Below are 144,179 nucleotides of genomic sequence, written 5' to 3'. Positions count from 1 at the left end.
AACTAAAATGACATGACAGGAGTCAGAGACCTTATTTTCCATTAGGATATGATACTCACTTTCTATGCCACCTTTACACATTTCAGAAACAATGAGACTTTTAGTTTTTAAAACTGAAGTGATTTATGCATTTATTAGGACACAAGAAGAGCATCTAGAGGAATTAGTACAAAAGTAACCGAGCAGCATAAAAACAGATGACATTTAAAAGTGAAGTATGAAAAAACTTACTGCAAAAAACCGACAGCTCAGCCATAAATGGGCTTTTTAGTTGGTTATTATTATCTCCTGGAGGAATTATTTTAAAGTAACTGCAGACCCCTGCCTTTTGCTCTGCTTCTAGTGCAATTCAGGATAGCAGAAAAGACAGAATATTATGTTATTTGGATATCTTGCATTTTTGTTCAGCACACTTCCTAAGTAACAAAAAGCAAGAAAGTCTGGGAATACAATGAAGGCAAAAAGACTGACATAATTTTTTTAAAGCCTTAGAGACATGTCCTAATAGCATAAGAAAAACATCTTCCACACTAGCAGCTTGGATTAAGTATTCTCAGAGCTCTGAAACTCCATGCTTTAGGATTATAAATTCATTCTGGGTAGTTTTTCTGTCTGCAAAACTTTCCGCAGCATTTGTCATTGTCAGAAACAGTACTAAACCCCTAATCTGGTCTGATAGAATACTTGACACATACCTGAAGTCAGATGTAAAAAGAAGCAATGAAACTGAGCTATTAAATCTGATTCTAAAACTACCAGCCTGGTGATTCCTTGGTGACCAAACTCATGAAAACTTGACACAACAGGCAGCGAAACAAGCGTAAGGCCCTTACAGGGAGGAAACCCACCTTCCCACTGACAGAAACACTCCATGTGTTCTACCGCCTGCAGGAGTGACTTCCTCTCAATAAAGAAGAGTATTAAGAAAACAATCCATGAACATGTTGTCTCAGGACTTGGTGAGGTTTCACATTCAACAGGTCCTCCTACTGCTGTACACAGAGGCCTCGTAGCTCTGCAGAGAACTGGGTTTACACTTACAAGAATTAAGCCTGCCAAAGTACACCAGTTTCATTTCTGTGGGAGAGTGGAGAGAAATTCACCAGTTTATGGGCTTATCTCTATTTATGTTATAAAAGGCTTCTCCTTTAAAAATTCTAAGGTAAGCAAAGCTTTTATTTTTAAGAGTCTCGTGTGACTCTTGGGACCATACTACTGCACATAATTCATGTCTGGCCTATACCTTTTACACACAAGAACTGCATTGGTTTTAGTAGATTACATCAGATTCGTACATCATCCTTACAAAAGGAGACTCAACCATACAAATCTCCTTAAAAAAGGACTCTTAATTTTAAGCTTTTCTTGGGGCTAAATTAATGCTTTGGAGACTAATTTCACAATATCTGAATTTAGGCTGTTGCAGAGGTACTTCTCACTCTACAGCTGGAATTATTCAGAAGACAACATCCTAACTGATCATATGAGAGGACAGTAATCCTTGGCTCCCACAGATACACAAAGCAAATGTGTTATCAGTGTAACTAATTGTCATCCCCTCTGAATAGGATATTCCAGAAATTCTTCCAACTGTGATTCATCACAAAGAAAAAAAAAACAACTTATGGAAAATGGGGTTGTTTTGACCAACTACTTGCCATCCAAAAGTTGAAATTGAAGCCAGTAAAAATTACTGTTATTGTAGCATGATTTTGTCAGATGCAATCAGAATTTAAGACAATGTTCAAGGACATTTATTATACCTCTATTATTTTAAGCTTTCCAGTAAACTGTGGCAGATTCCATAATAGCATGAGACTACCTTTGAAGTTAAAAACATAATGGACTTTATAAGAGAATATCCTTTCATTTGCCTTTCAGTTCTTGAATCCCTAAAGTTAATTTTGAAGTTCTTTTCCAAAAGAAAGACACTTATGTCTTTAAGAAAAGCTGAACTTCTGAAAAATTGCTGGGTCATGAATCTTTCAAATGTGAATGACCTTCTTGGTTAACTTAATTAACTTTGTCCTTGAACTAAAAAAATTATTTTTTTTTTTCCTACATTACTATCTTGAATCACCTCTTTTTTTAACCTACTTTCACTATGGGAACTGGATTATAAGGATTCAAAATTATTTTTCTGATAGTAAAACAGAAGTTGATGCAGTCTTATCCTAGGACAAGTCTTGCATTCAGTCCTTTCTTGCTACTCCATGCTTCAGAGCAAATTACCCCAACTTCATGCACTTATGTTTTATACTCACTACTCCTCTGTACTCATCCAAACAAGATGCCTCTGTTGTGTTACTTGTCTCAAACAATGAGCTGATTTACAGAGAAGTTGTATCCCACACGTCTTATTCTAAGGCCCAAGGTTACTTGTCTGTGAGCCCACAGATATCAAGGCATCTATCAGTCCACAGGCAGCTACCAGGGCAAGTGCTTGAGCAGTGAAGGCAGGCATTGAGTCCATGTTCTCAGTCTGAGGTCTGTGTTTGTTTTAAATTGACAAAGAATGACTCTGAACCCTGGATCTTCTTATCTACCCAGCTCCCCACAGATGAATGACATTGGCTTCTACCTACCCCAGTTCTGGGGACACTTTATCATACAATAAATGGCTGCTGAATAAATATTCATGCCTGAGGCATAAAACCACAACATCAAAGAATGGTCAAAGTACTTTGCTATTTTCAGACCTGTTAAAATCATCAGTAAATTTATCACTCAGTAAGCCATGGCATTATAATGGTTGTGCAATTGATTCAGTGAGGAAAACTTAGCAATCTCCCACCTGCCCACTCGGCTTTGTACTCTGGTTGGACTGGCTGCTGTCTCCACCTGTGCCTCCTGTAATTTTTTTTACAGCTCACTGCGATGCTGAACAGCATTGCCTCACCCTATGCCTAAATGGAACCTACAACATCCTGGCCAGGCAATTCTCTCTACTTGGCACTTAAGAGACACTCTTATGTCCCTTAGTGCCAAGAAGTTGCTTTCACAGTTTCACAAAACTCACTCTCCAAAAACACGGGAACAGAAGATACAGAAAGAATTCCAAGTTCTGCCTTCCTCAACTGCCAAACCTTCATGTGCCACTCTAGACATCGGCTGTGGAAAAAATTTTTATGTCTCACTCCAAAATAATTTGTCTTTATAACATAGGAATGGAACAATACAGAAGCAGTTCTTTTAAATGTGGGAGTAGTTTTTCCTTTTCAATACTAGCAATTAAGCACTGAATGCAATCCAGATACTCAAGTCAATATAACACTTGTCATTTAAAAAAAAAAACAAAAAACCCACAACATTGTCAGAGACAGGTGCACAAAGAATAAATACACTGTCACAAGAAATTACTAAAAGCAGTCCTTAAAAAAGCAAATAATTTTTTGGTAAAATATTACACAGAAGTAGATGCTAGGCCATTTATTTAGCTTTGTCTTAAGAAGAAATAAAGTCACCTTTAGGAACTGCAGCATCTCAGAGACTGCCCTTGCACCTGTTCGAAGCAGTAGCAAAATTGGCTTCTCTGTCTCAGACTGTATAAAACACAGCAAGCAGTAAAGATTAGAGGCACACCATTCATCAGGAATTTTTATTTTCTTTTCAGTCACTAATGCTTTTCAATTTTGTTCCCTACCTGTTTAGGTGAACAGGTTCCTGTCTTCCCCCAGAACAGCCTGTAAAAGACATAATAAACATAATGGCAGCAGTACATTTCAAAGGACAGGACTTGTACCATAAAAGTGTTGAAAAGTTCTAAACTCTTTAGGGTTCTAAACCCATGTTTGCCACTGTGGAATATTCCTTTCTGAAGAATAGTAGCATAAAAAACTTTTTAAACCCAACACAGAATAACTCTTTCATTTTATAAACTGAACATTGAAAAACCCAGGAAGTGATACACCTTTCTCCCAAACAATTCCAAAGGCAAAGATAAAATCAGAAGAAAAAAAAACAAACAAAAAACCAAAAAAACCTAAAACTAAAACAACAACAACAACAACAACAAAGAGCAGGTTTTCTGAACTTCTTCAGTATAATTCAGAAATCATAATGATACAAATCAGTAAGTATTGCTTTGTGATGAGGTAAGATTTATGATTCAGGCCATGACTCCAAGTGTTTCTTAAAACCAGCTCACGCCTCAATGACTCCAGCGCAAATCACACACTGCCCAGTGCTGGTGCAGTTTGCTGATAACCAGCAACAGCTCAGGATTGTCCCACTTCCACATGATGAGGGTATGAAAACAGGCCAAGGTACTCAAGCTGCTCAGGGATGAGGTGATGATTTCCACAAGAAATGGGTTCTATGTTATTTGTCAAAGACCAAACCAGAAGATTAGCACAGAGCTGAGAAAAAAACATCACAATCTCCTGAGTTCCGCTGTAGGTCCATATGCAAGGCTACGTTTTTTCTTTTATTTGCAGTGTCCCTCTTAAAGTGATCTGGATGACTTTTTTGACATGTTTTGTTTAGTATTGGATTTGACACTTTTGGTTTGTTTTTCCTTCCTTTGGGACACAATTACATAGAGTTACACATGGAATTCTGATTGCAAAATAACTGTAGTTCCAGTGTGTAATGGCCTGAGCTAGTAAAAAGGAAAGAGTATTCCAGGTGTAACCACAGGGAATAACTGAAAGACTAAAATATGAGCCTTCTAGGCATACCACACCAAGGCAAACAGTCTAATGAATGTTAACGTATGTAAAGTATAGAGCACTGAAATTGCACCCTGAGACATTTTAGTTTACTCAAGCAATTCAAACCCACAAATCCAGAGAAGTCCTGCCTTTGTCTTCAGTGTTGCCTCTGGAAGTCCCACACCATACCCTGCTCTGCACAGGAAGCCATATGCAGGATTTCACATATATGTTGCAGATGCCACATTTAACAGAGAAGGCAAAAATTTCACTATTAATCTGTCCTATCACAGAACATTTCAAAAAGTAAACACTGGGCACCTTGAACAACACCCTTTCCTGCACCTTCTACTTTACTTACAGGTCAATTCTTACCACAGTGTTGCTCCAGATCCATCCTCAGTAATGCCCAAATGGGTTCAAACAGATATGAGAAATCCTTGACATTCAAGACATCTTTTTTTACTCATGGAAATACATTCCCTAAACTACTGTCTTGTTATATCAAGCAGAACCTCTGCTCCCACTAATACAGTATGGAAACCCGCTATATAAAAACTCTGTTTTTATCATTTACACCTTCAGGAAAGGGTATTACATCATGAGTGCTGGCAGACAGTCACACTGCAGACATCTGTGTGGTCAGGTCTAAGGCTGAGAAGATAACAGCTCATTTAACAGACTGATTTTAGTACACTAATCTTTGGCACTGGAAAGCTCAAAGGTTGAGTATTTTCCCTGAGAGCATTATTTCCTTTGGACGTTTAATAAAAAGCAATTCAGTTGTCTTGAATTAAGCTGCAGTTTTCAAAAACAGCTTCTTGGGAAAATCCTGAAAAAAACATTTCTGCAATGTCCCTCCACATGCATCAGAAGGGTTAACTGTGAAACACAACATGCAATTCTCAGAATGGAGCATACATATTTAAAAGGCAAAATGCAGCTGAAATTGAGAGAGCTACAGATGCTTGAAGTTTGCATACTATGAAGAAAGGGAGAACCTCTGAATACATGTCAGCAGGCATCAGTCCACAACAAGTGCTTAAAGAGGCTTAAGAATTTACACTGCTGTGATTTCTTAGAGCAGCTTAAAAGGTGCTTTCAGCTCCCTCCTTCTTTAAAGGCAGGAGAGACCTGTGGTTTTATGATGAATCTTGTGATACTAAGTTACATCTGGCCCTTGGAATCATCTAAGACACAGAAGCCTTTCTAAATGAAACTCAGTCCTTACAATAATGATAAAATGTCTAAAAACGAGAGTGAAAGGCACTATGGAAGTTCAAAACCAAACAGCAAATAAAAGAAACAGAGGGTGCCTTTAGTTTTTAAAATATTTTTCCACCTCATAATGATGGGAGTTTGACATGATTTGAGATTTGAGTTGGGCAGCAACAGCAGAATTCAAGATGCCAATTTAAGGTGGTTTCATTGCACATATTTCCTCACTCTTAATGAAGTGCATTAATTTATCTATATTTCGTAAGCAAAACAGTCTTACTGTGGCAATTGAATTGTCAATAAGATTACAGCATAAATTGTTAAAAGTTTAAGAATGCATATTCTGTATATACCTTGTGATGAAGTTTTAGAAACTGCACAAAACCTGCATCTCATGTTCTAGAAACGACAAACTTTGGAAGGCAATGCACTGTCTGAACAAGGAAGTGATTATGGTCTTGTGAATTATCTGCAAAATTCTGCCATCAGAGGAACCCTTGATGTATTTTTACAGTCCTCACTCCTTTCTGCTTCATGTTGACACTTCATATCAGGCCTGCTCTATGAGCAATTACAGAGGCACACCTATATCAGTTCCAGCACAGCATAAAAGCACACACAGGAAAAAAAAAAAAAATTTTCAAATGCCAGACAGTGGAAAATTCTGACAGTTTTAATGTCCATAGAAGCAAACAGTTCAACTCTTGTGAACAATGGATATTATTACACTGGGCTTTTCCAACAACTCTTCTTTTCCTTGCCAAGGAGAGTGAGATGGCAGTCATGTCTGGAACTCACCATTTAAAATCTGCTTGGAAGGCCAATAATGTGTGAATATTGACATGTCCTCTTTGAGCACTACCACACTGCTGGGCTGGTGTTTGGGACACTTTCAGCCCTTCATGCGGCAGCCCTTTTCATAACTCTCTCATCTTTGTCAGAGCAGGCTTTGGCATCCCATACAGATGGAGGAGCCAGCCTGTCAGGAAAATTAATCCACAAACACCAGAGGTTTAAGTCCAAAAAGGAGACAGAGGAGTCCTTTTACTTTATTCGAATAAAGGGAGAGGCCATGGGGCATTCCCCTGGGGTCTCTCTCAATTTTGGAGGGTGCAGCCTCCTTTTTATCCTAATTCCTGGCTGCTTGTCCCTTCTCGCTTTCCCCATAGGCCGAGGTACTTGAGAGGTACAGACTTCCTGGAACGCCTGATACCTGGGATACCTTCCCCCCCTAATGCATAATCCTTTCGTAATTTTTAACTCTTGTGGAATTCACGGAGCTCTTTCAGTGCCTCTTTCACCTTTCAATGAAATCTATCCTATTGTTTATGTTGTCTCTCAGTGATAGTTGCATCTTCACTGCCCGTTTGTAAAGACAAACCCGTCATCCCTCTCCAGCCGCACACCCGCTCCCCTCCAGTGGGGCGATGCTGGCAGATGGCCCTGGCCGTGGTCTCCAGGGGGTTTTCGCCTCACTTTGGCTACTGCAACACTTCCAACATCAAAACTCCCTTGGAGAAGCTTTAGAATTCGACAAGCTGGTGAAGGGTCTGGAGCACATGCCTTGTGAGGAAAAGCTAAAGGAGCTGGGGCTGTTGAGCCTGGGGAAAACGAGGCTCAGGGAGCCCTTATTGCTCTCTACAAGCGCCTGAAAGGGGCTGTAGCCAGGCGAGGGTCAGTCTCTTCTCACAGGCAACCAGCGACTGGAGGAGACGACACAGCTTTAAGCTGCACCAGGGGAGGTTCAGGTTGGACATGAGGAATAAATTCTTCACAGAAAGGTTGATCAGACATTAGAACGAGCTGCGGAGGGAGGCGGTGGAGCCGCTGTCCTTGGAGGTGTTGAAAATTGGACATGGCACTTAGTGCTGTGGCCTAAATAACAGGGTGGCGTTCAATCCATAGAACGGACTCGACGACCGGAGGCGTTTCCCGCCCTCACTAGTGCAGTAACTCCGTGACTTGTCCCGTCGCTCCCGCCCTCACGGCCTGACCGCCACACACCGGCCCCGCGCGCGGGACGGGCGTCACTCCCCCTGCGTCACTGCCCAGGCCCCGCCCACCACCCGGCCGCGTGCCGAGGCCTCCGCGCGACCCTTGCTTCCACTTGCGCTGTACGCATGCGCCCGCAACTCCCGCGCCCGCTGCTGCGCGTCCCCTCCGCCCTAGAGTGACGTCTGACGTCACTCCGCCGGGATTGGAGGGGAGAGGAGAAGGAAGGAAGGAAGTCCGGGGGCCCGCCTGCCGCAACCTACCCCACTAGCCTCCGGCAGCATGACGTCACTGACTATAACCAATCAAAACTCCAGGAGCCGGCACTTGATTGGTTGTCACGGCGGAGAGGCGGGCCGCGGGCGCGGGCAGAGGTTGGTTGCGGCGGTGCCGGGTTACATAGGGCGGAGTACAGCGTGTCCTTGGGCGCAGACCGAGCGGAGGTGCTGGAGTGCGGTCACCGTGTCTGAAGGCGCAGCGGGGCAGCCGGGCAGGCAGGTGCGGAGGGTGGCCGGGATGCGGCTGGGCCCCGTTGGGGTGGTGATGGCTGGCAGGAGGATGGGGCCAGCGGGCGTTGCTCTCGGCCGTCCTGAGCGCCATTCCCACCTGCCGGGGCCGCGGCCTGTGGCGGCGGCCGGGGTGCAGCGGAAGGTCACCGTGGGGCCGGGCGGCCCCGCCGCGGGCTGGGGCCCGAGGAGAAGCGCGGGGCCAGGTTGGGCGCGGGTAGAGCCGGAGCCGGGCGGTGCGGCCTCCTTGGGCGCTCCCGCCTTCTCACGCATGGCGGCTGGCGGGACCCCTGGGGTCGTCCCGGGTCATGGTGACAGCCGGCTGCCCTCTGCCCTCCGGTCCACCCGGGTGCGTGGCTGGGGCGCTTTTTCAGCTGCAGAGGAAAAGCCTGTTGAGAGCCCTGTACTTATACACGAGGTTGTTCACGACTAGAAAACTCTCGTTACAGCTGTACGTGTTACGTTAAATTTGTTCTTCAGAAATTGTCGCCGAACCCTTTAAATGCTGTGGGGCAATTAGTTTGTCTGAAGGAAGGTTTTTCTTGCCCTTCAAGTATGTTTATCACCTTGATACCATTTAGGTAATCTCATGGTTCCATATTGCTCTTCAAGCCCAGGAGCTGTAGCTTGTGGCTAGACAGTGTGCTGGAAAATTGCCAGATTCACACTGCATGTGTTGGTTTTGTGAAACAGCAGGACGCTTTTTAAAGTTTCAGCTCAGTCGGTGACCTTGAGGTTGCAATACTGACCTCTGTGTGTGTTCTTGGTCTAGTACTGAAAATGGGAGACGTTGAGAAAGGCAAGAAGATCTTTGTCCAGAAATGCTCCCAGTGCCACACGGTTGAAAAGGGAGGCAAGCATAAGACTGGACCCAACTTGAACGGCCTATTCGGACGCAAGACCGGACAAGCTGAGGGTTTCTCTTACACGGATGCTAATAAGAACAAAGGTAAACTTAAACCTGCCCTTAGGGGACAAAAATACTCAGTACTTGGAGATAGTTTTAAAAATCTGCCAAAAATTTTTGCAGAGGACAAGAATATAAGTGTTTACTATTTTGAATTTATTAACTGGGTTGTTTTTTTTTACCTTCTTATAGGTATCACCTGGGGTGAGGATACTCTGATGGAGTATTTGGAAAATCCAAAGAAGTATATTCCTGGAACAAAGATGATTTTTGCGGGTATTAAGAAGAAGGGCGAGAGAGCAGACTTAATAGCATACCTCAAAGTTGCCACTGCAAAGTAAAAGTTATCTGCTGCCTTATTTATTTCACAAAGGAGATGGCAATGGAAATGTCTGTGATGAGATTGGTTTTTAAACTTTCTATTTTTACATGTACTGTGTCTAACTTTAAAATCTGTCTCACCCATCAGATAACTTTGCTCACGGTGGGTCACTGGAGTACACACTTGTTTGGCAGCCATTAACTTAACAAAGACTATGTAATTGGGTTCAGTCATCCCTGATCATAAAAATTAAAAAAAATAAATAAACATTTCCTGCCTCTTCATTGTTTAAAAATCTATGTAAATAATCAAATTAGTAATTGCCAGCAGCATAAAAGCTTTGACAGCTCAGCTCTTTAACAACAAAAAGCAGGGTGGTTTTTGGCATTTTCTGCCATACATCTTCTGTTACATTAACAACAAAATGACAAAGGCTATAAAAAAACCCCAATCCCAATATAATATTTTTCTAAATTTAATCAGTGCTAGGTGTTGCAATATGTATTAATCTGTCTAAAGCTTGTGATAAAAATGCACTTCATCTGATTTAAGTACTATTTGTGAACTGGCAATTGTGCCCAGCCACTTGTCTTTTATCTAGGGGAAGCATGTTAACTAATTCATCCAGACTTTGACAGCTGCATGCACCTATAGAGTATAATTCCACTCCAGAAACATCTCTGATTTTGATGTGTTATTGATGCCCTTGGCCCAGTAAATCTTCTGAGAACAGCCATTCTTAGTGTTAAGAGAAAAACACCCTGTTCTGGGAATAAAAGTGCTTGCAGCCAAGCTGAGAGTTATTTAATCTTCTTAATTCAGCACAAACATTCACCTAGAATTGGTTGTTACAGGCAGTTTCAGATTAAGGAGTTGCAGGAATGAATGTGCTGGTAGACTAAAAGACAAAACCAAGCAGTCTTCCTCTGTGCCTGGCTGTAGCCACCATCATTACTTCTGAAGGTTCTGTTTCGCACATTGTAAGGCAGTATTTTTAATGTTTTAACTGCGTTTTTTTTCATACCAAGTGGTTCAGAAGAATGTATTTACTGTGTACCAACAGTAAGGCATAATTTGGAGCAATCAATACTGTAAATTAAAAAAAATTAAAAGTCTTGCTTGCTGTATGTGTATGAAATTGAATGAAAACCAGTGGGAATACAGAGCAAAGCTGGGTGCCCAGATTTACATCATTAGGAAACAAGACAAAAAGCTACACATGGAAAAAAGTTAAATTCCAATCGAGTTGGTGGGGGGAAATATAAATGTGGCAATTAGTATTTCAGACCAGAGCCAGCAAAGCTCTTTCAGGGATGTGCTGTTTAACAGCATTTTCTGCTATGCTTCCAGATTGGAGAAAACTCAAGGTAACTCAAAAGCTGTAGCTGTGCTGTAGGATGGGCTGCATTTGGTTTGTATGAAGTAAAGTACTTAATTGTGGAATTACAAGGGGCTTTGCTCAGAGTAAACGAGTGAAAAGAACTAAGATTACTAACAGTGGTCTTAGTGATTGCTACCATATGCGTTGTGATTATTTTTTCATTGCAAACTAACCTGCAAACAGCATTTCTTGCAATTACGGATAAAATATTAACCAGTAGGAGTTTTTTTTTATTACTGAGATCTTGCTAAGAGAAAACTTGAAATTGTAGTAGTTTATTACTGTTCCAATTATCATAAGTGATGTTTGTCATAGCACTTTTATGGCTTTGCAGAACTGAGTTTTCTTCCATGCTAAAATCCTGACAGAGCAGTTTAGATTCAGAATGTAGCTGTACTCAGCTCTTCTCAGCAGTCTTCTGAGATGATGATGGTGAAGAGAGTTCACAGGGAGAGTTGTGGCTGTTTGTTCTGTTTCACTTTTACGAGACTGTGATCTCCAAGCTGCTCTTCTTTACAACTTGTTTCTTCTCTAGATCAATTAGGGATGAGGTTTTTTCAGTAAGGTGTGGTAATTCTGCACAGCCCACGATTTAACAATCATCAGAAAAATGTCAGGAGGAAGCAGTTATCCTTTGCCCAAAGTAAGCAGGGGACACAATTCAGTTTGGCTCTTCTGTCTGTCTATACAAAGACAAATGTTACTTCTGCATAACACTGAGAAGACTGAGAAAATTTATGTTTAATTCTAGACTCAGTATGCATCCTTGATAACCTTGGGGAAGAGACCATTTGGACCTTTAAAATTTCATCTTTCTATGTATGCAGCCCTAGACAGCAATGGCTTAAAAGTTTATTAGTAAGTAACTAGCAGCTGTTTGCTGCTGGAGAAACACAATACTATGGTGTTTTTAGTTGTGGATAAGCAAAGAATATTGAAAGGGAAGGAGGTTGGATTATCACTTGAGGTAAGTGTTAATGCAAGGGCTTGGGTGGGTTCTTTTTAGGGTGGGAAGGGAGGCATCATGATTAGTTACATAATCAAGCTTTAGTTCTTTGTTTCCTAGTTTATATTACAGAGTAGAGGGGTGGGGTTTGCCTTTGTTTTATGCCTTTGTTACCAAGTTTGGTGGGTTTCATTCTGACAGGGATATCAGTCTAGACACTTGGTATTTCAGTAGTTCCTTTGCAATTCCCAATTAGGGAATTGCAGCACCAGTGCCAAACATTGCACCATCCTGTAAAAACTGCTTGGTTACTGGTTCACAGCTTTGATGGGGCATGCCTTTGAAATTGATCATGTGATATTTTCACATGTAGTTATCCAAATGAATGAAGACAGTTAATGACTGGAAAAAATGTGAAATCCAAAAGCATACCTTTTCATTGTGTGAATTCCAGATTAGGATACTTATAAAGCTACAAAACTTATTACTTGTGCATCCAATTGAAATTTAGTGATACAGAAGCTCTCTTGTTTATTTTGAGTCCTAACAATTCAAGTGTAATCACTCTACAACCAGCCTGGAAATGTTCCATTTGTTGCTGCCTGTACAGTTGTAAATAATTGCTTCAGATAAAAATCTTCATTTTGATAAGATTTAGTCTTTCATGGGTTAATGTAATACTTTCATTTTTTGGTATAAAATACAGTATCAGTTTCTAAAAGAAATGTGGTACACTATCCTCCTGTTCACAGGAGAGAACAAAACTAGCTAATAGGTAATAATTAGATATTCTAGTCTCTCACGTATGTCAAAGCCTATTGAAATACACACATTTACCTCTATAATAAACCTTGTAATTTGCCTTTATCCAAAACACATCCAAAAATCTCATCCAGGGCTAAAAGCAGTAGAAGTCTGTTTTACAACACACAGGATGAGTTGAACCATTTCAGACTGATGTCCTGAAAACCAGGTTATTCTGGGAGGTGAGCAGCCCAGAGCTAGCAGTAGGCAATATTAACCTTGGGAAGGAGTATGAAATCCTGTCCCTTCCCAGTGCTGCAATTGCTGAGTCAGGACTCAAGTAGTTGTCACTCTGCTCATGTTTTAGAGCTTGTATGTGGGTACTTGGTGCTTTTTTCCAGGATTGTTCTTGTGATCTGAAATACAGAAAATAAAATGGTCACCTTTTGAGTGATTGCTCTCTGCTTAGGGATCAGTGTCACAGGAGGTAAAAGAAGTGGGTGACATTTGCTTCTGTAACACCATTCAGATTCACATCCTCAGTTTCTAGAAGGCTTTAATAACCAACAAACTGAACCTGTGTGCTGGGAAGAAGATGCTCTGTGCCTCTGTTTAAGCTGTCATTATGCAAAAGGAGACCAAAAAAGAAAATTAGCAAAAGAGGAACTAACTATGCCACAGTGTTAAAAACACATACCCAGGAGCAAGGGAGGTGTGTTCTCTCCAGGTTACTTATGCATTTAATTTTAAACAGCCTTGGATAAAAATAAACCTGTCAGTGGTGATCAGAAGTCATTACTCTGCTGGTATTACATCTCATTAAAGCTGTTCAATGTAGCTTGCTTATGCAATAGGAGAGACTGCTTTCTTCCTTTTAGAATCACCCACCCTCCAGATCCATCTTCCCTTTCCTCAATGTGTTAAAAAGCATATTTTTGTGTGTAAATCTTTGTTGTCCCTATCTTACCCCACTACCAGTCTTCTGGACATAAGCACTCAAATGAAAAGCTGTTAGCAGAAATACCAAGATGTGTTCTTACCCTTACAGTAATTCACAGAAATTGACTTCTGATGTCCCCATTCAGTTGTGTCTGGTGACAATTTCTTTTTAAGATGTCTCATAAGATATGGGACATTGCCTTTTATTGGTGTTCTTTAATTCAAAGTTTTTAAGAGCTAACTAAAGCAGGTAGTTTTATGTGGCTTTTATCTGCCCTATGCCTCAGGGTTTTGGTTTTTTTTAGTAAGAGATACAGCATGATTATATGAACATTCCCTGATATATAGTCCTTCTAGATAAGAAGGATGCACTGCATTTTAAAAATACAGTGGTTGTCACCTATGTGTCACTAGTACCCTCAATATTCTGGTGCTCTTACCCAGATTTCGTTGCAGGAATGTTCCTTCATTGACTGTAACCAGCCTTTCCTTGGGGTGTCTCATATTTCTACTTCCACTGTTGATTTTTTGTTTGGAGAACGGAAGGGAAAGGAAATCAGACTTCTCCATACCTTGCCATGTTTCCTGTAAGACTATTATTTTATTTCCAGTTATTTAGTCAATTTATTTGATACTGATCACAGAATCACTCAATCATTTCAGCTGAAAAAGGCTTCCAGAATCAAGCCTGACTGTGACCAACCACCACCTTGTCAGCTGGACCATGGCACTAAGCACAACGTCCAGTTTTTCCTGAACACCTCCAGGAATGGTGACTACCCGCTCCCTGGGCAGTCCATTCCAATGCCTAGCAACTCTTTCCTTGAAGAAACTCTTCCTGATGTCCAACCTGAACCTCCCCTGGAACAGCTTAAGGCTGTGTCCTCCTGTCACTGATTGCCTGGGAGAAGAGGCTGACCCTCACTTGTCTACCACCTCCTTTCAGGCACTTGTAGAGAGTGATATGGTCTCCCCTGAGCCTCCTTTTCTCCAGGCTGGACACTCCCAAGCCCAGCTCCCTCAGATTTCCTTGTAGGACTTGTTCTCCACACCCTTCACCAGCCTTGTTGCCCTTCTCTGGACCCACTCCAGCACCTCAATGTCTTTCCTGTGAGGGGCCCAGATCTGGACACAGAACTTGTGGTATAGCTTCACCAGTACCAAGTAGAGGAGCAATCATTTCTCTGAATATTAGATCTGTATTCCTTCTGGTGGTATTTTTACAGCAAAAGTACCACATTTTCAATTCCACAAAATTCTGCCACAGGGAATAATTTTAATTCTAATTCTTATGTACAAATTGTTTCTCTTCTTCATTTCACATGTTCCTGTTAGATTTTATACTTTTCATGTCTGAGCTGCATGCAGCTTCTGTACTTTACTATTAAAATCTATTCTTTATTTAGACATCTCTTAACTCTACAGTGGACTCTAAAATGTACATCTCTAACTAATGTAGACTCTAAAGGTAAAGACTTTACTTGAAGAATCCTTCTACATTGTTTCATTTTTTTTCTTTAAATTCACTGAAAAAGGTTCACTTGCAACTGGATACCTAAGAAAGTCTTTTCTTGTCATCCTCAGAAACATGCTTCCAAAAAACAATGATGGAAGTGCTGAGAAATGTCTTTAGCTGGCTGCACTTGATCAGTTTCTTCCTGGCGCTCAATGAACAGGAGAGGGAGCCAATGTACAAAAAAGCTGCAGAAGAGTTGTAACACGCTCTTGAAAGTAATTTTGAAAAAACCTCAGTTTGAAAGACGAATTTCATTTGTACATAAAGCAGTTTTAATGCAAGTGCTCAGCAAAAAACGCTGGAGGTGATTATCCAGTTGAATACAATGATATGTCTGCAATAATTCTGTGGTATTCTGAAGTCTTACACCAATTCATATTTTATATTTCATCAGGCATGCTCAAGTTTGAAATAGTCTGCATTAAATTTCAGCCTATTCAATGGTAAAAGATTCAGCTACAAAGCAAAATGTTTCTTTCTGACATTTATTATTATTAAGAACCTTAAAGCTGGCAATCTCTAATGTGTATTCTGGCTTTGTTTCTACTGTAGAGCTCATTTTGATGTCAACAGTCAAAATATTAAGCTTGATAATAAGAAATGGAATATATAGGTAATATAGTTTATCCACTAGCAGTTAGGCAGAAACATTGTGACTTTTATTAGCAAAAATGCACTTTAAAATCTATTTTTAATACTGCTTTATGGATGGTGCTTGGTGATAGTCTCAAATTATCCTGAAAACCATGATGTTTTATAGTACATGTGCATCTAAATACTAGCATTGATACTATATAAGATCCTACAAAAACTAAGATTTGTAGCATTTAGTTTGTTTTTTTTTACTCAGCAGAGATATTTTTTATGGGGATATCAATGTTAATTTAACTGCCATTATGGATTTTCTGGCACATGCCTGATCATGAAGCCTTTGCAACTCTTCAAAAGACCATGCTGCCTTTTGTCCTGTCAGTTCATGGTCAATGTGTATGTTACAAGTTAAGCTTGTTTTACAGTGTCTAACTCTACCAGGAGCAGTCTGATCAGACATTAAAAATTTAGCTCATATATCTGTTTTCTCTCATTCTGAATTCTCAGAAAGATGACATCTCTCTCTGTACCAGCATCCAGTGACACATCAGAAAAAACTCCCCAAAGAGAGATGTAATCAAAGGCAGAGCTTTGCAGATGAAAGATACTTCCACATCAGAAAATCTGTGAAAAACATAGGGTAGTCTACAAATGAACTGGATCACAGGATAGAAATCAAGATGACACAAATGAGGCAAAGAAAGGAGAAGCAAAGTGGAAATTAAACAAGGTTAGTACAGGGTGACATATATGTTCAACAGGGACAAAGTATGCACCTGTGATTTCACCCACTGCAGAATGAAGGGAAAAGCAGTGGAAACCCAGAAGCAACAAAAACCCAACTTGTGTATCTTCAGTTAGAAGTTTAGAGGGAGTGGGTGTGTGCAATCAGTATCTCTTTGGTTGGATGCATTTAATTTTGCTTCAGCTAATTGAAGTCATCCAATTGAGGCTACCTGGCTCCAGCAGTTTGCACTTCACTTCCACCGATTTTACTGATATATGTCCCATGTTAGCAAATCAGCCAGCTGAGAAATGGTGTGATGCTTACTCAGTGACATATCAAATGATGTTTTGCGGGGCTATAAGCTCTGATTCTTCAGAAACGCCAAAGCCTAATGTCCCCAGTTACACAACATGCTTGAGTTACACTGCAGTTGATGGCATAGCTTTAATTTTTGCTCCAGCTTCAGATCTTACCTGAAAAGCACAGGTCAGTAATCTTTAGTAGATGCAGTGAACTTACTGTAGATAAGAAGGTAACAAGGAGGGCTCTAGCACAGGAGAGAGTAGTCATACAGTAGAGTCAGAATGAAAAAGAGCCTTTGTTCCTTAGCAAGAATATATAAACAGTATTGATGGGGAGCTTGGCTTAAATTACATTTACATTGCTGATATATTTTATTTTAAATTTAAAGATGCTAGTTCTCTGAACTGCTCTGTGCCAATCCAGAATGCAGTTGGAAGTCAAGTCATCATGAAAGTCTCCAGAAGTGAAGATTAAAAGCCCACTGAATCCACATCTGCTGGAGTGCCATCTGTCTGGCTCTTTGCCTGTCTGGCTCTTTTAACACCAGTTTTCAGTTTCTAGGTAGTGCAGGCTGATGCTCTGACTGATAAGGTTAGTGAAATTTATGTTTCTCTCTCAGAAAATGGTTTTGAATAACCTTTTTTAATCATCTCAAGATTTCAAGAAAACTATTCCTTTGCCAAAGCAGGTAGTTTTATTTTTCTCATACAATCAAGTCAATACTGTGTGTACACCTGGTGCTATTGCCAGGAAAGCAGGAGGGGGAAAGGTCACTATGAAGGCTTCTCCAGCTGCCTGAGTGAGCTGGTATAATCACCTCCCAGGGCTTCACACCATGACCCAAAGACAGCACTGTCCCAAGTTGTGCACTGACAACAGTTTGGTGTCTAGCAGCTGGAGTGTTTTTGCCATAGCTCTAGAAAGCCTTTCTGGGTCCCATGCCCACTGCTACTGTGGCTAAAAAGAGAGGGATGGAGGGAGAAACTGTTGTCTGTTTCTGCACTGTGGTGTAGATATTTGGTCTGAGAGAATTTGCAGTTTGGGATGGTGTGCCAAGAGATGTTTATCCAAATAGATTTATCTTAAATCTTGACCTTCCCACTGCCCATTACAAATAATGTCTGCTACCTCTCACCTTGTCTCGGTGCAGCTCCTTTTCCTGCATGGCTGCAGCAGGAACTTCCAGTAACCAGGTCACAGACACTGGTTTGACTTCTTCAAAAAGAGGGACAGTCTCCACTCATCTTGTGTGTGTGTGTGTGTGATTTTCTTTCTACTGTGTTAAAATTTCCAAACATCCTTTCTTTCTCACCTTAGGGTTACAGATTTTGGTTCTTACTTCAAAGGACAGCACAGGATTATAGGATCACTAAGAACAGAAATCTTTAGATTTTCCCAGGACTTTGGAGCAATCCAGTCACTCATTTGCTTAACTGGAAGTGTTGGGAATCATAATTTTCTGCTTGTTCGTGTGCTTTGCAAGAACTACTAATATGTTTTAATTTAAAGACTCTTTGAAAGGCCCAGCCAGTCCCTTCCTCATGGGAGAAGAATATAATACCATAAACAAGAGGGCTTTCTGTTTATTTTCCTATTTTTCTATCTGCTTGAATTTGACCCTGAGTGACTTCAAATACAGGGTAATTATTGGGTAAGTATTTCTTGCTAACTCATCTGCAGATGTTCACTTTGTTGGTGCACATCATGTGGTCAATTCCTCTTTATTTATGGACCTAATGTGATGTAAGAGCTTGTAACTTCACTGAAAGTAATAGTAAATATCAAGTGTACATTTTATGACAGCACTCGACATGAAAATGTTTCAGAGACAGATTTCTTAACTTTCAGTAGCACAGGTGCTCAAGTCTAAACAAAAGCTTTATAATAGCACAATGAGAATCTTTAACTTGGAATTTCATATACAAACAAGCAAATATTAATGAAATTCTGAAAAGTTTGATCCTCTGGTGACCCATCCTGGTTTGTTTTTTTCTGTCTACAGCTATTACAGCTACATTTTTCCAGAGAATCACATATATGGTTGTAGTGATTGCTAAAACATTCAGCCAGCAAATGCTTGGTTTAAGCTATTTTAAAGAGACATTCTGCATAAACACAATAACTTGTTCTAGATTTTTCTTTTTATTTGATTGAGTGCCTTGTCTCTCTCTTACACACATGGAGGGTGGAAGAGGAAAGAGGGGTTCATGAGCTCTGACTGCTGTATGGAGCTCTTTCCCACAGCTGTGGATATAATCCATATGGCTGGGACTTTCTTTTTGTCCTGTGACTTGTTCATGCCTACAGTTTTTTCCAGTCACAGAGGAGGGGACCTTCTCCCTCTTCATGAAGCCACTTTTTAAAGCAAGGCCTGTTATTTTGTTACCTAAACCCATCTTTTCCAGTAAAAGTAGATAGAACCAGCCTGAGTTTGTACAGTCTTGTGACTTTCTCTGTTTCTTTGAAAGTTTTAAGTGGTGCAGGGGCTTTATTTTATAAATAGAAAAGTTTTCACTACTCTCAGGAATGGAATCCACTTAAAATTGTAAAATTATATGCTTTGAACTTTCTAGCTGTGGGAAAATACACATTTTCTAATTTTTGCAAGTAGGTGAAATTTTTCTGTCTTGCCAAGCTTTGTAGGAATTACATAGTGCTGTAAGCATTTTCTAGGTATTTAATAGACTTTGGTGAGTTCAGAAATGCTGGGGCTTTTTTCTTATGCTTTAATGCCTGTATGAGACTATGAGCCTGCCAATACATAACTAATTACAGAAAATGCAAGTGCCAGGAAGTCTACACAGCATGTATAAAGCATGCCAGAGGTGTGAACTTGACTGTTTATTTCTTGTCAGCCTCAGGGAACCCAAGATCTTAAAACATGGCAGGCATTAACTATAAATCAGTGTGGACTTGTTTCCCACTTCTGCCTAAAGTTTGGCTCCTACACCCAAAATTCACTGGATAGGATTTGCTCCTCATATTTGCCTTTGTTTTATTTCCCTGCCACCATAACCATAATGAAAACCTAATCTGGGGGAATTTCACATGTATACATCACTTATTTAGGCATCTCAATAGGGTCTTGCAAGGCTGGTGTGTGTGTGTACATAGATAGATAGATAGATTGATAGATATAGGTTTGGGCTTTTTTTGATTTCTTCTGTGGTTCTGTGTCCTTTTCTGAATTGTTTCTCTGTAGTTTCAAAGTCTGGCTCAGAAAGGCTTAGAGGCCAATATTTATATTCCTTGCTTGAATTCCATGTTAGGGAAGACAGAGGAGGCAGCCCAATAAAACCCAGTGAAGTCTTGTCTTTGTTTTGCTCTGTTGTTTGCTCATTGATTACTATCTCAAATATACATATATATAGGGGTGGGAGTGTATTCTGTAGTTTCTTGCTGCTTCACAGTTTATGTACAGATAATAGGAAATTTGAATACTGCAGTATATAAGTTATTTCAATAATGATTACATCAGTGCATCAGATTCGATGCACTGACGGATTTTTTTTTAATTTTTTTAAGTAATGGTCCTTAGTAATTCAGAACTCATAAATAGGATGTGGAATAAAAATATGTAGCCCAGGACAATGTTTTCAGCAATCCTGTTTTTGCAGCTCCTTTCCTCCTGTTTAGATGCATTTTCTTGATTTGTGTCTGAAGCTCAGGAGGAAAATAATCAGCTTTTGCGGGATTTAGGCATTACAGTGCTTCTCTGTTTCTAAGCACTCAAGTAATAAAGGCTTTGTGAATTATCTCCAGCACACAGTATTACTATCTTTCCAAAACTGTCATTGCATTTGAGTTTAATGGCTACTCTACAACTTAGAAGTAGCTATAAAATCAAAAAGGATGGCACCACAGCTACAGAGTGAAATCCAGAAAGCTGTAGTTCTCACTCCAAGAAAAATATCAAATGCATTAGCAGAACATGACTTCATTAGCAGCATTAAAAGTTATCATTTACGGGAAGGCAACTTCTACTTTGGCAAATATTTCAGTGAATGACAACAGCTTCTTGAATATTTCAACTAACATGCATTGACAGCTGGTTTAGGGCAGCAGATCTAAAAGCATTAAAATTACAGCAAAGTTCCTTACTATAAAGAATTGTTGCTGCACTAATTTTCTTCATTCTAAAAAGACATTTTCTAGAGTGTTTAGTGTATACTAATATTCATATGTAAGTAAAGCCACAGCATGTCTCCTAGCTATTTATGTTTCCCAGTAGCTTTCTAAAATAGAGTTTTCAAGGTGGGGGGGGTTGTTTTGGTTTGGTTTTTTTTGTTGGTTGGTTGGTTGGGTTTTGGGTGGAGGGGGAGTTGGGTTTTTTGTGTGGGGTTAGAAAAAGAAACGTTCTACACTTTGCTACTTTGTGACTTAAAATTTTGCTAAGGGTTGACTCAATTTTGGGACTGGGGAGGGTTGTATTTTTTCCTTCTGCTTCTCCTCCATCTTCACCTCTATACAGAAACCAACATAATACTCATCATTCCTTCTTTCAGCCCTGGCAGGATTTGTTGATGATCTCTTGTTTCTATGTAGCCTGCAGTGAGTCCTCTCCTAGGCTGCTGCCACTGCCACACTGAGGTTGAGCTTTTGTGACATATCCTTCTGGGAACAGTAGGATAGATTTCTTGGATTGCTGCAAGCCACCTATCCAAATAAGAATATACCACTCTGCAGTTCAAAGACTGCTATTGTTTCCTTAGCCAGCCAACTAATATTGAAAATATTTCTTAGCTGTTTTGACAGTTATTTTTTTTTTCTCTGCAATCTCATGATTATTAAAAGAATAACTGCTATAATTTTGATTTAGGATAGCATCATTCAATGTTTCAGAAAATCAAGATCAATTTTAATTAGGCTTTCTAAATTATCTTTTACTTAGAAGAAAAGAAAATCAAAGTGGATAGAAATACTATTGTGTCTCTGAGGATTTCTTGCTTACACATGTAAGGCTTGTTTCTCTTCTGTTTTATAGTGACACAAATGAGGCATTAATGTCAGGCACAATGTAAATGTAGACTGGTGTAAAAGCAGAGGGGAGAGGAAAGAATTTGGGCCTAAGATGGACAAAATAGAGAATATTTAGATGCAGGTAGAGTGCATTATCTTCAAAGCAGAGAAGGAAAAGAAAGTCCATGAATCTGAAGTGGACAGGAATCTGAATTCAAATCCTGTAGGGAAGTACAAGAGGTACCTGGTTTGATGCCCTTTCCCAGTCCTGCAGAAATTACTTGTTTCCAGGCCTCTTCAGACAGAAAGATGAACATGTCAGACATTTGACAGACAGAAGGGGAACATAACTGTATGATGCAAGCCTTCCCTGCACCTCCAGGGACTGGGAAAGGAGAGGAAAGGCACTTTTTCCCATGTCCTATTTGGTTCTGCCTGGCTACGGAGACCAAATGCATCTTGCCATACCTAATATTACCCAGGGAGTTTCTGGAAAACAGGAGAGCCTCTCAGCAGCTGCAATGGCTGAGGTGCTGCAGAGCCACCAGGACCTGCCTTTGCTGGTGCCCAGGCCTGGGAACAACTGGTATAAAGGAAACTTCTCTCCCAGGCAGTTAGAAAAGTCATGCAATCCTCATTTGCTGTCACCACATCTCAACAGAGCCACGAGCCTTTTCTGTAATGGAGCTGGACACTCTTGCTGTCATATTAAAGGGGATAAAAACATGAAGTTTAAAGAAAGTTGATAAGAAAGAAGGAAAGTAAGCAAAGTCAGGGTAAAATCAAGCCTGCTCTTCAGTGCATTACAGAGAGAAGAATGGCGAGGAAGGCATTTGTGGAGGGAAGGCAGAGGGCACTATGCCAGTTAACAATGGGAACTGGAAGTGCATGGAATATTAATTTGTTTGCTCTCATCTAAATTTCTACTAATGTTTTCAACAAAAATGGCCATTAAGCAGCAACACAAAAGCTGTATTTTATTGTGGTCACTACAGACCACCCTGTGGCACTAAAGAACTGTCTGAGCAATATAAGGAGCTGCTTCCTCTGGCACCTACTGGCACTGGACGCATGTGTCTGTTCTGGCTGCTGCTTACTAACAGGAGCTTTGGCATCCCTGATCCAGCTGCAATGTCACTAAAACAAGCAAAATTTCCTTGAGTCACTGAAAAATCGACTACATAATTCTCATTTGGCAAGTGTGTGGAGAGGAAAGAACAAATTGTGCAAGTGTTTTTGGTGTGCTCCGTATGCAGCACCTAGATGGAGAAATGCATGGGCACTTTTATAAAAAAGGATGAAAAATCAGTTGCAGAAAGGAATAAGGGAAACATGGAAGAGGCTGAGAATTTGGTGAAGTGGATTTGTGGTAGAAAGAAGATCCCCAATACTCCCATTCTTTGGGAAGAAGAGAACAAAAGACTGGAGATAATAAAGGGAAAAGAAAGCTGGTGAAGTGCTCACACAAAAAGTAGGGAGGCAGTCCTGATGACATTAATCAGGGAGACAGCACTGAAGGGAGGAGAGTCACAGCAAAAGCAAGAGGCATTAGTAAAGAACAAAGCAAATGCTATTTAAAAGAATCAAAGCATGTTCATGAAAAGAGTGAGACATGAAGAAGACCACAGAGAGTGTATCCAGATATAAAAGGACAGGGGTGGAGAATAAGGTAAGAAACAGTGCAGGACTAGGATGTTATTGACTCTGTTTTACTGACAGTTTGGCCCATCGAGCATTCTGCCCTGTACGTGACTAATAGCTTGCTTCCCTCCCTAGATTCTACTTCTTTCAATACAGCCTACACCATCCTCTTTTTTCTTCCTTCTGAAAAGCTGCCTGATCTTGCACTCATGCAGCTGAAAGTCCATAAAAATTCAGAAAAAAAGTAATCTTATGGCAAAAAAAGCAGTATTACAATAGCGAATCACTGTGCCTCCACAGGCAGCAGCTGCAGGAATGGCGTCTAATTTTCACTCTGATCAGCTCTTCAGCTGAGAATTTTCATATGCCTATGGTCTCATTCTGTGCAATAACTGGGAGGTAACAACTCATGGAGAAGCTTCATATTAATTATGTAGTTACTTCATTAGTAACTAGAACATACGTAACAGGACTACATGTACACTGAAACAATTATAAATTATTCAGTTTAAACCATACTTACCAAAATTCCTAGGCAAACTATGTTCTATTTTATATGATTTTGAGTTTTGTCAATTTATTATCTGTCCATAAAGATATGAATCCTCTAATTTCTTTAATTTGTTCATATACAGAAGAAAAAGAACACCCATGATTCCACTTTCTTTGGAGGAATTTCAGAGCATAGAATAGTGCTGGTAGCACTAAATAGCTCATTTAGCTAAGACTTATTTGCAAACTGATAAAATAATAGCAATTTGTGGAAGCATCTTTCATTGCTGAATTGATAGTCCTGTTGTGTCATCTTCTGATTAAAATTGTTTTGGAAATATGGAGTAGGGAAAATTACTACCCCAGTTTTGTTTGTGTTCCTTTTAATAATATAGATCTACAGTTCAGTAATAACCAAAATGTTGATTATACATAGATACATAAAAAGTTTCTATTCTCTGATAATAAATAAAAGTCTAGGACCATCTGAAGCACAGGTTTAATTCTAACTGGAAATGAAGTTTTAAAGAGGTTTTTTGTGCCTGACAGACCAGGGAACATTACCGGGTCTTTGACTATAGTATTTTCATTCTTGATCAGCTTCCTCTATTCTTCTTAAAGGTGTGCTTAGGAAAAGGTCTGGTTAAAAAGATGTTTAGCAGTCAAGTAAAAGCTCCTTTAGGAAGCAACATTTCTGTACTCCCAGGTGGCAGCAGAAATGGGGGCTTTTGCTATTCTTTTGCATTCCAAGCTGCTCATCTTTTCACTCTCGGGGTAGGTGCACCTGTGCTATACAATGCAGCACAATGTACAGATTTTCAGGCGAATTCTTCCTGAGCTATCATTGGCAAAGACGGAAGAGCTGCATTAGCAGATCACTGCATCAGAGCCAAGTCCTCCAGCCGAGAGCCTACCCTGGATGCCTCTACTCCTTTAGCACTTAGCACCACAGGCAGGCACTGTGTCCAGGCATGGAGACACAGGCAGTGTTTCTGAGGGGGAGAGCACTGACCACTTCCCCTGGTGATTCACCAGCTCAGCCTGCCTCTTACCAATCCGTGCATGGTGTCCTGTGGCCTTCCAAAGGATGTGTTCAGTCATGGAGGACACAGAGAGGCCAAGAGACATTTGCATCTTTGGCCCCCAACCAAATTCCTCCTTGAGAGGAGAGGCAGTCTGGGAACATCGATCTGGGTATTGAATGGTTTCTTTCTCTAGCCTAAGCAGAGCAGGATCCCTCTTTCCTAAGGGACCTGGCTGTGCGAGATCCTGAAGCAGCAGCATGTGTCAAGTGCCCTGGGAATGTCTGGGGAGGCTCTGAAGTCATTATAGCCAGTGTTTTGTCCAGTGCCAGGAACAGTGCTATTGATTTTGTTCAGTTCTCTTGTCATCAAGCTGAGTCAAGACTCTGTTCTTCTAAAAGCTACATTAGAAAAATGTCAGTGGAGATCTGCTGCACCTCCACAAACTGTTCAGGGAGCTCACAGGTTTAGCTAGGCCTGATGTGGTAAGACAGTATATTGTCTTTCTGATTGATTGCTGGAAATCTCTTGTTATGCCAGGCTCTGACTGTCCTGAGAAAGAAAGCATTGTGCCAAGTTTCATACTGAGTGCAGTTCTATAAATCAGCTTTAGTGCTTGGCTTATTAGAACCAGAGGCAAATGAGAGGCTAAATGAGCAATACTGGTATTTAACTATGCATGAGATATGATTCAAGAAGCACAAGGCCTGCATGTTGGATGTACTGTCAGTGGGCTCGGTAATGAAGCTCTTTACTGGGGAACACTCACTTTCCTTCAGCCAAATGACAAGAAATGCTTTTTGGAATCATATGACTGTGATACTGCAAGTTTTGCAGTGCAGAAATAAACTCGAAAATCTAATTTAACACTGAGCAATAACTTGCTGATCACAGGCCGTTAGATTTATCTTTAGGTAAATCTCCTTCTTCTAGACAACAGCAAGTGATGTTTACACTTAGTGGCATAATGGGAAGTTAAAAAAAAAAGACTAATATCTTCATCCCTGTGTCTCATAAACTCATTGTCCAAAATACATTTAGCTCTACTTAACATTCACCAATATCCTCTGCAGGACTTACTGCAAGTGTTCCAGACATTTGTTGCTTAAAGAATGATCAAAAATATGGGACAAAAATGGTTGTGATTTATTCTTGAAGCTGTTTGTTGCAAGATTCATACCCAAATTCAGCCCTCCTTAGGGCAGGTTTGTGCTGCACCCTGGGCAGAGTGCCCTTGAAAAGGGCAGAGCTGGCATTGTGTTTGTGGACTACACTCCAAGGTGTATTAAGCAGCAAAGGTCGAATTCTGCTTGCTCTGTGAACTTTTTTTTAAAAGTCAGAAAAAGCTAAAGGCATAAAAAGAAAAGTACTTACTCTCTAAAGAATATGCTGTCTAAAGCTTGTGTGGAGATCATGTTTGGTAAACAGTGCATTAACAAGAAATCAATGTGATTCCTCCAGTAAATCTGAAATCAGACCTTTTTGTTGAAAAAAAAAAAAATAAAGAAGTAATAAGCTGTTCTAGCTATGTTTGCACTTCAGTACCGATGCCAGAAGTGCCAAGCTGTCACTCAGAGTCCAGCTTTATAAACATGACTCTACCTTTTACCTTTTGCTGAAGTGCTTTGTTACATAACATTGTTCTGATTTCTTTTTTTCCTGAAAGATGGGGTTTTGTCATCCTAGTTCTGCTAAGAAAGACTCATAGGAAGCACCATTATGTCCACTGGCTTTAGCTCATACCTGAAACTCATTTCTTTTCTGCCATTTTTCTTCTGTCCTGTCTGCATTCTCCTTCTTCCCCATCCCATTTTCATTTGTCTTCTTCACCCTTCTCCATCTCCTTGAGCAGGTAAGACCGTACACCTCCATGACAGCTGGATTAGAAAGCTGTGCTTTAAAGAGGCTGAATGCTAATGCCAGCTCACCAGATTTCAAAGACTGTGGATTTAACCTAGCTGCAAGGGTGCAAGGAGTACTGCAGCAGCACAAGCCTCATCTGTATCTCCTGTATTTTCACACTGCTGTGTCTACATTATTTTGTTTATGCAGAAACACATGACTCAAGTCTCAATGACTCTCTCTTTGCCAGTTCTTCTTTTCTAGGGACTCTTTTCAGACATGCTTCAGCCACTGGGATGATCAGATGAGTGCATCAGTAAGGATTTCTGTTTCACTGCTGCTAGATCAGACAAATTCACCTTGATACATAGAAAAGCTAGTCTTTCCTTTTTGTGTCTTACACACATGGACATTATTATATGTATAGGCTTCTACCTGATCTTTCTCATCCCTTTGGGTCTGATTGTCACACCAGCAAGCTATAGCATGATGGAATGAAGTTTCCATTCCTGTATGATTACACTGGCCCAGTGACATCCCACCCCAGGAGAAAACAGACAAGGTCCAGAGCACCCCTCATAATCTGGAGTTTGTGGCTGAGGAGCCTCACTGTGCATTGGGACTGCCAGTAAATGCTTTATTCCCCTGTTTGTAAAGAACCTGTACTTCAGTGTTTTGCCTGAATTGTTTCACTATCTGTCTTAAGGACTGAGGAGACTGTAGTTGTTGAACTCGGCACCCCAAACTGTGTGGAACTGTTACTGTCATTCAGCGATATGATAATGCTAGAGATGCTCTTTCACCTGGCCTGTTTTACCACCAAAGTTTGGCCAGCACTTGCCAGACAAGTATCTTTTACTTAGAAATCTTTATGTAGTTACATAAGAGCACTGATAGGACACTTTTGCATGTCTATTAGAGGAGGCCAGCACAGCTGATCTGCAGAGCCTGGGGCCTAATTCTTCAGCATGAATAAAGTTGAGATGGAAATGTCTTCCCACACTTCAGCTCATGTAGAAGTCAGAATGCAGAAAACCTTTGCTGTGACTGATAGCACAAGTAGACCATAGGCAAACCCAAGCTGCAGGAAATGCATGTTACAAGATTAGGTAAGAATGTCAAAAGAGTCAAAGACTGATGCAATCTATATGGCTTCTGTGAGTGTCAGAGTTTTTGCTTTCCTCACTGGAAAACAAATGCTTTTGTATTTTCTTCAATGGAAGATTTTAAAACAAGAGTGAAGCAGGTGTGCAAGTGTCAGGAATAATCCCCATATTCTTCTTGTTGCCAGTGACCTTCGAAGCTGAGATTGGATTGACATTTTCCTTCCTTAATTATCTCATTTTTAATTTCCTGGCTGTTCATAAGAAGCCACTCACCTGGAAAAGCTGCTGGGGCTGTGTAAAATTAACCTGAGCCATGTCCAGGGTCCAGTAGATGGATGCTGCTCTGCAGAAGCTGACACATTTGGTGCTGACATCCCATCTTGAAGCTGAACGCAGAAGACTGAAAGCTGGATATGCCCTGGAGATCAGTATCCCCAGCCTTCCTCTGGGTTTATCTTCTTAGGCCTTGCAGAGATGGATTTGCAAGGGGAAATCAGGAGGAATGCAATTACCACAGTATGTTTTGTATCAGATGGGGAAGTGCCCATGGCAGGGACTGCTTTCTCCCTCAAAGTGTCATCATGATTCTATTATAACTAAGCCTGAGCAGTGAAATACCTTTGGAAAACCCTTACTCTCTGCTTTCTATCCTAAAGGACATGACATTTCTTGAACTAAGGCAAATCTGCCCTGGCTGGTTTACTGCAGTGAAAATACAAGGTGGTTCCTAGGTGTTAAAGGTGGGATCAGTGTCTTGTGTGCAATTAGCCTAGAGTGACTATCTCTGGGCTTTTGCCTAGAAATTTTTATCTCATGGCAAGTCAGGTTAGTGTTTTTGCCCTGGTTTTACCTGTTCTCTGAATTATATCATTCAGCCTTCAGTGCTCCCAATGCAGTCCTTGGCTGCAATTTTCCAAAGACTGGTTTTGTCCTGTTATTCTAAATGTTCATGTTTCAAATTAAGATTGTATTTCATGGGGAAAATCAGCAACATCATAGTCAGTCAAGGCGAAGTATGAAGTCAGTTGACATATCTTGAAAAGGGAGAAACCTGCACATCGAGATTTTATTCCACAAAATGCCTTTTTATCAGTTCAGAGTACTCTTTCATCAAGGACTAAATCCCCTAAAGGATTAAGGACCACTTTAGTCACATTCAGACCACTTTAATCCTAAACGAGGACAGCCATTTGGGGTTTTAATGCATGTTGATTTTCCACAGTCAGATAAATTGGCTTAACTTGTTAAAGTGTGTCCCTTTGCTTACAAACTCCAAGTCTCCTTTGTTTTGCACTTCTGCCATGTCCTAGAGGAAAGGACTGCTGCATCACGCCTGCTACCCCACGTGTGCACAATCCTCTTTCCTTCCCTAAGTCACTGACTCATCCCTTCCATCAACTCTTGACTGTCTCTGAAAAGTTTTGTATGCTGAAAGCTATATAAAGAAACAAATTTCATTCAACTGTATTAGCAAGCAGCCTGGAGGAGATTTTATTTTTTAGGGGGGGCAGGGCAAGGGGGGTTCTGTAGAGAAACTGATTTTCCCAGATCTTCAAACTTTCTGAAACACTTGACTCACATTCCTGAGTTGTCAGGACCACTTCGTGGTTGTGTTTTACTTCATTCACTGTGTTCTTTATTCAGAGCTGATAATTTTTCCAAAATTATTTAAATGATGCTACAATTACCATATTTTACATAGAAATAGAAAGTCCATCTATTCTCTCACTGTAATTAGAGAGTAACAAAATGCATTTGAAAATAAATAGCCCAGGCATGAGGTGGTTTTATGGAACAATACAGAACAAGTGGGTGGACAGGAATGTGGAAATAAAGCCAGGATTTGAGTGGTAAAAATTGGCTCATCTCCATTAGCTTTCCAGAGCTACAATAGCTTGAACTCTTGCATTTGGCAATGAGCAGTAAAATTACAAAAATATGTAGTATCAGGAGAAACATGTCCTTTTAAGCTTTCTTTCAGTGAATTTCTGCTGGCAGCAGCACAGCTTCAGAACAAATGATCTAAAGTTAGATTTCTGTAGCTGCACTCTTGGCTATAACTCATGGACTTACAGCAGAGAAGCTGTATAGAATGGGGGGGTGTCTCTGTGATAGCTGGAATGATTGGTAATATGAGATTGCTCCATATTGTAGTGAGCTTAATGACCAGGAAATACAACAGCACAGACCAATAGCTCATGATTTATAATTTTATGCCACTGAGCAATGGAGAGTAAGGAACATTGAAAAATTTCTTTGATTTGTCCCCTTTCTTGCTAGCATAACTGCTTATTTTCCTGGAGAGCTGTTTTTGAGCAAAAAAAAGGCCTCATGCCTTTAATAAAAATCAGGATACAGATTTCAAATTTAAGGTGCTGCTCGAAGTTGTACTGCCACCCTGCCAGATATCTCTAACTTCATATCATGAGTCTCCTACACCATAGCTTTTGTTTATAGCTTCTTATAGGCAGATTTCTGGTTTGTGTAGATTGGTTGGTCTCCCTCAGCATCTTTCAGGAGATCATAGCCAGTGCTCAAAAAAGAATGAAGCACCTAAAATCTGCTTCAGCCATCATTTTTTTAGCATTAAGAGGAGAAAATCAGATCTTTGTGGCCCAGCTTTCTGCTGCAGAATCTATGGGTAGAAATGTGTGTTGAAAGAAGACCTTATCTACTTGTTTTTGCTGTTTGAGGAAGTCAGGTCATTAAATCCAGTTATTCATATCAATCTTTACTTGAGAATTTTGTTTGTCTATTCTATTTTTCTATGAGTCAAAATATGACAGCTGAGAAACATCTGATCATAGCTGTGCTATATTTATTAGTTAGGAGTCTTGATAAAATGTGGCCTTATGACTCTACAAATATATTCTTCCACTCTTACTTTATTTGCTGCTTCTGGATGAAAGCATCTCTTCAAATGGCTTAACATAGCACATAAATATCATGAATTTGCAAAATATGGAGCATCAAAGAGAAGAATTACATCATACTCTGTCCTCCCTTATTTCTCAAGCTAATATAAAATGTCATATGCTTCTGTTATTGAACTGGAAACAAGTTGTTCCTTTTCTTAAAATTTAGGTTATGGTGAAAGGCTAAACTCCTACACACTTCCATGGGAAATATCATATATATGAATCAACATCACTGCATTTCCCTCCTCCCTGATGCTAGCTGTTTCTGATCTCTCCCAGCAATGAGCTTGTGTATGGTGTCCCATGCCTGCTCTGATGGCTGGGGTTGTGACCAGTATGTGGTTTTCACAGTTGTTGGCTGAGTTTCACACTTACACTACTTCTATCCTGAAATTAGCAAAAATCTGCAGCTCTGGGAAGGCTGGGTAGAGAGAAGTCAGAATTAAGAATCTGAGAACTTGCATGGTGCCTCCCTCCTCAGATGATAGCTGCCAGGGCCTGCCATCATCACTTATCTGCAGAGAGAAGGACGTGAGTAATGCTTTGGATGTCACCCCACACCTCCCCCGCTGCAGAGCAGTGGTGCTGCTGCAGCAGAGCCACAATTGTCCCCTGGAATCCAAGGTGGCAGCAGGAGTGCAGTCCCACTCACGTCTTGTATCACAAACATCTGGGCATAAATGACACTTTGGCCTTGGTTAGAAAGAAATACAGAGCCAAATCTGAGTTTTCTTCCCTAGATTTTTGGTAGTTCTTCTCTTACTTGGAGCAGCACATGCCTCCTATCTTTCACCAGATTCTCACTTCTGTGGGCTCTCACTGTCCAGTGTATAAGGATGCTAAGTGTGAACATTCTCTCTGGGTTGTTTTTCTTAGAGACAAGAAAGAGCAAGTTGGTTTGTATTTTTCACTAACACATCCTAAGGAAATAAAGTGTGTGTCAAAGAGGGATGGCTGAGCAGCGATCTCTGAGATGTGAAGATCTGACAGATGACTGGATGGGAGCAGGAAAGAGGGAGCAGCAGGGTGAACTCAGATGAGATTTCTCTCTGACAGCAGCTGGTTAACCAGTGACTGTGCCTGTAGCTCTTCATACCATGTGCTCATTTGTGCTCATTTGTGCTCAGCAGAAAGCCCTAAGGCTGTAAACAAGGGACATAAGTAGATCTTTGGATGCTGTATGAACAGGACAAGGGACTGTAAGAGGAGCTGAGGTGAGGAGAATTTAGGAGAGACAAAGACTAGGGACATGGTGATGGCAGTGCTGCATGAAACACGGGTGAGAGATAGATTACTAATACATGTTAGGGCTCAGGATACATAACACACATTTGTAGCTTGTTAGTCTTGGTTTGCTTTCCTGCTAATGGAATAAGTTATTTCCCTCTTTAGTCCCAGTTGCCATAGCTTTGTCATTGTATCTGCTCTTCCATCAACAATGACTAGGAAGGCAGGCCCAGACTTCCACAGAAGCTTAAAATCTTTGCATGGCAAAAAAGAGTGTTTCCTAGCCAGGGAACATCTCCTGAATAAATGCAGTTAGCAGATGGAAGGGCCACAGCTCTGAAGTGTGTGTGAGCTTGTTTCAGCATTGGTTCTCTCTTTTGGTGCAACAATCTCTACAAATTAGAGGCAGAAGTCACTACAGAGCCAGCTCATGTAAGTAGAGCTTACCCAAAGTGTAGTGCTCAGCACCTTTTCCTACCCTTGAATTTCTGATGTGTTTAGTGTGGGTGTTCTGCAAACATGGATAGGACTTATCAAGCTGTGACCTTGAAAGTGCTGCTGCTGTGCAAGAAACCAGATTCTGTTTCATGGAAAAATTACTAGCAGGCTGCAACAGAGTAATCTGCCACTTCCTTGGTCACTGGAGTTTTTTCACTTGGCAGCATGCCTAGTTCAGAGTTAGTACCAAATAGAGATTAAGTCTAGATCTGTTACCTACTTCCAAGAATACCACTTGCAATAGATCTGATCACTGTTCCCTTTGTCAAGGTAACAGTGTAACCCTTTTGAAGTGTTATGTTCTTATATGATTTGAGTTTTATTGAAGTCCTAAGGCAAAACACAACAGCAATAATAAATATTTTTGTGAGCCTCCAAGGAAGTAGTGGGATACAAAAAAGTCAAATGACTTGGTTAATTACCACCAGATTTCCAGGATCTGTGTTACTCCTCATGTATGTGATTTGATGTAAAGCATTGTGGAATTTTGCAGGACCTGTAAAAGAAAGTGTTGTGCCTTGTCATGAAAAAATTTGCCACTGGAAAGCCTGGTGTCAGAGAGTAAACCAGAAACTTTGTATGGTATTTTTTTTTTTTTTTACCAGGCTGAAAGATGCTGCAACAGTATTCTTTGTAGACAGACAATGGGTCCAGTCTGCAAAAAAAAAGTCCAAAATATAAAAAGACCACAACTTTACACTGCAAAGCATAAGAAAGCCAGCATTTTTTGTTTTCCAAATCTAGGACTGTGAAGATCTAGCAGTAAAAAGTGAAATAGAAAGTTAGATGGAAATTGCATGCCAAACTAGTGACACCATCTTTTTTCTTCCAAGAGTTCTAATACAGTCAGAGTTCTCACTGCTTTGTCTTACTGCTCTCACTAGTAAGTTTCATAAATTCTCTGAGAAGATAATTGTTTGCAGCTTTTATGATTGCATCACTGGAATGCTGTCAAAAGAAAATGCCTGCCCTGAGCAAGATATTGAACTGCCAAAGAAGGTGACTCTTTGTAATCAAGAAACTAGATTAGTTTCTAGTTTCTAGATCTGGCTTTTCTCAGCTCTGCTTACAAGACTTGGTTGAAAACAGTGAAAAAAAAATGTTATGTCCACATGGACAGTTTAAAAAGCTCTTAAAGCAAATATCTGACCTTCAGAAAGAGATGTCAAGAATTTGTTGTGGAGACAGAAGGGAGAAGAGAAGCAGATTGCTAATACAAGGCTAGTGCTTAATGTCTAGATGAGCTTAAAACACAGGAAGACATAGGATGTCATTGCAAATCTCCAGTGCTTCACTTTGAACCACAAAAAAGACTTGGGCTTAGTCACTCAAGAATACTCACTGTTAGATGTGAGAAATTTCTTTGAAAAATAAATATTACTATGGCTAAGCCATACACCAGTCAATTTTTTGCATTGTAAATAAATTGTATTCCTGATAATTTAATTTTACCTGCACAGATTTCAACAGTTTAAAGACTTCTTAATATTGATGAGTTTCCATATTAGATTTTTAAAGTTTTTTAAACCAAAAAACACCCTTCCCATGCACACATATTTAAAATACAGCATTTTTTTGAATTAGACCAGTGTCTACTTTTCATACTTCATTACTTTGGTTCAGGTGCCTACTTTCAAGGTTAAAAGTGTCCATGTTCCTTTCCCACTGAGAAATGTGCTTTGGAGTGCTTTTGTACCTGCTGAGAAATCTTTGGAGGAAAACAGTAATTATATGACAATGTTCTTTTTTTGTCTTTTGTATTACAATAGCAAAGAAATGCACAAAAGTCACAAGATCTGACATCATCGCTAGCCCTGGAAATTCAGACTGCTTTAAATAAGACAATGTCATAGATGAGACAGAGCAAATGACAACCCACCATTGATCTGGGAACTGAACATTACTTAAAAACCAGCCAGATTAGAATTTTTACCTTTCTTAATTATTTCATATACTCAGTCCTACTGTCACCTCAGTGTTATGTCCTCTAAGTCTCAACTTCACTTTCCAGCAAGAACATCCCCTGGTATTGACATACATGCAGCCCCCAGGTCTCTAGGATCTTCCTCCATGTTCAGGACCTTTCCTCTAGCCAAGATCTCCACATTTCTTTTTGCAGGCCACCTTCTTTTTATTGAGACCACTTCTTATTGGGAACCTGTCCTTTTATCACCAGCTCTTCTTTACAGAATACAAGGACCCCATTTTCCCCAGTCTCAGTAGTCTAAGCACAATGGATATGATCAGCCTTGAACTGGTGACTCTGTCTCATGTCTCTTCATTAATTTCAGGATTCAGGATGTACCACTTCTTTTTAATCCAGGTGTTACCAAAATCTGCTACCAGCCTGGACCACTTGCAGTTAGTAACTGGCTTCTAGGCTGGGCTTGATGGTGCAGAAGTTCAGCTTTAGACACTCTCCCCCATACACATACATCAAAATATCTGTTCCCTGTAGCTTTCACAATTTAAGTAATTTTTTCACCTAGGGCAGACAGGGTAGAGACTTCCTCACCCAGTGTTATCCTGGACTAGGATTAAAGTTCTTGGGATGAATGCTTGAGGACAAACAGATACTGAAGTGTAGTCTGGCTGGGGAAGCACTGCTGAATCCTACCTGGTTTCTACTGGAAGGAGGAGACTAGTTGGGGATAACTTGTACATTTCTATCTTCCCTGGTAGACCATGAAGGCCATCCTTAGGTTGCCAAACCAGACTCAACAGCACAATCCTGCAAGTTTAGTCATGAGGGAGGTGTTAAGATGAGTTAGACTAGACAATAACAGAGTTAATAAAAACACTGGTAAAAATTGACATCAGCACATGCAAAGAGTAGGCAACTCTGCATTACAAGGCTTTTCAAACTAGCATAAGTTCAATGCAGCAAGCTTTAGAGTGCATCCTCATAAGAGTATGGTTATATTGCTTCCAGATCCAACCCAGCTCCCATGGAGCCCATGGGGACATCTCCACACTGTGAGCAGTTACCATGCCACCTTGTTAATTCTCTACCAGCTAACTAGGATGAGACTGACATTGTTTTGGGTTTGGATGGGTTAATACAAACTAAAACTCACTTGCCATTATTTCATACAAGCTAAAAATAAGACAAGAATTAATCTGGTGGCTAGGGTGATATTATTTTACTGGAAATCTGCTCCATATTTGCAGTATTTCAATGCAGATTTTATTAGAGACTCTTCTGCCTTTTTCTTCTTCTGTATTTCCAGGAGCTAATTTCCATTTGCAAAGTAATTTCAGCTGGATCAGATAGCTAAGCTTCACTTCATTTAAAATGGCTGAAAATTATTTAAGTCTGTTCATTGTGAAAAGAGGCCCCAGAGTGTTGGGCATTCGCAACAGAAAACTATTTTTAGTCTGTTTTCTTAAGGAAGCAATGCCTGCTCGGCAAAGTTGTTTGTTCATCCATCTATCAATTTAGCTCCAATAACTATGAACATCATAATGATTTCAGGCAAATTTGGAAAATTTGCAACATTCCTGCAAATTGTATTAAAACCCTGTGGTTAGGTAGAAAAAGCCTATTATTTCCTTCATAATGCAGGGAAAGGAGGTGCTCAGGCACTGTTCTTTTGGGTCAGAGCAGGCTGACCTGTTCATCTTGTTATTGATTGACTTGGTGCTGAGCTTGAATTCAGCCACAGCACATCTGGCCTCTTCCCTGCCTGGTAATTAGAGGAGCTGGAGTGAGGTGAAGCTATTGTAGGAGAGCTGAGGGACATGTAGGTAAACTTTGCAAGATGAGAAATCCATGGTTATTGAGTTGAGCTTTGTGAGAAACATGTGGAGAAACAAATCTGTAAGAGAGAAAACTTCATTAGTTCTGCTACCCATGTCACACTGTCTTCTCTTTCCCTCTGAAGTTTCTTACTCTGATTTCTTTTTTCCTTCCATTTATATTCAGAAATCTCACCTGAAAGATTCAGGTCTTTTCAGCTGCCAGTTTGAATATATCTGTCACTGCCATTGAGCCTACATTTCCTGAATAAAAAGACAGTCACCTTTCTGGGCACCTCCTCCCTGAGCTGCTTGGGCTCACAGAAGCTTGAACAGCACATCTATTCTTTGCCAAGTGCTTTGTGTCACTTTCCTTCCTTTTATTTTTTGGGAAGCAGATACTGAATATACAACTCACATTGACACTGGGGACCTCTTATGATGACAGTTAGGATATGTCATGCTGGTTATGTCTGGGTAATTTTCTTTTAGGTGGGAGATTTCAATAATTGAAAGCATAGAGATTTTTAGCAAAAAGTGCTTTTCAAATTCAGCCTCAAATATGGAAGTGATAGGATGGCCACTTGAGGAGGTAAGAGAGAGAAAAAAAGGAAAAATAGTAGAAGAATTGTTTAGGTGTGCACTTCAAGTATATGCGAGTCTGGAGAAGGAACAAAAAAGAAAGAGAGTGACAAAATGAGGTAGTGGAAATGCAAAAAGCCACACAAAAAAAGCAATATGGGATGTTTTTAAAAAATGCCTTTAGGTTTCGAGGGCTCTGATGCAGCCTGTTGTTAACTGACAGTGAGGGCCAAAAGAAGGCTGCATGGTATCATATTGTTTTGTTTATTACCTTTCATTTTCATCTTAAAAATGTTAATACTTCACTCATTTCTTGACAATTGCTGAACACTCAGCAGATGTCTTGGATGAACTGACAGTATGCATTTGCATCCTGACTACGACAAATTGATTTGACAGCTAAACTGGACAATTTAAACAAAAAAGTGGTTACAATCAAGACTATAGTCTATCTTCTTGTCAAAATAATCCCTGGAAAACACTGGTTCATTTGACACAAATATTCCATTCAGCCTCAGAGAAATACTTTGCTTAGAAGAAAAATAGAAGAAAAATATAGTCTAACCCTCCATTTTTACTGTTCCTGCTTCTTCAGTGAGTAAGCATGAAGTGGGAGCCCTAACCTCCTGTCTAAACCACTGTCTGGAAATCATGTATTTCCTGACAGGAATCAAGTTTTTTTGGTGGGGGAATACCACTAATGAAACACACTGGATTGGTAAAGATATTAAAACACTGCATCTTCTTAGGAATAGTTTAATCACTGACAAGGTCAGGGATTCACTCTTTTCCTTTTTTTTCTCCAATGAAATGAAACAATTCAATCTGCACCCTTTGGCACAGCTTATGCTGTGGTAGCCCTGTGTCATTCCCCCAAGACATGTGGACTTCCCTTACAGGAAGGAAGGGGAACTAGTTCTCATGCATCTTTTCCAAGTGCTTCAGTTACTACTTCCCTTTTTTGAGTCTGGCCCTTGACATTTTTTGGGTCTTTTCTTGCTGAAACTATTTGGCTAGTCAGTTCATATTTGCAAACAGTCTCAAGATGACTGCACCCACACTGGCAGTTTTACTGGTGCTTTTTTAATGGTCTTCTTGCTAGCTGTGCTTAGAACTGTCCTTGGAGATTGCAGTTCAACCAGAGCCCACTGCACACAAGCGTGCTACAACTGACATTCCTTCCAACAAACCTTGCCTTGAACTTTCTTTGTTGGTGTCCTGATTTTGGCTGAGACAGGGTTAATTTTCTTCCTAGTAGGTGGTGCAATGCTGTGTTTTGGATTAAGTATAAGAACAATGTTGACAACACACTCAGTTGCTCAGTTGTTGCTAAGTAGTGCTTTCTCTAAACCGAGGGCTTTTCAAGTTTTCCATGCTTTGCCAGTGAGGAGACACAAACAAGCCATCAGGGAGCAGCACAGCCAGCACAGCATCTGAACTGACCAAAGGGATATTCCACACCACAGAGTGTCGTGCTCAGTATATAAACTGGGGGGAGCTGGCTGGGAGGGGCAATCTCTGCTCAGGGATGGGCTGGGCATCATTCAGTGGATGGTGAGTGACTGTATTGTGCATCACTGGGGTTTTTTACCCTTGAGTTTTATTTATCTCTCACTCTCTTTGTTACCTCCCTTTTCATTACTATTATTAGTAATAGTATTAGTATTATACTTGACTTTATTTCAGTTATGAAACCGTTATTACTTTAAACCACAAGTTTTATCCTGTCCCAATTCTCCTCCCTGTCCCACTGGGGTGGAGGAGTGTGTGAGCAGCAGTGTGGTACTTAGTTCCTGCTAGAGTTAAACCATGACAGTTGGTATTTCATTTACAATTATATTGCTTCCAAACGTTTACAGTAGCATTATTAGATCCATCTGGTATTCTTCATAATCCTCCCAAACTGTGCCAAACCCAAATAATTTGTATCACAAGCAAATTTTACTACCAGACCATTCATCCTTTCAGACTCTGAATACAATACAGAACAGTGGCTCCAGCCAGGGTCCTTGGGCATCCTGCTATTAACCTTTTTCCATTTTAAGAGGCAATAATTTATTCTAGCTCTTTATAGTCTCTCTCTCAGATAGTTTCTAACTCATGATATGAGTTTATTTTTTATTTTTTTTATTTTCACATATAGTTCTCAAGTTCCTTTACAGCCTCTTGAAAAAATACTTTATTGACAGTGTTTCAAGGCTCTCAATTAATTTTGTCTCTTCATCCTTCACTAGCCAGTATTTTAATACTGAAATAATGTTTGCATCTTAGAAAAGAAATGTTCTTCCTGCCATTAGTAAGTGACTTCATTTTGGCTTATCAAAACCAGTGCATTTTTTGCACATTTGCTAGTTTTTCTCTCCCTACTGTTACGACTGTTTGTTCCAGTCTATAATAGTCCTCCAGATGCCTCAGAAATACACCTTTAATTCTTTACCTCTACACTGACTAAAACTCTGTAAGCTGTGCAATTCCTAAAATCAACATGAGTTCCACTTTAGAGAGAATATTGTTTTTTCAATTTCTCCCTGCAAAGTAAATGTTTGCCATAACACGTTGCCTTAACTTTTTGAGGTCAGTTTAACATCCCGTTTAATTAATTTTGTGCAATGGATTTTTGAATTCATTCTTCTTATTTTAGTTTTTACTAGACATTCTTATATCACCTGCTCCCAGTTAGGTAATGTGATTTAATTTCACCTTTTCAAAGATGTCTCCAGGAATCTTTTGCCTCTGTTACTTGTAAAAACCAAGAAAACCCTGAATTCTGCACAGGTAGTTATTTCCTGCCATTTGATTATACTAATTGCTGTGAAAAGAATACAATCTTTAGGCTGGAGAAGAGCTTTACGATGAGCTATTAACCCAGCACTGCCAGGTTCACCTCTAAACCATGTCCCAAAGTTCCACATCTGTATGTTTTTTAAATACCTCCAGGAGTGGTGATTCTACCACTTCCCTGGGCAGCCTGTTCCAATGCCTCACAACTCTTCTGGTGAAGAAATTTTTTCTAATATCCAATCTAAACCTTCCCTGTACAACTTTTACTCTCATTCTGTCATTTGTTACTTGGAAGAGGAGGCTGACCCTACCTGGCTGCAGCCTCCTTTCAGGCAGTTGTAAAGAGGGATAAGGTCCTTTTCTCCAGATTAAACTCCCCCAGCTCCCTCAGTTTCTCCTGTAAGACTTGTGCTCCAGACCCTTCCCCAGCTCTGTTGCCCTTCTCTGGACACCCTCCAGCACCTCCTTTCTTGTAGAAAGGAGTCCAAAACTGAGCACAGGATTTGAGGTGTGGGCTCACCAGCGCTGTGTACAGGGGACAATCCCTGCCCTGGTCCTGCTGGCCACACCATTGCTGAGCCAGGCCAGGCTGTCACTGGTCTTGGCCCCCTGGGCATGGCTGGCTCTTGTTCAGCTGCTGTCAACCAGCACTTCCAGGCCTTTTTCCCCTGGGCAGCTTTCCAGCCACTCTGCCCCCAGCCTGTAGCACTGTCTGGGGTTGCTGTGGCCCAAGTGCAGGACTCAGCACCTCACCCTGTTCTGTCACAGCCTTGGCCTTGGCCCATCGATGCAGCCTGTCCTGATCCCCCTGCAGAGCCTTCCTACCCTCCTGCAGATCAACACTCCTGCCCAGCTTGGTGTCTGCAAGCTTGCTGAGAGTGCACTCCATCCCCTCATCCAGATCACTGATAAAGATATTGAACAGGAATGGCCCCACTGCTGAGCCCTGGGGGATGATGACTGTGCATAAACAGATCTGTATCTCTGCCAAATATCTTCGGTTATGAATGGAGGACTTGGTGTTTTTAAAGATTATAGTATACACTTGTTCACCCTCAGTTCCTTCAAATGTGTACAGACCAATCACCTCAACATTTTGGTATATTTGCTGAACTTTTCAACAGTTTGGTTTTAGTTATTTATTTTTTTAATTCTATTTAAAAATAACAGTTCATTAAAATAAAAACCTTAGCAGCTGGCAAATCTCTAACTATTTGTATTCAAAAAGAGATTTTAGAAATGGCTGACTTTAAAACTTTATACAGATATCTCTTTCTGACACCTCTTCTGGAGGCAGAAAAGTGGAAATGCAGCTGCACATCCCTGTCATGGCTGAGGGCACTGTTAATTGAACTTGTGCTAAGTGACAGATCAGCAGCTGAGTGGATTGAGGTGACTGAAGAACTGGCTATACCTGGGCTGCAGGTGAACAAACTTCCTTTCATACCTTTTGCTCATGACCTCTATATTTGTATTTGCCCAAGGCGGACTGTGTGGGAGGTTTGCTTTTCCTCTATTTTACTTTGTCAGCCAGTTGTGTCAAAGTGTGGCAGTAATGCCATAAATAGTCTTCTCCTTCTCTTTCTCAGCAATCACCTTTGAGCTCAATTAAAGGCTCTCATTGCTCTATCATTGTCAAAACTTTCTTAACCACGGGGACCCACTGGCAGCAGTAAACCCTTAGAAAAACAGCATGGATGAAAGGATGCATTGAGCAATAGCCTGTGTGGGCCATCTTGCCTCAATTATCACGAGGCAATAGTCAAGGGGAGTACTTGTCTTCCCACAGCTGCCTGGATTCTCATCAATATCTTGAGATGCAAGGGAATATCACAGGCACTTAACATTTTGATCCATTAGATGAGGCATCTGACACAAAACTCATTGAACTTAAAGGATGATTTTTCCACTGATTTCAACAACTCTGATGCTGCTGCCTGGAATGTTACTTCAAACAAAGCAGAAGATTTGATTCCTTGGATGTTCCTTCTGCCTGGAACCATTGCTGACCTCTGGCAAATAAAAAAACCAAAGTCTGCCTGGACATATTGACTTGTTTTGTGTGGAGCCAGTGTTATGATGTCTGGGAAGACATATTTTTCTGTCAAGTAAGGTCTACTTGCAGCAGTAAAAGTGGGAAGGAAGCTTACTAGTATGCATCTGAACTGTTTTGAAACTTGGGCCATGACATAATGGTTGCAGTACAGAAAGAGGAGATGCTGTACCCCAGCAGAACTCAACCCACCTAGCCTAGTTTTTCCCCCAGCTAACAGTAACTTGGCAGTCAGACTGAACAGTTTTCCTGATGGAAATTTCCTGATGCAAAATGAGCAGTTTATTCACAGCAGCAACAAGCATGCTTTCTACAGTCATCTGGTGAAATTCTTACCCATGAACATGTGTCTAACAGCTGTGACAGTGGATAGTTTTGCTACATTAAATGTTATTAAGGTGCAGGTCTGGGGGGGTTGTGCTTGTTTTAGCTGGGGTAGTGCTAATTTTCTTCACAGTAGCTAGATTTGGGCTGACTTGAATTTGTGCTGAACACAGTGATGGTGATATGTTTCTGTTATTGCTGAGCAGGGTTTACACAGAGCCAAGGTCTCTCCTGGTTTTCATACTGTAGTGCTGGTGAGGCTGGGGGTGCATGAGAGGCTGTGAGGAGACACAGCCAGGACAGGTGACCCCAACTGACCAAAGGGATGTTCCAGACCATGGGACATCATGCTCTGCATATAAAGTGGGGGGAAGAAGCAGGAAGAGGGGGACATTTGGAGTTTGTCTTCTGAAGTTTGTGTTGAGGCATGATGAGGCTCTGCTCCCCTGGGGATGGCTGAACACCTGTCTGCCCCTGTGATGCAGTGAATTAATCCCTTGTTTTCCTTTGCTAGTGTGTGCAGCTTTTGCCTTGCCTATTAACTAAACTGTTTATATCTCAACCCAAGCGTTTTCTGTCCTTTATCCTTCTGATTCTCTCCCTGATCTCACTGGTGGGGCAGTGAGGGAGTGACTGATTGGGGCTTGGCTGCTGGCTGGGGTTAAACCACAACAGGGTGAGAAGTATCAGTAGGCACAAATGGGATGTAACTATGCCCAGTCTGAGAACTAGGAGTCTATCTGATCACTGGAGCAGGAAGGCTTTGGAACAGCTCTTTGGTTGGAGGCCAGAAGCCTAATTTTCAAGTGAGTATGAGGAGAACTGGTTTGCTGTTCTTCTATTTTGACGCCAGTCAGGAATAACTGTTGGCTAAATTTAATGTCTGTAGCTGGACTTGCACACATTGTCAGAGTCATGCTTGTTACTGCCATTATTGACACTTGCTGAGTATCACATGCACTCAAATGAAGTACAAGCAATTTCAAGGAGTTCACACAATGGAAAACTTTGTTCATGCTGGCAGGAAATGTACCTTGTAGTTAGTTCCAATTTACAAGGTTCGAGCAATATAATTTATTTTCCTTTGAAGTGGAATGCAAAGGTATCTATCCCATAATTCAGTGTCTTATCTTACCTTCTGTGCTCATGGTCCCAAAAGAATGAAGTAACAGCATCAGCAGTTTTTTGCATTAGTGTTTCCACATTTTTTTCTGTGGTATGTATTCAAAGAAAAGGAGCAGCAAAGTTAGTACTAATAAGACAAACTGGGATCCTACTTTTAGAGCAGAAAGCGTGACAGTCATCAAAGATTAAAGAATCTGTGTGCAGATCCTCTGAGAAAAGAAGAACAGGGACCTAACCTCTGGATTTGAAGGGCTCCATGCTGTGTGTGATACTTGAAGGAGAAAGAATAGCACAATATGTATGCTTGGGCCTCACCCAGAGCCCAGGGAAGTAATAGAAGCTCTGTTTGCAATGGACAACATTTAAAGTCTTCCATCTGCTTTTAGGTGAGACTCTAAAAAGCCGAAGGACGCATGGGTGTGGAATACCTCTGCTAATCCTTTGTGCCCCACAGGAGGTTTCTGTCTCTCCTGCTCCAGGCAGAACCCCTCACTAGCAATCTGAATGACCAGACCTGCATCAGTAGGGAGGGATAACCTGGCCCGTAGTGCACTGAATTCCACTGTTGCCCAATAGCTGTATTGTCCTCTGCCAGCTGAACGGTGCCTGGCTGCCAGATTCTGCAGAAACCTGTATCACATCTCTGTAAACATGCTGTCTGAATATGGTAAACCTCCATGTACTCTGATGTTTTCTCCCTTAAGTAATACAAAAAATATTGGGACTATTTTTTTTTTTTCCATCTGACTGCCTTCTAGATAAATACTAAAACCCCAGAACACTGGGACAAATGAGTAATAGTCACCAATGAGGGGGAGGAGGATAAATGTTATAAAACAGCATCTGGTATGTATGAAACCAGCACAAGACTGAGAAATCCAGAATCTCCAATTGCCAGTTTGTTTAACTTCTCTCCTTAAGGAAAATGCTACTATAAAAAAAAAATCAGAATAACTTTCTCTTGAAAACCTTGAAGTTTCCTCTCATTTCCAAGGCAGTATTAAGTTACTGCTTGAAAAATGTTCTTGTCTGTGTGAAGAAGAAACTAGTGATTCTTAAATCCCTGTTTCTCTTGAGGTCTCAATGTTAATTTTACTCATCCACCACACAGTGACCACTTGACATTCGAAATTGGCTCTCAAATGCAGTAAACCTGGGAGCCAGACCAAATGCAAGTGGGCCCTCATAGTTTCCTTAGAGCTAAGTAAAATAGACAAAGAAAACTTAAATCAACAGCAAGGAAAGTACTTTTAATACTCATGATGAATGTTACTATTTGGAATTCAGTGATTGCCAAGTCCACAGATCCTACTGTGGCAAGTAATGCACAAACACACACACACTCACAAAAGACAGGGTTTTGGTTTTTGGCTTTTGGTTCTTTTTTAAGCAACATATGTTACATGCCTTCTCTATTTCTTTGGCGTATACTGGTGCCTTCTGGGACAGATCAGCAGTGTTGTGGAAAGAGGCTGTGAAGCCACATTTTGTTGTCGTGTTATATGTGCCATGTCATGTTGTGTGTATCATGTCGTTACGCAGGTATACACTGTGCATGGCCATGGCAGCCACAGTAAATCTGTGCATCTTTTTAATATTTGCTGCCTGGTTCATCCTTACCAGCTCTGTAAATTTTAGACCAGGTCAAACTTATTTTGACCATTTGGCACAGGAACTCTCTTCCTGAGTGCCCAGTTGGTGGATATTCATTCCTTTTTAGTTTTTCACCTTCCCATTTTGACTTACTTCTGGCCACACACATGCTTTGCCAGCATGGAAAGACTACAAGCCTCCCTGTTCTCTCTCTGCCCTCATAAGTAAACAACAAACAGTTTAGCAGTTTGGAAGAAGAAAAAGAGTAAAGGATGCTGTGACATCAGGTCTGCTTTCCCCCACAGCTGCAGGGCTCTGATCACCAAACAAATGATAAGGCACAATCAAGATTTCTGAAAGTACTGCAAAAATTAATGAATATTGCAGCACGTATGATATGCCTTAACTCAGAGGTATCCAGAAGGGCTCTGAAGGGAATTTAACAAGGCTAATTCTAGCTGGGCTGCCAGACAAATCATGAAAGACCATGTAACTATGGTCATGTGAAAATAGGCCTGGGCAGCCTAGGGAGATAGGCAAACATCTAGAAGTACCAGCACGAAAGACACATGAAAGGTGGTAGCTTCCGTAATAGCAGCCAGTAAGTGAAACAGGACAACAGCAATGTTTGCCAAAGCACTGTCAATGGCATAGAGGCTCCTCAGTGGTGACAAAGAATAACATAGAGGGTACTGGCATAAAGACAGAAATTACATCATGGGGAGGGCTGGTGGAATGAAGAAAGCTCTCAAGGACAGATTTATTTTTGTGCATGAAGAAAGATGTTTCTGAATTTCAAGATAGATAGCTCCTGCCTAGAACTGAAGATATATGTGCATAGTCATCAGAAATATTAGACAGATGAATCCAATAACTTTGCAAATGTGTACAACTCTTCTGCTGCTCACACCTCAGTCACATGAATACTGATAAATATATCCATCTGCTATAAATGTAGAAGCTCTTTGCAAAACTTATTTTTCAGTTGCTCAGCTCAAACCACAGGACAAAACTTGTTTCTCATAATGAACCTTTCTCTTCGTGGTGGAAAGATACATGGAATATATTCCAGGTACATCATACATGGAATGGAATGGAAGCTGGCTCACTCAGACTAAGATTGCTTAAACATGAAACATCATTGCTTGTCTTTGAGTTCAATAAGGATGCAATCATTATTTTTACCTAATAATTAAAGGAAAAAAGATCAAGCAGGAAATCAAAAGACAATCCCTTTCATTGCACCACTGGGAACATTATTATGAACAGTCTTTACAAAGCCACAGGAAAGACCAAGCTAAAAGAACACACATTTTGGTAGAGTTTTAATTCAGACCATGTAATTTAATTCTGAATTATAAAAAATCAAAAGGAAACTCAATTTTAAAAAAATACCTCTTGGATTATGCAGAATGGAGTTCCTCTTCTTAATAGCTCTGAAAATATTACTGTGTCATGAGACTCCATCAATCAGAACACAAAACCCAAAGAGCAAGGATAAATGGAAGGTTAAGTGCATGTTGCTGAGGAACACCCTGACCACCTTCCTTTTATGATTATAAACCGGATGAGTTTGTGTTGATGGATCTATTAAGAACAAAAAGCAGCAATCTATATTTACACAGAGGCTTTCTGCCCATGCATTTATCCCAGTGTGTACTACCACATTGTATTTTGCCATCTCAGTTAACAAACTGTCACTATTTCTCTGTGTAATGCTTTTCTAACAGAAAGAATGATCTTATTCTCAAAAGGCTGGTTAGTACTTTATTTCTAAACTTTCCTTTAGCACAGAAAAACAGAGCACTCCAATATTTTTTTGTTCTTTCTTTTTGACAGAAGTGAAGAACAAAAGGAAAGGAAACAAAGCCCTAAATCCATAAAATCAAACTCCTTCCTGATGTAACTCCAGTGAAATAATGTAATACCGCCCATGGATGCACCCAGTCCACTTTTTTTTTTTTTTTTTTTATACAGGAACCATAGAAGTCCTAAATATTTCAGGAATCTCAAATAAGGCAATATCTATACAGCAGGACTCAAGATGGAGATTTTGGTCTGGAAGAGAATTTTATTTTTGCAGTTTGTGTCTTTTTTTTAATTTATTTATTGCAGGGCTTGGAGGTTGTATGTCTTCAGGGAGACACATGGTTGAGTTCTAAACTAAGAGGTGGTCTGAGTTTGGTCTCAAGAAGTTGTAACAGGCCACACATGCATGGGAAACGTGCTGTTACCTAACAATCTGCTGTTATATCATGGGAACACTAGAAAGGTGTACCATCAACATACTCCAGGAGTCTAATTTTTCCTTAACTGATTTGATGCTGTAGGCTGTTTGGTGCCTTTAGTTCAAAAATTGTGCTCTTTAAAATTACAGGGGTTGTTAATTTTGTCCTAAAACCTGGATTTATAAAATCAAACCTTTATAAAATCTGAAACCCAAGGAATTGCTACATGTTACTGTTAAACTACTTGTTTGCAGACTGATATATACCCTCTGGCAATGCCTGAATTCTCGTACAGCAGTGACTTGGAGCTACATTAAACAATACAAGGAAAACTAAAACTACTTTTGTTGCTTTTCAATGCAACTTTTTTGTTGCTTTGATGCTTGATGCTGACTAAAGAGTCGTTGCTTGAGCTTTCACTGTGTTAGCAGCACCTCCTTAAGCTATCATCAGGCTGTATAGCTGCGGTCAACAGCAGAGGCATCAGAAGCCCTCTCTGCTGCAGCATCACACAGGCCAGCTCTGAAAGCAGCTTTCAGGGGGTTTGGGTCACTCTGCTGCTGATGGTTTGGGAAGCCTACAATGGATAGTGTTCTTACTAAAAGTGATACTCTGTGGCCTTTCTCACGCCCTTACAAGATTTTGTTCAAGATGCTATGTATTACTCTGCCCCTGGGTTATATGTTACCTCAAGTTCCAATCTGTGAATACCATTCCTAACTTTTGGAATGTCACTTAAGCTTGCTCTTCCAAATGCTTCTGCTCTTTTTTAATGCTGTATGAATGGTATACATGAAAAAAAAGGTTTCTGTTTCCCTCCAGTCGAGAAAAGCACCGAGTTCTGAATGGAATTGAGAAGCAGCTGATCAGTTTTGGGCATGTGAGTCTGAGTAAAGAAACCGGGGTGGTTCTTTCCGCCCTCCTCCGTTTCTCCTAAGAGTGGATTAAATCGCACTTTATAAGTAAAGACAGTGCGAATGGTGTGCCAGGTCACATCCCGTCTACCTCCTCGCAAGCCGTAACAATTTCTGAAAGATTTAGCGTACACACTCAGGGTTCATGGAAGACGTCCAGCGCTCTTCTAACGGCTTGGATCTAATTAGTCATTCAAGTTGTTTATTTTTAAATAAGGTACAGAGGAACGCGATAATTTTAGGATGCCGGTGCGGGGTGGGGGAAGGCGGGGAGGGGTGGTTCTTCCACGGAGGAGCTCTTCCCGAGGCGGATGGCGAGGTCGGGCGCGGGAAGCGCTGCCCGTGAGCGGGAAGTGATGCCCGCAGGCTGCTGTGGATGCGGCCATCCCCCGACAAGCCCTCGCTCGCACTGGGGAAGCCGCGCCCTCGGGACCAGGCGGCTCAGGGATCCATCGCTCCCGAGGCTCCCTCAGGGCCGCTGCGGGATTAGCTCCGCGCCCGCCCTGCCCCGGATGCTTAAGGCGGGCTCGGGGGCTCAGCTCCGGCTTAGCTCGGGGCTCCTGTCCCCGCGTCCCCTCGGGGACCGCTGCCCACCTGTCCGGGGCGCTGCCCGTGACGTCATGGAAACACCCCTTCCCCCGCCCCGCCGCCCGGGAAGGCGGGCGGCAGCTCCGGGCGGGGCGGACGAGGCTCCTCCTGCCCGGCGCGGCCGTCAGTCGAGCGCGGCGGTCCCGCCGCCCGTCCCGCTCCTGGGCGCTCCCCGGCAGTCGGAGCTGAGCGCTCAGCCCGGACCGGCTCTTCATGCCGGCTGCTGTCGCTCCTGCCAGGCTCCTTCCTCCCTCCCTCCTGCCTGTGGGGCGCCGCAGCCCGGGGGCCATGGCGGGGGCTCCCGGCGGGCCGTAGGTGCGGAGCTCAGGTGGGTGTCCGCCGTTCGGATGGGACGGGACGGGGCGCAGCCCGGCGGGGCTGGCGGCGGCGGCCGCTCCCCTCGCTGGAGCGCCGCGGGACGAGGCGGGGCGGGGGCGGCAGCCGGCGAACTCGGCACATGAGAAAAGTGGTGTTCTGGCGCCCAGAGAGCGCCTTTCTCGGCCGAGCGGCAGCGAGAGCGCCCAGGGCTGCCGGCCGGGGCGCGGGCGGGCGGCTGCTGCCGGTGCCGCGCCTTATCCCCCCTGCCCCGCCGAGCCACCTCCAGCCTCCTCCTGCGGCCCTCGGGCTCCCCGGCCGCGCTGTCACAGCCCCACGCGGCTGTTCTGGAGCGACAGCCAACTTAGCCACCTTCCCTGCTCCGGAGAGGTGCTGCTGAGGGGTTTGTTTGAGTGCCCGTGCTCTCCATGTGGCGCCGGGACGGAGCGAATTCCAGGTGAGCTGGGACGCAGCGGGCAGCCGCTGGCCCGGGGGTGGGCTGGAGCAGCTCTCCCCGCGGCTGCGGGCTCCGGGGAGTCGCCCGGCAGCCGGCTGGCTGTCAAATGGAACTTCAGAAATCTTGGGCGTGTTTGCAAACCTATCGATCTGTGCTCAATCTATGTCTCTCTGCGCTCATATAAAGTATCGAATTTAAAAAATTATTATTTTATTATTTATTTATAATTTTATTATATTATATATTTTATTATTTTATTATTTTTATTTCTTGCCTCTATCTTAAATAGGTTAATTAAATCCAGATTGTTTCCAGGTTGATTTAATTTCCGTTCGAGGACCAATTAAGCAATATGAGCTTTTAAATAGTCCATTATTTGAAAACTGTTTGGTGTGAAGTTCAGTGACAGTGAAGTACTCTTCGATGAGAGTGGTGGGTTTTTTTTTACTAGTAGAATATCTAGAAGAGCTGAAGGAAAGGGCGTTTAATAAACATAAGGTAATTTTCTGCCTTATATTTTTGTCTTGGGCCGCTAATGATGATAACAATGTTCTTCTGTCTCTGTTTTCATGAGAAGGGACAAAGGGAACAGTTGCTTCATCCCTTGACTTTCATCGATTAATCATAGAGTTCAGAGTGTTTCACTCATAGAGTTCAGAGTGTCTCACTCTACTTAATTTCAACACAGCTTGTAAATCCGGTTTGGGTATTTAAAGCATGTGTTTTCATGAACATTTTATATAAAGCCGTGCGTAGCGACAGTTTTAATTTCCATGAGCTTTGTTTTGTTATTGTTTAAAATGTTTTTTTTAAAAGATATCTTTAAATATTACTTCCCAGTCTGTACTCCCAATAGATTAAGCTAACTAGTTTTCCATTGTGGCTCCTATCCATTTTCAAAGCAACAGCATTCACAAGTCTCGACTGTCTTTCTCTTTGCTCTTATATTGCCTTCCCCACACATTGCACTAGGCCCATTTGTGTCCTCTCTTTTATAATTTTATATACTATCTGGGTTTGCATGCAAGAAAGGTGACAGGGGACTTTTAGATGTTGGAGATGCTCTCTGTGTGTGCACTGAACACTTGTGGTTGTGCTGAAATTATTAGTGTGTTCACCAAGGACAGGAAGTGATGGTAAGACTCAGCTGGAGTCTGCCTGTTGCAACACTCTATGTGTGGCTAACTCACTGTTGCAAATGTAAATATTCTGTATTTTACTCAAAACCTTATTTGGATTTTTTAAGTAGATGTGTGTACATTGTTGTAAGAAATTGGGTCTTGTTCAAACCACATTTATTATAAACACATGCATGTCAGCTAAATTCCTGCATTTGTTGCATTCTCTAGGTCTTGTTACATACTGAGGAGAAAATAGAGTCAATTGTGGCATTTCCCAGACCTTATGGTTTCTAATTGCAAAACTGAGTTTTCAGTTTCTACAAATGGTGCTCTTAGCTACTAAATGAAAAAAGGCTCTCTGTAGAAAAGTTAATTCATATCTAAGGTGCTGATATGCTTTAGGTTTAAGTTGGATTTGCTGCAAAGTGTATTTCAAAACCATGCAGTGATGAACGAGGCAGCAGAGTGAGTATGTTACTGTGCATGAGGTACTTTTACACGTCAGAAGCAGTGTAGTATCTGTAGCAGCATATTTTGATCTCATTAAATTTAATCTACTTTAGTACAGTTAAGATTTGACTTACCAAAGTAGCAAAGTTTTGCTGGTAAAAGACTTGGGTATGGATACTGTGATACACTGCTACTAAGGTACCAAAGAAACTTCTAGGTGAATCTAATTGCTCTTTTTCTGTATCAAGTTTCAGATAATAGGATGCAGATACACTGAGATCTGACAAACAACTCTCTGGACCGGGACTAATATGTTACCAAATTTACCCTGCTCTGCTCTTTGAGATGCTGGATTTGCATGTCTGTCTTCTGCATTAGTGATTATGTTCAAACATTATACTTTGGGGGGCAGATACTTTAGGCTCCTGCAGCTGTCACTTGTGCTATGCCCTTGAATACTATGCCTTGAAGTACATATTTCATTGCTAAAGTTTCTCATTTATCTGAAGGACAAGGAGGTTTTGTGTATTTTAACATTCTGTCCTGTTGTGGTACTTGTCTTTATCCTGCTAACATAAAATGTATCTTCTCCATGTTAATTTCTGATTACCTTAGAGGGAGGTTTTCTGTCTGCCTTCAAGGTTGAGTGATGTGGGTGTTGATGCTAATGACTATGATAGCCTAAGTAAAGGTGTAGGCATAATAGCTAAGAAAAGCACAGCTCTGGGTCTCACCCTGGGAGGCAGGATATCTGTAACTCCTTCTTTCAATCTGTTTTAGCTTGTTACTCGTGCAAAGTTCTTGAAGATGCTTGTGGCTTTCACACAGGGTATGTCTTCAGAAATAAATTCTATTATATATGAAGCTATGACATGAATGAACAGCACTGGGGTTTTGGAACTCTGTCAGCATGAAGCTCATGCATGTTGTTACAAGTCACTTGAAACCTTTAAAAGTGAAGTTGAGGGCAGCTTCAGCTGGGGAAGAAAATGGAGAACTTGAACAAATTCTTTCTGATTTTCTGTGTTCAGCTGTTGCAACTGAGATAATTATTAAATGATCAGAGCTGTTGTGGCTGCTGGGTTTGCTTGTTTTTTCGGGGGGTTTGGTTTTGCTTTTTTTTCTAAAATACAAATTCAATGCCAAGTCTGGTACCTGCCTTCTGTTAAAAGCAGTGAGGACTCTAGGAATGGTAGCTGAAACTGAGAAGTGTACTTGGCCATTGCAGCTCAGTCTCTCCTGTCCTGCCTGTCTGGTGTGCCTGACTCAGTGCAAGCTCCTTAGGATAGAAGTCACGTGTTGGTGTGTGGCACTGAGCACAGCAGGGCCTAATCCTATTTCAGTGTCTGGGCACTCCATGATGTTACCCATGAAAGAAAAGAAATAGAGTTGAGCTGCTTTCAATCTGGCAGGTGCTGAGCAAACAGCAAAAAATGTCTGTTTGCTATTTGCTAATGGTTCTCAGTCTTTGAATGCAGGCTGTTCTAGACATGCCTTTCGAATTGTGGAAAATACGTACTGATAAGCAAGACTTGACAGGAATCCCTGTTATGTGCAACAGGAGGAACAAATGAGAGAGAGAACTGACTTTCACTGACCACTAAGCCCTAAGCTGAACTAGCACATTGAGAGTTGCTATGTGCATCTAGCTCTTAGAGATATCTCTGAACTAAATAATTGTACATCTGGCTGTGAGACAGACATCCTGACATAAAGATAGTGGCTGCCTCATAGCATCTGGTAGGTCACAGGGGGAAGGCTGCAGATAGAATGTTTTATGTGTCTCTATCGATATTGTAACTGTTTCTACTGTGAAGACTGGTCCTTTGAAGTCACTGAAAAGCATACTAGGCAAGCTCTGCATTCCTTGTCTAGCCATGAGGTGTGTGTATATATCTGTGTTTTTAGATTTGTCATTTTCAAGTCCAGTTGTTAAACTCCAAGTACCTGAACTGAACATTTCCTCTGTAGTCTTTAAGTTATGAGGTTTTGATACCTGAATCATGTTTAGTTTAGCAAACACAGCTGCTGCCATGTCAACACTTAATTATTTCCTTCTGAACATTTTCTTTGGCAATTATATTAACATGAGTGTGTAAACAAACCTCCCTCTGCTGTCCAATGTAATGCATAGATTGAGATTTAAAGACATTTTTCTTTTGATTCATCTTTGCACATTAGGAACTTTTTAAGTCATCCTCATGTTCTGTCTGTATGCTGGTTGAATTTAAACCTGAAAAAAAATCTCAGCAAAACCATGGTAAGTGGTACTACAGTTGTCATTCAGCAATTGTATGTAATTGCTGTACTTAGAACAAAAAAAAAAAAAAAGTTGGGCTTTCTGGCCATTCTGTGTATCCTCTGATGAAGGTAAAAATCTGAAATATTACCTTTACTGAATGTAGTCATACTTTTCTCCCATCTTATTTGGAGCTAATTATTTTATTATTGCTCATGATGATACTGCAGAGTCTGTTATCATGACTGTAATCTCCTATGTCTTGTGCCAGTCACTTAGGTCACTTTTAGGTCACCTCTCTCTCATCTGATGCCTCTTATTCTCATCATTCTGGAGGCTTTTCCTAGTCACAGTGAACACATTTTTACTGTTCCAGTTTTAGTCTGTTCCACTTTCATGTAGTTGTTGATGAAAAGGAATGAAGCTCCTGGTGTTAATGGCTCTGATAAGGAGCAGCTGTGTGCATATTCTCCATTTGCCTCCCGTGTCTACTCTGCCCAGAGAGTAGCTGAAACCCCTGAAGAGACAATTTCTGAACAGCCTGGCAATCAGCAAAAGAACCATGTGTGCAGGAGACTTTATCCTTCTCAGTGCACAAGCCCATCTGTGTCTCTGTTAATTCTGCTAGTTACAGAAGGTTAAGTCCTGCCCTTCAAGTTTTCATGTGAGAAGAGTAGGATATAGGTCTCTGGTACTACTTTTTTCCATCTTGCCAGTCACACATGTTAAAAACATTTTATTGCAATGTCTCTCTCTTTTCCAAGATAATTGCTTTGTCAGTGGGCCTAGAAAAATAGCCTTGAGGAGGGATGGAGTTACTTCATGCTCATAGTTGCCGAAGTGAAACACACAATTCTTATTTTTACAGAACTTTTTCTGTCCTGTCTGCAGTGACAACATATGACTTTGAGACCAGTCATGCTAAGTGTTACTGTCAAAAAGGTTCTAGTGCCACCTCAGGCTGTGAGGCATAACCATGGCATCTGCCCTGAATATGATGTGGAATGGATCTTGCTCATTCTGGCAACTGAGACTACATTGGCTGTAACTGTGCTGCTAGAAAAGAAGTTTGTTTAATAGTCTGATAAAATACTATGCTCTGAAGGAGAGTGAATGATTCTATTACTTTTCAATATCTCTTGCTTGTGACAAATACGAGTGCTGAGATTCCCTACACGAAGCTTTGGTAGCATAAAATCTGAATTTAAGTGCAATTTATGATGGGAGGAAGGGAGGAAGTTTCACTGTGAACGCGATTCAGTCACTGACAGTCTCATATACCTTAAAAAAAGAAACAGCAAGTGTCTGTTAATCTTCTGTGGTAGCGCTCGACTGATTTAAAATAACAATGTGTAAATCAGCAGTAGCAACAGCGATCCTGAAGGCGAGAGATTATGGTCTGTGTATTTGGGAGCAGATGAAGTGAGCTCCAAAGGATGTGGGCTACTCAGTCTCTGCTAGCTCAAGATGACTGTGGTTAGGAGTTCGTGGTGCCTTTCTCAGGTTCACTCCCTGGTACCTGGCTGCTTGCCAAAGGAAGGCAGGCTGGTACTTGCTGAGAGATGCCTTTCTGCAGTTTGGTAGCTGTGTGGGGTTTCCCCCCTCACCTGGATGTATCTGTGTCTGTGCAGCATAGAGACACGTGAACTCTTAGTTCATGGGAGATGTGCAGCCATTTAGGTAGCAGGTCCATCCTTTTAGCAATGACTTCACCACCTCCAAAGAAGGCAGGCCACCTAGAATGCATCATGTTATTTGGAACTGACAGCATTTTTGTTGAAAGATTGAAGGTATTTGCTTATTAAAAAAGCAATACTGGAATAAAGAAAAAAAAATAAGGAAAAGGTGTTAAGACTGTGCCTGAAGAGATGGCTTCTGCCTATTTTATTTTTTTTTTTTGCTAATAAGAGTAATTAATAGGACTCTATGGTCTACCCTGGGAACTTGTCAGAACTCCATCTTACTTGCTGCTACTGTTAAATTGGGTTAGATGAATCACTCAGAATAGCCATGTTCAGTTTCCTTAAAAGATAACATTCTGATAATGGCTTTGTCACCTCTTAATATATGTGCTAGGAGCAGAGACAATGCCCATTGAAATTGGGGAGGTTCCATCTAAACATCAGAAAGTTTTTTCTTCACTGGGAGGGTGACTGAGCACTGGCACAGGTTGCCCAGAGAAGATGGAGTCTCCCTCCTTGGAGATACTCAAAAGCTTTCTGGATGTGATCCAGAAAAACAGGAAAACCTGTTTCAGGTGATTCTGCTTGAGTGGGGGGTTGGACCAGATGCCCTCCAACTGGGGGGTCCCTTCCGACTTGAACCATTCTGTGATAATTTTACTAGGATATTTTGAAGCTTAGTGTAGTGCAACTTCGCTCTTCAGAATCTTTGAACAAATTAATTTTAAAAAGCCAGCCAGAGTCTTGGTGGGTTTTTTTCCTGGTCTTGCCTGGGCCTTAACAAAGCCAATAATAACCTTGTGATTGGGATACAGGTCATCTCATACAACAGTGCATCCATGATTGGAGTAGGCTTCTTGTGGAGGATTGTTGATGTTTGTCTGAGAGAATTTGAGTTTTAGAAAGAGCTAAAACTACTGGGGTTTTCTAATTCTAATTTCTAATTCTGCTTGATACTGAAGTCAAATAATAGCAATATGTATATGAAGAGAGAAGAATCTAGGCTAGATCTTGTCCTATTATTGAACTCTAGTAACAATCATGTTAGGAAAGAAGAGTTGATATTTCTTGTTTGCTTTCTGATTAAGGTCATGGTAAGGATTAATAGAAGGAAAAGAGTTTGAGTGTTTGTGTACAAGATTTTGTCATGTCTTGGCAAGAAAGATGTTGGTTTTTAAGTTGTGAATTCAGTAGGTGTGCTCTTACAGAAAATTTCTGTGCCAAAAATATCGACCCAAAGTATAATGATTGATTCATGTCTTCCTAAACTGAATGGTACTGATATTGTTTTACGGAGTGACCTAACTAGGAAGTTAACAATTCATTGTTCTTACACTACTGCCATAGCTGCTGAAATTCAGGAAGTGTAAAACACATTCATTCTTAACTGTTGTTAAAAAAAAAATAAAAAAAAATTACATCAGTGAGTTCACTTGCAGATTTCTTAGTCTTTCAAATCTACCAGTTTCAACTGTAAGACAGTAAACCAGAAGCACTCATGATTTTAACTTTATAAACCTTATTAAACTAATAATAAACTAATAAAACTAATAATAAACTTAAAAACTTATAAAACTAATAATTATTATTAAATATCTCCCAGTGCTTAGAGGGTATCAAATTGTTGAGGAAGGAGAACTTGCTGAGGTTGGGAAGTGCTACTGTGGATAAACTAAGTTCTTGCATTTTAGCTGAAATCCAGTGTGTTTTGTTGAAACAAGCTTTTTTAACATCCTATTTCTTAGAACAGGAATACAAATGCTTTGCTGAAATCATGTTTTTTCACTCGCTGAATAAATATGGAACTTTAGATTCGGAGATAAGAGGTTAGAATTTTCCACAGGATGGCTGAATCACAGTCTTCTCTCCACACAGGGACACAATTTTACAGCTTATTTTCCTGTGTATAATACTATATTGTACTTTACTACTTGAAGTTCAGCAGGACCAGTGCTTGCACTTGAAAATCAACAGCAGAGCTATTCCCAGGATAACACTTTCGCTGATGACACTTGCTGTTTGTTTGCTTGTTTTTGAAAGAAGAAAAAGGAAGTAATGTCAGGCTTTGACAAAATGGCCTATTTGATAAATGCGGTTTATAAATTCTTTTTCCTTTATTGTTAGAACACTTAAGTATACAATTGAGTACACTTTCTTCTACCATGTCATATGTGTGCAATTGTTGGTGTACTGAAGATCCCTTGCAGATAATATTACGTTTTAAAAGATCAGGTTTCAAGTAATGGGATACCATTGAGTATCTTTAAATGCATACAAGTAATTGTTTTCACCAGAGAAGTTTAATAATCTGCTTTTAGTCCTAGTTGATTACTTTGATAAACTGAACAGGGAAAATGCAACTTCCCATTTATTTCTGGCTGTAGTGTCAGCCATCTGTTGTTAAAGAAGTGGTTTTCATAATTTCATAGTAATTTGGTGCTGGAACAGTGGCTGTATCTCAGTGACATCAAGTGACTGTTCTCACTTTGGGAGGTAACAGCTTCCTATTTGAAGAGGCTTGGGAAATCTTGGTTTCTGGGGCACAGCTCAGCATTTGAAGACATTGGTGTTTTCCTAGCTGTGGATGCTATTTCAGTGTTGGCATTCCAGACATGACAGTTCACACTGAGCTACCAAACACTCTTGTCAAGTGAGTTTGCATTATTTACTTTAATATGACTAGAATGCATGGTTAGCAGAAACACACCCTTCTATTCAGTGCAGAATGAGAGTTGTTTGCTTCTGGTTTGCTCAAATTTAAATAGTAGTTCAGAGTTAAATAGTAGTCTCCAGAGCTCTTCTACAAAAGGTTCATATTTGCTTACTGTTAAGTGAATTTTGTGTTCTAAGCTAAAAAGAAAAAAAAAGTTTGTCTCTTGACCATTAGAAAGATGCAATCCCTTTCTCACTGTGGCCTGTTTCCCAGCACTCACATCTTGCAGAACCAGAATTCTTGAGGGATTGTCTTTCTTAACATCATTACTCGACACTCTGCAAGTGCATTGCTACTTGATCTACCTTGTGATGGCTTACTTAAGGAGAGAGATGGTATAGGCTGTGCATTTGTTGTACACTAATTTATTGATAAAATAATGTCTTATATTAGCCCAGCATTATGCACTTACAGCTGAGAGGAAGGGTGGTATTCTGTAATGGAACTAGGGATGAAGAGCAGGAAATTAGGATTTTATATTTTTTCTTAAATATTAATGTACAAAACTTAAATTCTTCTCTTTTTATTCTGGTTTACCAACTGCTTTTTTATTTCCTTGTGGGTTTTTTTGGCCCTTGAAAATCATGAGGGTGTTTTGAGTAAATACAGCCAAGTCATCTTATGAAACTGTTTTGCCCAGTCTTTGAATGCCACTGACACATTTGCATGCAAAAATGCTTTGCAAAGTGTAGGAGGAGTGCAAACAAAAATTGCAAGGCATGGATGGGTTAGATTTGTGCTCAGATTGACTTTGAAGAAGGGAGTTGTTCTCATCTCCTAGTTCCTCCTTGCAGTGCAATTCTGAAGTGCTTGTTTCTCCGAGTCCCAGAACTCTGGGGGCTGTAGTTGTCTTTGGAAAGGCAAGGACATGCAAAGCATTGACATCAAATCAAGAAGAAAATAGGCATAACTTTCATTGTCAGAATTGGTGTAATTGAAGCTACCTATGACTGGTAGCCTAAACATAGATTCTAAAACATACCATTTCCTTAATCTGCCACTTTTAAAAATTATCTTCCTTAAAAAAAAAACCCATAACGACACAAAAACTTTGCACAGAAGAAATACGTGTAAGCAAGTAAAGATGAAGTAATTTCTTTTTATTAATGGAAACCTAAGAGTATTAAGGCAAGGTCAGTTTTCAGCCCAGATTAAATCAGCGATAATAACATTGGCAAGTGGTATATAAGGACTTCCTTGCTGAAGGTGGCTGTACTGACACATAATACGACTGGAAGAGAGTTCCTGGATTCTCATGTTCAGTATTTGCTGCAGTCAATGCATTTGTGTATTCCTTTTTGTAAAGTTCCCAAGCATCACCATAAAGTAGTCAAAGCTTGTCTCATTAAAAAATTATTTAAAAGCTTACATGCTTGGGCTAAAATTTTATTCCAGGATTCTGGTTAAAAATACCCACAATCAGTTTGTATGCCCAGCTGGATAAAGTTGGTATTTATAAGAGCATGTGCACCCTTTGTAAAGTGGTTTTCTCTTCGTGTAGGGGACACTCTCTTTGCCTCTGTCATTTTAGGAGGTTTGCATTTGGACTTGAAGAGATGCAGGGAATCTTGTGATATGGCTGATTAGAGATGCTCATGGTGTTCATTTCAGGATAACATTCTTGCCAGTTTCTTGTCTATTCTTGTCAGTCTTCCTTGCATAAACTTACATATATCTCACCTGTGTCTTAGATGCTATTTTTAAGTATTCTGACCAGATTAGCTACTGGCAGTGCCTTTTTTTTTTTCATGTTTCCCTATATGGCTCTGTAGAAAATGCCTTCATTTAAGTCATGGGTAGCTCTTTTCTCTTTTCATACCTTCATCAGTTTGGTAATGAGTTGATCAGACATGTATTCCATGCATGTGAGTACTTTCCTCTCCTTGGTCACTTCCCTCTGTCTCAGCAGAATTTGTGCTTGGCTCACTCCTTGGATCCTGACCTTGCCTTCAGGGCTGATGAATGGCATTCCCTGTCACTGCTTCTGTTCATATGGCTCCTCTCACCTGCTGTCCTACTTGCTCAGTGCATCAGATGTGCCTCTCTACCTTTTGTCAGCAGCAACTTTTAGTAGACTCTTCCATTCCCTTGCCAGTACTAGGACTATTAAATAAAACTAGCTCTAATTAATAATTCTTGACAACTTCTTCCGGTGATCCATGTCCAGACTGATAATTTTTTATTGTCTGTGGCCAGTCACTTCTAAATTCTTTGACCAATTAACACCATTACGAACTTTTTTTTTTTAATGCAGCTGTTGTCAAGTCCAGATGAGATCTAAGATTTCTCCTGTCTGTTTTTAATTCTTTGTAAAAAGTTACTCTGTTACTATTGTCTGCATGGTACTGATTGTAGTAGGGCTGATGTCATTTTGCTTTTTTCCCCTCAGCTTCAACTCTGAAGACAGGTATTCTGTTTGCTGTCCTGCTATCAGAGAATATCTCCAACTGGGTTTTTTTTTGATCTGCTGTAGAAATACACATTATAGGTTTTAAATTATTTTATTGGCTACAGGTGAAGTAGACACAAAAGCTTGCGCATACATGAAAGTTTTGTTTGCAGCTCTATGTACAATTTAATCAGCTTCTTTTTATTTTTTATTTTTTTCAGAAATCTTTTAGTGATTTAATGTGTTTTTCTTCACACATGCTCAGGAAGATGTTACTTGTAATTTCATGCTGGTTTTGGTAGTTTCCAAGTCTGTTTGTAGTCGACATCCTAGACTTGTTTCTTTATTAAGAAATTTTCACTTCCAGGGCTCTACTTCACATAGTTCGTATGTGTTGCTGAAAAATTTAGTTTCTGATATCTTTTAAATCAAAATTTTTTTAAGCTCTAACTTTATTCCTTTATACTTTAACATCTGAGGTGCAACTTCTTTAATCAACTTCTTCTGTGCCTTTTGGGAGCTGTGGTGATGTGCTTATCTAGTTGGGCCTATTTCATCTTTCAAGTTATCTACTGCATGCTGTATCCCATGAGGCATTTCCAGATTTGTTTATGCACATTTAATGAAGCAGCAACTCAGCATTTTCAATTCAGAGAGTCTGAACTCCTCAATCTACCTGACTACTTAAACTTCATATGAGTCAGAAGTTAATGTCTTGTAATGCCCAACTTACTGGGATATTTTTTATTGTAATAAAGTCTGTAGCAATCTACTGCAGACTCTGAACAAGGCTGTCTTTTTTAAGTGTGCTTGGTTTTGGTTTGGTGTTTTTTATTATTTTTTTACTCAGATTCCATAAATTCTTTTGCAATGGTGTGTTTGGGATTTTTTTTTTTTTTAAATCTATCACAATATTAAGTAGTGTATGCTTGAACACCCCCTACCTCTATGGGCTTTTTTTGAATAGCATGTACGTTTTATTATGCTTTAGCCACTAAGATGCTGTTGTCCCTATGATATTTAATCTTGTATTTAGCTCAGGTGCATTAGTATTGCAGTGGAGGCCTGGTTTTTTTAAGTACACAAATACTTTAGAATGTTTTATCTCGTCATGCCTGTTTACCCAGGCAGACTACTTGTCTACCTGAACCCTGTTCTAATCAGTGCTAGGACTTTCAGCCCTGTATCAAACATCAGAGATAAGAGTCCTTCTTGGTCACATTCTCATTTTCCTTTACTTGTGCATAGGGGTTGGATGTAGAGGTTGTGTGGGTGCCCAACAACTCTCACTTTCATCTGTAACACCCTCCCTGGGTGTGCCACCTTGTCCTTCATGGTCAGTGTCCTTGTGTCATAATTGAGAGTCCTTGAGCAGGAGAGTCCTGCTGAGTGACTCTGAAATGCTGCAGTGTTTCACCCATCTTTCTCTCTCCTCATTATTTTAATGCCTCTTTATCAGGTCACTTGAGATACAGCTGGATCAATTGTTTGAAGTCCTGCCATATAAATAATCTCTAGAGTCTGTCCCCCCTCCTTAAGTAACCTTGAACACCCAGATAGAATATAGCTTTGAATCAGCAGGGAACTACATAAAGAGCAAGGGAGAAGAAGAAAGCCAGTATATGTGAAACTACTCACTTAAATGTGCCTTTTTATATTTTATAAACATAAAAAAAACCCCTCATGTTGCATTTAAGAGAGTATAAATAATTAACTGAAAGTAGTTATGTCATTTTCTTTCAATCATAAATACAGTAGTAGATGTAGATGTTGCCAGGGTTTATCAGCAACTATTGCTACAGTAAGGCAAATTTGCAGGTCATCAGATGTAGAGAATAATCTGGTAAACAAATAGATTCTGAAATTTGTCAACATCTTGACTGATCTTTTTTTTATTTTTTTTTCCTTTCAAGAAAATGCCTCTGAATAAACTTACTGATTAGGTTGACGCTTCTGTAGGATGGTATATATTTATTCTGGTAGATGTTATATATTTACTCTGATGGATCTTGTTTTAATGTAATTGCTTCTGAATTAATGCTTTCATGACAGTTTTGTGAATATTTAGGCCACAATTGTCCTGACCTGAGGCCAATAATGTCTTTTTTTTTGGTGTGTGTGTGGCTTGCTTTATATACACATAACTCTTAAGAGGGGAAGGAGTTACACTGTAGGTGTTCTAATTTTGGAGAGGAGGGCAAAATCTCTTTAGTATGATGGATGGCAAGAAAACAAATTACCTTTTTCTGGTATCTTTTCTCTCCTGTTAATCCCCAGATCCAGATTTAGAAGCATTATGTGTCTGTCCACCGTAGCTGGGTGCTTTCTTTCTGCTCTGACGCTGCAGTTGTATTGGCTGATCTCCACTGTTCATCCCTCCTTTCGCTTACGTGGGATTTTCTGCTGATTTCTTAAAAGGCATTGTGTGGTGTGTCTGTACTCACTGCACCTGACATGGTGATGGATTTCAGGTGTGGGGAGAAGGTGAGAGGCTGTTTGGTGCTTAGGACTTGTGCAGCCCTGGCTGACAGCCTGCCTGCCCTGCCTGTCTGCTCGCTGCTGCCTGACAGCGGAACAGCTCAACTCGGAAGAGCCCTGTGGAGGGCACTGAGCTCTGATTCATAGCAGCTAACACACAGCACTAAGACTATATTTATCCACAGTGCATGCATGATGTTTTGTACACTGTGGGTTTTCTTAACCTTCATTTGTTCTAAGTAGTCTGTTGTGATTGGCAGAGTTTTAAAATAAAAACAAGTTCTGTAAGAGTAACCAGACCCAGTATACAAAGTGCCTCCAGTACTCATCCCTATTTTTGATGCTATTTATCCACACTTTGATTTGTTACTTCAGAAAGAAAAATCTTAATGGGAATGAGTGTCATGACTCTGTACTTCACCAGAAGCTGGTAAATGAAGTCTGCACCTGCACTGACCCAGGGGAGCCTTTGTGTTCTGGTGCAGCTCAGCTAGCAGTAGAGCATAGATGTCCCAATGCAGAACATTGCATGTCAGGAGGCTTGCTCTAAAACCTCTCTTAAACATCACACAGACATAGTTCCTTTTGCCTGTTTCATTCAGCCTGGTCTGTACCTCAGAAATGGTAGGTCAGAGGGCAGGAAATCAGTGGCATACCACCTTTGGTCTTGTTCAGTGTGGTAGGTACTTCTTGGCAGCCCTCCAGGCAGTGTGTCTAAAGTGCTTGCACAGCTCTAACACAGGCAATCCTGGAATTTTACAGCTGAACTGAAGGGCCAGGTAATGTGGCATTTGGTGATTCTTAAAGTCTTGTAAATACTTAATTTTCCTTAAGTAGCATCATTCTTCTTTTCTCCACTCAGTAAAGGAGAAGGGAATGAAGGAAACCAGAAAGAAAATAGTAAGGTGGTCAGGTGATGGTTCGGAGGGGAGAGAACAAAATTTGGAGTTCTAGCCTGAGGGAAAGTGGAAAGACTTGTCATTGTTACTTTTAATTTAACTCCATGGACTGTAGAAAAACTGTGAGCACTTTAATTACATAATGACCTCTAAAATGAAGGTGAACAGAAATGCTGACTTTGTAGAGCACATTTCTAGGTCTCAGCCAAATTTTCTGAGTGAAACCCGTTATCAGCTTGGAGAGGGGAAAATGAAGCTTTCTATATGGAACTTTTCGTCACATTTTTTGAGATCTTTATTGGGTGTTAGAAGGCAGAAGAGAGAATTTGTTTCATGCCTTTATCAGAGTGCTGCAGTCTCAGCGGTTCCAGCAGATTTTGGACCCCCTTGTGTAAGTTGTGCCAGTGCAGTGGCTGCAGGGCAGGGGCAGGCTGTGTTTGAGTGTGTAGCCTTGTTCCTCTTCCTGCCCCGTGGTGCCCAGCGAGGTGGTGGCACAGGAAGAAGTGTGCGGGCACCACAGCAGCTTGCTGACAAAGACAACATCTCTGACTGGAAGCACAGGGCAAGCAAGATTTGCAGTCTGCTAATAAAGGAGCAAAATGGCTTAGTTTGACAAGGTATGCATGCTTCCATCACCTGCTGTAACTGGAACCAGAGTGGTGGAATGGGGAAACATTTGGTCTCTTGAAAAACAGGAGTTCTGAATGAGTGTTGGAGACTAATGTAATCATCTTAATGGTTTGCTTCCTGCTTTGCTGTGGTAACGTGCCACTGTGTATGCCTGTGTGCTTTTCCTAACGAGAAGATTTTTCCCTCCTTGAAAGATAGAAAATCTGAGGGGGAGCTATTAAATTCTGAAAGCTATATTTAGCTGGGAGCAATTAAAGCTAGCACTGTATAATGACACTTGAGACTAGCTTATCCATCAGGCAAACGGTAAGGTTTTAATGTTTGATTTCAGTCAGACTTGGCGTTACTGTTAACTTCTGCTTACATTCACTAAATTCTGCATTTTAGAAGGTGTCTGGTGCAGGTCATTTTGGAGAAGATATTTGCTTTCTTACTGTTCCTGCTTTGTTCCTACTTCCATTTTCAGTGTAAACCACATAGTCCCATGTGGCCTTTGAAAGAGGTATTTATTTCTACTCTACCCTCCAGTCAGCAGGTGCCTGGTTTGCTCTTTTCATCATCTTTATGCTTGCAGCATGTGGGTGCAGTGAAATGACTCTGCAAACACTATGGCTAAAGATTTGGCTTTTTTCCTCTTTAGTTATTAATTGGATTAACTGTCCACTCTAATTTCTCTCTGCAGTTATGTTGCTACTGGCTTTAGTAGAACTTGCTGTGGGGATCAATGGCCAACTTTGAGATGGGGGAGAATTGGCTGGTTCCTCCCCAAGGGCCCAGTTCTGCTTGATGCAGACTTGCACCAAATTTCACTCCATTGCCAGGCTGAGTCTTTGCTACACTTCTGGTAGGCTCTTCTGGAAATAGTCAGAAATGTGTAGCTTCCTTAGGACCAATACAGTACAAAACAGCTTAATCAGTTGCTGTAGAATTGTTGAAAGGTCAGTTACTGCATGTTCATTCTTTTTTTTCCCCTTGGGTACCAGATAATTAATTTTCTCAGTTCTGCATTAAATGAACATCCCTCTATGATGCTCACATGAGCTACAGTCATCCACTGTGAGATATGTTTATCCTTCTCTACCAGTGCATCAGACTCTAGAAAATGTCTGATGTTGAATGCTTGTATGTCTGTACAACTGTAGGTTACTTTTCTATTACACAGACCCCAAAAAAATTATAAATTAATCAACAGTGCCATTGAGCTGATCTGGATTTCCCAGATGATTTTAGAAATTGTGTAGCGGTGTTGCAAAATATTCAGAAACATAATCATCCAAATGCTCACTGGTCAGAAGAGATCTCTTGAGACCAGTAAATTATGGGGGAAATTTCCTCCTTTTGGAAGGAGGAAAACTTGATGTTTGTGCAAAAATGTGGAAAGATTGTGGAACAACAAAGACATGACTTGGCTTTATGGGGTGACTAAGTGGTTGATACAACCATTGGCTTCCTAAGCTGCTGACGGCCTAAAGTGCCCAGTGAAGGATGCTCAGGTTGTGTCTCTTTATATCTGTCCCTTTCCTTTAAGGTCCTTCTGGGGTCCCTGTTACTTCAATATGATATGTAATATACTCCAAGTAACTAACATAGTTCTTTGTAGCCTATATCAGAATTTTTTCCTGTTTTTCTTGTGTTTTTCATGCAAATAGCACAGAATTAAAGACAAAATTTTCAAATCTACCTCATTGCGTTTTTTTCAAAGGCTTTTTATAAGGTTATTCTGTTGCCTTACCCATGAGAAGTTTTTAATATATGATTAGTTGGAAGTTTCAAATGTAGAACAGCTTAATTTTTGAGTTACTGGGAAAAATGCCAGCCATAGATTTGGGAAAGTCTGAGTAATAAAATCATAAAGCTGGTTCATTGCTCAAATATGTTGTTATTTCAGCTGCCTCTGCCCACTGCATGTTCCTACAGGCTAAAAATGTCAATAGGCTCTTATATTAATAGCTATTTTAGGATTCTAATCTTAAAAGGCAGTACAATGAAAGAACCTTAGATTAATCAAAAATATCAAAGTTAACACAAAGTGTTCTTTCTTACTCTAGTTTAAAAAACTTCCACCCTTAATACTTAGATGATGAAAAATGCACAAGTTCATGAGTTGAACTACCCTAAAATTAAATCACAGATGTTTAAACTACAAACCAGATGGGGACAGTGGCATTTTTAGGAATCGATATAGAAAAAGCGAGAAATTGAGTGTAAAATTAGGAGATATTAAATGTAGACAGCTGATAGGAGAAGGCAAAAGTATAGCTCAAAACTCTTGAGTTGAAAACAGGAAAAAGAATTTCCTCTTTCCTTGGAAAATATGCTAAGACTGTAAGAATAATATTAAATAAGGGCAGTAATGTCAATTCAAGAAATGAAGAAGAATTTGATTTCATTACTGAATTAAAGCTGTAGTCTATGAAAGCATGTAGAAATAATTGCTAAGAAAAAGTTAAGTTGTAATAGGAATCTAAATTCAAAACTGTTATCACAAGTTATTTGGGGAATTCTGTTTCTCATACTGATTTTGAGGAAAGATCAGGAAAGCCTCAGCATTGGAGAAAACTTAACTTAACAATGTGCTGGTTCCTATAAACCATATGTGGTACTCAGACACTGGTTGATCTGGCGCTGACTGATTGCAGACTATTGGAAAATTCATCATCAAGCTGATATGGTAACTGACGCGGTGCAATAGAAGTCCAAATCTAATAATTGGAATGAAGAACCATGCAGTCCATGAATATAAAGGCAGACTAAACCATTGTCCCTTTTTGGCTCAAATGGAGCGTGTTAAACTTTGTCATAAGCCATTTCTGTTTGGTAGCGTTCACATTGTACAGGGAAGTCCTGCAGGCTGCTAGAACTGTAAAATTGGATTGTCCTCAGAAAAAGTGCATTTGACTAAATGTCAAAACCCTGTGTTAGCTGCTTCAAAGCAACAGCTGAATAACGATACAAGTGTGTCAAGGAGTGTAGTACCCTGGCATCTATTTCTGTTCAGGATTCTTCTTTCTTGTTTTGTGCTGACAGGATGTTTGGGTGGGTTCCCCACAGCCTCAGTAGAGTTACACATTTGTGCAGAGTTCTGGGTCTTCAGAGCAGGAAGGGTTTCTGTTACAAAATGCATTGCTCTCAGACTGTATTAGTAGATTAAAACTCAAGTTGCTTAGTTATACGGGAGAATGTGGCTAACCTGAATTTTTAATGCTCATCTTTCAGAAAACAATGTCAGCTGTAGATACTGTATATTAGGGAAATATTTTGGGAGGGGAGACTGCACAAAAAAACAAGACAGAAAAATCTTCAGATAGTCATATATTCTACTTGTTACTTCCCTTGTGCTTCTCAGGAATGAAAGGATGATGCAGCAGGAAGTTCTATTTCTCATCTGATTCTTTTGGTTTGTTTTACAGATCCAACACAAGACTCATGTGAGCTTGCCACATCTTGTCTGATGGTACTAGCTCATATTTTCACTTCTGCAAGAGAAGAGATTCGTATTTTTCCTAGTGGCAGTGATGCTACCCACTCACTGTAAGTCATCCTTCTATCACAGCTGTCTTACCCTCCTTCTAGGCAAGCAGAGGTTAAAATAGTGTGGAGCCTGTTTTAGCCTAGAGAGCAAGATCAAGGAAGCTGTGTAAAAGCTTCCTGGTATGAAGAATCATTTCATATGAAGAATCAGTGGAGAATGGGAGAGGACTGCAGTATAGCTGTGAAGGGGCAGCAGTTCAGTCCCCTTCAGGGGTAAGATATTGTGCTTAATTAGATGTCTAGAATAGAAGGAAGTAACAAGGAGATGGAATAGGTAAACCCAAAGTTGTTCTAACCTTTTATTCTGCTAAGACAAGGGTAATTGTTCAAAAATGCCTCAAAGCTGTGTTACTTTTGAGGGAAATAGGGGAAAAATACCATTTGTTGAGTTGTACTGTGTTTGGGTTCCCTTCAGTCTAAGGCTTTAGGGTTTCCACCGATCACCCACCAAGTCAGGAAGGGGGAACTCTCACCCATTGCACCATTGGACTGTGTGGTTTGTGTCTCATTCTGAAATAATATCTCTAGACTGCAGCCAAATATAGGACTTGAGCAAGGTTGAGATTGTGTTATCAGCGACAGTGAAAAACCTCTTGTCCTGCTGGTGTGTTTTTTCACCCGAGTGTTCACTAATTGTGAGATTTAGCATTAGGAGAAAATTCTGTCCTGAGTCATATTTCCAGTCATGGCACTTGGGTATTTTGTCTTTTCTAATAGTATGCAAATGTAGTCACAATGCATTCTGAATGCTTAACAATTTCTCCTTTGGTGTAGGAACATTGATAATGAGATGCCAGAAAGTTCAAATACAACTTCTTAATGCTTATGTATGTGTCTGTGTGTATAAATATACATATTCTTGTCCTTTTAAACCTGTGGTCACTAGATTAGAATTCTAGAGGATATAGGATGGTTAGGATGTTGTAGGCCTCATGTGCATGTATTTTACATATTTGATTGCAGTTTTGGAAGGCTGGGTGTTCTGAACGGTGCAGTTCTAACTGTCCTGTATATAAACTGATGTTTTTAAAGTCTGTCTTGACAGACTTACATGGATCTTGTACTTGTAAGCCAGAATATAGCACTGCTATTTGCACTTATTTCTTATTGTACTTGTACCTGTGTTTGTATAAGCTTAATCACTGCTTTAAACTTGGTGAATTTTTAGGCTGAATCTCTGTTTCTCTTGTGAGAGTGTAAAAAGTATCACTAGCTCTATGATGCCCAGTAGGAACTTGCTTTCCTCTGGAAAGCTGGAGATGAGTCATGAGAACTGAAGTATGGAGCAGGCACAATCTTTGCTAGACGTGACTGCTGTAAAGCACGTTAAAAACCACATATGTTTTCAGTTTCTCTGAATTACAAGCTGTAAAGGTGTCAGCAGAGGAGAGCAAGGAGGGGAAAAGCTTTTCACTTGGTTATTTCTGTTGGCAGGTACTGCCCTACTGCTCCAATGGGAGGTGCCCAGTTGCTGTAGGATCCTTTTACCTATGAAGATAGTGGAGTTTATCAGCACTATTACAAAACAGTTCGCTGATAAAGTTGGGAAGTTCTATGTTTAAGTAGCAAACCAAAGTTTTGTGATTGCCTAATGGATTTCAAAACATTTCTGTACAAGGCAGAAAGGAACATAGATCTGCCCCACCCCAGTGTGCAGCACGTGGCAGCTTTATTTACAGAGAGGGTTCCTGTGGAACAGATTTGTGATTTCACATGGGGTCATGCAGGAAAACTCTGGGTAAGACCTTATCTGCTTGTCCTAGTCTTTCTAGTGTTCCCCATTGAAAGGAAACTTTGATGGCAAGGGTGGTAGATTTACAGGGATGAAAAATGGACAGCATTTGAGCAGTTATGAAAAGGGAATTTTTCATTGCTCCTCTAATAGCAGCAGCAGAGGACTGAAATGATAATTGGGATTTATCTTAACAATAAAACTTCCATTTTCATCCTGACATAGTACAGTCCTGTTGTATGTTCTCAGAATGCATTAATACTTTGTAACACCCTGGTTTTTGAGATACATTAAATCTTACTTTGGCACATGGTATAATTTCACTCAATAGCTCTGTATCTTTTGAAAAAGGAAAGAAACAGTAGCTGGTGTTCCAAGTGAATTCACCTTTAAGTGGCTATCTTAAATTCATTTTTACAAGCTTGAGAGTTGAATCTATGGCTGTTACAGAAGCAACTTCCATATGTCATTGAACCTTTAGAATTCTTTACTGCTTTCCTGAACGTAGAAAAACACAGTGAAAGCAGTGATCCTCAGTCCACAAATTTTTTTAAGAGACACTTAATGGAATCCTTATGTATTCTGGTATTAGGTACTTTCTATTAGTTTTGCCAATCTAGAATTCCAAGTTGGGTTCTTTGGTACAAATATTATATACATTGACTATTTGGTTTTATCTCACTCCTGAAAGGTATTTAATTTGATTTACTAAGCTGAATATTGGCAGCTCAGTGCACTCTGCTGGCTCCTTATTAATAGTCCTATATGAAAAATTCTTCATACAGAACAAAATTCTGTGTTAAAATATGTCATTTAGCACTTCCTCTGAAGGAAAAAGAGGCCAAATCTTAGCATGCATATGCATGTAAATGCAAAAATAACTAATGTATAACCCTAGCTTTTGTGTACAAGCTCAGGACTATAAATTCAAGCCACTTCTCTCAGATGTGTTTCTTTTGGAATTAGCTATGAGTATTTGTACTTACTTGTCCTGTGAATAGTAGCACAGGTAAGCCTCTTACAAAAAAAAAAGTGAAGGGAAGAAAACGGCAGTTTGTTAACTTCTTGTTTTATTAGTTACTATTGAAACTGCTCTTGTTATTTTTTAAGACCAAAACAAACTGTTACATCTGAGTACGATGGATGGCATCTGTGGCTGGGAGGGGTGAATAAGCAGGTTACCTACCTCTTGGAAACATAATTTGGGTTTTTTTAGATTTAGTCATAGATACTTTAATCTAAAACAGAAAACACCTGCTTAGACAGAGGAGCTGTTTGAAATGAGCAGACTACTGATTTTATATGGTCTCAGAATAAAGTAAATTTTAAGACTTGTTTCAGTAGAAAATAAGTGTTTGTGAAATTACAAAAAGGTGGATGAAATATACAGTCACGGTTTCATTAATACAGCATGATAATATTTATCATTTAAATGCATCTTTTAGGGCAAGTTTTTGCTTGTAAATGCTGTCAGGCTCATGTTTGGCTTGAGGTGGTGCGACAAGGCTGTGAACTCCTGGGCCCTGTGGTGCCAAGGTGACAGGCCATTCTTCCTGGATTAGGGACAGAGGGGCACACACAGGAAAAGTCAGGTCTTTTTACTAGTTACTGCTTCCTATTTTGACAGAGACTATGAACTCTAAGTGCTTGAAATAGCTAATTAGCATAGGCAAAGGTAATTTAGAAGATCACGAGTCTTGTCTTACGTTATGGAAACGTCAGATTCCTTACGCTTAAATGCAGAGAAAAGTAGCAACTGCTGTGTGTCTGCTTGTTCCAGAGACAATCACCTGGGTCACCCTTCCCATTTTAGCAATGGGAACAAGTTGCCTTCTTACTGACATTACAGTGAGGATTTTACGAAGTGGGATTCCTCATTCTGCTTACAGAAAGTGATACGGATAGTCCATAATTCTTACCAGTGAAAATGTTTTGATCACACCCTCACTGAGCAGAAGCATATACTTTTCATGAACTCAGTCCTGTAATGTACATAATTTTTTTTTTGCTTGGAGAAGCCAAAAGAGCTTGCCTCCTCTTTTAAGAGTAGCTCTAAGAGGCCATCTTGTCTTGCAGCATGTGCTTGAACACGTGCTTCTGCCAGCATTATCTTTTTGAAAAAAGATGAGGTAAGTTTTTCCTGTCCTTTGCTTATGGAACCTCTGGTGATTTCTTTATTTGTCCATCAGCTGAAGAATAGAAATAAAGCCACAGACAGATCAGAAGGCAGAAAATTCGTCATGCTTCTAAGGTGGCCTTAGAAGTGAAGACCCACAGCTGTATAGCTGTGTAGTTGTATAGCTTCGGGGCCCCTCTTTGCAGTTGTGCCACTGCAAAGGCAAATTGCAAGAGAGTGGAAGAGAAGGTTGCAGTTGTTGGTGGGCTCCTCTGGAGTGGTAATGAGGATATGAGACTGATTCCCCAGTCCTGCTGTGTCTAATAGTGAATGAGGTATGGCTTTGGCCTCTAGCGGCTGTTGGTTATTCACCAATTCCTAGTTTATATGTCTTATACTCACATTTCCTTCAGAGAAAGGGTCATATTCCTGTTTTAATTCATAAGGCAGGTTCTCGTAGCACCAGGCATTTGAAGACAAAATGAAAATGACATTGTTTCTCTAGGATGGAAGAGATTGCTTCCTACTAAGCAGATATGTAAAATTCTATGACTATTGAAGTAGTTACTTCTCAAGGAGAAATAAAGATCACTTTAAGGACTGAGTACAATGTTAACAGTATAATTTTTTTGAGCTATATGTAAAAAGTTCAGTGGCTTCTTCAGTTTCAGTCACTGGGCTTCTGTTACATTAATGTGTTTTAACATTATTTTATCCTTGTGTGTTTGACCAAGAATGTAATGTCATAGATTTTTTTGTTGCACTTCTTAACAAACCATATATGAGGGATGAAAAATGGTCAAACCTGATGAAGTGTTATTATCAATAGTGATGAATAAACAGATGTTTTTAATGAAAATGTAAAATTTGCAGTATTTTTTTAATGTGTTTTTTAAAGTTACCCAAATTTATGCATCTCACACACAAAATGTCTGTTGGGGAGACACATGCTTTTTAATGACCAAACCACAGCAAGAACTTTTCAGAATATAAGTACATTCTCACATCAACTTATGTTTCAAGAACATTAACATTCTGAGAGAAACCCAGGAAAGGTGTCACCTGACAGGGAGTAAAACACACTGACACAATAATGAGCATCAGAGCAATGATGAAAATAAACTGATGATGAAAAAGCTTTAAGAAGCCTTCAGTGCAGCAGTGTTTTTACTGTGACTTTCACTGCTCTTCCCTTGAGAGACATCCAGGTGACTTCTGTCTCCAGATCTGGAGGAGACCTGGGCTCTGCTGCTGGATCTTTGCAGAATGGCAATTTATTAAAGAAAAGAAGTTTTTGATCTAAGACCAGATTTCATATGATGTTTTACCTTGAAAAGTAGCAAAAATTTTATTTTTTTTTCCCCCTTAAGATTTGCCCATGGAACATTTGTCCCCTGGAGTTTACTTCCAGTGCTTAAATATCTCAAAAATTTGATGACTGTCCACAGGTGTGTTTGAATGTACTTCAAGCTGTAGTTTATTTTAAACAGCAGGAATTATTCTTTCAGAAAAATCAAAGAAACTCAAGTTATTATTCTACTTTAGAAGTCTAATAATAAAGACTGGATCAAAATATTGACACTAGTCTTTCTGTAGCACAGGATTTGTTTGGAACTTCTAACAAGCTGTCAAATGCCACAAAAAGAAATAATTCCTGGGGGCTCTTACATGAGCTAAAATGTAGAAATTCTCAGCTGTGTTAATGGTCCAGAGGCAGCAGAACTCACTGTGGTGACCCTGAAAAAGCTCTGTGTTTCTGGTTGAGGGACACCAATAGAATTTGGTATTGGTGATAAGGAGGACTGGAGAATGGCCCTGTCCCTTTGTGTGGGATTTTTTTAATGCCAGCTTTTATTGGGCAACATCTCTTTGCTTCTAAAGATTTAAACTGTTATAGTTGTTTTTAACACATTGTGATGAGTCATGTGCCACTCCCAGCCTGCTTTTATTTTTGCCATCACTGGGCAAAATCATAGTAATAGGTGGTTAGCAAAGTAAAATGTACCTTAGGAAAAGCTAGTTTATAATTTTTTTTCCTTAATACCATTCAGCATCTGGCCAGCAGCTTTTGGGGGAAAACCTTTGTTTCAGGAGAAATAGAAAAAGCATTCACTGTTTAGTTCAAGCTTTGGAACTCCAAAGGAAATTGGATTTTCCACTGTATGGAATGAGACAGGCTGCAAAATCTAGAACTTAAAAGTTCAATGGATTTTGATTTGTCATGAGGGTAGTATAAAATAAACATTTTCTATGCCAGCAGTTGTCTGTTTGTTCTATCTTGCCAAATTATAGTTTGTACTTCACCTTTAACATTTTTCCATATGGTTTATGTTTCGAGCTTGAATTTTCTGGGTTTTTTGTTTGTTGGCTTGTCTTTTTTTTCCTCTTTTTGTTATTTTGTGATTTTTTTCAGTGCCATATAACTATTGAGGAAATCTAAAAGAAACCACTAATTAAGAGGTGGTGATAGCTAAGTAACAGCTGCTAAGGGCATGATTCAGCATCTCCTGCTGCAACTAGCTTCCCCTGCGGGTTGTGAAATCTCAATGTCTCCTGTGTTTGCAAAGTCCTTGGTAAAGAAGTGCAGGTAACCAGGGTGCAGGGTCTGCCACAATGGGTGTGTTGACACCAGGTGCCCACCTAAGCCACTCTCTCACTCCTCTCAGCTGGATGGGGCTGAGAAAATATAATGAAAGGCTCATGGCTCAAGATAAGTACACAGAGAGATCTCTCAGCAATTGCTGTCATGGGCAAAACAGTCTTGACCGAGGGAAATTAATGTAACTTAGTGCCTGTCAAATATAGGATAATGAGAAATAAATCTTAAAGCACCTTCCCTTCATGTCTCCTTTCTGGGCTCAGTCTCCAAATCTACTTCCTTCCTCCCTCCCAGTGAACAGGGAGTGAGGAATGAGGGCTGTAGTCACATCATCACAGGTTGTCTCTGCTGCTCTCTTCTCCTCAGGGGAAGGACTCCTTCCTCTCTTGCCCTGCTCCAGTGTGGAGTCCCTCTCATGGGAGACAATCCTCCAAGAGTTCCTCCTTTCCATGGGCTGTAGTTAATCACCAACCAAACCACCCCCTGTGGGGTCACAGAATTTGTGGATTACTTATGAGATGGGATTTTGGTTTTAAGTTGGAGGCCCTTTTCATAGTACCTTGTAAGAAATTAAAGCACCACTAATACCATCTTTTGCCTGGATGTCTGGCTCTGTGTGGGATGTTCCAGCTGTGCTGTACAGGCTGAACACTGAAGAGTTGGACTCAATGATCCTTGTGGGTCCCTTCCAACTCAGAATACTCTGTGATTCAGTTGTCACCTGTGGGAAGATAAATTCATGGTTTTTTCAGTTACATAACTATGCATCACATTTAATTTAACTTATAGCCCAGAAATCTGACTGTAATGCACTCAATATGATGTGTGCATTTAAAACACAAAGGCATTGTCATAGAAAAATATCAATGTGTGTATTATGACTTGATTAAAAGGGGATCATTAACACTTGAACAAGGTGCTAGTATCACTTCAGATGCATATATAGGGAACATGAATATCAGTATGCCTTTACTTTGCATAGGTATTGGAAGTGAAACAGTTCTATGATCAGCAAGAATTACGGGGTTTGCCATGGAAAGTGCAGCAGAAGTTCTCAGCCTGATGAATGTAACAGAGCTGCTGAAGGTGTATTTGGGAGAGAGGAAGGCTGCAGTCTCCCCAGATGCCCACCTGAGGCAGGAGGCAGGCTGATTGACCTGAGAAGGCTCAGAAGCTCAGAAGGCCCAGCCATGCAGATGCTGAGTGAAATGTCCAGATCTGAGTCTCTGCAGTGAGTCAGAGCTCAGGGGCTTCTGCCTTGGCTTCCAAATGTGCTGCCATCAGTCTGGTGTAATCTAATAGGCAGTGACCTTTAATTGCCTTTTGGCCTTATGGCATCAAGCTGCTACTGCCACAAATGACAATTAGTAAAATTCTTCTCATTAGCCTGGAGTGAACAAGGGGTAACATGATAAAAAGTGCAGGGTAAGGAAGGTGTATTTTCCCTTATAAAGAATATTTTATTGCCATTGCAAAAACATATGTCTGCATGTGTTTGAATTTCAGAGTATTCTGAAATGTTTGTGAAAACTAGCATTGTTGCTACTTATTTATTTAACAGTAGCAAAGAAGTTCTGGTTCAGTAGGTTAAAAGAAAGATCAAAGAGAAGACTGTTTAGTAGTTTTGTATAAGTTGTGGCAACTCTGTTTGGACTGTTAGCTTTCACCTGATTTACTTAATTTGCTACCTGTGAAATACCCTGTCCATGGGCACATGAAGGCTCATTAATGTTGTTGAAATAATGTCTCTCTGCTTGCTCAGCTGAAGAAAAGTCAGGTCTGCAGCATCCCTGGAAGTGGGTCTGAATCTGAAAAACGGTGGTTGTTTATGTACAAAATGTTAATTGTCACGCTGCTTTCCTCAGACATAACTAATGTGGGACTTAATTTGGATACATTAGCTGAGAATCGTTATGTTCACAGGGAAAGTAATGCATTTGTCACATGTATTTGCTTTCTCATGCTTAATGCATAACATCCAACTTGACAATTCATGCACTTGTTGGTGAGTTTAAGCTTCTTAGATTTACTGTGTAAGGTGGTTAAGCTGCTGGTTTTAACTTCCAAGTGCCTAATGCTTTTTCCATGTCCTCACCTAGCTCCAGAAAAGTATCCCAGGCATGGAGAATGGGGCAAAGAAGACAGAGAGAAACTGAGCTGTTCAGCCTGGTAAAAGATGTGAACTCTGAGCAATTAGCCAAGTCCCCGGGCAAAATGAGTATAAAGTCAGATTCCTCTGCGGAAGGCAGCAGCATTAATTGGAAGCTTTAATTATTTTAAAGCACTGTATGCTGGATTTGTATGGACAATCTGTAAGAACAAATGACAGTCTTTTCAAAATTAGTTGCTGAATGCCATGGGGAGTAGAAGCAAATTTATATTCCAGTTTTGGGAATAATACTGAAATTTTCAATAGATTGGTAATAGATCAGAATTTATTTCTGGGGATTTCTTTCATTTATATGAAAGAAAAATGTGAGGTGCGAAAGCTTTTACTGCAGAAATGAACTTCAGCTTAGGGTGGCTGTTTTAGGAGGCACCAGGATGCAATCAGCTTTCACTGCATGCTGTTCACAGCCTGGCATGTGACTACCATTTGTCCCATTTTCAAAATCCTTTTCCAAAAACCTAATGTGCTGAAAGGAGAAAAACATAAGGAGAGGGATCAGAGTCTTTTTCTCCAAGTAATTCAATAACTTTTTCTACTTGACACAAATATAAATTATTTGCATCTTTATGTATGCACTTCAAAAAGGATCTGTCATTTGGCTGTAGCAGTATTTTAATCCAATTGGCTGAAATGACCAGTTAGAATACAGCACCACGTCCCCATGAAATGTTTTCTGCTGTACTGTATTTTCTTCCACCTTTAAAAAGTGTGATACCCATTCAGCATGATTAACAGTCTGTTCCCAAAATCATCTCTTGTGATGCAAGTGATGGTGGAGTGTGGCAGGAGATCCTGATTGTTTTGTCACTGTGTTTTATCATTTAGTACTGACTTGAAGCAGTGATCATCCTCACTGTGATCATCCTCACTGTGATCTGCCTAACTGATACTGTAAAATCAGTCTAGAGAAGAAATTTTCTCTCACCCTGAGAACCACATGGGAAGAGTTTCAACAACACCTCTTTTATTATTCTCACAGTTAGTGTGAGTATCCTACTCTGGAAAATCATTATAATGAGGGGTTTGGTGGGGCTGGCAAGAAGTCAGGTGAGTCAACAGGTTTGAGGAGAGTCTGGATATAAGCTGGGGCACTGCCAGCTCCCACAGCCACGTTATTTGTTTGCAGCTAGAACAGACAGTGGACTGATTTTCTTCTTTTTTGAGTACAGAAGAGAAGACTGTCAAATTCAAACACTGATAATGTAACTTCTCCAAATGTTATCCTTCCAACTGCCATTGGTCATTTCTAGATTTATTTTTAAATGTGATGTTCCACGTAAATCCTTGTTATTTTGATGCAACAACACTAAAGATTTTTGGATTTTTTGACGTATTTTATGATTTGATCTCAAAAACATGGCATACAAAACATGGCATATATTGGAAAAACAGTATAACATATTAGGAGAAATAATTTGGTACATCTTTATATGGAAATCTTATGGGTTTTTTACTTAAATTTACTTAAATTCACTGTAATTTTTTTCACATTTTTTCCTCCATCTCCTCATTTTCTACATACATTTAATTTTTCTACCTTTTCCCAATTAAATGCATGGAACAAAATAATGAAAATCCGTTCAATGGTTCTGTTTTAACTGCCTGTATTGCACAGGTGTATTTTTTTCTACAAGACAGTGTGAATTGTGACAATGCTTTAAAGTCTGCAAATGTCATATTTTCTGGTCAAGGCTGGGTGAAAACTTTGTGCATAGAGTTTCAATGTTGAACAGCCTTTGAGAAGACAATTTTATGTCACAAGTGTAATTTTATATCCTGAACTTTGTAAAAGTGGTTTCCTCTTTTTTGCATTCTGTATTTTATAATGTTAGAAATATGCTCTTGAATAAGTTTCTCAAACCTTTTATGCTGTAAGTGTCACTTGGTGACAAAACTGTAAAAAAACCACATTCAATGAAAGATTAATATTAGTAAAAGTTAAGAAAAACAAATGTAGGTCAGCATGGGTGAAGTAGGTGTGAGTGCCATCTGCTAAGAAAATAGCTTTCAGTATTATTCCTTCAACTTCATATGTTGTTGTTTTAGTCATTTTAGACATTTAATTTAAAAAAACCAAACTTTTTAGTGTCGTCTTCTAAGACATTGCTGTGTTCTGCTTTCCTTTTCAGAATTCATCAAGAGAGTTACATGAAATAAGGCTTGTTAAGTATTGTCAGAATTCACTGTATGCACTAACCATAATTAACCACAGGTTTGATTTATTTCTGTGTCAAAATTCCTGATGGTCTAGCAAAGCCAATGCCATATGCCAGCAGTTTAAAAACTAACACAAAACTGATGAAGGATTGGAAGGAGAGGAGAGAGAGAGAGAGAGAGAGAATGCAAAGACTGGTGGAACTCTTTTAATATTAAGATGTTTAAGGGGAATCTACATCACTTGTGAAAGCTTCTGTTTATTGCTGTTTTATAGCCTGTAATTAAAACCCAGCTTGTTAGTTGCTGTTCAAATAAGTATAACCAACCTCAAGAATGCTATGAAGCAACCAAAATGTTGGTTTGTACACATTATAAAACTCTTCATGTTGTTGCCTGCCATCTCTATGGCCTGCTTGCAGTGACTGGAGCTGAACTAAAAAATGCATACTACTTAGAAATCAAAAATATGGATTCTTTAGTTGTACCACCCTTTCACCAAGCTCAAATCAAGTTCTGTGTAAATTATTCATTCTCTCATATTGCTGAGGCATCCTAATTAAAACCTTCCATCTTCTAAACTCTAAAAATACTTGCGAATGAGAGCATAGCTAAAGCTTTTTTTAATCATGGGCCATTTCATTTGTTTTTAATTAAATTCAAATAGATAGCTGCTAGCTTGTGCCAACCTGAATCTAAATGTAAAATTAGGGACAGAGTATCTTGTTCAGAACTGTCTGGATCAATTGAAAATAACACTGCTTCCACTTTCTTGGCCACCAGCTGGTGATGACCATCCCTAAGCAGTGTGTGAACTACTTGCTGTGACAAAAATCATGCTCTACTGAAGTGGATCAGAGAGGGCTCCTGTGATTTATTATTATTTTAAGTTTATTTATTTATTGGCAGGGAAAACTACTGATCTTCAGGAAAGGACAGTAACAAATTGCTTAGGAGCAAGAATTTCTTTAATTACTTTGGCAGATTTGAAAATTAATATGGATTTGAGCTCTGACCCATCAATGGAGGCATTGAACTGCTATTGAGACCCATAAAAGTTTTCAGCAGCTTTGTATTAACTCTGAGCTCTATTGCTGGAGGCAGGCCAGATTTTTACCTTGGGATGTCATATTGTACTAGACTTGTATAAAACTTACTGCATTAAAACTCTTTGGGTCTTCCTTGTTCTGGCTATATGTAATAGTTACATTTTTCACAGTTTTCCTTTTTTGGCTAATCTCTGAACTGGCTTTTAGATTTTGTGTGTTTGTAGCTAGGCAGAGGCAGGGCAAGATCTGACATGAAGTCACTCACTCTGAGATGGACCTTCTGATCTTCCCAAATAGAGGTTTGCAACTTCTGCAGCTTCGTGCTTACCAGCGCTGTGTCCAAGTTGTAACCCTAGTTGGATTTGTCTTCCTCTCCAGAATTTCAGAACTTGAGGACATGGTGGTGGAATTGTATCATTTGAGGTGGGAAGAGGATCCCCTTTACAGTTCTTTCCTGTTCAAGAGCTGCCCTGTTAACCAGAGACCCTTACTTTTTTGTGGCCTGTCTTTTTGTCTGACCCAGCTGTTGTGATTGATAATTTCCTGTTTCTTATTAATTAGGTAAACCATTGCATGTTGTCATTCAGATTTATAATCTGGATTCACACATCTCACATCTCTCTGCTTCTAGGCCTCTTTTAGTTCATCTTTTCCCTATGCCATGAAGATAATGTTGCAGAAAACTTGATCCATGGAACCGCTTTCCTGGTTCCCATTGTCAAGGTGTTCATTACAAACATAAATATGAATGGATTTAAGACCAGATGTGGTGCAGAATCTTCCAAGAGTGTGGTTCATGGCATCTGTGACTCATGGTTCCTGTCACCTGCCTACATGTACGTGGGTGATGTGTGTTTCCAGGCAAAAGGACAGCTGCAGGCATCCTCCTGGCTGTCCTGGAGGAGCTCCTGCTAAAGCTTTAATAGTTTTAATTTGTATTTAAAATGAACACATTGCTGTGAGAGATTTAGATTAGATATTAAGAAGAAATTCTTTACTTTGAGGGTGGTGAGGCACTGACTCAGGTTGCCCTGAGAAACTGTGTATGTTCCAACCCCAGCAGTGTTCAGTGCCAGGTTGGATGGGGCTCTGAGCAACCTGGTCTAGTGGAAGATGTCCCTGCCCATGGCAGGGGGGTTGGAACTGGGTGATCTTTAAGGTCCTTCAAGCCCAAGCAGCTAAGCCATTTGATAATTCTTTGGTTCTCTCTATACTTTTTTTTCTTCTTGCTGGCTTTTTGTTTGATGTTTTGGTTTTTTTTTATTGAAAACTTGGAATTGGCTAACTCCTACCTTTTGTCAATAATAATAAAATTAATTAGCACTTGTAGTACAATTGTCCTCAGGATGCTTTATATGTTATTTCCTACAATGCATTTCTAAATTGCTGATTTTTGTTTGCACATTGTGTGTTTAGAAACAGGGTGTTAAGAAATTTGTGGCCTTGAACCTAAGGTGGTGTTAGAAAGAGTTAACACTGATCTGCTAACAACTCCCTGCCCTTGTTCAGAACACCACACACCTCTTTTGTGGTTTCAAGCTCTCTTAATATGAAAAACCTTCTGAAAAAAAAAGATCTACAGAATATTTAAAAGAAAGCTGTAGTGCTACATATGTAAGTACTAGTATTGTAAAGTATTCTGAAAAAAGATGTCCTGGAGTGGAATTAGAGACAGAAGCCTCTAAAGATACATTAAGTTGATCAAGAAATGCTACATTTTTATAGCTCATCATCATTGCACTTTATAAAAATGTGTAAATGAATTTCTATGCATCCTAAGAAGAATTGAATCATGTTACCACAATTATTGAAGTTAGTAAGATTTAAATTTTGAGCTAATAGGCCTACTTACAAAGGAAAAATACTGAACATTCTCAAAGGGAAGTGCTGTTACCTTTGTACCTTTTTTCTTTTAGGAATTAGTGATACACAGGACAAACAACAATTCCAATGTATCATGCTAAAACAGATTTCTGAGAGGGGGATCAAAATTTTTGTTTGGCTTGTTTGGTGGTTTTTTGTTTGTTGTTTTTCATGTTTGGTTTTTTTTAAAGAAAGTAGATGATGCCAAAGTGTGAAAGGTAAAATAGCACATTAAAGAGGACAAAGCAGGTTTCTTGAATCCTGCCTCTCTTTAATGAACATGTCTACCTTTCCTGCATGAGATAAAGAATATGTGCTGTGTTTGCTGGTCACAGCATTCTCATATTTTCCTTCAGCTATGGTGAGCATCATTCCTGGGCCACTAAAATTCTTCCAGTATTTCTGTTTGCTGTTCTACTTGAAACCAGAGGTGGCTGGGTTTGAGTTTCTTTCTCCATAGTTAAACCAATTATGTCAGCTGGTTTAATAAAATATTTTGTTTGCCTTCATAGGTTTGTGCATCTCACAGCATCATTATGTGACTGGTCACAAAGAGCCAGTCTAATTCCAAGTTATACTGATACCTTCAGTGATTTGACAGAAAAGTGATGTCTTTCTTGATATGCAGGCAGTTCTGTCTTAAGATCTTGAATTTTACTACACGCTGGCAGACTGACAGATATTTCCAGAGCTAACATTGTGCTTATCAAAACTGAATCCGGGACAAAAAACTGTATATTTCAGTAACACTTTAGCAATAGTGACTGCAGTTTTGAAAAGGAATAAGCCTCAGGGCTTATGTGAAATATCTTTGTTTTAATGAACAAAGCAAAGCTTTAAGAGTAGAAAAATGAAAGACAACCAAGCTCCTGCCAAATGTTTCCCACTTAGGGATGTTATCACTAAGAGCTGGGCCTTTCCAAGGTTTTTAGTGCAGACAGTAAAGTGATACCGTGTGCCTGTTATTTTCCTTGCTGAAAATTATAATAAGCTTGTCTCTCTCTTCTGTTGCCTGATCATCTTTTGTAAGGTTTTCTCTAGCTGAGCAGCAGTTCAGTGCAAACAGACCTGCTCCTGGTTTGTTATTTGAGCAGTCTTTGACTGTCTACCTCATTAGCACTGCTGTGTGCAGTGTGCCTGCTCCCTGCCCAAGGTTTGGTTACAGCTCAAGGGCTGTTGTTTTCTGCTCCACCCTCTTGCTAGGGAGACTGTGGACCCCTCTTTCACTGGGTCACAAATTGTTTCTTGTGTTCCCTCAGCTTTTGGCTTACTGGTCAAGTGTTCAGCCGTGCCCAGAGCTGGAAGGGTCGTGTGCAGCCCCATCAGTCGTGCTAGTGAGCCTTGAGCTGCCAGACAAGCCCCTTTCTGAAGGGGGCAGGGAGAGAAGAATATTAATCATTTAGGACCTGACTGTGAGCTAGGTTAGACCTGTTAGTTATGATTCTCCACTCTGATTGAAAGCTGGGTGGAGAAGGTAGTATGACAGCTGACTAATTGCTGTAGAAATACTGTCATTACGGTGTGTATTTTCTGTATCACTCGTCACCAAGACTTTTAACATGTCTTTTAACATGCTATCTAGTTTATATACCTAGTAAGCTTGGGTTTTTGCTACAAGTAAGTGCAATCTATCAGAGAACTCCTGGGGGGATGGAAATAGTGTCAAGAATATGCATTTAAAATGAATCATGTCATGTGCAGTATAATAGTCAGTTGCTGTGGCAGATGTGAGGAAAAGGTGGTATTTTTATATGTACTCATATTTCAGGAAGCTGAATGACCTATTTCTAAATTTATATAGTATTTTTATAATGTAAGGATTGAATTATCTGCCCCAAGGTTTAGTGAAGCAGCAAAATATTTGCTTTGCTTCAGGAAAGTCTAACTAGACTTGACATCGAAGCATGTTGTTTGGTGTCTTTCTTGGGATGTATTCTACCGGATTGTTTCTGGAGTTTTGTTTTGTGGCTTGTTTTCATGGTTTTGGAGTTTCATTGCTTTCTGTGCACTAGAACACAGAGGATTTCCTTTCATCAGATGTTGAACATTATACATGATAAGCAATCTCTAGTTAAATGCACTACGATTGTTTGTCTGGCTTTTCCCCTTTCCCTCTCTGTCTGTCTCTCTTGATTAGACAGTTAGGAGAGTTTTCTTTGAACTAAATTTTCCTCATTTGGGTCACTGACATAGCAATTAAATTACTACAAAAGCCTCCTTAAGGAGACAAGCTAGATGGAACTGTTCCTTTACATCACAGACTACTTCAGAGTAGTATTTTTTCATGTCTGATGAAAACATCTGCTCGAGAGAAGTTGTGATTCGGGTGAGCACCTATCTGACAGCAGGCAGATCTGAAATGCTTCCTGTTATTGTTGGTCTCCCTAAGCTGTTTGAACTTTTGCTTTCAAAGGTAGGTTTAATAACCTATCAGTAAGAGTTGTTTTAAGCTGCTTTATATTTGTTTCTGAAAATTTTCTTTAGTAAAGAGAATAGCTAGTAACAGAACAGGATTTATGGGCTTTGACCTTCAGTAGTGTGCATTTTAGAGTAATTGAGGAGCAGCAAATACCTGCCTTGAAAAGGCTTCTCCAATAGTTATACATGGTGTATCTGTAGCCTATAAATAATTCTTCCCTATTTTGAGCCAGATGAGACACTGGGATAGATTAAAGTGGCAAATTGAACTATAACAGAGAGAGACATGAAAGCAATACTAGGAAAAGACTATTGCTTTGTTTATCCAGGCAGACAGGAGTGAATGTAATTTAATAATAGGTGCAGAGCAAAGGTTTCAGCACAAAGTCTGTTTTAATTCTGTGAAAGTCACTCAGTGTTGCTTGCATCTCTGCTTTGGATTGCTCAGTTCCATGTTTGCTGTGTCCACCTGACTCTCATCAGGCTTTATGTTGTTTCTATTCTTCTATCCAAAAAACCTTAATTGACTACAGAATGAGATGTACACTTCCAGTTTTGCTTCTCAAAGTCTCTAGTGTTCCTTCAATGCTGAATCAGCTTTGAAGCAGCTGTTAAGGCTTTATTTTTCCTCCAGAACCATGGCAAAAATAATTGCATAATGTTGATTTTTTTTTTTTATTGCAGTTATACATAATTTTTTCCTGAAGTTCACTTCAAAATCTATGATTTTGCTGTAAGCTTATTGTTTTCAGAGTTGTGAGTGGTACTGCAAGGCTGCTTTGAACCTGTGTGATTTTAAAGGTTTGAGGACAACCTGGGATGGTACTTTTTTTTAAAAAAGAATTGTATTCCTGTTTTACATATTATCATATGTTTACATTAGCTGTAATTGATGTAGAATGATAAGGCTCTTAGTAGCAGGTGATAAGTAGAGATAAGTGCTGTTTATCATCTTATGGTGTAGCAGCTCTAACTAATATTTGATGCTCATGTATTCTTAATTCTTCAAAATGCACCTGGTGAGGTCATTTGCAGAGGTACTCTTGGCCTACTTTTGCAGCTGTTGACTTTATAGAAAAGAATTAGGCCAATACTTAGCACTCATGAAAATTACTGTCCTAAATTTATTTGGATTTGCCTCAGCCTCACACCTTTAAGATGTCTTTTTGGAGTAGACCAAAGTAAGTGGCCCTGTGTGCTCCAGAGAAATGTGGGAACAAATACAATTCTGGGGCCATCCTGTGGTGTGGAAAAGAGCAAATTTTAATGAATCTGAAGCAATTGGATTATGATGACCTAAAAAATCAATTTTTGTTGCAATCTTCACTTCATTAGCATAACACTGCTTTTTATGCTTGCTTTAAAGTTGTAATTGCTCTTACACCTGGTGGCCTTAATTTCCACAGGTAATGCAAAATATTATTTCCCCTAGAGAACCTAGGCACTACTGCTGAAAGCGAGTCAAGCTAGGATGAAGGATCAGTGTTTTCTCACCTTCCTGGAAGAATAAGTGAGTTACTGTTGAAGGGCAGCCACAGTTTTCTTTTTTCTCTTCTAAACTTGAAGAGAATTTTAAAAAAGAGGCACAAAATTGTTGCTAGAATATGTAACTGTTTTTATGGAGGAGCTGGGGCCATTATTTTTATTCCAATACACTTTTTCATGCTCAAATCTGGAAGTCTTAAGGTAATAAGTTAAATTACTAGGAAACACTAATAGAATAAAGCACTTTGGAGAGAGGACACAATTTTCACTCCTGAATTCTTCAGGGCTGGTAAGAAAAGTCCAGCCCATGCAGTAATTCATTTGAAGGAATAAAGGAAAATTCACAAGCCCAACTTTAGAAGTAGACTGACAAAATACTTCAGGTGTGCTCTGCTGGATTTACCTCACCTGTCTCCTGCTCCTTGTTCAAGCACCTCTTGTTAGGTAGTGACTCATCTTCAGCTCATTTGAGTTCTGGAAACGTGCCCATCTCACTCTTTTTGATTCCAGAAGGACAAATGACATTGCCCTAGGAGATCTTAAGTGCTTTCTTAGGTGGCATAAGTCTGTCTGTCTGACGTCAATGGTAGCAAGTGGAGCAGTGCAGTAAAACTGGATCCTTGTAGTCAGTCACTTAGAAGACCTAACATCAGCCCCTGCCCAAGACTCATCAGGACTAGCTCTAACCTGGTGTTGTGGACTCAATGCTTTGAGCTCTGGATGCAGTCCTGGAGCATATTTAATCCAAAAGGGATTCGGTGTCCATGCTCCAAGACTGCCCTGCAGTGCAAACCTTGTTTTAAAGGAGATTTGCAGAGGGAGGATGTTTCAGGACACTGCTCTGTCCTAAAACATTAGTGTAGCCAAACCTTAAGTTCATTTAGACTCCACACCAGAAACATGATAGAAATATTCCTACAATTATATGCCTTCTCTCTGTGTTGAAGTCCAAGAGACCTCTAGGGTTTCTTGAATTTCTTGACACTTCTATGACATCAGAACTATTATGCTGTGTGTTCAAACAGGCAAAGGACATTGTATATCATAAATTTAGTGTTTCCTGGAGATATACACTGTGCTTTTTGCTGCAAATTAGAGCCTGTTTCATGCCATAAACTCAGCCAAGATGCCAGATAGTCGCCAGAGAAAGCTGAAGGTGCCCATTCTGAACAAGAGCAGTGAAGGGAACAGGGATTTATCTGGGCAAAGCGTGTTCCAGAAGCAAAGCGCTTGCTGCGTGGTTTCAAGGGGGTGTTTGAACAATGAGTTGGCAGGAAAAGTGTTTCTGTTCCTGTTGAGAGCGTTTGACCCCTGCTTGTTGATACAGATGTTACCATGTTGTTAATACCATGTTACCAACTTAATACCATTCAGTTACCATTAAACTCTTTTTGCTAAATGGAGCTTGAAAGTAAGGAAGAAAGTTATCCTTAATATTTATTCCATAGTTTAAAACCTGAGCTACTTCTAAGTTTTAAAGAAATAAATAAAAAAAAAAATCAAATCTAAACCTGTTAAGTGTTATTTCTTAATGACATGCCACACAAATTTGTCTTCCAGATAAAAAGTGACCATACCTGCCCCAAAATGCACTACACCTAATCTCAGTCATAACTTCAGTCTCAAATCCATTTGTTGGGCCCAAATCACATAGACCTTGCTGTCACATTGCTGTCCTGGGGGGTTTTTTTTGCCTTCATTGTGCTCACTGCCTTGGTAGCTCTCTGATGCTTCCTGGAATATTATTTACCAAGCTGACTCACCTTCACTCCTGGAAGAACCCCAGGAGAGTTCATTTCTCACCTCACTTGTGGAGGTTGGAGCTGTATCACAGATTTGTTCTGGAGGTAACAGAGTATTTCTAACTAGGTAAAGTAAATGCCACGAAGAGAGATTGTGTTTCAGGTGAAAAGAGGGCATGTTGATTGAAATGTTACAGCAAGTTGTATTTCCAGAAAGCACTGCAGATTGGGAAAGGTTTCTGTTCAGAAGCTGGATGCTTTGGACCACAGCTGCAGGGAGAGAGGTTTAAATATAGCACCTGGTTTTAATTTTGTGTTATGATTGGCTTTTCTTATTTGTGGTTTTTGATGTTTTGTTTTTTTAAGGAAAATGAATTCTTAAAATGCACAAAATGTTTTACTAGGGATCTGAAATTACTGCTTCTCTCAGAATAAAATTTAAACCTCTTCAAGAAAAAAATGAATGGCAAACTTCAATAATCAGTGATCCCAGCTCAGGACTGTGTTGTGACAGTGCAAGCAAGGCAATTGTGAAGTAGTGCCTCCCTGTTTTGGCAATGAAATCTCTCTTTTCTCTGTGGAAACTTCCTTACCTTTCTCAGTGGTTGTTCTTGGACTCTGCCTAACTGTGAATTCTTTGCCCGAGGCAATAAAATTCAAAGTGATACACAATTTTTTACAGCCACCTCAAGTTTTGGGAAGCATCACCTTTTTGTAATGTCCTCTATTTGTTGTTTTGTTTTGTTTTTAAAAAAGTATGCAGTTACCATGACAACTTTTACCCATGCTGGAACTCCGTTACTGGGAGTTCCTGGCGTGGCTTTTATTTGCATGTGCTGCAAGGAGCACTGTTATTAAACAGACTGTTAATTATTCTTCCAGTCATTCACTGAGACAACTGATGTGACAGCAGACAGAGCTTTCTGACACCACGTAAAAGTGGTTGTGCACAGCTCTATGCAGCTAAGTTTTCATGCTCACTACTTTTAGATATTACTCTTTTATGCAGAGGTTGGGTTTTTTCTCTTATAGCATGAAGCTGTGCTTAGTTGTTTAAATTATCAAGGAACAGAGAAAAAGAGGCATTTATTTGATTGCATCATGATTTTTGGTGACATTTTATTGGATATTTGCTTCTCACTTTGGATCTATTTTTGGCCATTTCGTGTACATACTTATTACTTACTTTGTGTGTTTTTATTATTTTTTTACATTAATATAAATCTGTAAAAATCTGCTTGATGCTGTACTTTGTCCTCTGAATAAACAGCAACAATTAAAATGTTTTTTAGTATTCAAAATTCATGTCATTCCTTTTTGAGACTTCCAAATATATCTTAAAATGATTGTTCAATTTATTTCTTATGAAATATAGTAATGTGCTCAGCTTGTGTTACTAAAGGGTTTATTATGATTAATGCTAGAATATGACAGCAAGAGACAGTGTCTGATAACTTGGGTTTGTTGTTTTTTTTCTTTTCCCTTTTAGGAGTTTCCATGGAATACAGATCATGCCACTGGACTGCATTTGGATAAAGGATGAGCTCAGGGTTTCTCTGAGGAGTCTTCCAACACATTTTCCTAATTACCTTTTAATGGTGTTCTAAGTGAACTTATGTGAAACAAATAGCATTGGATCATGAGTGAAGAAAAAAACTTTGGTGCATCCCAGAAAATGTTGTCTCCTTCAAGAAGTACTAGCAGCTGCTCCTCCAAGCAGGGAAGTCGACAGGTACTTTTTTCACCAAGATGAAAGCATTGCTAAGATTGGCTGCTACTTTTTTCCTTGGATATATGCAAATCTCTTAAACCTTGTTTTCTTGTTGCTTGCTTGTTTTATTTCATCACTTCTTTGCTCTTCTCTTGTTTGTTTGTTTGTTTGTTGGGTTTTTTGTTTTGTTGGTAGCAGCATCCTGTGCAAAATGCAGTGAACGCATATTACTGAATAGCAGGCATGTGTAAAGCTGAAATGCTTACAGTGAATTTTGATTTCTATCTTATTGTATGTATGGTGTCTTTATGGTGAAATGGAGCTGCTGCAGCAACTTGGTCTTGGTGGTTTGATCCTGAGATACCAAATCTTTTCTGTTAGGCAGAATATTCTTTTCTTTTGCGGCAGAATATTGTGTAACTGCTCTGTTTATTTCAAGTTTCCAAGGAAAGGTGTGCATGAATGTGTGAAAGATAATTCATTTTTTATGAACCTGACACAGGGCTTCTTTGAATGCCCATGTGTGCTGGTTGTTGCTGTAGAACTGTAGATAGCAAAATGAGTATTCATTTAACACGATGCATCTGTGGGCCAAATGTAAATGCTGCTTTGTTTTCTGCGGAGATGATGCTAATCTTTAAACCTCTCAGTTTCAAAAGATGTGTCTACAAGTGTTTGCACCTGACAGGTGAGGCTGCTGAAGACAGCTTTGTTTGTGGGCAAGAAATGCTGACCTGCAGCTGCACTGAGAATTAAACTTTAATGTGCTCAATCCATGTTTGCAAAGTCATGAGCAAAGTGCTCAAGATAAACTTTTATCTGTACAAGTGCTGGCTTAGTGGAGCTCTTGAAGCTGCCTGAGGCAGAGATTTTAATTGGAATTGAGCATCCTGATCCCTCAAAACCTTTGGAGTCCTCATCTGTGTTTTGAAACAGCACCTGCTCTTCTAGGACTTCTGGCCCTGTTCATACAGTTGGCAAAGCAGACAAATGTTTGAACAATTTACCATTTTTTAAAGTGCTGTGCATTTCTAGTACACTGAACAATAAAATCCTTGCTCTTACGACTTCTTTTTTGTTTTCCTGCAATATTATCTTTTATATCCTCCATATGAGATTACCTTTGGAAAGCAGAATTTAAAATATTTGGTATTGTCTGTTCAACAGTTTGTGTCTGTCAGGTGTTATAATGTGTTATTTAAATAATAAGATTTACATGAGTATGACTAAATCCACTGGTTTTTAATACAGCCAGTATTAGGAACCATACTTATGCCATTTATTTGCCCTTTCCATCTGTATATTAGTTTAAATACTTTTGGTGTTCCATTAAGAAAACAGCAGCTATCTAAAGTTGTGTGAAACTGTTAAAAATCCCCTACTCAGAAAAGGACCACATGTAAAATAACCTTCAGGAGCTTTTGTTTATTTGTTTGGATTTGTTTTGGTGTTTGTTTCGAAATCTTGATAGGATAGTGGAATATAAGGGTTCTACTGATACTTTTTTATTGATAGTATCCTGAAAGTTTAAATGAAGTTGCCAGGCACTGTGCAAGTTAGGGAGTGACATGCTATGATTTTTGTGTTCTTTTCTTCATATTCCAGCTCCGTGAAGGCTTATTCCTCCTTCAAACACTTGCATCTCTCATGCTTGTGGGTTAGTGACAGATCTTCCCAACTGGTGCTTTTCTCTGTGCTGCTGCTGTGATCCAGTACTTCTTTGAATCTGATTAAGTAGAAAGAAGATCTGAAAATTGTAGAGGGAAGAAGAGTTTGAAGCAGGGTGAAGTTTGCCCTAAAAGTAGCAGGATCTAAATTCCAAGTCTCCTGATTTCCTAGACGCAGGCTTTATTGCTGGTGTATGCCAGCACCAAGTGAGTGACCTGAGGCTGGGATAGGGAAGCACAGTAGTGCCAGGCTGCTGTGCCTGCTGAAGTTCAGTTACATGTTGGAGGGCTGTTTATGTGGAGCATGACTCCTGTGATGCAGAAAACGAGCCACTGTGCTAGCAAGGAGTTGACTTAAGCAGGGCTGCAGGACTGTGAGGGATCCACTCCTTCCTTTGCTGCATGTGGTGCCTGTTTCCTGCCCCATGTAGTACATTTGCTCTGTGAGCTGAACAAGTTGACAATTAATCCTCTTTTGCTAAATTCACCTTCATTTTGAAGCCCCATGAGAAGTTGAAGGCTACTGCCACTTCCCAGCTCTTTTTTTTTTTCTCTTCCCCTCTCCTTCAGTTATGGAAAGGGATCTCTGCCACAGAGACGCAACTCAAATTGAGTTTTGTGAGGAAACAAAACCTGCATTGACTTTCCTTAAATTTAAATTGACCTGTGATCAAAAGAAGGTATGTTGTGCTAGTTATTTTTAAATCCAATATGTTAACTAACTTTTAAAATAGATCCACCAGGGAAAAGCTTTGTGACAGGAGAACCATTAAAAAAAAAAAAAAAACTCATGTTCCATAAAAGAAAATTAAATAATTTCTGCCAATTTTATGAACCATAACAAATGCCTTAGTTGCAGCTGATGCCAACCCTTATCCTCCACAAAGCAGGTTTCTATTTTTGGCAGTTTTAAATATTTGGTACAACTGACTGCATTTTGCACTGGAAGAAAATGTGGCACTGTCATCTGTTTTGTTCAGGGAGCTGCAATCGCAGGCGTCAGTCTGAGAGCCACTCAGAATCATTACTTCATAACTTCCCCTGAAATAATTTGCCTTAAAGAGCTGTATGGTGCAGAATATTGCAGAAAATGAGAAGGCTTTTATTATATCATACCAAGAAAATGAATACATTTACCTAATAATGGACTTATCCCTGAAGACCAAGCTCCATGGTTTTTTTCCTCAGCCATAGACCAAGTATGAGCCAAGGAGTGCTGATCTGAAATGAGCACCTCTGGACCTGAGAAAAGCAAAAATTTTTGTCCTCCCTTAGCCTCAAGTGAAATTTCTTCCCAGACAGCAAATGCAGTGTTGATCATTTTGTGTAGAGTTTGGCCCATAATGATGCAAAATATTTTGTAGTATCATAATCTTAAAACACAAACAATCTAGACATCAGACTTATGCTAGAATTGTTAATGCCATTCATCTGGGAATTTTTTAGAGTATTTTTTTGGGGGGGTGTCATTGTTTTTTTGCAAGTTAGTGCCATGTTTTGAGCCATCTCTCTCAGTTCCCTATTGCGGAGTAGGAATAAGCAAAAAGGAGTATAATCTGAATGCTTTCAGGAAATCCTTTGTCTCCAATTTGCTCCTCTGCTATTTCAGAGGGATGAGTAAAGATGATAATTGACCAGCCTGGTTCATTTGCCTTCATTTTAGAGAGTAAGCAGTTTTCTTTCAGTTCTGCAGCTGCTCCCAGGAATAGCCAGCTGACGCTTTTTCATCATTCAGTGAGGTGTCAAATCTTTCGCAAAACAAAAAACCTAGTAAAGATCTGTAGGGTCTGGGTGGAGCAAATGGATCCAAAACCAGTCACAGCAGCAGTGTTTTTGAAAAATGTGAAAGTTTGATCAGGTGGGAAAGGTTGGATTCTTCTGGAAAAATGCAGAGGACCAGATTGTGCTAATGCATCATGGCACCTTGCATGTATCTAGAGCATCCCCAAACTCTTAATTCTGTGAGCTTTTAAAAGGATCCATTTCTAATTCAACCAAGCTACCTTTATGTACAGCTGACAGTTGAAATGTGAGGTTCCCAGGGTAGAGAGATGAGTATAGCAGACTTGCCTTCTACCTGAGATTTGGCAGGCTGCCAAGCCCACTTGAGGGGAAGCTGTGCTTCCACTTCAGCTTTTCTTCCCATTTTCACACTTTTTATTTGAGAAGGCACATTCTAGGGCACCTTGCTGACCTGAAGAACTGTGATAAATATGAATTTCCTGCAGGAATGCGAGAGACAGCTCGGGTCTGTGCTGCAGGAGAGGTCCAGGCAAAACTGGATTTGTAATGGAACATTGTATTCTGTATTAAAAGTTTGATCAAAACTATTAACATTGTATATTCCAGATGGTGTCATTGGCTGAGCTATATCTCAGCTGATTCCTTTCTCTTCACCTCACACATCCAGTATCATGGGTCTGTCTCACTTGAGGAGTCCCTTTCCTTCTTAGCTTATCCGTATAGAAAGATGAGGCTCTGTGGTTACTCACTGCAGCCTTTTTGAGTACTTAACAGAGAGTATAAAAAAGACAGAGAATTATTTTTTATGTAGTGGTAGGACAGGGGAAATGGTCTTAAACTGAAAGAAGGCATATTTGGATCAGCTGTTAGGAGATTTTTTACTGTGAAAGTCATGAGACCACTGAAGCAGGTTGCTCAGAGAACTTGTGGATGCCCCAGCCCTGAAAGTGTTCAGTGCCAGGATGAATGGGGCTCTGAGCAATCTGGTCTAGTGGAAGTTGTCCCTGCTTATGGCAGAGGGGTTCAAACTAGATGATCCTGTAAGGTCCCTTCCAGCCCGAGATAATCTATGATACTGTAAATCTTTCTTGACTGAGATCAAATTTCTGCCTGTCTCCTGCAATCAGAACACTCTTTCAATGATACGCTGTGTTTATGCATGACCAAACTCTGTGAAAACTTGATCCCAAACCTGCAGAAAGTCTTTCATTAGGTCCAACATGAGAATATTGAAAAGGATCTACTGTTCACTACTACCAGGTTAATTCTCAGTGGAAAACTTGCGTGTTTGGGTACTGCAGTTTAATGTATTTTGTCAGGACAAGGGAAATAGCTTGCTTGGTATTTGGGCAAAGCAGCTTCTAAGTTCTTCTTGTCTACTTTCAAGAAGAAAGAAACAAAACCATAAGCACAGCATTTTTCTTAATCTTGCAGCTGTTCCTGTTAGTTCTGAATTAGAATTATATGACAAAATGTGTTCCCTCAATAAAAATTTGGGTTAGGACAACTGCACTTTTGACTTGTGGAAGTCCAGCCTCATTGGATGGTCTGTAGGGTGTTGGTTGACAGGAGCTGCTCAGCCACATTTCCACTGCTTGTGGCCTATTGCATGCTGAGTGTTGGGAGACCAAACTCAAAACAGGAAAGCAGAGCAGCTTACCCATTTGTTCTGTTAAATGAGGCACAAGGAAAGTAACAGAGAAATAATGGAGTACTACCAAGAGTGTGGAATTCATAGATGCCTTTTCAGATATGGTTTGCTTGTAGTGCCTTACTACACAAGTAATGAGCGTATTACCTGATGTAATTTTTTTCTGGGTTTATAGAGATGAATTTTAAGGATTCTGAAAATAGATGAATGAGGACAGCTAGCACACTTACTGATTTTTTGTTTAATTTTGTTTCATTTTTCTTTTTATGTTTTTTTTGGAGCCAGTCAAGCTCTTTTTGGGAATACTTCCCTACATATCTTGCAGGGAGCACCACGAGTACTTACCTACCTGGAATAGTTCTCTTTTCCCTAATGTGCTTCACACTAGTCCTTTTTTGTTATTATACTCTATGTATTAAAGTATGCCTTATCTTTTTCAAATGTAAGGGGATGGTACTAGCACATACCATTTCCTGACAGTTATTTATAATTCTACATCTGCCAAATCCTGGCAATAAATAATTCATGAGATCTCTGATCAGAAATCTTGAAACTCATGTTACATTGTTATTTGTAGTTGTTCCATAAATAAAAACTATAAAAAAACTATGAGATTTAGACTAGTCTCTGTTTTGTTGCTGCAAGGTCTCTCATTTAAGAGTTCCTGGTGGCAAAAAAAAAGAGATTTCACTTTTAATTAGTATTACCTGATAAAGGGTGAGCTCTGTTTTTCTTGTAGTTTCCATTTATGTCATATCCCTTATAGTACTTGAGTTACTTCCCTGGCTTTTTAATCTGTTTTTCATTTAGTTTGATTTAATTAATTTTATTATTTTTGCCTTAGGGAGGTTGCAATTTGCACCAACACAAAACCTTGTGTTACTGAGTATGGACAAAAGAGTTTTATAGAAAAAAGGACTTCATTTTCAGTGTCTTATTTTTTTGCTTCATAATCTGCAAAACCTATCCTTTTAACATTGGCTGTTTCTGTCTCTCACGACAGAGGTTTTTTGCTAAATTCTGATTATGCTATGGTTATGCACTGTGTGTGTGTATGTGCAGGAGAAGATAGATATAAAATTCTGGCAAGCACATATATTCAATAGAGGATGGTGTCGTAAAAATTATGTTTTATTTAGTGGTATTGTTTCTATCAAAATTAAAGAGACCCTTATCTCTCTGATGATACATAAAGTGTAAAGATGGATCCTTGGTTATATTTCAACATCAATTGGGTTTTGTCTTTTTTTCTTATAGCCTTCTTCTTCTTGAATCTCTCTTAACAATTCAGTTCTTTGGAAGAAATAAGATCTACATTTGGATTTTCTGTTTAAGCAGGACAGCTGGGAAATTGTAGAAGGACTCCGGGGAGCAATGAATTGTACCCAGGAGCCACAGAAGCAGGAGGGCTGCTTGCTGAAAAAGAGGAAATGGCCTCTGAAAGGCTGGCACAAGGTAGGAAAGGAATGTGTATCTGAAAGCTTGAGTGAGACTTACTTGGTGTGGCTTGGTGACAAAAAGGTTACATAAAAGCAGAGAAAGTGTTCTCCAAGGAAATTGAATGGGGGAAGATGTGTTTGTGCTATTTTTCTGTTTGTGGCTTTTCTAATGTACTTTGTTTGTTTTTAATTCTCTGCATTTCTGTTTACAGAGATACTTCTTTTTGGACAGAGGGATTTTGAAGTATTCTAAATGCCGAGCTGATGTAAGTGATCAGAAACCCTTTAAGGCCTTTATAAAGTAACACCACTCTTTTATCCAAAATAACAATAATTCCCTACTGTTGGCAACAAGAAATAGAGTTTTCAGCAGTTCTGAACAGTAGCTTGAGAGAGGAAGAAATGCTGATTTCAGAAGGTAGTTTTTATTCTCTTTCCTTCATCTGGAGTGATTGTGTTTTTACTTCTTACTTTTTTGCAGATAGAGAGAGGAAAACTTCATGGCTGTATTGATGTTGGACTTTCTGTCATGTCTGTAAAGAAATCAACAAAATGTATAGATTTGGATACAGAGGAGCAGATATACCACTTGAAGGTAGGTCTTCAAGATTGTTATAACCTTGCTCCCAAACTGCTGCCATTAGCAGGTTGGAGCACTTTATTTTTTAATAGTAAGAGGTTTGTCAGTTACACTAATGACTTCTTAGTCTCATCAGATTAGCTTGCACTTAATAACTGGAGAGGTCTTACTGTACTGTTTCAGGGCCCAGAATCACTAACCCTGTTCTGAACAGAAACCTTGAATATGCCTCATGTTTAGCAGTGCTTTTTTCATTTTGTGCACAAGTGCTTTTATTTTCAGTATTTTCATCCTTGTCTTATCTATAGGAAGTGTTTCCCATGGTCAGGTATGGGGATTTATACTTGCAGAATAAATTGTTTTAAGATACATCAACAAAATCAAATTTATATTTGTAATTAGTTAAACACTGACCTAGCTTTAACTATGTCAATTAAGAAATTACAAATTAAATGTGAGGGGGTTTATTCAAATTTTAAGGGTTTTTTCAATCTAAGTTGCCTCTAGTATTGTGTTCTGCATTGGAACGTATAATTACTAACTGCAGTTTCTTTTTTTCCTGACTTTATCTTGTGATAAATTTTCAGTCATGCCTAAGCAGTGTGCATTTTGGTAGGAATATCCTTAGAAAAGCTTCCCTGATCCTTTGCCAGTAGAGGTCAGCCAGGCTAGCTGTCTAATGAGCACAAAATACCATCATTTCTTTGTTAGTTGTTTTGAATGTGAATGTCATCAACCCTGAAATTTTTTGTAGGTGAAGTCTCAGGAGCTGTTTGATGAATGGGTAGCAAAACTTCGCCATCACAGAATGTACCGTCAGAACGAAATCTCCATGTTTCCTCATGACGCCAATAATATTTTCTTCCCTGTGTCTACTACTACAGACTCTGTCCCTGGTTTCTGTGATTCTTCTCCAGGTAGAAAGGTAATAGTTCTTATTTATAGATAATGAGCTTTCATAAGGAATTAAATTAGTCTAATTTGTGTTCATTAAATAAAGAGTATAATGGAAGTTTGTGGTGGAACTTCAGTTATGCTCTAAAATGTCAAGAGGAAAATTTATTATTTATCGATTTATACCCAAGCAGTTTCCTTTATGATGCTGTTAAATTTTGTAGTAGTTTTTCACTATTTTAATCCAGTAAATTGTATTTTCACAGTGCATTTCTGTATATTGAGTTAGAATCCTCATAATTTTTGGGACATATATCAGTATTTGTCTGATATGCGCTGGTGAATATTAGTCACAGAAGACTACTCAGCTAGGTATTGTTTTCCCTTTAGCATTTTACTGTATATCCTTTATCTTATAAACCCTCTCCCCTTTTACATGAATGAAGCTGACTACTTAACTAAGGAGTATATAGGAATTGTACAAGAAGCCATCAACTGGGACCACTATTTATATTTTTAACTGTGGGAGAATCATTACTCAGATCAATCTAAGGAATGTGCTGTGGGTGGATATGGGGTCTGGATGGGTCTAGTCATCAGAATATTTTTCTTTTAGTAAAGTCTGTGAATTAGTTTCACAAATGACATGACAGATACTCGGTCCAACCCCATAAATGGCCTCTCTGCAATTTCACGGAGGATGGTGTGTGTTCTGTGCCTGAACACAGCCTCTGTGTCTTCAGCTGTCTGTACATTGGCTGACCTTCACCCTAAGCAGCTCTTCTCCAATGTAGAATCACTGATTGCTTTTGAGAATCAAAACCACCTGTTCTGCATTACTACAATTAAAATGTAATAACTGTTTCTGTCAGCTTCAGAATGATTCCTGAGCAGCAATGCCCTCTTTGTTCTCCTTCTACCCAAGGCTTTCTTTTCCCTGGTGTAATTACTTCATGCTCTGAGTAGGCTTGTTCCCCAATACCCAGAGTTCATCACTTTATCCTGTAACTGAGGATGAGTTTTAGCAAACACAGACATGTGTCTGAGGAGCTTTTTGCTCGAGAGGGAGATCTGTGTGAGCGGGCAGCTGAAGGAACAATAACTCACCCTGCGGTAACAAGGCCGTTCTGCAGAGACGTGTCTGCACGCATTTCGTGTGCCAGCAGCTCCGTGGCCCTGACAGCCTGATCTCCCCAGGCAGTGTCTGCAAGGGAATGGCAAATCTCCTGTGGCCATCTAGTTGTTTTCTCCTGAAAGACAGCGGGGATAGAAGTGGGGGACAATATCAAGGGCAGAAGTGGAACATTGATAAGTCCATGGTATATTTATGCTGGTGCCTTCTTAAAAACCCCAAAAACCCCTGGTCACTGTGTGGCCCAGCATATCTAAAATCTCTGCTTACTGTCAGGAAACTAACCATTTCTTCTCTGGCATGAAAGACTTTAATTCAGACTATTAATCCAGATTTGCTCTGCAAAGAAGCCCTACTTATTTTCATGTGAAAAATAGAAGGGGATAGTTCTTAAGCTGCAGTTAATCACCTTAGATGTGCTCAAGCTAGATGGAAGTCTGCCAATTCACACCAGCCTTAGCTTGGCATTAGTTGATATCACTCCAGCACTTAGGTTATTTTAAGAAATATATATCAAGTGAACTTTGAGTTGCATTTTATTTGCTTTTAGCAACACCTGATTGGTTTTCACATTTATTTTTTTTTTATTGTTGTTGAGAGACAGGTGTAGGTATCTACACATGTTTATATGGAATTCTTGGATTCTGAAGCTTAACTGTGCTGATCCAAGGCAAAACCATGAAAACTGGAGCTACACAAGCTCTCTCTTGTCTGCTTCTTGGCAATCCCTACTTCCTTCTTTCCTCATGCTCATGTCACTTATGTGTATGACTTCTGGAAAAGGTGGTTAGGTGAGGCCAATTTCTGAAGAGATAAATGTGGAATTGGTTCACAAAATGCCAATATAATTGACCTTTATTAAATTCAGTTTACTTGTGCTTTTAAAGGTACTGAGATTATTATTTGGATATATATATGTGTGTGTATATGTTTGTCTAAATATATGACTAAAGCTTGTACAGCTTTATGTAGAAATAAGCCACTTAAGCTGTATTAATTTAAAAACAAGTGCTCACTGATGCTTACTGCTATTGCACACTGACACAATACCAAATGACATCACATGGATGTTGCACTTTATTTTATTCTGAAACTCAGGTTGGCGGTTATGTTGTAAGCTTTAAAAGGGCAATAAAGAAAGCGACGACTGAGATGTAGATGAATTTTCTTATTAATAGATTTAAAATTAGCACTTACTGGAGTTCTGATATAAGGTGAGAAGGGGGTAAAAAAGTTGGTAAATTGTATGCTTCAGAGAAGAGCCAAACAATTTAGTCAGCTTTTCTCATAGCCAGTAAAATGGCTGTGTAATGGTACTAAAATAAAACAGTTGAAAACTGATTATTAACAAGATGTTGAAAAAGCATGTGATTTGTGCATCTTCCTGACCTGGTTTTTATTGAAAATGAAAGGTTTAATGAGATGTACAAATAATTGGTTATTTGAGTGGCTATTTTTTGTAGTTACATCAGAGAAGAAAACAGCATTATAGGCTACTATTAACTGGTAGTAGTACTGGGTAAAAATTTCTTCCTGTTGGAAGTTATTTAATTCTACTGCTCATGTAGCTCTTTACGCAGAATTTCCATCACCTCTTGAAGGATCTGATGATAGGCACTGCTGAAATTGAACTAAGTGTGAAAATGTTTACTGAGGTGTTGTCAAAGGGAAGTCTTTACCCAGATAAGGTGTATGACCATCCCTGTATTAAGGCCTGTCAAGCCAAATCCATGCCAAAGTCATTCAACCTTGTATAAAATTTTAAATGACATCTAGTGTCAAAATTGTAAGTGATATCTTGCATTTACACTGAAAAATAGCTTCAGCAAATGTGCATGTTACATCAGAGTTACTTTTGGGGCTTCTTTGGAAAGCATGGAGGAGGAACAGAATATCTGAATTTGGTCCTCTTCAGATATGGTACTTTAATTGTTTTACAGAATCACTAGGTTGGAAGAGACCTTCAAGATCATTGAGTCCAACTGAGCCCTAACACCTCAACTAAACCACGGCACCAAGTGCCACATCCAGTCTTTTTTTAAGCATATCCAGGGATGGTGACTTCACCACCTCCCTGGGCAGACAATTCCAATACTTGATCACTCAAAAAAACCCCTTTTTCCTAATATCCAACCTATATTTCCCTCGGCGCTGCTTAAGACTCTGTTCACTTAATTTATGCAGAATTTTGCCCTCCCTCAACATTTAGTTTTTGGTAAATTTTCATGGTTCCTTGACTTTTTCTACTGCTTGCAGACAGCAGTTACATTAGTTATTGTGGTGTTGTGCTCAATGACTATACACCTAGTCTAGATCATACACTTTTTCCCCTCCATGTAATTGATGCCTTCAATCCTTGTCCATGAATCATGGTCCTCAACTGTTGGTTGTCAGAATTAGTGTGCACAACATTAAAATATTGTGTGTTAATAATTCACTTGTTCTTCTTTGGAACAGGCAGGCAGCTTGACCAAACAAAATTCAACATCTACTGGAGGTAATTTGTCATTTTCTTTTTCGAGTAATGAGTCCAGGATTTCATCTTGGCTACAGTCTTCTGAAGACATGGAAAAATGCTCAAGAGGTAATGATATTTGAAGAAAGTTGAAGGTAGCCTAATATTAAATAGCTTAGTTTCTCTTAACAATGAGATTATTATACACTAAGTAGTTATTACTGCTAGAATTTTCTCTGAAACTGAAGGGAAGGAAAGAGGTGGTTGTTGGTTAAGTGGTTACTCACTTGTTTTTAAAAGAACTGGTAATTTTGGATGTGGGGGTATCAGTTGTGGGCAGCTCTTCAAGGAACCAATGCATTTCAGTACATTTTCTTTTATATGAGAACATCACATTCAGTAGTAAGATTTGAACATCCTTAGACTGGAAAAAGGGAAGCATCCAAAACCTAGTAACTTAAAAAACACTAAGTCTTTGTACTTCAAAGTTACCTTCAGCTTTCATGCTTTCCTAAGAGCATGAAGATCTTCCTTATGTTGGCAGTGTCTATGTGCTATTTATTTGTTAAATTTCTACCTACCAGCGAGCTTCATCTCTAGTGCAGAGGCACCTCACCTCTAGGTCTGAATGTACAATTCAGTGTTGATGCCTGTGGCATTGTTACCCTCACCATGAGGAGCTCTGACAAATCTCAAACTGTAGAAATTATCACATTATTCTCATTTTTCTGCATCCAGCTAGGGGAAGATACCATGATCGTTAAACGCAACATATAGATGCTTTTCAGTATTTTGAATTTGAACTATATTGACTATAGGATACAATTGTTTTATCCAGCAGTCTAAGTCTTTTAGTCAATGAATAACTTAAGCTAGCTGCAGTCAAAATAGGACTAACCTACAGAGAAAACTGTCAGTGTCTCTGCTACTTTAGGGCAACTGAAAATACTCTGTTATTCCAAACAGATCTCTCCAACTGTCACGCATATTTACTGGAAATGAATCAGCTGTTACAGAGCATGGATGTTCTTCACAGGACATATTCAGCTCCTGCTATAAATGCTATGCAGGTTTGTTGTTTCAAAACAAGACCAAAAGCTCTTTTCCCCTACAATTCCAAAAAATGACCTCAAATCCTAGAATCGAGGTGTTTCTTAGTGTTGTTAGATTTATGGCAGCCTCTATTGTTTTTGTCCTGTGTGTTGTTAAAAGGTTGGACCTTTTGAAAGCCCAAAGAAGGAAAAGAGAACACACAGGAGGTGGAGATCCAGAGTTGTTGGGAAAGAGGCTAAAGGAATGTTACAGGTAATTTCAGTCCTTTCAGAGCCCATCTTCCTCCAAACCTTAGTTATTGATCACTTCTTGGCATGACCAGTTAAAGAAGTATTAAAAAGAATCATTTTCAAGCAGAGTCCTATATTAGCTCATATTAAGTGGTAATATATCAGACAAAAATCTGCAATAGAATTTGTCCTGTTATCTTCAGGACACTGGCCATGTTTTTCACCCATTTTCAGTTTTCTCTAATTTGTTGGGTTGTTTTGAGGTTTTTTTTATGAGTGCTTATTTTTGCAAATTCCCTAGATAGTTTTGTGCACATTTGCATCAAGAGGTTATGTGATTAGATACTTAAAAGTGGGGGGGAAATAACCTAGCCTATTTAACAGCTCTCAATGGACTTGTTTTTTTTGAATTTGGCAATCTCCCATTATGGTACTTTGGGCCAAGTTAGATCTCTGGTTTCATTTGCCAGGTGCCGTCCATTCAAAGCTTATTGATAATTGACATTAATTTTTTTCATTTTTTGGTGTCTACAACATGGAATCCAGGTGGGCACAATAAAGCAAAATTTTCTTTACAGTTTATAAAAACATCACAAATTGCTATCCTACTTACAGGTGCCTTCAGTATTTTCTGCCCCTATGAGACTGCATGCTTCCAATCCAAACTTATCTACAATAGATTTTGTAGAGGAGAAAAATTACTCTGATGGATCTGAAACATCATCAGAATTTACTAAAATGCAAGAGGACTTATTTCACATTGCACATAAAGGTAAAAGAAATTGTCTTTTATAAATGGTTTTATATCATCCCAGTTTAGATAATAATACGGCTTTTGAGAATTCTTCCTGTTTATTGTTTAGAAAATGCAGTAATCACCCTTCGTTTAATTTCCTTGAGGAATTGCAGGTGTTGATCTTGTGATCAAGTGAGATCTCAAGTCATTTGAAAAAGTTGGCTTAATCACCACTTTTTAGGGTTTTTATTTAATAGAGAACTGTGCCTTGTTTTATGTGCTAAAAGCCTAGATTGCTTTATTTGTTGCCAAAAGGTAAAATACCTAAAATCTGTTGCTAGAAATACAGCAGACTCTACTCTCTTGTGTTTGCACGCATATTGGTGCATATGGGCACATTTATGTTTCTATATTCTGTGTGCTTCACAGTAGTTCAGAGTCAACATTTGTTGGTGATGCAAGGGTTGCTATGGTAGTAACCTATTTTTAGTGAATACAGAAGAGTAAATCATGCAAAGCAGCCAGAGGGGGAGCTTGACTAGAAATATTTCTTCCCTCAAAATCATTTTTCATTAGCAGTGCTTTGTTCCATCACCCTCACACCAGAAACATTTTTATTGTTTAAGTGATCTTGGTGAGGGAGGCACTTAAGCATTTGTAGCTGAAAGGCTTTTGGGAGTGTAGGCTTTGTCCCCTTTGGCACACAATATTGGTTGATGGTATCAATAAGAATTCTTTGCTTGCTGTTCCCCTTTGGTGTCGATGTCTCTTGATTCTGTTATGTAAGGAATGTATGTAAGTAGTAAACTTCATAAAGCCAATTATAGTCAAAACTGACGTATGTTTTCCAAAAGAAGAAAAGAAGTGAGGGTGGGATGCGGTTGGAGAAGTTGCTGTTAAGCAGAGCAAAAAAATTATCTACTCAAGATCATCTTACGGGAATTGTCCATTATGGAAATTTTTGTTAGATTGATCCACACATTTGAAGGGACAATTAACTTTGTTCTATTGGCTGTAGAATCATTTTACTAAAAGGGTAAAGAATTTTTAGTACTTTAGAACTTTTTTTCTGTAAAGTTACTTCATAGCACACCCCTTCCAAGAAAGACTAGTGGAAAAAACTTGTGTCACCTTTTTGGTACAAATTGAATAAAATGTAGCATTAGTAGTTTAGTAGGTAATAATTCTTGAAATTAAGTATACAACATATTAAATGTTGCTGAAGGTCACTGAAAATTCTGGTCATGTTATCTACAAGTAAAAGCCTGACAGAATAGTTCATATATTTCCCTCTCCACCCTCTGATACTGTTAAAGGTTTCTTTGGATAATATAAGATTTAGCTTTGGTAGTGGCTTGCAGTGTTGGAATACATCTTAAGAATAATTTTTCAGAAGACTAAACGATGTTACATAACTACTTAGTGAAATGATGAAGATTGAGGTTGACTTGGAGTGGATGATCAGGAGAGAGAAGTATTGGGAATTTCTTATTGTTTGCCTTTTTCATGCATCCATGCTCAGATTTTCTATCATCATTTCCCTGTAAATGGATTCATTTTTGCATTGGCAAGTCTCATGACTGTATTACAGGGCTTGATTAGGTCCTCACAAGTCCCTTAATACTCCAGTCAGATGAATGTTGAAAACCTACACAGACAAATACTGCTCAAATAAATTTTTATTCCTTGTGGTTAAAGAGAAGATGCAACGTCATAATGATGAAAAAAAATTCTAAAAGTGCCTTTCCTCTATAAAACCCCCTGTAGTGATTTTAAAATTGCATAATCTGTTGTCTGATTTAAATATATTGGGCTGGTGATAGTGCCTCAGGAAGGAGCAGAAGCAGCAGCATAACATGCACATCATTCAGGATCTGACCCTTTGAGTCACTAAATCTTCTAACAAGCTGAAATTTCGCTATCACAGAAAGAGATAACAAAACACAACACCACATTTGACTTGCTTGTGGGGAAACTACTAACCCTATAGCTGTGGCACAATATGTGTAATAGCTGCCTTTTTTTGATGGGGTTTTTTTTTTCCTATTTGATTTTTTTTTTCTTTCATCTCTTCATCTCCCCCACTGGAATTTATAGGGGAATATGGAATACAGTCAGGACCATCTGATGATTCAACCTAATTAGGAAACAAAAGCAAGTGAAGAGCAGATGTGGTTAGTTAGCTTTGTTGCCATCTGTTACAAATAATCAGAGTAATTTTGACTGTGGCTAATATAGTCAAACTAGTAGCCTTCACCATAAACACATTTCCTACAAAAAATCTACCCTAAAACCTTGATTAATATTACTTGTTTTTGGTAACCCGCTCTGGGTCTCTCAACCTGAGTTCTTGTTTCTGTCACTGTAAATGATGCTTTATTGGAGTTTTATGTAATTGGTGTGTATACAATTGGTAGCAGCTCTTTTTAACTGACACTTTTTGTGAAATGGTTCTAGTTTACTTCACCTTGAGGTCAGCTTTCAGCTCCATATCCACAGAGAGAGAAAAGCTGAAGCAGATGCTGGAGTACGATGCATCCTCATCTCCATCTGCACAAATAGTGGGCTTGAAGAATGCCTTAACATCTGTAAGTGACATGCTGAAGCTCACCGAGCTTCATTGTCATCAGATACTACATTTAAATTTTAGAGTAGTTAATTTCTCTTTCTTTAGTGTCAGCTGTGTGCTTAAAATTTGCAGAATTTAATCATAGTAAGTTATTATAGATAACAATTTTCAAAGAATTTGCTAAATGTTAAAGGTATTGTCAAGTCATTGTAGTTTGATGGATTGATTTAGGTATGTAGTCTAATCTGTATCATTTGAGATAAAGAATCAGAGGGATGCTCTATGAGTCTGCTTTCTTTTGAACATGCTACTACTCACTTCTGATGGGTTGCAGGTTTCCTTTTCCTTTTCTTTACCTAAACATCACTCAAATCCTCACTCTGTGACTTGGCACAAAATAAAGGTGAGAGTGGCTGAATGCACTCAGCTGCCCCTTCTAATGCACTGGAGCTTCACCATGCTGCACCAAGACACTGCAAAGCAAATTCAAGTGCAACTTGTTTATATTGGCTTCCAACCTCAATTATCTCTCAGTCCTCTAAATGCAGCAATGGAGCTGTTAGGGCAGAGTTCTAAATGACAAAAGATAGTGCTCTTTAAAAAGGTGGGGGTTTGTTTGATGTGCTTTATGTAATTGGTCGAGACCAGAACTTTTCAGCTTGGTCACGTTTAAAAACATCAACCAAACTGATCTGATTCAAGAGCAATGAGGGCATTCATTACCCTGGCCTTAAAATTTCAGTGTTTATTGCAAACACCACATCAGAGGCAGGGGAGACTCTCTGGCATGGATCAACATGATGTCGATCATCTAAGAATTATTTCAGAATGAAAACTTCCCTTTGCTTTATAAAAGCTGCATGTGATTATAGTTTTTAAGCATATGACCTGTCTCTTTGCCTGGGCCTACAGAGGCTGTGATGTCTCCACAGTATTTAGAGAAAGATGAAGCCTGTTGTATAACTGTACTTGTTCACTTGCACTTCTTTGTTTATGGCTTTCAGATGTTCCACTTCTGATATTTGAATAGGTGACTTATTTTTCCAGTGTTATTTGTCTACCATGTTCTACCAGAAAATCACTGCTAAGATTGCTGAACTCAGTGAACACTCAGCTTAGCCTGAATGATTTTGTTTTCTGGGCAGTGAAATTTGGTTGTCCATCTTCATCCTGTATATGTCCTTTGAAAAGCATTCCTTTAGGTCTTACCTGATACAATTAGTCTTGTAGCCCATCCAGAAATCAGCTGTGAACCTTGGCTTTTTCTGCAAGGTAATCACCTGTGAGGGCTCTTCTTAATCTGCAGATCTGTAATGTCATGATGCCAACAGAAATTTTCTCACCCCATACAGCAGAGATCCTCTAGGAGAATGGAATGAGCTTCCTTTGAATAAATTTGGAAGCATAGATATGATAAACTTGACATTTTTTAGACTTCCTTGCAAGAGTGAGTCTTGTGTTATTGACTTTGGCTTAGTGTTTGTTGTTGTTCATTTTAGTTTGTTTTCTGTACAGGAGGAGCAAAAAAATCACACACAGGTTGAAAGCTATAAAACATAAGTCTGTTTTGCTCCCATCAACCTGGCAGTGGAGGAAAAATGAACAGATTTCAAGTGGATAAACCACCACAAAACTAGCATATCTGTCTCTGCTTCTCCCTCATTAAGATAGTATCCTTGACCTACACACATTCTAAGAAAAGAAAATACAGAATGGGAAATGATACAATATTTCTGGTTTTGGGGGAGGAAGAAGAAAACATTTTGTAGCAAATAATTGAAATGGGAAGATGCTATTATAGGAGAGCTATTTTGCACTTGCCTGATGAGGATTTAACAGAGTGCTGAGCATTTGACACAGTAGGGATATATATACCTTTATGGCAAATTCAGACCACATATAGGTAAAGCCAGAAATAAGTTTTCTCCCCTCCATCATCACATTGAGCTTCCTGTCTTTCTTGCACCCAAGAAAATTTTCAACACAAATTACTGCCAAAAGCAGAAGCAGTTGTGGGATAAAGTAGATGTGTAAACAGCAGGGCTCTCTACGTCCTGGTATTGATTCAGACCACTAAAACAAGAAGTAAGTCTTCAATATTGTTACAAAATTAGTAACACAATCTTTTATTTCAGAGATATTTTCATTCCAGGGTTAGGCTTCTTCCTACAAGTCTACTGTAATTGGCATCTGTCTGCCAGATGCACCCAGAATAAGTAAATAACATGTAACAAACATGCATTTGCAGTAGAGCCTGTTTATTCTGACTACTGCTACTATAATCTGATAGGACACAAATTGTACCTGTTACCTGTGTGAATTTGTCTTCTTTCTCTGTCATTGGAAGGCAAAGGAAACTGCCAGTACGGGAAAATCAAATGTTTTTGGATGTGTCAAGAACTAATGTTGAGAGAGGCTATGTTGGAGATGGGAGTGAAGGAAGGGAGCTTGAAAAGAAAAATATCCCTGCCATCTTTAACTTTTTTCCTTCACTTATGTTTCTGTTTCCTCATACTGAAAAACCCAGTTTTAATTTGAGAGATAAGGAGTAAGGTTTGAAGCATTTATAATAAATTATTTGCTGAACCAGTAAAAAAAATTATGTGGTGGTGGTGTTTTATACTGCACTTTAAATAGTCTTTGCCCCTTTTTATGCAATAAAGCCACGTTCGAGTTAGTTGAGAGAACTTTATATCCCCAATATTTTTGTTAAATATTCCAGGCAATAGCACAAAACACAGATCTTAAAGACCGGTTACGCAGAATACATGCCGAATCTAAGATCATTGATTCAGCATCTAATGCAAAATCGAGCCCAGATTTGGTGAAGGTGGGTATGGATTTCCTCTTTCAGTGATGTCCGTTCCTCCAGCCCCTACATCTAGACAGTGCTGCATAGCTGCCTCTCGTCCTGTTCTCCGTGTCTCCCCTGTGGTGTGCTGTGGTAGCAAAGCCAGTCTGCTTTCCTGGTTGTGAGTCATTTCTGATGATGCATTGTGTGATATTTGATATCAAAGGCTTTCCTTGTGAGCAGGTTTCCTGAGCACATCTTCCATTGCTTTTTGCTACTGGTTCCTGGCGTTCTCCCTCACCTCCTGCCTGCTTCTCGTTCAGCATGTACAGAGCTGCCACCTCATCACCCTGTGCCTGTTTCTCTTGCCCTTTTTGTCCCTTGTTAAGTTCTGCAGATCTTTTGTCGCCCATCTAAGTGCACTTAGGCCAGAATGTTGGCTACCAGTGTGGATCCTGTAAGGTTTAGAACAATTATCTGACATTTCCATGAAAGGATCAAAGTTAATGGAACATACAAGAGCCCTTTTAGTCTTCTTTGTGTATAGCCAGGGAGCTTTCCGTATCCAGTTAGCCAGTTTGAGATTCCTCTGATGTTCAGACAGGTTTTTGGCTTGCTGCAGAATGCTTGTGAATCTGGTGTAATTATAGGTCATAAGACGTAGGTGTTAATGGTGTTAGTGAGGGGAAGCCAGAACTGTGTTATTTCTGATGGATTTTCCTAAATGTTAACTCATAGAGAAACCTCTAGTAAAAATATAGTATAAAATCTTTCATTAGAACTTGAGTGGATGGGGCTTTTATGTAACTAATTATTTCCTTTTTTTTTTTTCTTAAGACAGTTTAGTCATTCCAGAACAGATTCCATCTGTTCGCTTCTGGTTCAGTTCTGTTTTAGTGGAGCTGTGTTTTGGTCATATTTAGCTGTTCAGTTTGGCTTTTTTTTTTCCTTTAGGTAGTTGATCATTCTAATGCCTTTTGCTTTAAAACCCAGAAGAATTTGAACAGTATTTAAACTGCTATCCAGAAAAGCATTCATGCATTGTTAGTTTCAGGAGTTACTTTCCTTTTTGTGGAGGTCCTTGCAATGACAGTGGGTTATTTCTGAAACTTGTGCTATGTGCTATACACACACAAAGAGACACACATGACAAAAATAGCTTTCAGAAGGTCCTTTGGAGGTTGCATTCACAAATTCCCTCTGGCATGGCTTGGGATGAAGGATGAAATCACTTATACCGGAGATGCTTCATTTCAGGATTGTCTGAGGACTGTGATACAGCAGTGCTGCTTTGAGGAAGACAGGGCTGCTGCACAAAGCTTGTCACTAAATGATACATTGGGTGCTGTGATACTCCTGTGAAAGTTGGAGCAGTACAAAATAGTATCCCAGGCTGTTGAGTAATTTAATTGTATTTCATCATGCCGAAGCGGGAATATGGAACAAGACAACCTGAGGCTTATGTGTTAGGTATAAAAAAAACTGGTACTCTTTTATGAGTCTTTCCTGCCTCACTTTCCTTCTTGGATTCAAAACAATACTGGAAACAATCCCAGTAGCAACGCTTATGTGTGTAAGGTATTTTTCTTTTCACTTGTAGGCTGGTGTAACTGCCTTCCTACAGGAGGGACAATGTTGAGGTTCTCTTTTATCCCTGCTGTACAAGGAGGGGTTTTTCAGTCTTTTGTATAGCGGTTTGTTTTGTTTCCATGTCAGCACTACCAGCATGTACCATATAACATTCCAAACAAAAGCAAAACTTACCAACAGAAAAGCTTTCAAAGGTTTGTCAGCTTGACTGGGGGCTTGTCAGGCTGCTCACTATGTTGTTCTGAAAATAAAATACTACAATTCCTGAAAAATTATGATATGGGAGTCATGGTTATAAGCTAGTAAAGCACCTCATGTAGAAAATCTTGAGAGCAGCAAGTACACTCATTTGGGCCAGCTTAGCTCATTTCCTTTGTGTTTGTGGAGTTATCAGGGAAAACAGTAGCACACAAGCTTCTCCAACTTCTGCACTGCCACCACAGAATGAGAAGTCTCACTGGTCACCCCACCTCTCCCAGGCCACCTTTTGGAGCTCTGCTTACACCAGTGATCTGCAGAGCTTCTGTGGAAGGGGCTATCAAGATCTCTGTGGCCAGACAAATGTGCCTCCAGCAGCAAAAGCAATTCTGGTTACATGGCTTTAATAATATGCTGGTTTTGGGTAACATGGACATATCTTAGCTGTGTATATGAAGGAATGGTTTCCAAAGTGCAGCATAGAAAATCAGTGAAGAAAAAGAGCTAGGAAAACACACTATCATAAAGAAAGCAACTTTACCCCTCTGAATTTTGTAGATTACTCTATGGCACGATCAGGAAGGAATGTGAATCTAGTATGTAATATAAAGAGATGGGAGTTTTGTTCTTTTGTGGGCATTTTGATGATACACTTGGGTATATCTGGCTAAATCATTCAAATAGCAAAGCTTTCTTATATGCAGCACCTTAGGTGATTTACTCAATATGCACTGCTTTATTTTCCTTCTTTTTCCTTCTCTTTGGTCTGTTTTACTTTGTTTTTAAACCCACTTCAAAACACATGCTATCTTTCACGCAAATTGAAGAGGAGCATGTGCAATCTTCTCCCAATGTTTTACAGCCCTTCAGGTTAGGAAACTGGAATTGCATGCATGAATGTTGTTTATGGTACTTCCTGGCTCAAAACTTTTTTCCTTTTAAACAGGAAAATTCAAGAGAAGAAGGCAGAGGTCTGGTTCACCAGGTCTCCAATGAAAGCAGACTGTCTATTGCTGACTCTCTCACAGAATTTTTTGATGCACAGGAAGTCCTGCTGTCTGCTAGTTCTTCAGAAAATGAGGTATGAGCAAGATTGACATCTTTCAGATGTATTTTCTTATCTTCTTATTGACATGCAATCTTTCTGAGTGCTAACTGTGTATCAGACGACTGCCAGAAAATTTAAATTTTCAAAACATTTAGAAATTAATATGCCATTTATATTTATTTGTTGTCATGGTCTCTTCACTGTAAAGGGTAGCAATTGTTATGAAGAAGTCTTATATACGCAGTGAGGGAGATGGCAATTAAGTAGATCACATGCAGATACTGCAGACATTGCAGTCTGCCTTGAGTCATTATACAGGTGAACTGCATCACAAAAATACTTACTCATATCTGTCCTTGTGGTGCTTGTAGGTACCTTGAGGCTAATGTCATGCATATTGAAATTTATTAGAGCATTGTTTCCTCTCTTGGGCGCCATAAAAATCTTGGCTTTTGATATAAGGAAAGCCTTCTTAGTTGTGAAGCCAAGGAGAGGAAGCATGTCTCTACTCAAGTTAAAATTTCCTTTATAGAAATCTCTCCCAAACTCGATTGTGTCTTTTTAGGACTTTGTAGTACTTTTCTATAGTACTGAAACACAGCTTATACGGTTCAATTATATAAAACAATAATTGTAGGTGAAAGTAATGATTTTTCACATGCATTTGGAGTTATTTCAGAGTGATGCATCTTGCTTTTTTGCCCACCCCGCACTCAGGTGTCAGATGACGACTCATATGTAAGTGATATCAGTGATAATGTCTCAGAAGATAACCTAAGCAATGACATGGAGAATGAAAGACAAACTTTAGGTGAGTTCTGTGGGTTTTTTAAGCCATGTTTTGAGAATTTTGTTTCTTTATGTTTGGGATATTTTTTTCTTCTCTTACTAGACAATTATATATTTTGGGTTTTGAGGTGTAAAGAGCTCGGGTTTTTTTCTCATATAGACTCAGATTGGTCTGGAACAGCTGATTCTGGCTAATCTGCTTATCTGGGCACTGTTGATTAAGCAGGATGGTGGTTCTGTATCAGCAGGGACACGCCTCCTTTCTTGGCTTCTTTCATGCAACTCCCACTCCTCTCAGTTTCTCATGGCCACAGGATTTTTTCCAAAGTAGTAAGGCCCAGCTGCTTTCATTTTTCCGAAAAGTTATTTTTTTCTTTCACACTGTTTTTTTCAGTCTCCAATTCAGCAACTGCATTTGGAAGTCCTGTTGTTTTAGCAGAACTCAGTGTTTAAAGGAACATGAGAATAATTACTCACTGGCAGCTCTGGTACATGACCATAAGAATTTCCTTTTTACATGCATAAATCATGATAGTCTTGTTAGTACATATGCTCATTTGTGCTTCTAATGGGAAGAGACTCAGAAAAAGGAGAACTGTCATTACAACCTAATTGGCCTTGTGCCTTCAACTTATTTCAGCTAACCACAATGTTCTTCCCAGTCTAACAATATATTTTTATTTTCAAAAATGCTGAACAGTGATTTCTTATTAGCAGCTGTTTCCTGATCATCTCCAAGGACAACAGATTCCTATGAACTTGGGTAGTTTGATATGTATTTTGTAAATGTTCAAAATGAAGGATTTTAATTTTTTTCCTTTAAGATTAAAAAAAACACAAATTAATTTATCTCATGATCTGGACCTTAGAAAGCTATAATAATGCTGGCAGTTCATCTTTTTCTAACAAACACTGTCACTGAAGCTCCTCAGTATAAGAAGCACCTCTGCATGCTTCTGGTACCTGCTATTTCCGTGCTTTGGGCAGCCTGCCACTGCCATTAATAGAAAACTGGATGTCTTTTTCCTACTGGGCTTTAGCTGCACCATAAATTGTGGGATTGTGACAAAATCCTCTGGCTACTGTAATGTAGAAGGTCAGATCAGATGTTGATAATGGTCCAGTTTGGCCTTGAAAGTCATTAGAGACTGAAATACTCTAACTGGAGGTCAGATGGCTAAACCTCCTTCAGCATTTATCTTGTCTGTCTCAGCTCTTAGAAACTAGAATTGCCTGGGTCTTTCTGTAATGGAGACTAGGCAAACTTCATTGCTTAGAAAATTTGGCATCTTAGTATTGGAGTTCTTGCTCTACTCTGGTCTTTTCAGCCACTTACCTCAGTTAGTGGACTGGTCCAGAATATGTAAATAGTTCAATTGGTATTCTACTTTTAATTAGAAGCTGTCAAAAGACGTAGCCAAATCCCATTTCTGGGAGCTCTTTTAAACAAGGATAAGTTTTTAGCATTTATCTCATTCCTGAGATATCTGAGGGAACATCCTTCTTTTTGGCCTGTTCCAATATTAAATTAATTCTTCCAGTAGGGAAGTATAGAAGTCAGCTCCTTAACTCTCAACAGTATAATTGTTTCAGGTAGATTTTTTGACTCATAGTGCCCATGCCATTTTTAAGCAAAAAGAGAGACAGAGGCAAGGGACTGCAAATGGTTCACCTGACCTTGTTAGAGTAACTCAGTCATATGAGGTATTAGGACTTCTGGTTTGCCAGTGGCAGGAAAGGTGGAAACTCCTTCCTCAAAATTCTGAGGCTACTGATTACCCTTTAAAAGCTCCATGTGAGGCATGGGCTGGGAGGCATAGCAGGAATGGAGAAGTTTGTCCTTGTGGTCACCTGTCACTGCTGCAAGCACTGCTGATACTGTGCTTTTGTCAGTGTCAGGGAAGAGGAGGTACTGGCTAGGTGCATTTAAGGGCAGGGATTCTGCAGGCATGTGTAGCACAGAAAGAGATGTGCTGCCCAGTGTGGGTTTAATTCCTTCAAGACAGAACTGTGTGAGGAAAGCCAGAAAAGGACTGGGGTTGACAGACTGAGGCTATGCCTGAATGTCTCCAAATAGTAACTGATCCTAAGGCAGGAGCTTCCTAGATGCTCCTGAGGATGTGGAAAGATAAAATATGTTCTTTAGTGGCAAACACATTCCTCTCCGAAACAAGAGTGATGTACAGCTAAGCAATATAATCACTTCAGACTAGTGCCTGTTGCAGAAGCTTGTAGCTCTATTTGGATTTTTCTACAAATCCTGTCGTGGCACACTTAGAACTATTTATCCTGTTCTGATTGCTTTGATATAGCAACACAGACTTCAGATATTCATGTCAAGGACTCTTGACTTGAGTCTTTTTATTTTTATTTTTTTTTATCTTCAGCAAACCCATAGCTCTACTGTTGCTTCAGCTTTTCCATCCTTAAATCACATCAGTTCTCCATCAGTGTAGGGGCGTATCTCAAAGTAACATCACTAAGTTTAAATTCTATGGGGAACAACATGGAAAAACCTGAATGTTAATTCATGGTACAGTAAATTTTCCTGGTAGGAGTATGCAAAAAAGTAGGAAAAGATCAGTAGGAGTAGTTATTATCCTTGCATCTGTAAATTACATCTCGCCTTCTGAGAAGTGTCAACTTAATTGAAGCTCTGTCAAGGAAGGAGGTTTTATGTCCCCTAAACGGATAGGAATCCATCTCTGTTACAAATAAAATAGTTATAATATTTACTCTCTCAAACTCAGTGGAAAGTCTGAGCCTTTCCTTCCAGACTTTAAGGGAAAAGAAGGTAATTTTTTTGCATCTCTTGTACTTGGCATTTTATTTCTGTTAATGTACATAAAATGCTCTTCTTAATTTTGTCATTTTTATAACAGGCTATTTTGAAACCACAAGTGAAATACTTAAATGAATCGTGGGTGGAAGGAAGTTTTGACAGAAAAAAAGATGGTTGCATTTTAATGTATGTTTGCAAAGGGGATGGAACTAAGAAAATGTGGATTTAATTGTTCTGCCACTTCCTTCCTTTTCAGATTGTATTTCTGAAAGCGGAATTGGATGCAATTCTAAACGGAGAACATGTTTACCAGCTCCATGTCCTAACACAAGTAACATCAGCCTTTGGAATATCCTGAGGAATAACATAGGAAAGGATCTCTCCAAAGTGGCCATGCCTGTTGAGTTGAATGAGCCACTAAACACCCTGCAGCGCCTCTGCGAGGAGCTGGAGTACAGCGAGCTCCTGGATAAAGCAGCGCACACACCAAACCCCTTCGAGCGGATGGTAAATACCTTATTCCAAATAATTGGGAGCATTCAATAGAATTAGAATAAACATAGAAGCCATGCTGAAGAAATGAAGTTGTTCTATTCCACTGTTTTGTTTCTCTCAGCTGAGAGACAAACTCTCCAAATGTGTCTGTACATACTCACATAGCCACTATTTATGACTCTTCTGCTTCATTTCTCTTGCTTTTTCAGAAAGTCTCTCCTCAAGTACCTTGCTGTTCTGCAAGTTTAAACAAAAAAGGAGCTTAGTTCTGTTTTGCAGCTCTTGTTCTCTAGAGCAAAAAGGGAGGAGGGGATTGAACTTAGTTCCCTCTCAAAGATGAAAGCTACAATAGATCTTTTTCAAGGGTGTCTGATCTGGTAACACATTTATTCACAGAGATCCTGGATCTTCCAGCCCTACATGACTCTGATATCTCTATATTAACTAAATGAACTCCATGCTTTTTATTAACTGGTTTTCAGAAGTTTTTGTGTTTATCCAAGATGTTCAGGATCTCAAAACCAGGCTGCTTGTTTATTTGGGTACAATAATGTCATCCTCTGCTACTGCAGAACCCTGAATTCTGCATTTGGCAAAAAAACAAGAGAGAAATGCATTTCAGTTGTTCTACTTCCAGGTGTACAAGAGCTACTTAATATGAAGGCCCATAAAAAAAAGGATTAGAAGCTTCCTAAATTCTCTTAAATGGAAGATACAGATTTTCCCATAAACTGATAAATTTTCCCTTTTCAACTCAGTATATCTTATCTCAAAATAAGGTTATTAATGTGAGTAGGTAGTCATGTTGGAAATACTGTTTGAAAAGTCTCTTTCCTCATTCTGACACTTTCAGGGTGTTACAATTTAAGGCCTATTCCTAGGGTGTGGTCATTCACCAGGGGTTTCAGTCCATAGCTTTTTTTGTTCTTTTGAGAACATATGCTAAAAGGAAAAGGAAATGAGCAGTGGTAGTTCAACAGGGAGGGAAAAGAAGCCTTTTCCCTCCTCCCCACACCCAAACATCTGGAAATTACCTCAGACTGGTGTATTCTTTGCCTTTGAGAAATTCCTCAAGTAAAATTTAATACTAACTGTTGCATAGTAATTGTAATAGTTCATAAAAGAGCCTATCTTCAATGCATTTGTTTTCTGAATCTGTGAAAAGAGAGTATCTACACTTTCACAAGATGAGAAAAAGGGAATTACAAAAGTTACAAAAGAGACTTGTATCAAACAACTCTGAATTTTAATTCCTCACATTATGCTTGAGGTGACTAGAAAAATTCAGAAGGGCTACCTGTGTGTCAGTCATAATCAACAGTTTTATGATTAGGTAAAAGCATCCAGTAGATAAAAAATAATTTAAATCAAACAGCATTAGAAATAGCAAAGTTGGTGAAAACTCATCCAGTACTTCCTGTGCCATGTTTATGAAAAGAAGAGTGGATACATTTATGGACCCACAGATTAACCATAAAAAACAGTTATTATGTGAAATTTAACAGTGGCTTTTAAGGTTACTTCTTTGAACTGTGTTGCAGAATGCTAAACTGTTTCAAACACTTTTCAGAAATGCTGTTTTCAGCTGGTGAAATTTCCAGTATCTGACCCTAATAATTCTATCCCTGACCTATTGAATGACTCTGAAAATTGAATAGTCCTCTAATGTGAGAACTAGGGCTTTGCTTGCAGGAGGCATGCATGTTTGTAGTCTGCAAATGAAGGGGGAAATACGGAATCAGGATAAAGCTTGATTTTATTTTTTTGTGTCTGTTGTAAATTAATTAATCTAAGTCCCAAATATGTACTTCCCAGGTGTACATAGCTGCCTTTGCAGTCTCTGCCTATGCATCCAGTTACTACCGAGCTGGAAGTAAGCCATTTAATCCTGTGCTTGGAGAAACCTATGAATGTATTCGTGAAGATAAGGGTTTCCAGTTCTTTGCAGAACAGGTATTGTATGCTGCAACCCTTAGAATTGCTACTTGATACGCTGCTGAATTCTAAATGTGTGGCTGGAATCCTCTAGAATTAATGGCAAAATACAAGATTATTTAACATTACCTGAGCCCAAGGGACCTTGCTGAATTACAAACAAAGGGAATTTTTTTTTTTTTTTTATTTTGAGGAAGTCTGCTAAGTCTGGCATGGAGCATCACAAGCAGCAGCTAACACTCGAGGAGCAAAGGCTGGCAAGCTGCCTGCTCCAGTAACAAAATAACTTGGTTAAGTATAGTGCAATTCCCCATGCTGATATCTGATCACAACTGCAACAAAAGTTTACATTTGTGGCATTTTATTTTGTGTGTGATCATTAAAAATACTCTATCTTCAGCTGTTTAATGCCTTCTTTTATAACAAATGTATCCCTTGTGTGAGTCAATCAACCTCTAGTATTTCCAGTGGCACCATGACTATTTCTGCTTCCTATCCAAATACACAGTAGACTTAGTCTTTCAAATCTGCTACTACAGCTGAATTGGTGAAGGGTGTATGCAGCACATCATGGTCTGAGTGTTTATGAAGATTATTCCCCAGTAGGAGAATAATTATTAAGTATGGGTGGAAAATACTAAATTTAAACCAGCCAAGCTACCAAAATCACTAAACTTGAAGTGTATGCTAAAAAGAGACAAAACTCAAATACCTGCTGCCTGGCAAAGTAAAAATGACTGAGAACCGTCTTATTCTGTCTAGACATAACAAAAAATACAAAAAGTGCAAGTGGGCAAAGGTGTGCAACCTAGAAATTTGATAGGAGAAAGACTTCTAAGAGGCTTCCTTTAGGAAATGAAAAGTGCTTTTGACTGCACTGTGAAGGTACAACATTTTGCACATCATGTTTTAGAACTGACAAAAAGGAATGTTACGTGATCTTTCCTTAATCTCAGGAAATGTCACAGGCAAGAGTAAAAATAAGAAGGGGAAAAAAACCCCAACAAAAAATAGTGCAGTCAAATTTAGAGAATCAAATTTAAAGTTCATTGTGCTACTTCAGTACTAAGATGATGTGTACAGAGCACTGCAAGTACCAGCACAGCACAACACAAATCAAATTTGAGTAACAAAGCAGTGAATAAAGGTTAGTACTGAGTTTAATGTTACACTGAATTAAAGGAAGGTATTTTCTCTTGAATATTGGGTAAACCAGTAAAAAGGCTAGTTTTTATAAAGTAGAATTTTACTACATGAGCAGGATTGTGCTTTAACAACTGTTGTTCTAATACAAGAAATAAGTGATGTGAGTTTTTAGAGTGGTAAAGTTACCGTAAGGATATAGGATGGATAAATATTAGGAACAGACGGCAGTATAGGAGGAAAGAAATTTAATGCAGCTTGCAAGCATTAAATATTTCTCTTTACATCAGGAACAGTGCAGCTTGCACAAGTATTTTGATTCTTATTCCAGATACCTTGTTATTGCAGGCAGAATGGAATTCAGGGGATAGACTGATAGAAGATACAAAATAACAAAGATTCTGTTCTGTCAAGAGAGTGAATTTAGGGTAACTCCTGTTAGCACCATGACCTTACTCTGGAATTATAACAGTTTAAGTGAGAGCTAAGTTTAACCCATGTATTACAGTGACATCTGGGGTTAATCTGGGTACAGTATGTAAGACAGTGTTGCTCTTGCTGGATTAGACCATAGCTGAGAGTAATTAGTACTTTCTTCTTTTTTTAAAAGTACTTTTTTCTTTTTTTTAAACCAAGTAGAAGGTGTTCAATAAATAACTGGAGGCCTGCAGGAAAAAAAAAAAATCCTCAGTAAGAGATTTGTGAAATGAGTAACAAAAAAAAAAAAAAAAAAAAGTTGATTTGAGCCATGGTTAAGAAATTACATAGCAAAAAATAGCAATTTGACTTGAAAATAAGTTGCCCAAGGAACAGCAGTCATTACACATCTTAAGAGCTGGTCCTTGTCAGTTGTTAGTTATGTTCACACAGAAGGGAGAATTCAAGTTGAGGAAGAGTGGCTGCTTTCACTTTGTGCTTTTTTTGTTTATTGTTGCATTTTAATAGTCTGAATTGTTTGTTTGCTCACAGTCCTTGCTTTGCTAGTTTGGTGGTTGCCCTAATTCATGCACCTGCTATTGCCCAATGCTGATGAAATGCAGTGCATGTGGTTAGAGTTTCACACTAGAAACACCTGGGGTGTCACTGCTGCACTAGTAGGGATTGTTGGATGGAATTTCCTGGCTTGATTTCTTCACCCCTGGCCCACTTAGAGATGCTGATCATTATCTCCTCCCTCATACTCAGGGTTTTGTGGTTATTTACTGTACAGAAGCTTTTGGCCCTTTATTGTGTTTTTGGTTTTTTTTGTGTTTTTTGAGAATTTGTGTCACAAAGTGTGGTTTTCCTTAATCTGTTAAGAGTTCCTAAGGGTAAATTTAATTATCACCTTAGAGAAAATGTTCAAAGTATATAGCTAGATTTTCACTCAAACAAAATCTCAGGCCTTTTAAAATAAGTGTTTCCCATTTCTTTCAAGATTTCTTAGGTCTGAGAACCTTTATTAATCTCACTGCTTCCCCCTTCAGGACACAACTGCAAAGGGAAAATTAATGTTCAAATCGTGAATGCCATATGTGAATGAAGAAGAAAATAAAACAAAAGAAGCCAAACCAAAATGTCTGTTCAAGTGTTCATATTTTAATCTTTTCTCCCCCTCTTCTTTCATGTCTTGCTCTTAGGTCAGTCACCACCCACCTATTTCTGCATGCCATGCTGAATCTGTGAATTTTGCTTTTTGGCAAGGTAACTCTTCAGTTTATCATTTACTTTTACAGTGTTCATAATGTTTTCATTGTATGTCTAACACAAAATATCCAGAAATTAGGAAAAGTTGAAATTCCTTGCCTGAATTTGTATTAGAATAGTTTTGTGGAATGCTTAACCTATGCTGACTTGCATGCTTCTTACTCGGATCTTCTGCCGTTATAAAAATTCTCAAGATATTTTGCATTATTTGGATTTTTTCATGTAACATTAGTTGATTATTATTTTTATGTACAAATATCTGTTCTTCTTTAAAATCAGGTTTGTCTGGGCTTTTTTGGGGGATGTTTTTCTTTAGTAAAGAAGAATTGTATGTCAAGCTATTTATAAAACAAACAAGCTTGAAGACAGCATGAAAAAACTACAAGTCCTGAACCTTGGCAAATCTTGTAAACCTATTCTGAAAGCAATTTTCAAAAATTAGTGTAGCAGCAAGGATAAATACATTTACCTTTTCTTTCTCTGCTGGCATTATTACATTATGTACTGCTAGTGAAGGTGTCAGCCAGTTACAGTACCTGTGTGGCCAGATAATTTTAGAGTGTACACAAAACAACCATGTCTTTTAACTTAAAATCCTTCACCCAGGGGTTTGTCAAATCACAAGGTAGCCATATTGTAATCTTTTTTTTTTCTGACTGGCTCTGCTGACTTGATTATAGTTATCATAGATGGAGCCATACTGAACAGATATCGGAACCCATTAGTCTGGGTTTTATTATTCTCTGTAATTTTTTGCTTTGTAAACAAATACAGGGACACAAAAATCCTTTTCTTCATAGCCCAAAAGCTGAGATGGCCAAAAATGTATTCCCTAACTTGAAAACTGTATAAATAAGATGAGGTAGGAGCCTGTCGTAATAAAAATAGATGAGATTGATTTGTTTAACAGATCTTGACAACTGTTATCATTCAAATATTTTAACACTTCCATTTAGAGAATGAAGTTCTTCTAATGAGAGCTGAGAATCTGATTAATATGAGAGTCAGATTTGGTCTTGATGAGCACAGCACATTCAATCAGGGTGCAGCAGGGCTTGGAGGTTTTTGTTTGCTTCGTTTTTAAATATGCTAGCTGAGCTTATGGGAGGGCTAGAAGGCAAGTTTTAAATGCTGCGACCTCTTGTAATGAGGCTATATTAACTTGTGTGGAAAGGTTAACACAAATTTAATCATAAAGGCAGCTTGTCAGTGAGTTCAGTTCTCTCTGTGTGCAAAGACCTTTTCACTTACTGTGTCACCTTCTCAGCTGAAAAGGAGGCAGCAACATTGCCAGAGTAGTGCTTTCATCCCACCACACACTGACCTTAGTTCATGTGTTCCATCACCAAGAAATCTCCTGATCATGTCCAGTGATTTAGAAGACTGGGCTCTGACAGGGAACAATAGTTTGGAGATAGCTTTCCACGACTCATGAAGCTGACTCTGCTTTTGCAGAGGAGTGTTGACCCGTGAGCAGTGGAAATGAAGGAAGTTTCAGCTATTATAGCATCTGTGCCTGAATTAGTATGAGCATAGCTTTGAAATAACACTTTGCTTTTTCTTGTCTGTCCTAAAATTATTGTGTGATCAAGTTGCAGCCTGGCTCCCCAGATGTTTCCCACATGCTGATCTCTGTGGGGCAGCTTTGCCAATTATGAGAGAATTTGGCACAATCTGGTAATGCATTTTAACTGTTAAACTCAGTAGGGTGCACCTTTGCCCTTTCTCTTCCATCCCACTGCAGAGGAGAGAAAGCCAGGACAGAATTTCCCTCAACAAGCACTTGTTGTGCAGTGTAGGAATCACACCAGAATCGTTGTCACTGAAGAAGCTGACCCAGCACCAGACTTCAAAACCAAAAAACCCAAAAGGTCCTTTTCTCATGTGATAAAAAAGCAACTTCTTTGCGTGCAGAATTCTGCCCTACATCCCATTCTGGTCTTTGCAATGGTAGGCAGCTCAGTGTGGCTCACTCCTCACTTGCACATACGTACTCAGGAGATGCGTGAGTAACCTCTTAGTTGTGGTTTGAGCATCCATCTCTCAAACAGGGTAAGAGTTTCCCCCCAGAACTGCACAGAAAATGGTGTTTTGTTTGCCTTCTGTTAGAACTAGCATCTTTTTGAGACAGGAGTTGAATTTTCCCCTCTTTTTCAGGTGGGGCAGGGAATGGAGTTCCTAGAGTCTAAAATAGGAAGGAGCTTTTCTCCTGAGCTCTGAAGTTACTCTCTGATTATCTAACCCAATTTAACTGTACACCCCTTTTGCCATGCTCCTGTCTGTTTCCTTCTCTTCCAGGTTCTTTTGCTCAATAAATTTGGCTAAACTTGCGTTAAGTTTCCTTATCTTTTTTCTATTTTTGAAGAAATGGCATGAGACTTGGACATGTCTTTCTGTGATTCAAACAAGATTTCAAAGATCAGTTAAAATCCTCTGCCATTTTGTGCCCTTTGGAACCTTCTTTAAGCTCTTGACTGTGGATATTCTTGTTTTATTTTTGTATTTGAAATTCTGGTTTTGTTTTTGAAAATGTGTGCACTCATTCACTAGCAACTGAATTGCAGACAAGTATACCCTGTCTATAGCTTATTTAAATTTCTTTCTTTTGAAAAAGTTAGACTGTTAAGTATCTGTTACTTTGCTATTTAAATAACCAAAATTACAGTGAAAATCAAACAAAGCAAACAGCAACAACAACAAACCCACCAGCCAGTATTTGAAGGTCCCACAAGATTCTTTGAACGCTTCTGTTGCACTTTGTTATTCTGAATTTCTTGAAAATAGAGCCCAGAAACAGCCTGATTCACCTACCTGTGACTAAACCCATCTTGTTTTTACTTCTTGTTCCAGATGTCAGATGGAAAAACAAATTCTGGGGCAAGTCCATGGAAATTGTTCCAGTTGGCACGACACACGTAACTCTTCCAGCGTAAGTGCTGCTGTTGGGCACTGCTGTTTGTGCACAGGCACAGATGTGCTTGCACACACTGGAGCCACACTCATTCAGAGCACAGCCAGCTCTGCTCTGCCCTTTGAAAGGACTGGTAGCTATGGTTTAATTTAAAGAGAAAAGGGGAGGAAGAAATACCTCACCAAACCAAACCCAGAAGCTTCAATCAGAAGCACTTTCAAAGGTTATGAAAAATAAACAGTGAAAAAAAACCCCATCACTCGTGCGTACCTTGAAAAAAGAAAAGTTGGTATTTTCATACTTCAGTCGAATTTCAACCTTAATGCATTTCAAATTCATAGACAAAAACTGTAGAGTAAAGGAAGCTATGAATTCTTTTGCTTGAGAATAGGTTTTGGGGGAAGAGATGGTGTTGTTCCTGTCTTTTGTGACTATATTTGTAGGGACTCTGACACCATTCTGGGCTGTAGGCAAGGCCAACAACCATCATCCCTGCAGAAATAATTACTGTAAGTGATAAGTAGAACCAGTTACATATCTGGTGTTTATTATCCAAGGAAGCAGCCACTGTAGTGAAGTGTTGAGTATAGCTTGTTTGTTTCCTTTTGTTTTGTTATTTGTTTTTTTTTTAAATAAAAAATCTGCAGTGTTTCAATGCCAGTTTGTCAGAGTGCCCATTATTGATGAGCAATTAAAATCACTTAAAATTTGGCCTATATCCATCATGCTTGCAGAACCAGAGGTCTAAAGGTTGAGTATTGTTCCAATTAAATCTGTTTTCCAGTGAGAGAGTACAAAATTAATCTGCCATCTTAAAAAAAAACACAACAAGCCAAAGAATTCAAGAACCTAGCACTCATCAAATGAAGCATGTGTTTTTCTTTAAAGTGGCTAAAATTGAAACCTAGTAAGACAGTACCCAAAAGGTAATGTGTACACCATGTTACATTCATAACACCTGCCCTCAGCTTTGGAATGAAAAGTTTCTAGGATGTGCATGAGCACTCAGAGCCAAGGTAATTAATATATTAGGGCCTATGATGGGCTGATGAACTGGGAAGCAGTCTGATTCATATGTGATCTCTATGTGCTGGTTTGTATCCCTGTGTATCTGATACAGAATTGGGTACAAAACAGGTGCTGTGGCTATAGGGAAAAATTAAGCATTACTATTAAGGTTCATTTTGAAACAAATACTTTTTTTTAAGCATTTATGATAAAATGTGATGTGCATAGGTAAGGGCAGAAAAACAAGTTACTGTGTGATAAATTGGCTGTGTATCTGCTAGTCTGTACAAACTGTCCTGTGTGTGCCTTACAAAGCAGCAAGTGAAAGCAAGTGATTGAAGGGAGGTAGGGAAAGATTCTAATAACTTCACAGGATGTGAATGAGGTACTTGCTCTGAGGAAACTGGTGCTTTGCAAGTTTATATTTTACCTTGCCAGTAGCAAGTTGGCCATCCATACCCAGAACAAATTGTAGAATATGTCTTCACGAGACTTTCCTTTCCTTGATGCTTTATAAAACTGTTTATGAGAGCATCTACCTCTATCAGAAAAGGTAAAATGTTGTATTCTCTACTGGTATTTGTTTATCTCTCCCTGTTTGCTGTTTCCCAGTGTGCAACTGCATCTTGAACTACCTGGTGAGAACTTTTGCTCTTGCCTAAAGCACACATATTAGGCTCAGCCTTGAGAGCTTTGAGCCAAGCTCATTCCTCTCAGTACGTGTTTGGATCACTCTGGTGGCCCATGTTCTTGTGTTTTCCATTGTCAAGCTTGGAATGGGCATGTCAGACTGTAGAAGATACCAGAATGATTACTTTTGGAAACTTGAAACTGGTTAGAAGGGCAAGTAAATTGAGGGAAAACTGAATTCAAAGTATGTAGCAGAAGTGAAAAGGATTTTCTGGGAGGTGGGATAGTTGTCATAGGGTTTGTTTTTGAGAAGGTTTGGAACAAGAAGATGAATCATTCTAGTAAAGAAAAAAAATAATTTGTTTTCTCTAATCAAGTTCTCTGCAAATTTTTTTCCTCAAGTTTGAGCTCACTTGAACATGGCATGAGACTTTTCTTGCCTTGTGTTTTTCCTTATAGTTTTAAAGACCATTTTGCCTGGAACAAGGTGACATCCTGCATCCATAACATCTTGAGTGGGCAAAGATGGATTGAACACTACGGAGAGATCATCATAAAAAATCTTAATGATGACACGTGCCACTGCAAACTGACTTTCATAAAGGTAACCACAGCAATGTTGGCACTGCCTTTTCGAACAGGCACAGCAGTGGGAGGCTGCTCTCTGCTGAAGCTCTGTACTTCTGCTTACAAGCTGTAATTACCTGTGATTCCTTGAAAACTATCTTTGAAGGAACTGCCACTCATTAGACAAAAGAAGCAACAGCTTTCTTGAGTGATTCCACTGGAAATGGAGGGATTTTTGGGAGAGGAATGTCTACTCTGGGTTTGATGAGAGGTGTAGGCACAAACTGACAGTGGTTTACCACATGCCTCCTACTAGCCCACTGGCACATGCTGTGGTTGCATTCATTCTGCAGCTGTAGGACCAGTGCTTATGCAGGCTGCTTCTCCTGATGCTCTTTGCTAGCCCTTTGCAGGTCCTCAGAGGAGTTTAAATAAGAGGTTGGGGTATTGCTCAAAGCTTTTGCTTCAGTACAAGTACAATATATATGACTTCTTCAGGAACTGTTCTTATAATTGAAATTAAATTCAGTTTTTGGCAATAGACGAGTTGTAGTAAAGGAAAATCAATGAAAATGTAAAGCAATGCCAAAATTTCTAACCTGAGAAATAGTTTTATAAATCATCCTAAGAGACTTACCTTTCTCTATATCTGAGAGAAGGTTCTGCTTTATATAGAACAGACCATACAGGTACAAGGGAAGTACTTCAGTGTACCTATGCAGCATGGCATGCTTCCCAGCAAGTTTGGGGTTATTTTATTTTATTTATTTCCTGAATACTCTGTGCTTTCTAAGAAGCATTAGGATGATTTTTTTTTTCCCCAAATAATTACTTGAAAGTACTTTAATGTATTTTCAGAGCTGCACTGGAAGTTCAAATACTAAAGACTGAGAGCCTGCAAATCTTACACCTTTGATATTGTAAACTGTTTATAGTGGAGATGAATGTAGGAGTTCCTTCTCTTCCTCTTCTGCAAATTTGGGAGACATGTAGATAACCAAGTCAGGACTCGGGGCCAACTGTGTTTGGGCAAAATTCAAGGTCAGCTGCACTTCACCTCATACTGCCCCTACAAAAAGGCAAACCAAATAAATACAATTCTCAATTTAGTATTTTAAGAAGCTAACATATTAATAAGTTAGTGTTTTAATGTACTAGAAGTTGTTTGCATTTGATATTGTAATGCACACCTAAATTAACAGGTTTCATTGCTCTACAGCCTGGTGCTACTAGCATGGCAAAATGGCCTGCACTTGAGCTCTTATGCACCTTCCTTCCCTTTGTTCCTTTTAATTCTAGGCCAAGTATTGGAATCCAAATGCACACGAGATCGAAGGCAGTGTCATGGATAAATCTGGGAAAGTTGTGCATCGGCTCTTTGGGAAGTGGCATGAAAGTTTATACTGTGGGACAGCTTCATCTTCAAACTGCATATGGAGAGCAAGTTAGTGATCAGAATGGCTCACGTACACAAACTGAGATCTTCTTGAGTATTAAAACAACTTAACGGTTTTAATCTCTTTATTAGACCCCAGTTTCTTGTTATTCTTCTGTAGAGTATTAGATTTTTGTCAAGCATTTAAAAGCTAGATAGAAGAATATATCATTTAGATAATATGAGAACATAATCCCATGGCTTCCTGTATTTTCTTCATTCTCCCTCATTTTCATATTTGGGCATGAAGTCAGTATTGAGGACTCTAGCAGGAAGGGGGAAAAAGGGAACAAACTGCTCCTACTGCTTGTGCAGAGAACTGTTTGTTTCATGTGTTGAACACTGGAGGATAGCCTACAAAGCTCAGTTCTGTAAATTACAGTGATAGCTGAATTTCTCCCAAGCTTGTGGGGTTTTGCCTACTGTGTTTTGAAAAAACATTGCGATAATAGCATGGCCTTCATCACGGTTGTGCTGTGAGTCAGCTGAGAGGACAGAAATCTGTCTTGCTGCAGTGCAATTGTCAAGGGGGATGTTCTCTTTTGTCACATTATTAAAAACTTCTTGTTCCCCCAGAACTGACACTGTGGATCAGGCATAAACAAATGACTGGATGGAGCTTGAAATTTTCTTTCTCACTATAATACCATTTTACTGGAACTCTGAATGCACTCTTTTATTCTGTAGATCCGATGCCTAAAGATTATGAACAGTGGTATGGATTTACACAATTTGCACTGGAGTTAAATGAACTGGACCCACAAACTAGGTCGTTACTCCCATCCACTGATACACGTTTTAGACCAGACCAAAGGTAAGAAGCTTTAACTCTGAAATATTTTCCTTAAATAGTTCTTAATCTTCTGTTCACTCACTTTACCCTGAACTCAAGACTATTTCCTGTGGATAACTGCAGTGCCTTTCTATTTTTACATTAATGTGAATCTGAAACAGACATTGTAATCACTTATTGAGAGATGATCTAGTTGTTATGGAAGTGTGTCCTAAAATTGCCTCTTGGATGCCTCTACATAACTGCCTTTCCTAGGATGTTAAAATTTAAGTACTTTAGGTACTGGATGTTGGGCATACAGTATTTGAATAACCAAAAACTGAGACACTTGCAACTTTTTTCTGCAGTGAAATTTTTACTGTTGCAAATTTCCAAGTAGAAGAATCTAATGTAATTGTGACTCTGAGCTTGTTCCAAGAGTTATCTTACCTTAAGTGCTTTTTCATGGTGCAGTTGTCTGCAGAGGTAGCTGTTTACCTTTCAAACACTCTGAAATACCTGCTGAAGAGATTAAATTCTGGAGGCAGGAGAACAATTGTCTCATATCACTGCTGCTGCAGGTTTCTAGAAGAAGGGAATATCGAAGGAGCTGAAATACAAAAGCAGAGGATCGAGCAGCTACAGAGAGAACGACGGAAGGTGCTAGAAGAAAACAATCTAGAGCATCAGCCTAGATTTTTCAGGTACTAGATAATAATTAGCATATACTATCATTTATTAAAATTCTTCTTATAGATCTTATTCTAAATTGCCACATCCACAGGCTCCAGTTTTTTCCAGGGTTCTTCTATATACTTTGGGTTTGTACTTTGGTGATGTTGAATAATCCAGTCTTAGTTAAAGCTCAGAATTATGTACTAGTTTTTTATTAGTGCATCCCTGAATTTTATTTTTTTTTTGCCTTGATTGCAACTGATGTTTAGTCTGCATTTGAATTTGCCTGAGTTAATGTAACATCTTTGAAGCATGCTGAAGTAGCTGGATTTTGCTCAATTGCCTCTGCTTAATTCAGGGGGATTACCTGATGTGGAATTGTGCAGAGTTGGAGCCTTTCGCATCCAAGGCTGTTTTTGAACATGTTTCCTGTGTTTTATGGGGAGATAATTATTGTTCTGAAGGCACTTTATCTCTTCCTGTTGTAAATCAGTTAAACAGGAGACTTGAGGCGTCAAAAGACTAAAAGAAATGCTAGCAGTCTTTTGCCCTCCAGCTTCTCTGTTCTCCTGCAGTGAAAGAGTTTGAGCCAAGATTAATGTTGTATGGGCCTATAAGCAGATCTGAGATCCTACTTTTTCTGGATATATCTATACTGTATTTCTGAGGAACACAGGAATGTTGTAAATAGGTGCAAAAGGGAATGGCTTAGGCTACTTCATCTCTGACAAGCTGGCGAGCTAACTCATCCCATGCCAATTACACCTACTAAAGGGAAGCAGGATAGAGGCAAAGACTAATACTTTGTGATTGTATATTTACAATGAGAATTGTGAATAAGATTCAGGATTTGAATCCTTACAATGAGGATTTGAAAGTTGAGATTTCTTCTGTAGATTTAAATGATGGAATAAAGGATTTAATTATTATATAGCAAAAGTACTAGAGCAGATGCAAGCTAATGCATTTGGCTCTTCAATAGTGATGTTCTCAGGTGAACATTAGGCTATTGGGATGCCTCTCCATGGCCCAGTGCAGACACACCCATTCAGCTCTCCAAGCTGCACTGCTCCTGGTTCGTGGGCTGGATTTGGTATCTGTGCATGCTGCTATACTGCATTACACAACATATGGATGGAAAATACAACCTTACATTTGTTTAATCTTTGGTAGGAAATCCAGCGATGACTCCTGGGTGAGCAATGGAACCTACATGGACCTTAGAAAAGAACCTGGTTTTTCAAAACTGGACAGTCCTGTCCTTTGGTGAAAGAGGAGCTAAGTGAAGATATTCTGTGCTGTATTCTTGGATCTGATTTAAAAGACATATATATAAAATATAACTATATATCTATATGTACACACAAATATATACACACACACATACAGGATGTGTGTGGTGTCTGCAAATGTGCATATCTCCAGAATCGTGCTTAATTTAGAATCTGATAATTCATTTGTTTCCTTTACTCAACTATTGCAGTGATTGTTTGAATGTATAAATATCCTAATTTCTTTTTTATAAAATATTTAATAAATAGTACTGAATGTTAACAGATAGAAAAGAGAAGAGCTTTTACACTACTTTTTCAATGTGTAATATTGTCAGTTCTGAGTTAAATTATGCCTTACTGAATTGCATTGGAGACAGTAGCATCAGCATCTCCTAGCTGTGCTGAGGAAGAGTGCAGGCCTTAGTAACTCAAACTGTAGGCAGGCTTCCACAGTGCAATGAGAGTAGTTCAGCTGTCTCTGGGCTGGTATAAATTGCTAAAACAGATTATCAGCTGGTGCTGAAATCTGACTATGATCTTTTGCTGTCTGTAGGAAAGATTTAAGTGAGCTTTCGTTTCTATTAACTTTCTTCTTAGCTTTATGGAAGAGGTAGTTCTGAGCTTACATTGGTGGTTCTACTGCCTTATATATGAACTGTACCTGGTTACATGCAGTGCTGGAAAGTCAGGAATCGCCAAAATTTTCCACTGGGAAAAATTTTCACTTCAAATTTATAGCCCCCAACAGGGCAAGAAGAGGAGATCATTTGTATATACTGCTTCAGCACTAACTAGATGAAGAAGCTCTCTCTTTTTCCAGTAAGTGAAATCTTACACAGAGCACGAAATCCTGTGCTTCCATAGCTTCATTTGTTTTTAATTCACTCAAAAATTGCAACAGTAAGACTTTTTAAGAAGTAAGCAAACGGATTGTTTTAAGCTAGAAATTTTTTCCTAGTATTTTGATATTTTCTACCTCTTAAATAACATATTTAAGATCTTATATTTAAAAAATTACCACCTGCCTTATGGAGAAGTATATGGAGTCTTTGATCTTCCTCTGTTTGTTTGTTAAGTTCAGATAAATATTTAAATGTCTTGCACTAAATCAATTGCATCCATTTCCTGTAATTTTAGATGTATGGTTCGATATGTGCAGCTACTAAACCATAGGTCAGAAATTTAGCAGGAAACAAATGTAGCAGAAGCCTCACTTTTGAATGAAGATTATAGAGATGGGCAGTATTTTGGGTTTTTTTCCATCAAATAGCGATACCATAGTCATTAACAGAATAATTTGCATTTCCACATATCTGCAACCCAAGCCTGATCCATGATTCTTCAAATCTGCTCTGTGTGTCTGCAACTCTCTGCCAGCAATGCATTTTTCCACATGACAGATCTACATCCTGTCGCCACACCCTTTTCTTTTCTTTACATGCCACTGTAAAGACACAAAACAAACCCCAATGCTGGCACGTTAAATTGGCTTATGACTGGAACAACTGGACATGGCATGGATGAAGTAGACTCCTAGGAGGACAGACTAATAGCTTAGAAAAGCTTGCACTTTACTGCAATTGTGCTGCATTGTTCTAGAGAAAAATCTATTATAAATGGATCCATGTATTATATGTAACATGAAGGAAATACTATGAAGGTTTTAAATTTTAAACAAAATCTGTGGTGTCAGATTAGATGTATATTTGAACTTTGCTTTCTATTACCTTGAAGCCTCATTGTCTCAGAGGCAGATGAATGCTTTTTCACTGTTTTTCATTCTGCCCAGGATCTCTGCCTCACCATCATTTCTGTAATTTATTACCAAAGAAGTTAGCATAATTATATCTAATTAATATGTCTTGGAAAAACTTGACTACCATGCCAGCAGCTTGCAACAAGGCAAGGTTCACACTTACATGAAGACAAAATTTGGGCTTTGATTCCAAAGGAAATCTTAAATTTTGGGGCTGTTCAGCTTTTCAAGAAAAATGAGGTTCTCTTCATGACTTGTTCCCTTCCTATCTTTTTTCCTTGTATTAACTGTCAAAACCTGGCACAGAAATGAGTTGATAGTTGCAATTATCCTTGCTGTTGGTAATTACAAATTATACTAAAAATAAGGATCATTTAAAAACAGGAGAGGGTAGAGGAAATAAAAGATTTTAAGAAAAGGAGCAAAATTTGTGGAGGCTGCATTAAGCTTGCTCATTGTCATATTTGGCAGCTACTGTGATACTATCTGATCTGATTGCTGGGTTTGTATATTCTGTGTGTGGAGGGGATTCCCCCATTCAGGTATTAAACAAAACCAATCTCACATGGGGTATTTGAGTCATGATTTTTGATAGCCCAGACTGGCAGTGCCATGTCTGATTTCTCTAACACTCCAAACTGTCCAAAACACATGGGATTAATGACAAGAAGCATTGGGCTGAGCTGTGCCTTACACAAAAATTTCTTCATCAAAATTTCTGTATCAAGAGAGTAAACTCCAGAATTTTAGCATTGCCTCCATAAAAATGCCTGAGAATAATCCAGGGCATTTCTTAAATGCATGAAGCAAAATCACTGAACAAGCAATTGCTCCTTTTGTAAATCTGTAATACACACCTCCAAACACAATGTAACCAGTTGTGAGTGATCCTCTGACCCCGCATTTCCAACTGCAGTATAGTATTCCCTGCTTACTTTTGTATGAAACAATTTGGTTTAGTTAAACTTCTGTTGACTGTATATTAAGAAGTGGAAAAAAATTGTCTTGATGTTAGTTCTGTGTATTTCTGCATGTAAATATATTCAACATTCACAAACTTAATATATTCTATAAAGTTTTTCTTGGTAAAATATGTAATTTTGGTAATTTTCTTCCCCAGAACTTCAGCTGTGTTAATGGTTACAAAATTTATATTAGCTTTTGGCAGCGTAACTAAAACAACTGTGATTTTTAATTACTGACACTGAGGGACTTTTTACCCACTATTTCTACCCTGAATGGTAAAAAAGCATGTATCAGGCAACTTAACTGCTTCCTTTCATACAGAGCTGTGATCCCCAAGGTGTGTAGCTCAATGGATCAGTCTTAAAATTTCCTGATGGACCCTTGACTGCTGTTATAGCTCTCTTATTTCATGACTTTATAAACACTGCTTAATACAATTTTGGAGGCCAGTTTGAGAAGCACTCGTGCAGCTCTGCCTTTGCTTGTGTGTCTCTTCATAAAGTAAAACCCTCATTATAAACTTCCATCAAGGTGATGGAGCAGCTCAGGCCTTTGGGCGTTGAAACCCTGCTTCATTTTTCAAGTTGTAAAGCATAGAAAGAAAAAAAAAAGAAATTCAGGGAAATATCATACAGAGGAACAGAAACCCACAGCTCTACTTTCAGATTTGCAGGCTTGATGCTTAGTTTCTGATTTTGTGTAAATTTGGGATTACGAAACTGCATCACTTGTTCAGGAGGTGACTCTGGGTAGCATAAAGTGCTCTTTAAACCAAGTGGAACTAGAATGCAGCATTAATCACTGCATTCCTTTCTGGATCTCTTGTTCTCTGAGCTATGCTTGATGTGACAGTTTGCCACAGCACTGAACTACTTCTTTTAGCCACTTTTTGAAACACAGATCCAACAGTCTGTACTTAGATTCTTTATGCAGAGCTTGGAATGAGCTTCTAGGCTTAGGTGCCTAGAAGAAAGACTAAAACCATCCCAAATTTTGATAAGGAAACATCCTGGAGCTCTGTTCTTCCACCAACCAGTTTTCTTTGAAGGACTGGAAACAGGATTGCTGTTTTCTTTTAAAATCTGGCCATAGTAATTGCAAACACAGTCACCTTAATACCTGGCAGCTTAGTGTTGAATCCAGATCACTGTACAGAAAGAACACCAATTCATGGGACCAGAAATTAGGGCCCAACAAGGGACAGCTTTCATGTTGCACAATGGTCCAATGCTGGTCTCAAAACAACCTCCACAAAAGATCCAACCTAACAAAGACCTCACACCTTTCCATGCCCTCCACCTTCCCTCAGCTGTTTACAATCCTGTTCAGTTTTTCTATGTGGTCCCTTATTCAGTGTTCCATTTTTCTCTTTATTAAAAAAAACCTGATGAATAGGAAAACAGTCCATTCTAACAAATGATAAATCATATCTAAAGGCTGTAGTTAAATTCTTTTCCCCATAAATTCCTTGTGTATCTTTTCTGTGACTGTGAATAAGACTTTCTTACACTCTGCAGTCGGACCTGGTAGTGTGCTATGGAAATATGCAGTTATATCTGCTCAGCAGATCCTAATTACTAATGTCCTTGCATCTGCTTTTGTGTGAATTTCTTGTGTTATCTCTCCAAATGACCAGCTTGGCAGAGCAGGAAACTTTCAGCATATCTTGCTTTGTTCAGTATGGCTTCTTTTTTGTGTACAACTCATGCAGAGAGGGCGAGCTGAAGAGGAGTGCAAAACTTGGCCCGTGGTGCGTTTTAATAGAGAGAAGGATGACATCCAACTTGTTCACATAACTGAATACATCTTGCAAGGGCTAAAATGAGATGGTGCTGGTCAAAAGAGTGACATTAAAATGAAAGGTTTTTTGGTTGAGTGTGTTTTCATTCATGAATTATGCCTACAATAAATAAAAGTCAGTGTTCACTAACTCATCCTTTGTATATTTTAGCTACTGGTGGGTGCAACTTACTCCAGCAGCTGTGGGCTCATAAGAAACTGCACATTATCTGGCTTACCTTTTGAAACTTAGTAAATGCTGTAACTCTCAAATGTATTACTGTACTGCTCAGTACTTACATACTGTTCTTGCTGCAGCTTTTTGAAAGCAATAAGAGAAATTTTCCACATAAATAGATGCCATATGTTAAAGAATTATTTTAAATTATTTGGGTTATTTTAATATAAATTGTGGATTTGGTGTTTTGAATGTTTAAAACAATACTGTAATAAAGCTTATGAGAATGTTTGGGATGTTGATCCACAAGAGGTGATGACCTCCATCAGCTCCACACCTTGGAGATGGTTGGTATCCCTGAGAATCAAAAAGTCTTTGTGTTAACAGTATTTTTCTAGTTCCAGTATTGGAAAAACATCCAACATGTTTGAGGTATTACATAAACAAAGCAGCTAAATGCTGAATTTGTTGTTTGTTTTGATAGGGCATTCATTAGTGATTCCAGAATGAGGAACAGAATCCTATGTATTAGAATTATTGCTGACTTTCAGATATTTGAGAAGTCTCCCTGTAGTCAGGACCATCCCTGTTTTCGACTTCACTCCAAACATTTGTAATAGCATTGGAGTACCTTGATGCACAACTTGATTTATTATTTTTGTCTCTGTAACCAATTTAGTTGGATGTTAATAAATTCTACTTGCAAAAGGTCACAGAGCACCCTGATGTTTTCCCAGGGGTTGTAAGTATCTTTCTTCAAAGGTTGTTAGTGGTAGCTGAAAAAATTCTCACTGCTGTAGTGATCTGTGCTTTTTTACATTTTGCAAAATAGCAAGTAGGAAAGAGCTTCCATCTGCTAGAACCCTTATTTGTCACTCTTACAATCTGTCTGGTAGTTGTGCAATGTTCCAGTTGTACTGCTCTACACAGCTCTGCTGCATGGCTATTGTGCCAGACACTGGAGCAGGAAAAGGGGTAAGCTGATGGAATCCATTTCAACTGGAAGTTTATTCTTAAAAGCAGTTTTTAGCAGACATCTGTGCAGCATAAATATTATGCTGTAGTATGAGTGTAGAAGCCATGAGCTAAATGTGCTCCATAAAACAACTTTTGTAAACAAGGAAACATGGTATTTACTGGATAAAATAAATAACTGGAAAGAAAGGCTCTCACTGTGGTGGCTTTTCCCTTAGAGATGGTGATTCAGGACAGCTCTGCCAATTGGACCTCAACTGTGTCTCACAGTCCCACTATATGTGTATAAGATGCAAGATGGTTGGATCTTGAAAACTGTGGAAGTACAGTGAGTGTAACTCTTGACTAATGTGAAATTCCTGACTGCAGTTCTGCAACACTGCAGCCTCAGTGTCTACAAAGATTTGGTGGGAAGGAGCATGGAGCTCTCAAGAAGAGCTGAGAAAACCGGATCTCTAAATTTGTTACCATGCAAAATATCCTCAGCTGTTGCACATGGCAGAATCAGGATAGAGGACAAAAGAAAAAACAGTCTTTATACTGGGCAAGAATCAGCTCCTGGTTTTTTGAAATCCAGACCTTTTGGTTCTATTGGGTTAAGAACTTTGGAACTTCCTCATCATGTTAGGGGGAATTATTTCATTGCTGATTTATTTCATAGAGATCTGATACAGTTTAATTGGTATCTGAAATAGTTTATTATTTGGAAATACTTAGTATTTAGTAAACATTACATATTTATTATATTTATTTAGTACAAGTTGCTGAAAAGGTTGTGGTTTTCAGAAGCACTAATATTTTTTTCATAATTATGAAAGGAAGAGGAAGATTGCAAGGAATGTTCATTATTGGTGCCCCATTCATAAACACTCAGGGCAGCAGGAATTTCTCTTACAGAGAAATAGATATGGAGTGAATTTCTTGTGTCTGCCCCTCAAGCTAATAGCATGCCAAGTGCCCTCACTGTGGTCAGTGCTATGCAGACAAACCAGGCTGTTTCCCCTACAGAAGTGCAAGCTAAACTTGGTTTGTATAGATCTTGCATCCAGTTTGTGTTTAAGTTCAGTTGTCTGTTCGTTTACTCTAATCTCTATTTTAAAGCCATTTTGTTTACTGCAAAATGATTCAAACCTTCATAGGGTGAGGAAAAAAACTGACAGCTGAGCAAAGCTTGCTCTACATAGTAACCAACACATCTTGGCTTTTTTGTTGTTGTTTTGGTGGGGTTTTTTTATGCCTCTGTTGTATTTCTTTCACCTTGCAAATGTTGCTCTCCATACTTGGTTTATTGATTTTTGATTCAAACCTCTCTGTTTTATGCATAAGAATTTGTAGGGTTACTCTCTGTTTTTAAATGGGGTTAAATGCTGGCCAGGTACCAAATTCTGTTCTATACTTCTGAATTTATATCTTTGCTTACTCTGTACTGAGGGAAATATTTGAAATTACTTTGTGCAAACTCTCATTTGAGGTGAATCAACATTGCTCTACTGAGCTGAGTGTAACCGAGGCTTAAGTTAACTGAGAATTTGTCTCTGTGGGTTTGTTGATATAAGTTTTTACAGGCTCTTGAAACAGCAATAAATTCCTGGAAAACGAGATGTTGTGTGTATGAACATCTGCTGGTGTTTCTCACTGTAATTTCAGACTCCAGGAATTATTGTCTTCCTCTAAATATTAGGATACCACTTCTCCTTGAGGACTTTGTGCACTGATACTGCTATTCTAGTAAAACCAGCTGTTAGAATTGAAAAGTACTTTTTTTTTTTTTTTTCTGCTTAGTTAACATTGCTCGTCTTCATTAAAACTTCTGGATAAAAATTTACTTCCAAAATTACAAATTCCTTACTTTTCAGCTTGCATTAAAAAAAAAGAAATAAGATTGCAGTAAGTCAACTTCGAACTACTGCAGTACACACCTTGAAAAATCCTCTCCTCCTTAGGTTTTTATGGGGATATGTCTGCAGTGCCTAGATTGCTGCCTAAGGTAAGGATTATGTAGATTTATCAATAGATGAGAACCTGTCTAATAGCTGAAAGAGATTTACAGTTTTGTTTACTGCAAGGTTTGTTATAATTTCAACAACTGACAGCCTGAAGATGGAGTGAAGTCAAGAGATCATCCTACTTGTATTCATTGTTTGCTACTTGCCCTTCATCAAGGAAGCAAACTCTGTAAAGGCAACTAGAGCTATATAGGTTTTTTGATGGAAAAATCAATTTTTCTTATAAGGTTCAAAAATAGTGCACCAATTTATGAAGTTCTTTGGTGGGGAAAATCTTTTACTAAGGGCTTTGCCTAAGAGAGCTCTGCAAATAGGTCAGTAAGGGTAAGATTGACTTTTTCTAAGTTCTCTAGTTACTGAAGGATGATGAGCTTAGCCCTTCCTTTCATTTTGGAGACAGAGTAAAGCTTCAGTTAAAGTTCATGCAAGGTAGAGAACTCCAGGATATTATATTTCTCACCTTTTGTGAATATCAGGAACAGAAAAAGAGGATGTGCCATATCACAGAAAAAAAACCCAAAACCTAGTAGGAGCTCCATTGTACTTTATCTAGGTGCAAAGCTCCCTAAAGCTGATGGTCATGTCTTGATTCTTTTTGCTCTGGATACCAGCATGAATTGGTTGTTTGACATGATGGGGGAAAGGAATGGGAGGAAAGAGTGTATGTTGAAATATGATTCTCAGAATTGAAGTGTGCAGTCATGAGATCCCAGGAAAAAGGAATAACTGCAGTTCATGCTTTCCCAGTACTGGTTGCTCATTGTTTCCTTTCCTGATAATGCTTCCTCTCAGGACACAGCTGGTCTTCCTTCTCTTTTAGAAACTGTATTGTTCACACTGTGCTACGTTGGTGTTGGTGAGGCTGGACAGTAACTGTGGGAGAGCCAAATAAGCCCCAGCTCAAGCTGACAGCAACTGGTTCTGCAGAAGTACAATCCCATCTCCCAGTTGCAGAGAGTTGTCTCTGGCAATAAGAAAGCCATCCACTCTAGGGTGCTTGCATCACCTGTTACAGACACCATTCACCCATAAATCAGTGCAACATTCAGACAAACAAGGGCAGTACAAGCAGCAAGGACACCAGTTTTAGTCCTGTGATTAAGCAAATAAATTACATTTTTAATTGTCAGAGAAGAGGCCAGCACTTTATTTCATACATGAGGTTGTTTTCCAGCATAGTGAAAACCTGGTCTGCATGTGGAACTGCAATACAACAAATTGTATCAACAACCTGGAGTTGTGTGACTGTGTGCCAGGCCATCAACAGTACAAATTTGCAGGACATGACTTCTCTGTAGTGGTTCCCACTCTTCAGAAGGACAGCTGCAGCCTTTTCACAGAATCAGTCAGGTTGGAAGGGACCACAGTGGATCATCTGGTCCAACCTCCCTGCTCAAGGAGGGTCATCCTAGAGCACATGGCACAGGATTGCACCCAAACAGTTCTTGAATGTCTCCTGCAAGGGACACTCCACATCCCCTCTGGGCAACCTGTTCTAGTGTGGGGTTGCTCACACAGTGAAGTTCTTCCTCATGTTCAGGTGGAATTTCCTGTGCAGCAATTTCTGCCTCTTGTCCTGTTGCTGGGCACCCCTGAGAACAGCCTGGCTCCATCCTTTTGGCACCCTCCCTTTAGACACTGACAGACATTTGTGAGGTTCCTCTCAGTCGTCTCTTCTCGAGGCTGAACAGCCCCAGCTCCCTCAGCCTTTCCTCGTAACAGAGGTGTTCCAGTCCCTCAATGATCTCTGTAGCTCTGCTGGACCTGCTCCAGGAGCTCCATTCTCTCATAGTGAGAAGCCCAGACTAGGACACACTGCTTTTATATCTACCGATCTGTTGACCCAAAGCACCGTCTTTATGGTACCTGCTGTCCTTTTGGGCAACACTGTTGCATAATGTAAAAAGAACTCCCATGCAATTACCAACCCACACACTTTTTAGCTTCTTGCCAGCCCTTGCTCCTTGTTTCATAAAGAACTGTGTTCCTTTTTCATTCTGTTCCCTTTCATGGTAAAAACCCAGGTATGTTCTTACCCCACTGCTTGTAGGACATTGAAAAGCAAGCACTTCATATGCTGAAATGAGGAGGAGCAATAGCAAGCTGAAAAATGAAGTGGCTTTAAGAAGAAATATGAGGTCTTCCTGTTGGTACCAAATGGGGCTGAACTATCACCCCTGTGGGAAATGGGATGGGTTCTGTCCTCCTTTGCAGTCTGTTTCTACAGCAGAAGATGCAGGCGGCTCCTGGCAGCTCCTGCTGCAGAGCCCCTGGGAAGCTGCAGGAATCCTGACTCACTTGTAGGAGCAATGCAGCCTCACCACTCCTCAGGACCCTCTGTAGCCACTGACTTCTTTACTGTTTGTACTCTTCCCCTCAATGCATCTGCCACTTTTATAGGCCATGGCTTTAGTCAAATATCGCTAAACAAATTTCTCAATTTTTATCTTTGTGGGCACTCAAAATTGCATTATTTTTTGTTCTGGAAAAACCCCTTTCAGATTGTCCTGCTGTTGTTCCTGCAAGAGAGACTGAGCTGACAACAGATAATGAGAAGGAGGATCATGGACCTGCAAAACAACTAGAAAAGAAAACAAAGGAGGCACCAAAACCAAAAGGGAGAGAGAAAATTTGTTTTAAATCACAATAAAACTGTTGCTACAAATGTAGTACATGACAACAGACATCTGGTGTTACTCAATGAAATATTAATGTTAGCTCTGAACATTTTGTAAGGTTTGACTATGGCCATGCTCCAGTTCTGCAGCAGTGCAACAGAAACACCATCTGCCTGGATGCCCCGTGAGGGACTGCAATTACATACTACCTATTCTTCAGAAAATTCTGCCCAAGTCATTGGTTCCCACAGGTGGATAGCGAGGTTTTTTGGGGATGCTCGTTCATACACTTTCAGTGGATGCAAAAGGAAATGCATGAGACAGAAAAAATCTGGAGAGTTGATCAAGAAAAATTTACAGCCAGCTTTTCTCTCTGCAGGCAGCTTCAGCCATTGCCTCTTTCCCAGGGATCTTTTAACTCCTGTTGCTTTGCCAATTTTGTCCTAAATCTTCTGTGCATTCTTTAGATATGCTTTCCTTAGTTCTTCCATTCACAGTAACTTCAAGGTTGTCTATGAATAGTAAAATCACTAGCAAATGCCCTAATTTTAGGGTGACATTTTTTACTGATCTGAAAATGTAACAGTAAAATAATTCTGAGAGGAAGTACAATTTATTAAAACAATAAAACTGTAAGCATTTACAGTCTGTTACTTAGCTACCCATAGCAGTAGGCACTGTACAGCTCTGAGTGGTGCCATGTGCTGCTGTAGTTAGATTTCAGAGCAGTGCCAGAAACCCTGACAGAGTGCTTACAGTCTGAAAAGTGTACATGTGCAGAGATGCAAATTTGAAGGGCTTCATTTTTTGGAGGCATGGAGATAGGTATCCTCTGTTTACAATGTTTTATTGAAAAACAAAATCCTAATAATTTTTATTTAAATACAATTTGTAATTTTTGACTTTGTCACTCCTGCTCTAGCTGGCCGAGAATTAAACATACAGAAAAAAAAGAATACAAATTATGCATGATGAGTAAGCAAAATTTCAGATTTTATTACTGATACATTTTTTAGACTTTTGAAGTTTAAAGTTGAAGATTAGAGTAGTCTAATACTTTTAAAATAACTGTTTATATACTGTTTATAATACTGTTTAGGACCTAAATGAAAGCTGTTTGGGGCTCCTACACAATAGTTTGATAGCCATTCCTTTTGGCTAATTTATGAGGAAGTTTTACTGCTAAATTGCTTGAACAGTATAGCAGGCAGATGGTTTTTGATAAAATATTAATGAAACCAGATGGTTTCTAATAAACTATTATGGAAGACTTTTGAGACATGCAAGAAATGTTATCTATTCCTAAGTCATTTATCCTTATTGTAAAAGAAATAAAGTTCTGTGGCTGCCATCTAATCTACAATTTAAAGTTAGAAACACCAAGTTCATGTAAATTCATGCAAACTGTTCTCCGTATTATTACTGCAAACATCATAGAATTATTGCATGGTTGGACAGAATGACAGAGGGGAGCCCTGTGCCACACACGGCGTGCACTACAGAAAGGCAGATGTGGCACTACCTCCCCCCATGCCAACATCAGTGCTGAAGGCAAAGAGCTCTGATTGAGTTACAGCAAACAGGTTGTACTGAACATATCTGCCTCCTGCATCTCAGCATGGCACACTCCAGTGGTCCTTCCAAGGGACTAGAAGGTGCAGAAGTGAACTCTGTTTTCCTCATATTGGTCTGTAAAGGCAGCAGAGTTTAACCTGGCAATACAAGATAGCCTCTAAAGAGTGGCCAAACTCAACGTACAGCAAAATCTTCAGATGGTCAAAGATGTCACCTGCCCTTAGTTAAGAGCAGAATGGACAGAAGCTCACATGAATACGTAGGGAAGCACAGCCAGAATGGTTTTCTGGCTGCTTTGAACTCACTCAGCCCCTCCTGACTCACTGCACCCTCCCACTCATCTCCCCTTCTCAGGACACGGTCCCTTGCTAAGCCTGTCACTCGCTGCTGGCACAGTGGCAGGGCTGGTGACAGCTGTAACAGCAGGAGAGGGAGAAAGCTGTTGTGTGCAACAGGAAATGTTTCAGAGGACAGAATGGTAGAGGCAAAAAGTACAGAGCATCCCAGCAAAACAGAACATGAATTTCAATGTGGAAGAAAAATGAGGCTGGTTAGTTGATTTGAAAGAAATAAAGAAACAAACAGAAATTGCTGCTCAGATCTTTTAGTCTTACAAAAGGAAGTGGAGGGGAAAAAAATTAATTAATTCTTTTGCTAGTGATTTGGCTTATGTTGCTGGACACCTTTAAAAAGATTTGCTACCCCAAGTATCCTTCTCTTCTAAATAGACACCCAAAATAGCTTCACGCTTTATGCCTCCACAGAACTGAGGCTAGCACAGCCTTCTCCAGCCAGAGTGAGGGTTTTAAAAAGGCCTAGCATGCAACACCAGAGACTTTTCAATGACCTCTTGACACCTCAATATGCAGACACATTTTTAGTGAGTGATTTCTAGCCAGGCTGGATGCAGCCTGAAACAACACATTGATGGCTACAAGGGAATTCTTTGCCATTTAGTACTGCTGTTTATGCTGTGAAAGCATTTTTAAAAGTTTTTAAGATAAAGATTAATAAAAAAGCCGTTTAAGAAAGTCCCCCTTGGAAATAAATTTGGACTGACATCATAATGACAATGGTTGAAAAAAATGCCAGATTATGCTGTCACACACAAAAAAAATCTAATACCAAATGCATATAGGATGCAAAAACCTTTTCTGTTTCTGATATGGAATAACCATTCTGCAATGCTGACATCTTGTGGTAGCAGTGCTCAGTGATTTTTTTTTAAATGTCACACCTGAGGAATTTCACATGGCCATACTCAAAAAGCATACAACTATTTCACTGGGGTCTTTTTCCCTTTCAGATTACTATCCTTTGTGTTATCACTCATTATGTGCATTATTTATTTTTTAAGTTGTGGCTGTGAAGTCACTTGCCTCTCTTCACTTATTTAAAAGATAGCCAGAACTTGTCCCATACCAAGAGCAGTTTGTTCCAGAGGCAAAAGTTTCTGGGTTTTTTCCCCTCTGCCCCTTCTGCAAGACAATCTTCTCATGCAGGAGCAATGCAGAAGGATCTTCTAACGCATCAATGATGCACTTCACGCTTCCGCTCAGGAGATGGAGTCTGTGGTTTACAGACCATGCTGAGATTGTGTATTTCTCTGATAACACATTCTCCCTGCTGGCATCCCAGCTGGTCATGGAGTAACCACGGGCTGGGAATTTTGACTGTGCAGTGCATCTGAGGATTTCCACGAAGACTGAATGGTCAAGATGGGTGTTCAGTCCAAATGTCTCTCATTTGCAGCCAGTTTCTGTGACAGACTTTGAAGCCTCAAAGTGAAATGCTGCATAGCCCCAAAACAGTTTGCTAACAACCTGTGTTTCTGTCTCTTCTGGTTAATGAGAAGCATCTGAAAATTACCCTGTGTTAGCTGGTGCCATTCAGATGGATGGATTTCTGTTGAAGACTTTTTCTTAAAAACATGGAAATATTCCTGGTGTGGGTACCTTCTACTTGGTGTGCATACAACTGCTGGTAGTGTCCTTAAAATTACCAGCAAGTTTCACTAGTTTTATTTAAGTCCTCCCTCCCCAGTGGATATTTCCATAGCAATATGGTTCAGTGCAACATCTTCCCTTGATTTCTCAAAATATGCTTTAGCAGACTCTTGCATTTGAAACGGATCACACATTGCCACTCCCTGGAAAAACACATGATAGCTTATGAAACGTGTGCTATTACTGGCCAGATTATTACTGGAGCTAGCAATTCTGCAGCTCAGTGCTGATCCTAAAAAGACATCTCCTGTGGATGTGTGGGTACTTTTTCTCGGGCAGGGGCTCTAAGAATGGAGCTTTATAAATTTCATTAGTTCATAAAAATTAAACCATCACAAATACAAGTGCTTAGGTGCATTCTGACTATTTGTTCAAATTTCTGTAATCAAGTGCAACCACAAAAAGAGAGATCTGTTTCATCCTTCAATCAATAAGGATGTCACTTGGGGAAATCAGAAAGGAGTGATGGATTAAAATCAGCTGAAATACATTGGAAGGTTTGGATATTACATGTAGCTAAATGGAAGAAATGGATTTACTTTAGCTGTGTGCATTTACTGATAACTTTCACCCAGGAGTGTTCATTTAAAGACATTAAGCTATCACCTTCCCTTTGTTCCGAAGTCAGGGTGTTAGCCCATTAAGGTCTGGTGATGTGACATTTGTGCCTTTACCGCCAGCCTCAAATGCCCTCTGTTCAAACCACAAGGGAAGTACCCAACCTGTGACATGGTTCACTCAAAAAAGATTTATTTTATATTTATTATCGTGAGAAAGTTACTCTGGGTTTCTGCAGACTCATCAGTTTCTCACTGGATCATTCCTCTGGCATCATAAACAACCAAGTTTTTTCACTGTGGTCTTTTCAAACAGCTGAGATACTGTGACAGTGCTCAGTATTTCACACTGTGGTTCATGAACCTGTCCCAGGCTCTACTGACCACACTTCTCATTTTCCACAGTGCTGGATTCGTGGACTGGGGGCCTTGACTTGAGAGCTCCCGTTCAGGCCACGGCGGCTTCACAAGGCCCGGAGCGCCAACCCAGAGTCGCAAACTCGCAGCCAAAATCCTGGCAGGGCTGTTGCCTGCAGCGGACTTCGCACTGGCCCCATGCACTTGCGACCACGAGCCGGGCTTGAGAGGCTGTCACAAAGATATCCTTATCACTCGTGTCACAGAACATCGCTGCCAGGCAGCTACTTGGAGGGAAAGGCAGCTGCCACTGTTATCTGTCAGGGTGCAGCCATACAAAACCGTCTGCCCCAGCCCAGTGGGAATTCTCCAGCGCCCCGCTCACAGGGCTGTCCCACACCCAGACCTGCCGCCGGGGGCCTGTGCTGGGCCTCAGCCCCACGCAGAGGAACACCTGCAGCCCTTCGTTCCAGCCCTCACGGCAGGACGGTCAGCGCCCGAGGGAGCTCGGGCAGATGGGCGGGATGGCGAGGCAGGCAGAAGCCACCCCGAGGGTTCGCAGGGCCGCGCCCCGGCCCCCGCCTGCTGCCCTGTGCTGGGCGGCGGCTCCGCGCCTCAACATGGCGGAGGCGCCCCGGGCGCGGCTCCCGCTCGGCCCGGGCACCCGGGCGGGGCCTGCGCCCCCCCCGCCGAGCCGCTGCCGGCACGGAGCCCCCGCTGCTGCGGGAGCTGCTCGCTGAGCTTCGCCGGGGCGCGGCGGGCTCGTCACGCCCCGCGGGCGGAGTGCGCCGCATCCCCGGTGGCGGCGGCGGGGAGCGCCGGGAATGCCGTGAGTACGGGAGCGGGCCCGGGGCGGTGGTACGGCCCGGCCGTGCCCGCCGCCCCCAGCCGCTGCCACCCCGCCCTTCCGCGGGGCATGAGCAGCCGCTGCGGCCTCCGGGCCGCGCCCCGCTGTCCTTCCCGCCCCGGGAGCAGCGGAATGGCCGCATGGCCGTGCGGTGCTCTCAGCCGCGGCACGGCGGGGCGATGCTCCCCTGGCCGAGCCGGTGCCGGAGAGGCGGGCGGGGCTGCGCACCCAGCGCCGCGGCAGCGCGGGGCCTTCCCACGGCGCTCGCACCCCGCAGGACGGCGCCCAAGGCCGGGGAAAGGCGCCGCATCTCTTCGGGGTGCCCGAGGCTGCGGCAGCGGTCTGTGGAGGCACGTGCCGCAG

At 39.6% G+C, this 144,179-nt stretch overlaps 3 protein-coding genes across 11 annotated transcripts in view; all 3 read left to right on the top strand.

Moving 5' to 3' along the window:
* Positions 1 to 8,229: 8,229 nt before the first annotated feature.
* Positions 8,230 to 10,722, top strand: LOC107200910 (cytochrome c). 2 transcript variants are annotated; one of them, XM_015620015.3, is made up of 3 exons: positions 8,230 to 8,360; positions 9,141 to 9,317; positions 9,468 to 10,722. In XM_015620015.3, exons 2-3 carry the CDS (start codon positions 9,149 to 9,151, stop codon positions 9,614 to 9,616), a joined length of 318 nt encoding a protein of 105 aa, XP_015475501.1. In that variant the 5' UTR covers positions 8,230 to 8,360; positions 9,141 to 9,148; the 3' UTR covers positions 9,617 to 10,722. The 2 variants fall into 2 exon arrangements, with proteins under 2 accessions (XP_015475501.1, XP_015475502.1); XM_015620016.3 differs by having other exon boundaries at positions 8,264 to 8,356.
* Positions 10,723 to 48,495: 37,773 nt separating this feature from the next.
* Positions 48,496 to 133,588, top strand: OSBPL3 (oxysterol binding protein like 3). 5 transcript variants are annotated; one of them, XM_015619044.2, is made up of 24 exons: positions 48,496 to 48,703; positions 67,159 to 67,279; positions 88,097 to 88,339; positions 94,718 to 94,834; positions 95,031 to 95,084; positions 95,300 to 95,413; positions 96,153 to 96,323; positions 99,882 to 100,008; positions 100,846 to 100,949; positions 101,092 to 101,184; positions 101,778 to 101,934; positions 104,356 to 104,486; positions 107,190 to 107,297; positions 109,993 to 110,127; positions 110,812 to 110,905; positions 113,922 to 114,172; positions 115,976 to 116,113; positions 118,858 to 118,921; positions 121,775 to 121,853; positions 123,933 to 124,077; positions 125,340 to 125,484; positions 126,163 to 126,289; positions 126,829 to 126,951; positions 128,096 to 133,588. In XM_015619044.2, the coding sequence occupies exons 3-24, from the start codon at positions 88,247 to 88,249 to the stop codon at positions 128,190 to 128,192; spliced, it is 2,667 nt and encodes an 888-aa protein (XP_015474530.1). In that variant the 5' UTR covers positions 48,496 to 48,703; positions 67,159 to 67,279; positions 88,097 to 88,246; the 3' UTR covers positions 128,193 to 133,588. The 5 variants fall into 5 exon arrangements, with proteins under 5 accessions (XP_015474530.1, XP_015474528.1, XP_015474529.1 ...); XM_015619042.2 differs by having other exon boundaries at positions 94,715 to 94,834; XM_015619043.2 differs by lacking the exon at positions 67,159 to 67,279 and having other exon boundaries at positions 94,715 to 94,834.
* A 9,763-nt stretch (positions 133,589 to 143,351) lies between these two features.
* The window catches only part of GSDME (gasdermin E), a 26,342-nt gene continuing 25,514 nt past the window's right edge, over positions 143,352 to 144,179 (top strand). For 2 of the 4 annotated variants that reach the window (XR_004495807.1, XM_015617746.3), the window contains exon 1: positions 143,352 to 143,458. The gene's annotated coding sequence lies outside the window, so the exon portion shown is untranslated. Of the gene's footprint in view, positions 143,459 to 143,711; positions 143,799 to 144,069 lie in introns of those variants that run through there. The other 2 variants (XM_015617748.2, XM_015617749.3) reach the window with 2 other exon arrangements.

The sequence above is a fragment of the Parus major genome, chromosome 2, assembly GCF_001522545.3.
Source record: "Parus major isolate Abel chromosome 2, Parus_major1.1, whole genome shotgun sequence".
Taxonomy (NCBI): domain Eukaryota; kingdom Metazoa; phylum Chordata; class Aves; order Passeriformes; family Paridae; genus Parus; species Parus major.
The sequence above is the reverse complement of the archived record's forward strand: the minus strand, read 5'-3'. Positions and strand labels throughout refer to the sequence as shown.

What these genes read in the sequence shown, in the direction of transcription:
- LOC107200910 (XM_015620015.3), top strand. Translation starts at nt 9,149, where the DNA reads ATGGGAGACGTTGAGAAAGGCAAGAAGATCTTTGTCCAGAAATGCTCC. An exon ending in GGATGCTAATAAGAACAAAG is followed by an intron (nt 9,318 to 9,467) that starts GTAAACTTAAAC and finishes ACCTTCTTATAG; the next exon opens with GTATCACCTGGGGTGAGGAT.
- OSBPL3 (XM_015619043.2), top strand. Translation starts at nt 88,247, where the DNA reads ATGAGTGAAGAAAAAAACTTTGGTGCATCCCAGAAAATGTTGTCTCCT. An exon ending in ACACACGTAACTCTTCCAGC is followed by an intron (nt 121,854 to 123,932) that starts GTAAGTGCTGCT and finishes TTTTCCTTATAG; the next exon opens with TTTTAAAGACCATTTTGCCT. An exon ending in AAACTGCATATGGAGAGCAA is followed by an intron (nt 125,485 to 126,162) that starts GTTAGTGATCAG and finishes TTTATTCTGTAG; the next exon opens with ATCCGATGCCTAAAGATTAT.